Below are 144179 nucleotides of genomic sequence, written 5' to 3'. Positions count from 1 at the left end.
GCTGTGTGGTACTTGGTAATTTAATTGACCTCTTTAAGTTTTAGCTGTTTCTCTAAAAATAGAGATAATGATAGAACCTACTGAAAAGGTCGTTGTGAAGATGAAGTGACACAATGAACGTAAAGCATTTGTCGGGTGCTAGGCTCATAATCACAATGGGTGCGAGCCACAGTGCTAATGGCAGTCGTCATGAATACTTGCCGAATGCCCGTAAGTCTCTGTACATCTATTACTGTTGCACTTGTTGTTTTAAAAGTACAAGTCAAGATACATTTACTACTGTATAACTGAATCATTATATAAATTAGAGGTTATTGAAAAACCTGTAGAAGCCAAATAATCCTTTGGTATCCTAATCTCTAAATCATAAGTAACTGCTAAAAGGTACAGCAAGATGTTTCCTTGGAAATGATTTTTTAAAATGTTTCATTCGTTTTTCTTTGGGATCAGGAGAGAAATGCATTCCGAGACTGTTAGAAGCTCTTTAAAACAAACAACTTTTTACTTTGTCAAGAACTTTTAGAGACCGCTTTGTACATATATAGTTTACTTTCTTAGGCTGTTTTTGTATCTCATTTTCCAAATTGGTTTCCTGAAATATAAAAGATCATAAAGGTATTCATAATAATAGCACTCACTCACTCAGGGCACCCTCTGGACCGGGCAGCAGTCTGACTGCTCGATGTATGCTGACTGGCTTATTCCTCTTAACAACCTTCAGAATGAGTGTTATCACCTGCCCATTTGCACCTGGGGGCATGGAGGCACAGACAGGTGAAGTAACTTGCCCAAGGTTAAACTGCTGGGATACCAACGAGGGCAATCTGGCACCGGCGTCCATGCTCTGAACCACAATGCTGGCCTGACCATGGCTGAGCCACATAAAACAGCATAGCATTTCGTTAAGACAGCCAAGAACCTCTACTGCGTATAGAACGTTCTCATTTATGGAGTCACGACACAAACGTTATTATCTGTCATTGTCCTTATCCAAACATCAGCTTCACAATTTCATGAAATCAGCTGTCTGATAGCCTTCAGTAATCTTTCCTTCTGCCAGTGCCTTAACCCCATGTACCCACTCATGGTTCCTGTTTTTCAGAATTAGCACAGATGTATTCACAGTCTATGTAGTACCATGCCCCCTGACTGATGTTAAGCCCCATTTTCTGGCTAGTGTGTCATCTTGCGTAAGGGTGGGAATTGTGCCTTTTGGTTCGAAGTGTTTTTCCACATTGCTGTGAGCCTTGGAGTTGTGAGTGAGGGTGTTGAACTGTTCAGACACGTGGCATATTTATTTAAGGATAGATGTGCTTTTGGGGTGGTTTTGCTTGAGGCCCTGGGTATTGTAAACCCAAAGACAAGATTGATGGACAGAGCTTAAGTGTTTCACAGCAGATGAAAATTATACAGCAGTGATCAAATTGAAAATGCTGCATTTACTTAAGAGTCTGAGATAAAGATGTATTCAAAAGGTGGGATAAAGAGCAGCTTTTAAAATTTAAAATTTTAATATTTTTCCTTGAGAAAAATAAGTTTCACAATTTTCTTATTCTAGCCAATTTCAGCCAACATGTGACAGTTTTGAAGCAGTAAGATCAGTGAAAGACAAACATATATTCTCTAGTCAATTATACTGGTACTTACTGGTATGCTCTCTTTGGACATAGAGGATATGAATTCACTGAGCCCAGCTGTGTCTTAGGAGCTATATGAAAATGAAGTGGTAGTCACGCTGGAATCATAGAATTTCATCAGTTTAAGAGACTTTGGAAATGACTTTAATCCCAGCCACCCATTTTAGAGGTGAGAAGAATAAGGCACAGGCGTTTGCTCAGAGCTTGGGACTTAGAAACCTGCCATGATTCCCAGGCTGGTGCTCTTTCCATAATACCAGGCTTTGGAGGCCTAACGCCGAAGCAACGAAGGTATAAAAATCGATGGCTTCAGCTGAGCAATAGCCAATGACCTCAAAAAACTGTAGAGACGCCAGCTTGTCAAAGACAGGGGTGCTCAATCCAGGGGCAAGGTAGAGTCCACCCACCAGTCTCTACCACTCAAGCTCTTTAGTCCTACTAGGTTTAGAATAGAGATTACGAAACTCCACCCCCAGGAGGATCATGGCTGAGATTCAAGGAAGCCTGGAGCATCCTGACACTGAATGCACAATTGGGTGTGAGCATGCACATTAAAAAAGAAAAAATTCTGGGAGAAGCATATATAACTTCCATTAGATCTGAGATAGGAAAAAAACAGTTAAAAACTATTACTTTGATATGAAAAACCTCCTTTCAGTTGAACGGTAGCTCTTAGTCATGACATAAAACAGCTGATGAAAAAACCTTTCAAAAGTTAAAACTTAGGGCTTTTCTGGGTGGCTTTTTTGATTCACAGAAGACCGATTTGACGACAGAAGCAGAAAGATGAAGGTTATTAATTTTCCATGTTTGCGATTGGAAAGTACAGAATGACAAAATTCACGGCACATTCTAACTAGTTATGTTACTGCAATTGAATTGCATGCACAGCAATGGCATTCAGGGATTTTGTTTGTTTGTTTTGTTAAGACCAAGAAGTTACACTTTTTACACATGATTAGTTAGGTAAAAACAAGACTAGAAGTTTGTGCCAATGCCACTGTCCTGCCTTGAAAGAGCGCAGGTTTCAGCCTGCGCTCAGGTTTCTCTTTGTTAATATATGTGGTTCGGAAGCTTGGTCCGGTGGCCAGGGAGAGCTGACCCACTGCATGAGGAAACTCGGTTATTACCAGCCATTACCCACTAGTCCGTGCAGCAGAAGTAATTACTCAGGGTGCTTTGGCCCCCTGAAAGAAATCAGGGGGGCAGCAAGTACAATGGACGTGAGCTTAAATGGAGTCAAAAGGCTCCTGGGCTGAACAGCCCCACGCCCCACATCACACATCCCATATCCGTCCCTAGAAGCAGGCTTTATACTAAGGACCTAGTGACCTTACCAGAGAAAACATAAATTCCCCGAGCCACAAGTCCTCATGGGCAAAATGGGGATAACACCACCTACCCTGCTAATTTTCTATTATGATGACTCTATCAAACTAGACAATAGGCAGGAAATTGCCTTGGCAACTTTATAGCTTATATTACTGTTCACATGGATAGACAATTCAATACTATATACATATCCATTTTTAAAAGCTCAGTCCCATGATTATTCAAAGTTCAGCTGCCCTACAGTCATTTAGAGTATACATTATGTTAAAGCCATACATCAGAGGCATTACTTCTTCAGAGAGATGAATGGAGAGAAAGAGTAACTCCGGCTTTATGTAATCTTCTACATAAGGTCATATGAAAAGAATATCTCCACTTGACCTCAACTATTTAACATAAAATATAGACTAAATTATGAGCATTATTAGATACCTTTGGCCTCTTCAAATCACATGGGGTCTTGGATCTGCTGTGTGACATTGGAAAAGTAACTTCACCTCCCGGGTCCTCAGTCTTCTCGTTTTAAAGGATTGGATTCTGGCTTATACGTTTGTCAGCTGTCAACTTCAGTAATTCCAGGTTAAATTTTATTCATAATCATCCCAATCTGCCTGCTTTAGATAACAGAAAATTCAAAGAACTAGTCCACCCTTGGTACGTGGAGGACAGACACATACGGGGGGTTTTGTGGGAATAAAGAGAGCTAACCAACGTGCTCTGCCAAAGTGCACCCTGGCACGATGGGAGCAAATAAAAACAGAAGCTCACGGAACGTCTGCTCAGTCCTCACATCGATTAAGTAAAGACCCTGATATCTAAGACGTTATGATTCTAACTTTATAAAATGAAGGTATATTATTTGTTATTTTTCAAAAGAAAATAGAAAAGGCTCCTGTCCTGAAGGCAGTCCCTTTTGATCCAATCCACCCTGCCCCTCAAGTCTGTTCTGCACACTTGTCTGACCGCTCCATTAGCTGAGCTCGTCCAGGGCCACGTCCCTGGTACCCCTCCTACCAACTAAGGGAACTTTGGGGAGAAGCCGAGGGCCGGGTCTTGAGCACCCCTCCTTCCCCTTCCCCCTTCCTCCCCAGAAATCCATCCCGAGCCACCTGATGGCCCGGGTGAGATTCCCCCGGACGACGCCCCTCGGACGGACGCTCGCGGGCCCGGGCGGGGCGCTAGGTGGTGGCCACGTGCGCGCCGCCCCCGCCCCCGGCGCCCGGCGTGGGGGGTGACCCGGGAGCCGCCGCCGCCGCCGCCCGCCGCGTCCCGGCGCGGAGAAGCAGAGGGCAAAGTCGGCGTACCTTCCTTCCTTCCCCGCGTCGCGTGATCGCCGCTGGGCTCGGCTCCGCTCGCGTCCCGAGGCTGGAGGCGGCCCGACGGGACCTCGGGGCTGCGACCCGGCTCGGCCGCGCACAGGAAGCCCGCGCCTGCGAACGTGCGACCCTTTTATAACCCACTTGTGACTCATAACCGACCAGGCGCCTTTTCTGTAAACCCCCGCCTCGCCCCCCCTTCTGCCTGTTCTTGGAACCTACAGCTTGAAAAACTTTTTTCTTTTTAAAGGAAAAGTCGAAAAAGCCCAGCGCGGGATTGGTGTTTTCCCCTTTCCCTTTCTCGTGGGTCATTGTGTGTGTGTGTGTGTGTGTGTGTATGTGTGTGTTTGCTCTCGACACACGTCGTGTACTTTCCGGCCCCCGCGCTGCGAGGCTCGGACTCCAACCTTTGTTCTTAATGAAAAGGAAACGCATTCAAATGAGCGTTCAGTCGGCGGGCAGAGGGGAAGTAGCTAACTGGTGACAGGGGTGTCTTTACACTATCCTTGCAGATGAGAAAGAAGAGGGAGCAAGTGGGAGACTTTTTCTTCCCCACCGGAATCGGCTGGAGGCAAGCGGGTCCCAACAGAGGGAGACACGGTCAAGGGACCCCTCCATGTGACCCCTCCCCTCGGTACCGTTCAGGAGTCAGCGTGTGGTCTGGGATGTACACCCGGGGTTTGAGTGCATTCGCGCCTTGCCTGTTACCCACATTTATACTTGAGGGTGGTAGGATATAGGGCCCCGACCTTCTTTAATTTTGGCCTCACCAATATTTTTTCGCCCCCGCCTCCTCCAACCCCCCATTCCCACTCTAAGGTTATATTCCTGGAGCACAAAGGACTTGAGTTTTAATTTTGGTTTCATTGTCTCTCTCTTCACTTTCTCTCATCCTGTCAAGAGCTGGGGCGGCATTTTCCTGGAGCAGGTCCTTTGACACATTGGATGGAAATGAATAAATCGATCTAAAACATGACACGTGTATACTGCAAGCCTAGTTGAGTAACTCATTTTTGAGCCTCAGTTCAATAAACTTTTAGACCGTAAGAAGGAAGAAGAAAGAAATTTGAGGGGGAGGGAAGAGGTGGAGAGGAGGAGGGGAAAGTCAGGAATGGACTTGGCCCCATAGCCACGTGACTTATACCTTTTTGTGGCTAAGACAGGACCAGTGCTGGATTCCAGCAGAAGTCTCCTATAGTGGGATCTCCATCCCAAGGTGGGGCAGGAGACATTTTAGAATAGTTTGTATTAAGCTGATGTCAGAAAATTAGTTTCTAGCATGCCTGATGGCATGGAAGCTAGAAATGATGTAGTCAATTTACAGACGGCCCAGGTTGGTTAAGGAAGTTGGAGACATTTTAAAACCCTCTGTTCTTAACGCTTACATTTTCCCTATTCCTTGTAATTCGAAAAAGAATGATTATAATAGCAAATAACATTTATAAAGCATTTACTATGTGCCAGGCCCTGTTCTAAAACTCCTTACATGTATTAATTCTTTTGGTCCTCAGTGTGATCGTAAGAGGGAGGGACACAAAGGCACAGAGAGATTAAACCCTTTGCCTTAGGTCATAGTAAGAAGTCAAAGAGATTCAAACCCAGCTCTGCCTCAGGTGTATGTCTCCACAGTCCTATCTCCCTGCCAGGTCCACGTTGGTCCAGGAGCTGGAGAAGAGCGGTAAAGTGTGTGGTGGGGAAAGGAATCATGATCCCCACCAGGGCGGGTCATACCCCCTGCTGGTTGTAGACACCTGCAAAGCCTGTCCAAATTCCCTTTTCTCATATTAGGTCCTAGTTTGGAATACACAGTAATGGTAGATAGGTAAATTTTTTTTTTTTTTTAATTTTAATTTTATTTATTTATTTATTTTTGGCTGCGTTGGGTCTTCGTTGCTGTGCGCGGGCTTTCTCTAGTTGCAGCGAGCGGGAGCTACTCTTCCTTGCGGTGCGTGAGCTTCTCATTGTGGTGGCTTCTCCTTTTGCAGAGCACAGGCTCTAGGCACACGGGCTTCAGTAGTTGCAGCACCCGGGCTCGATAGTTGAGGCTTGTGGGCTCTAGAGTGCAGGCTCAGTAGTTGTGGCTCATGGGCTTAGTTGCTCCACGGCACGTGGGATCTTCCCGGACCAGGGCTCGAACCCGCGTCCCCTGCATTGGCAGGCGGATTCTCAACCACTGCGCCACCAGGGAAGTCTGATAAATCTTTTTCTGAAATTGAACTGACTGACATTTTACACTAGTTCTAGCTGTGGGACCTGGGGATTAACCTCTCTGTGCCTCAGTTTCCTCATCTGTAAAATGAAGATAATAATGTCTTCCATTAAGGATTGCTATGGAGTGAACTGTTTCCCTCAAATTGTTTCCCCCAAATTCGTGTGTTGAAACCCTAAGCCCTAATGTGACTGTATTAAGAAATAGCGTCTGTGAGGAGGTGATAAAGGTTAAATGAGGTCATCAGAGTGAGACCTTAATCTGATAGGGCTGGTGTGCTTATGAGAAGAGGAAGAGATCCCAGAGCGCTCTTTCTCCACACTCACGCAAAGAAAAATTCAGCCAGGAAGAGTCCTCACCAGAAACCGAATCCTGCTTGACCTTGATCTTGGACTTTCCAGCCTCCAGATCTGAGAAAATATATGTCTGTTGTTTAAGCCACCTGTCTGTGGTATTTTGTTACAGCAGCCTTAGCAGATCAAGATAGGGATACAATGATTAAATAAGATGATGTATACACAGTGCCTGTTTCAAATGAGAGCTTGAGAAAGTAGGAGCCACTTGCTGGCACAAGTGTTGTTTCATGGATGTTGTTATGGGTTGAACTGCATCTCCCCTGAATTTATACATTGAAGTCCTAACCCCAGTACCTTAGAATGTGACCCTATTTGGAAATAGGGTCATTGCAGATGTAATTACTTAAGATGAAGTCTTAAGGTGGGCTCCTATTCCAATAGGACTAGTGTCCTTAAAAAAATTGCCGTGTGTAGAGAAAAAGATACACATAAAGGGAAGATGATATAAAGTGACACAGAGAGAAGATGGCCATCTACACACCAAGGGCAGAGGACTGGACCAGATCCTTCCCTCACAACCGTCAGAAGGAACCAACCCTGCCAATACCTTCATTTTGGACTTCCAGCCTCCATAACGGTATAAGACAATAAAGTTCTGTTGTTGAGGACGCCTAGTTTGTGTTACTTTGTTACAGCACCTCTAGCAAACTAATCCGTATGTGTGTCCAGGGCTGATCTGGCTGGCATCCTTGTCCTTCTCCTCATGACTCCTGTCTACCAGAGGCTGAGCAGACCAGTGACCTCCCAGATCACAGACACAGTCTACTTGTTGATATTACTTATTATAGATAATGATGAATAGATTGTGGCAACTGACACAACTATATACCAATGAAGAAGAACTTATGAACACACCATAAGTTCATGAAATTCTGCAGAAACCACAATAATCACAGGGAAAGATTAGGAACCAACCTACAACCTCTCTCCTTAAAAATTAATCATGGAAAAAATTAAAAATAATTCCCCAAAGCTTAGTATTAAACTCATCTTGAAGCTCAGCCTTTTGGAAGAATATAAGAAAGAGACATTTGTCAGAGTGGATCATACTTTTTAGATGGTGGGTGAAGAAACAGACTGACATTTCAGGCTTGGCCAGCTTATGTAATGTAGCACAGGGTTTCAGTTGAATAATAAAATGGAGATAATTCACTACTCCATGAACTTGTGGATGTTTTCCGTTCCTGGGGATGTAATGGGTTGAATTGGCATCCTCTAGACCCCATCAGTGGCACAACCATAATTAATGCCCAAGGCTAAAAATTTGCCTGCATAAGATGTCCAGACTTAATGAATGGTGTTTGTTTTTGTTTTTCATACATAGAGCATCAGAAGTTGGGTTTTTTTCCCATCATAATTTAACTTTTATTCCTTTCACTGTTATAATGTCTTAGAAGTAAATCTGAAGTCTATGTTTTCCTACCGGCATTTCCTCTGTAAATGGGTTTCTGGCTTAGAGTGTTACATGATACTCTTCCATGCTGGGATGCCTGTCTTCCCCTTCAGAGGATAAAGGCGTGTCCCCCTCTCCTTTTTAAATCTCTTTCCATTAAAGAGATGAAGTTCACAAATTACAATTAACCTTTCAACTTTGTCTTTCCCTTTCACCCCTTCCAAAACGACAGTGGAATGAAGTCAGACATCTAAATAAGAGAGTAGTGTTCGTTGCACTGAGTTATAGGCTCTGATTAGCTATGCCCTAATTGTCAATCATTTGTACGCACCAATTACCTCATGAGAATCCTTTTGTCTATATATATGCTGCCTGCCTTCTGTAGATAACTTATTTTATAACCTTACTGTTTAAACTTTATGGTAATGAAGATTTTTGCTCTTAGACAATTTCTCCTTTTTTATGTTTTGGAAAGCCAGGTTGTCACAGTGTGTTGGAAAATTTCAAGTAATAAAGGAAGAGTTAAGGTCTTGGGATTGAATGGAGATCCTAAAAATATTTTGGTTTATGAACAACATTGGCAGGGAACCATTCTGCTTCCCCGTCTACCATCATCACATATAGAGAAAACTCCTTCAGCCACCACCCCCCCCACGGCACTCCCTTCACTCAGTATCTGACCCCAGCCAAGCTCTTATCTCTACTGGCCTGGCCCAGCGTTCTCAGCTTCAGTTGGTGAATTGATGAGTCACTCGCAGTAAATCACTCTCCACTGACTTTTTTTTTTTCTTCTTCTCTGAAATGACCAGAGAGACTTCTCTGAGCGCCAGCACTATCCAATCCTGTGCTCTGTTTCTGCCTGAAGACCAGTGTGTACAAACCAGGCCCTGGAACCATCCTGCAAACTCAGTGGTACTTTGATGTGTTAACTTAGTTGGCTTGGGCTGACGTAAAAATTAATGTAGATTGGGGGGCCTAAAAAGCAGACATCGATTTCTCACAGTTCTGGAGGTTCGGAAGTACAAGATCAAAGTGCCAGCCAATTTGGTTCCTGGTGAGGACTCCCTCTCTTCCTGGTTTCCAGATGGCTAACTTCTTGCCATGGTCTCCCAGGGCCTTTCCTCAGAGCATGCACATAGAGAGGGATGTCTCTCTCTTCTTATAAGACCACTAGTCCTGTTGAATTAGGATTTCACCCTTATGACCTTGTTTAACCTTAATTACCTCCTAAAAGCTCCATCTCCAAGTACAATTACATTGGGGGCTAGGGATTCAACATATGAATTTTGGGGGGTATAATTCAGTCCATAGCACTCATTGACTATCATAATGGTGTTTGGTTTTCTCTCTGTATTCTTTTATATAAATAAAATAATCTCAGTTTTCTCTTTTCAGAGATTTATTTTTAAATTATCTAAATATTCCCAGTGGCTCTTTTGTACCCTCTTCTGCATCTCCAGGCCTGTTTTGTTTTTTTTTTACATCTTTATTGGAGTATAATTGCTTTACAATGGTGTGTTAGTTTCTGCTTTATAACAAAGTGAATCAGTTATACATATATATATGTTCCCATATCTCTTCTCTCTTGCATCTCCCTGCCTCCCACCCTCCCTATCCCACCCCTCTAGGTGGTCACAAAGCACGGAGCTGATCTCCCTGTGCTATGCGGCTGCTTCCCACTAGCTATCTATTTTACATTTGGTAGTGTATATATGTCCGTGCCACTCTCTCACCCTCTCACATCTTACCCCTTCCCCTCCCCATATCCTCAAGTCCATTCTCTAGTAGGTCTGTGTCTTTATTCCCGTCTTGCCACTAGGTTCTTCATGCCCCCCTTTTTTTTTTCTTAGATTCCATATATATGTGTTAGCATACTGTATTTGTTTTTCTCTTTCTGACTTACTTCACTCTGTATGACAGACTCTAACGCCATCCACCTTACTACAAATACCTCCATTTCGTTTCTTTTTATGGCTGAGTAATATTCCATTGTATATATGTGCCACATCTTCTTTATCCATTCGTCCAATGATGGACACTTAGGTTGCTTCCGTGTCCTGGCTATTGCAAATAGAGCTGCAATGAATATTTTGGTACATGACTCTTTTTGAATTATGGTTTTCTCAGGGTATATTCCCAGTAGTGGGATTGCTGGGTCGTATGGTAGCTATATTTTTAGTTTTTTAAGGAATCTCCATACTGTTCTCCATAGTGGCTGTATCAATTTACATTCCCACCAACAGTGCAAGAGGGTTCCCTTTTCTCCACACCCTCTCCAGCATTTATTGTTTCTAGATTTTTTGATGATGGCCATTCTGACCAGTGTGAGATGATATCTCATTGTAGTTTTGATTTGCATTTCTCTAATGATTAATGATGTTGAGCATTCTTTCATGTGTCTGTTGGTAATCTGTATATCTTCTTTGGAAAAATGTCTATTTAGGTCTTCTGCCCATTTTTGGATTGGGTTGTTTGTTTTTTTGTTATTGAGCTGCATGAGCTACTTGTAAATCTTGGAGCTTAATCCTTTTGTCAGTTGCTTCCTTTGCAAATATTTTCTCCCATTCTGAGGGTTGTCTTTTGGTCTTGTTTATGGTTTCCTTTGCTGTGCAAAAGCTTTTAAGTTTCATTAGGTCCCATTTGTTTACTTGTGTTTTTACTTCCATTTCTCTAGGAGTTGGGTCAAAAAGGATCTTGCTGTGATGTATGTCATAGAGTGTTCTGCCTATGTTTTCCTCTAAGAGTTTGATAGTGTCTGGCCTTACATTTAGGTCTTTAATCCATTTTGAGTTTATTTTTGTGTATGGTGTTAGGGAGTGTTCTAATTTCATACTTTTACATGTACCTGTCCAGTATTCCCAGCACCACTTATTGAAGAGGCTGTCTTTTCTCCACTGTATATGCTTGCCGCCTTTATCAAAGATAAGGTGACCATATGTGCGTGGATTTATCTCTGGGCTTTCTATCCTGTTCCATTGATCTATGTTTCTGTTTTTGTGCCAGTACCAAACTGTCTTGATTACTGTAGCTTTGTAATATAGTCTGAAGTCAGGGAGCCTGATTCCTCCAGCTCCATTTTTCGTTCTCAAGATTGCTTTGGCTATTCGGGGTCTTTTGTGTTTCCATACAAATTGTGAAATTTTTTGTTCTAGTTCTGTGAAAAATGCCAGTGGTAGTTTGATAGGGATTGCATTGAATCTATAGATTGCTTTGGGTAGTAGAGTCATTTTCCCAATGTTGATTCTTCCAATCCAAGAACATGGTATATCTCTCCATCTGTTTGTATCATCTTTAATTTCTTTCATCAGTGTCTTATAATTTTCTGCATACAGGTCTTTTGTCTCCTTAGGTAGGTTTATTCCTAGATACTTTATTCTTTTTGTTGCAATGGCAAACGGGAGTGTTTTCTTAATTTCACTTTCAGATTTTTCATCATTAGTGTATAGGAATGCAAGAGATTTCTGTGCATTAATTTTGTATCCTGATACTTTACCAAATTCATTGATTAGTTCTAATAGTTTTCTGGTACCATCTTTAGGATTCTCTATGTATAGTATCATGTTACCTGCAAACAGTGACAGCTTTACTTCTTCTTTTCCGATTTGGATTCCTTTTATTTCTTTTCCTTCTCTGATTGCTGTGGCTAACACTTCCAAAACTATGTTGAATAATAGTGGTGAGAGTGGGCAACCTTGTCTTGTTCCTGATCTTAGTGGAAATGGTTTCAGTTTTTCACTATTGAGGACAGTGTTGGCTCTGGGTTTGTCATATATGGCCTTTATTATGTTGAGGAAAGTTCCCTCTATGCCTACTTTCTGCAGGGCTTTTATCATAAATGGGTGTTGAATTTTGTCAAAAGCTTCCTCTGCATCTATTGAGATGATCATATGGTTTTTCTCCTTTAATTTGTTAATATGATGTATCACGTTGATTGATTTGCGTATATTGAAGAATCCTTGCATTCCTGGAATAAACCCCACTTGATCATGGTGTATGATCCTTTTAATGTGCTGTTGGATTCTGTTTGCTAGTATTTTGTTGAGGATTTTTGCATCTATGTTCATCAGTGATATCGGCCTGTAGTTTTCTTTCTTTGTGACATCTTTATCTGGTTTTGGTATCAGGGTGATGGTGGCCTTGTAGAATGAGTTGGGGAGTGTTCCTCCCTCTGCAATATTTTGGAAGAGTTTGAGAAGGATAGGTGTTAGCTCTTCTCTAAATGTTTGATAGAATTCACCTGTGAAGCCATCTGGTCCTGGGCTTTTGTTTGTTGGAAGATTTTAAATCACAGTTTCAATTTCAGTGCTTGTGATTGGTCTGTTCATATTTTCTATTTCTTCCTGGTTCAGTCTCAGCAGGTTGTGCATTTCTAAGAATTTGTCCGTTTCTTCCAGGTTGTCCATTTTATTGGTGTAGAGTTGCTTGTAGTAATCTCTCATGATCGTTTGTATTTCTGCAGTGTCAGTTGTTACTTCTCCTTTTCCATTTCTAATTCTATTGATTTGAGTCTTCTCCTTTTTTCTCTTGATGAGTCTGGCTAATGGTTTATCAATTTTGTTTATGTTCTCAAAGAACCAGCTTTTAGTTTTATTGATCTTTGCTATTGTCTCCTTCATTTCTTTTTCATTTATTTCTGATCTGATCTTTATGATTTATTTCCTTCTGCTAGCTTTGGGGCTTTTTTGTTCTTCTTTCTCTAATTGCTTTAGGTGCAAGGTTAGGTTGTTTATTCGAGATGTTTCCTGTTTCTTGAGGGAGGCTTGTATAGCTATAAACTTCCCTCTTAGAACTGCTTTTGCTGCAACCCATAGGTTTTGGGTCGTCGTGTCTTCATTGTCATTTGTTTCTAGGTATTTTTTGATTTCCCCTTTGATTTCTTCAGTGATCACTTCGTTATTAAGTAGTGTATTGTGTAGCCTCCATGTGTTTGTATTTTTTACAGATCTTTTCCTGTAATTGATATCTAGTCTCATAGCATTGTGGTCGGAAAAGATACTTGATATGATTTCAATTTTCTTAAATTTACCAAGGCTTGATTTGTGACCCAAGATATGATCTATCCTGGAGAATGTTCCATGAGCACTTGAGAAAAATGTGTATTCTGTTGCTTTTGGGTGGAATGTCCTATAAATATCAATTAAGTCCATCTTGTTTAATGTATCATTTAAAGCTTGTGTTTCCTTATTTATTTTCATTTTGAATGATCTGTCCATTGGTGAAAGTGGGGTGTTAAAGTCCCCTACTATGATTGTGTTGCTGTCGATTTCCCCTTTTATGGCTGTTAGTATTTGCCTTATGTGTCGAGGTGCTCCTATGTTGGGTGCATAAATATTTACGATTGTTATATCTTCTTCTTTGATCAATCCCTTGATCATTATATAGTGTCCTTCTTTGTCTCTTGTAATAGTCTTTATTTTAAAGTCTATTTTGTCTGATATGAGAATTGCTACTCCAGCTTTCTTTTGATTTCCATTTGCATGGAATATCTTTTTCTATCCCCTCACTTTCAGTCTGTATGTGTCCCTAGGTCTGAAGTGGGTCTCTTGTAGACAGCATATATACGGGTCTTGTTTTTGTATCCATTCAGCCAGTGTGTGTCTTTTGGTGGGAGCACTTAATCCATTTACATTTAAGGTAATTATCGATATGTATGTTCCTATTCCCATTTTCTTAAATGTTTTGGGTTTGTTATTATAGGTGTTTTCCTTCTCTTGTGTTTCTTGCCTAGAGAAGTTCCTTTAGCATTTGTTGTAAAGCTGGTTTGGTGGTGCTGAACTCTCTCAGCTTTTGCTTGTCTGTAAAGGTTTTAATTTCTCCATCAAATCTGAATGAGATCCTTGCTGGGTAGAGTAGTCTTGGTTGTAGGTTTTTCTCCTTCATCACTTTAAGTATATCCTGCCACTCCCTTCTGGCTTGCAGAGTTTCTGCTGAAAGATCAGATGTTAAACTTATGGGGATTCCCTTGTGTGTTATTTGTTGTTTTTCCCTTGCTGCTTTTAATATGTTTTCTTTATATTTAATTTTTGATAGTTTGATTAATATGTGTCTTGGCCTGTTTCTCCTTGGATTTATCCTGTATGGGACTCTCTGTGCTTCCAGGACTTGATTAACTATTTCCTTTCCCATATTAGGGAAGTTTTCAACTATAATCTCTTCAAATATTTTCTCAGTCCCTTTCTTTTTCTCTTCTTCTTCTGGGACCCCTATAATTCGAATGTTGGTGTGTTTAATGTTGTCCCAGAGGTCTCTGAGACTGTCCTCAGTTCTTTTCATTCTTTTTTCTTTATTCTGCTCTGCAGTAGTTATTTCCACTATTTTATTTTCCAGGTCACTTACCCGTTCTTCTGCCTCAGTTATTCTGCTATTGATCCCATCTAGAGTATTTTAAATTTCATTTATTGTGTTTTTCATCGTTGCTTGGTTCCTCTTTAGTTCTTCTACGTCCTTGTTAAATGTTTCTTGCATTTTGTCTATTCTATTTCCAAGATTTTGGATCATCTTTACTATCATTAATTCTTTTTCAGGTAGACTGCCTATTTCCTCTTCATTTGTTAGGTCTGGTGTGTTTTGACCCTGCTCCTTCATCTGCTGTGTGTTTTTCTGTCTTCTCATTTTGCTTATCTTACTGTGTTTGGGGTCTCCTTTTCACAGGCTGCAGGTTCGTAGTTCCCGTTGTTTTTGGTATCTGTCCCCAGTGGCTAAGGCTGGTTCAGTGGGTTGTGTAGGCTTCCTGGTGGAGGGGACTAGTGCCTGTGTTCTGGTGGATGAGGCTGGATCTTGTCTTTCTGGTGGGCACGTCCACGTCTGGTGGTGTCTTTTGAGGTGACTGTGGCCTTATTATGATTTTAGGCAGCCTCTCTGCTAATGGATGGGGCTGTGTTCCTGTCTTGCTAGTTGTTTGGCATAGGGTATCCAGCACTGTAGCTTGCTGGTCGTTGAGTGAAGCTGGGTCTTGATGTTGAGATGGAGATCTCTGCGAGATTTTTGCCATTTGGTATTATGTGGAGCTGGGAGGTCTCTTGTGGACCAGTGTCCTGAAGTTGGCTCTCCCACCGCAGAGGCACAGCCCTGATGCCTGGCTGGAGCACCCAGAGCCTTTCATCCACACGGCTCAGAATAAAAGGGAGAAAAAATAGACAGAGAGAAAGAAAGAGGATAAAATAAAATAAAATAAAATAAAAATATAAAGCTATTATAATAAAAAATAAGAAAAAAATTATTAAGAAAAAATTTATTAAGAAAAAAATTTTTTTAAGTTTTTAAAAATAAATTTATTAATTTTTTATAATAAAAAATGGAAAAAAGTATTAAGAAAAAAATTTTAATTTTTTAAAATAAAAATTAAGAAAAAAATTAAGAAAAAAAATTTTTAATTTTTTAAAATAAAAAATAAGGAAAAAATTATTAAGAAAAAATTTATTAAGAAAAAAAATTTTTTAAGTAAAAAAAAACAAAACAAAATGGACGGACCGAACCCTAGGTCAAATGGTGAAAGCAAAGCTATACAGACAAAATCTCACCCAGAAGCATACACATACACACTCACAAAAAAAGGCAAAGGGGAAAAATTAATATATCCTGCTCCCAAAGTCCACCTCCTGAATTTGGGATGATTCGTTGTCTATTCAGGTATTCAACAGATGCAGGTACATCAAGTTGTTTGTGGAGCTTTAATCCGCTGCTTCTGAGACTGCTGGGAGAGATTTCCCTTTCTCTTCTTTGTTCCTACAGCTCCCAGGGTTCAGCTTTGGATTTGGACCCGCCTCTGCATGTAGGTCGCCTGAGGGCGTCTGTTCCCGCTCAGACAGGACTCAGACAGGACGGGGTTAAAGGAGCAGCTGCTTCAGGGGCTCTGGCTCACTGAGGCGGGCATGGGGGGTGGGGACGGAGCCTTGCGGAGGAGGCGGGGCGAGCCTGCGGCGGCAGAGGCTGGCGTGACGTTGCAGCAGCCTGAGGCGCGCCGTGCGTTCTCCCGGGGAAGTTGTCCCTGGATCACGGGACGCTGGCAGTGGCGGGTTGCGCAGGCTCCCAGGAGCGTCGGTGTGGAGAGTGACCTGTGCTCGCACACAGGCTTCTTGGTGGCGGCAGCAGCAGCCCCAGCGTCTCACGCCCGTCTCTGGGGTCCGCGCTGGTCGCTGCGGCTCGTGCCCGTCTCTGGAGCTCATTTAGGCGGCGCTCTGAATCCCTTCTCCTTGCGCGCTGCGAAACAAAGAGGTGAGAACAAGTCTCTTTCCTCTTCGGCAGCTCCAGACCTTTTCCCGGACTCCCTCCCGGCTAGCTGTGGTGCACTAACCCCTTCAGGCTGTGTTCACGCTGCCAGCCCCAGTCCTCTCCCTGCGATCCGACCGAAGCCCGAGCCTCAGCTCTCAGCCCCCACCCGCCCCGGCGGGGGAGCAGACAAGCCTCTCGGGCTGGTGAGTGCTGCTTGGCATCAAGCCTCTGTGCGGGAATCTCTCCGCTTTGCCCTCCGCACCCCTGTGGCTGTGCTCTCCTCCGTGGCTCCGAAGCTTCCCCCCTCCGCCACCCACAGTCTCCGCCCGCGGAGGGGCTTCCTAGTGCGTGGAAACCTTTCCTCCTTCACAGCTCCCTCCCACTGGTGCAGGTCCTGTCCCTATTCTTTTGTCTCTGTTTTTTCTTTTTTCTTTTGCCCTACCCAAGTACGTGGGGAGTTTCTTGCCTTTTGGGAGGTCTGAGGTCTTCTGCCAGCGTTCAGTGGGTGTTCTGTAGGAGCAGTTCCACGTGTAGATGTATTTCTAATGTATCTGTGGGAAGGAAGGTGATCTCTGCGTCTTACTCTTCTGCCATCTTGCCCCCCATCCAATGGCCGTTTTTTTTCTCCAGGCCTGTTTTTTAAAAAAATTTTTAAAATAGAAGTTTAGCTGATTTACAATATTGTGTTAGTTTCAGGTGTACAGCAAAGTGATTTGGATATATATATATACACTTTTTCAGATTCTTTTCCATTATAGGTTATTACAAGATATTGAATATAGTTCCCTGTGCTATTCACTTGGACCTTGTTGTTTATCTATTTTATATATATTATATATATATAATATATATAATATATATAATATATATGTATAATATATATATAATATATATATATACTCTCTCTATATATATCTGCTAATCCCAAACTCCTAATATATCCCTCCTCTGCCCTTTCCTCTTTGGTAACCATAAGTTTGTTTTCTATGTCTGTAAGTCTGTTTCTCTTTTGTAAATAAGTTCATTTGTATCATTTTTTAGATTCCACATAAAAGTGATATCATATGATATTTGTATTACTCTGTCTGACTTACTTCACTTAGTATGATAATCTCGACGTCCATCCATGTTGCTGCAAATGGCATTATTTAATTCTTTTTTATGGCTGAGTAGTATTCCATTTATATATATATATATATATATATATATATATATATATATATATATATATATATAACATCTTCTTTATCCATTCATCTGTCAATGGATATTTAGGTTGCTTACAAGTCATGGCTATTGTAAATAGTGCAGCTGTGAACATTGGGGCACGTGTATCTTTTCAAATTAAAGTTTTCTCCAGATATATGTCCAGGAGTGGGATTGCTGGATCATATGGTAACTCTAATTTTAGTTTTTTAAAGAACCTCCATACTGCTCTCCATAGTGTCTGTACCAGTTTACATTCCCACCAGCAGTGTAGGAGGGCTCCCTTTTCTCCACACCCTCTCCAGCATTTATTATTTGTAGACTTTTTTTTAAAAAAATTTTTCTTTCTTTCTTTTATTTTATTTTTTTGGCTGTGTTGGGTCTTTGTTGCTGTGCACGGGCTTCTCTTGTTGTGGCAAGCGGGGGTTACGCTTCATTGCGGTGCATGGGCTTCTCATGGCGGTGGCTTCTCTTGTTGCAGAACATGGGCTCTAGGCACACGGGCTTCAGTAGTTGTGGCACGCGGGCTCAGTAGTTGTGGCTCGTGGGCTCTAGAGCGCAGGCTCAGTAGTTGTGGCACGCAGGCTCAGTAGTTGTGGTGCACGGGCTTAGTTGCTCCGCAGCATGTGGGATCTTCCCAGACCAGGGCTCGAACCCGTGTCCCCTGCATTGGCAGGCGGATTCTTAACCACTGTGCCACCAGGGAAGCCCTATTTGTAGACTTTTTGATGATGGCCATTCTGACTGGTGTGAGGTGATACCTCATTGTAGTTTTGATTTGCATTTCTCTAATAATTAGTGATGTTGAGCATCTTTTCATGTGCCTGTATGTCTTCTTTGGAGAAATGTCTATTTAGTTTTTCTGCCCATTTTTTGATTGGGTTGTTTGATTTTTTGTTATTGAGTTGTATGAGCTGTTTGTATATTTTGGAAATTATGCCTTTATTGGTCACATTTTTTGCAAGTATTTTCTCCCAGTCCATAGGTTGTCTTTTTGTTTTGTTTAGGGTTTCCTTTGCTATGCAAAAGCTCATAAGTTTGATTAGGTCCCATTTGTTTATTTTTACTTTTATTTCTATTGCCTTGGGAGACTGACCTAAGAAAACACTGCTATGATTTATGTCAGAGAATGTTTTGCCTATGTTCTCTTCTAGGAGTTTTATGGTGTTATGTCTTATATTTAAGTCTTTAAGCCATTTTGAGTTTATTTTTGTGTATGGTGTGAGGGAGTGTTTTAACTTTATTAATTTACATGTGGCTGTCCAACTTTCCCAACACCACTTGCTGAAGAGACTGACAGCCTTAAATCTTAAAGTTCTTTGTTCTATTCTTGTTGTTCTTCTAACCAGTAAATGATCACTTTTGCATTTACATGCTGTCTTTACCACTATACTTGGAAATCATATTTGCAAATTATACTGAGAAACAATGTAAAATAATTCAAGAAGTTCTACCTGCATTGGGTCGATTTGTAGAAGACAGGAGATTCCCATCTCATATGGAGAAAAAGTGTGTATAGATTAGTTTATTAATAACTTTGGCATCCTTGGAGTAATAAATTGTGTGCAAACACTAATATAATCTTTTAGGGCATTAGATATGCTGGGATCATGAATCTACTGGGCAAGTGTCCAAGAGAATCCAGGACAAGTTGTGTATTCTTTTTTTTTTTTCTTTAAAGACTCTATTTTTTAAAGAATAGTTTCAGAGACACAGCAAAGTTGAGAAGGTACAGAGATTTCACATATACCCCCTGCCCTCACACATGCAGAGACTGCCCCATTATTAACATTCCCACCAGATTGGTATGTTTGTTAAAACCAATGAACCTGCATTGACACATCATAGTCACCCCGAATCTATAGTTTATCTTAGAGTTCACTCTTGGTGTTGTACATTCTACGGGTTTGGACAAAAGTATAAAGACATATATCTGCCATTATGGTATCATTCAGAGTTTTTCATTGCCCTAAAAATCCTGTGTTCTGCCTACTCATTCCTGCCTCATACTCCAACCCATGGCAACCACTGACCTTTTTACTGTCCCCATAGTTTTAGAGTTCCCAGAATGCCATATAGTAAATAGCCTTTAAGATTGGCTATTTTCACTTAGTAATATGCATTTAAGATGCCTCTATGTCTTTTCATGGCTGGATAGCTCAGTTAAGTGCTGATAATATCCCATTGTTTGGATGTACTACAGTTTATTCATTCACCTACTGAAGAACATCTTGGTTGCTTCCAAGTTTTGGCAATTATGAATAAAGCTGCTGTAAACATCTGTGTGCAGGGTTTTGTGTGGCCATAAATCTTCAGTTTTAGGATCATTTTAGGAATTTAGGTAATTAGGTTTTAGATATTTAGGTAAATACCAAGATGCATGATTGCTGGGTTGTATGGCAAAATTATGTTTAGTTTTGTAAGAAACTGCCAAACTGTCTTCCAAAGTGGCTGTGTCATTTTGCATTCTTTCCAGCAATGAATGAGAATTCCTGTTGCTCCACATCCTCTCCAGCGTTTGCTGTTAATGTCCTGGATTTTGGACATTTTAATGTGTGTAGTGGTATCTAGATGTTTTAGTTTGCATTTTCCTGATGACATATGAGGTAGAGCATCTTTTGATATGCTTACTTGCCACCTGTATATCTTCTTTGATGAGGTATCTGTTAAGGTGTTTGACCCATTTTTTAACCAGGTTGTTTATTTTCTTATTGTTGAGTTTTAGTTGTTCTTTGTATACTTTGGATAACAGTATTTCAACCGTTAGGTCTTTTGCAAATATTTTCTCCCAGCCTGTCATTTGTCTTCTCATTTTCTTGACATTGTCTTTCACAGAGAAGTTTTTAATTTTAAAAAAGTTTAGCTTATCAATTATTTCATTCATGTATCATGTAGCCTTCAGGGTTGTATCTAAAAAGTCATCAACACACCCAAGATCTTCTTGGTCTTCTATGTTTTCTTCTAGGAGTTTTAGAGTTTTGCATTTTACATTTAGGTCTATGATCCATTTTGAATTAATTTTTGTTCATGCTGCATATTCTTAAATTTAAAAAAATATGTTATGTAACAGGCAAACTTAGCTCTAGAAATAGCTACCGGTGTAACTAATTATGAGACTTCTAGGGATTTAAGAAGCCTGGTACCATGAAGATAGTAAGATCATTTTTGTCTCATCCCAATGAGAGAAACTACAAGTGCCCTGTTCTTGCTGTAGCTAACCACCCATTCGGTTTTACTGTCCCTGTCTCTCTGGGTTGTGTGAATATGGGTTCTGAATAGTGTAGGTTTTCTGTCATTGTCCTTTTCTCTTCTCATTACTACATTACTACCTTCTGTAACAAAATGTTCACTTTAATTCGCTAGAGTGTTAAGTACTTTCGTTTGCTCTTATCAAAATTATCTGATGGGGCAGGATCAAAGCATTTTGATTGACCACGATTGAATGCTTTAAGCACTAGGCTGTATTCGATTTCCATGGAGCAAATAATTTAATAGCACCAAAGCTGCTGGGTTGGTGTTCACTGGGGAAAATTCATGAGTGCATTGGCAGCAGCAGATGTGACGTTTCCTTGTTACCATTCACATTCTAAGGTGGGTCACAGCAACCTGATAGGAAAAGACTTAGATTTTGGGAGAGTGATATTGACTCCTGGGCTGTGTGGCTTTAAGCATCATGATTAGGGAGGCACTTGCCTTTCTCCTGATGTGATCGGGGGCCAGGGTCCCAGCCTTCTGGTTGTAGCTGTATGATCTAACAAGTTAGTGACAGAATTCACCACATTAGCATTCGTAGTTGGGGAAACATAAACCTCTTTCCTGGCATGTCCTGGGTGAGGTGTTTAGTAAGTAAGTAATAATGGTCTTCTCAGAGATATCCTCGTCCTAATCCCTGGATCCTGTGAATATGTTATGTTACATGGAAAGTGAGAATTAAGGTTTTAGTTAGAATTACATTTGCCAATCAGCTGACCTTAAAATTAGATTATACTAAATTCTTCAGGTGGACCCAATTTGATCACAAGGGTCATTTAAATGTAACAGAGGGGAGCAAAAAAGTCGGTATCAGAGTATAACTTGATGTGAGAAAGACTGGCGCAGCCATCACTGGCTTTGAATATGGAAGAAGTCCATGAGCCAAGGAATGTGGGCAGCTTCTAGAAGCTGGAACAGGCAGGAAAACAGATTCTCCCCTAGAGCCTTCTAAAGGAACAGAGCTCTGCTGATCCACTTTATAATTCTGCTTTTCAGAACTGTAGAATAATAAATCTATGTTGTTTTAAAGTATTAAGTGTGTGGAGGTTTGTTACAGCAGCATAGGAAACTAATACAGAGGGAGTTGCTAGGTCTAAACATCATGCTTGGCCAGGACTGATTGCCTTGGGTGGCTGGGTTGTAGCCAGTTGTCACATAGCTTTGCAGAGGCCAGCTCCTTCTCTTTGCAGGTGACCATTCTTGGACAAGTTAACCCTTGTCATTAACTACTACCTCTCACTAATATTTCTAATTCATATTTAAAACTACATGGTATTACTTTACTTTGATGTCACACCTGTATCTCTTCTCTCCCATGCCAGGTATCTTTACATTACTACTTGTTTACTTTACCCTACTACACACACACCAGAGTGTATAACACCAACACTGTTGCTGGTAATATTACTACTGAAAACAGCTTAATACTTTATAATTTTTTTTCACTTCTCTTTGTCCTCAGAGGATAGCCCACAGGGGATGTATAGTGACTTCGTTTTAAAGTCACTTGAAGTAATTTCTCCCTGTTGGCTAATAATGTGATTCACAATTAAGTTCACTTCTTTAATTTACTTTCAATTTTTATGTATTGCTTTTTTATTTTGAGTTATTTTTGTTTTATGTATTTTCATAAGTCATTTGCATGGTTTCAAACTCAAATTTAGAAAACAAGTATATTTAGAGAAGTTTATCTTTTCTGCCTGTCTTCTCTCTGTTTCTTCTTTGACTTTCCTTAAAATATATTTTTATAATTTATCCTTCAATTTTTGAACATATATCTTCCTTTCTTACATAAATGTCAGTGCACTGTCTACACTTTTCTTTATCTTGTGTTTCTTGATTTGCAATACATTTTGGATATCACACCATAGCAGAAGATAGAGTTAGTCTTTATTCCTTATTTTAGATGCATAATTGTCTTATACAGTTTGGGCTGCTATAAGAAATATCATAGACTAGGTCAACAGAAATTTATTTCTTACTGTTCTGTAGGATGTAAGTCCAAGATCAAGGTGCTAGCAGATCTGGGGTGTAATAAGACTCTTCTTCCAGGTTTGTAGATATTGCCTTCTCGTGTCCTCACATGATGGAGAGAGGAAGCAAACTGTCTCCTGATTCTTCTTATAAAGGCACTAATCTCATGAGGAGGGCTCTATTCTCATGACCTAATTACCTCCTAAAGGCCCCATCTCCAAACACCATCGCATTGGGGATGAAGGTTTCAACATATGAACTTTGGGGGAACACTAGTATACAGTCCATAGCTATAGTCCTCCATTGCAGTCCCCATATTGATGGACATTTTCAATTTTTTGCAATTATAAATAGTGCTATAATGAATACTCTTGTGTTATACCTTTTGGTATTTTTACCAATTTTATTAGTCAGGGTTCCACCAGAGAAACAGAACTAGTAGGATATTTATTGCAAGGAATTGGCTTGAGTGATTGTTGAGACTGACTGAAATCGGCAGGGCAGGGTGTTAGGAAGGCTAGAAATCTTGCTCGTAAGGTGAAGTTCTAGTTCACAGGTGGGAATTTCTTCTTCTTCAGGGAAACTTCTGCTCTTAAAACTTTCAAACTGAAAGAATCAGGCCCATTCAAACTACTTAGTATAATCCTTCTTACTTAAAGTAAACTGATTATGGCCATCAATCACATCTACAAAATACCTTCACAACAACACCTAGATTAGTGTTTGAATGAATAACTGAGGACTATAATCTAGCCAAGCTGACACATAAAAACTGATAGTCACACCAATGTGTCTTTTGCATAGATTGCTAGATGTGGAATTGCTGGGTCAAAGTATAAATGCATATATAATTTTTCTAGAGGTTGCCAAATTCCCTTTCAGAGGGACTGTTTTGTATTCTAACTATTAACGTATGAGAATGCCTGTTTCCCCATAGCCTCACCAAGAAAATATATTTAGGATTTTTCTCAATTGCATAGGTGAGAAATGTTACCTCACTGTAGTCTTATTTTTCATATTAGTTATTGTGGTAAATTGAGCTTTGTGGTATATTGGATTACTGTTCTTAATCCATTACTACTTCCTTCTGGCATATAACCATATAGTACACTGGAGTGGGTGTGGTATATTTTCATGCCTGCTATAGACTGAATGCTTTTGCCCCCTAAAATTCATATGTGAAAGTTATAATCCCCAGTGTGATAATATTTGGAGGTGGGACTTTTGGGAGGTAATTAGGACATGAGGGTGGAGCCCTCATGAATGGGAATAGTGCCATGATAAAAAGAGACACATGAGAGATGATCTCTCCAACATGTGAGGATACAGCAAGAAGGCAGTCATCTACAAACTGGAAGAGAATCTGACCATGCTGGCACCTTGATCTTGCCTCCAAAACTGTGAGAAATATATGTTGTTTAAGCTACCCAATCTATGGTACTCTGTTATAGCCTGAACTGGTTAAGACATTGCCCCATTGTCTACCTTTGGACAATAGAATGTTAGTGGATGGATGCTTGTAAAGGCATTAAGTGTGCTTGCATAATTTTGCTTGTCCTCTTGTATGTCTGTGATCTGTCATGAGAAGAGAATTCAATGAGCAGTCTCTGGTGCAAGATGAAGATGAAGATATATGGAATAGAACTGAACATAGCATTTAGCCTGGAGCCTTGGGGCTTAGAGCTTGAACCCCAGAATCTGGAACTCAACATAGTCCAGCAGATACGTAGCCAACTTGCAGACCTGCAAGTGAGAAGCATGTGCTTTAAAAGTTCTATTCTGTATTTGTTTCTATATTCTTTAAGAAATTTAATGTTTGTTCATTCATTTTTTTTGATTTAACAAATATCTACAGAGTACCTATATGTACCAGGCAATTTTCTTTGTGCTGAGAATGCAGTGGCAAATAAGGCTCTCATGGAGCTTAATTCTAGTGATGTTTTCCTTCATTAGACTTGCTTGGAGTTTGTGTATTTCATTGCTCTTTTCCAAAGAACCAGTTCCCATATTTATTTTCCAAGATTCATTTTCTCTTCCTTATTTCATTACTTTCTTCTTTTAACTGTATGCTTTTCTTTTTTCTATTTTATTTTGTTTTATTTTATTGTTCTTTTTCTAATTCCTTAAGACCTTTCTCCCTCCCTCTCTCCCTCCCTCCCTCCCTTCCTTCCTTCCTTCCTTTTCTTTCTCTCTTTCTTTCCTTCGCTCTCTCTTTCTTTCTTTCTTATAAATAATTGTAAAGCTAAAAATACTTCTTTGTGTACCACTCTGGCACAATTTCGTTAGTTTTTATATGTGTTGTCCTAATTTTATTAATTTCTAATTAGTCCATAATCAGAGTTTAAATTTCTTAGTATTCAAGCACTTTTCATAAGACTCAAACATTTCTAAGTGGCTAGATTTTTGGTGTTATTTGTTTTATAACAGTCTGTTCTTGTGTTTTTAGGTGGTATTTTTTCTCAAATCTCTTTGAGGGAAGGCAAATCCAGTTATGAAGCTGTGAAGAGGTTGGGCACTGGAAATCATCCAAAGTCAGATAACAAATTGAGAAGCATTTATTCTTGAAAAAATGAACTTCAGGTAAGGACAGTAGAGTGTGGCCTTTTGACTGGGACTGTATTCATCCTTCCTGCACTTGCCCCACCCGAACTTGGCTGGCAAGAATGATAGTTTTATCAGCATGGGGATGATCTTGAAACAAACAGCTTTGCTGCAAGGGAAGTGAACTAAATTTGGGTGGGGGGTGAAAATACTTGGCTTTGTTGTTTAAAAGGGGTGGACATGGTTGGGAATAAATGGAGAATAGCTATAGCTTTGCAAGCCTGACTTTGTGGTTCTGGTTGGGGTGAATGGTAGACTAGCCAGAAATTTAATGAGGAGACCCTGGAAATGAGTTATCCATAGAAAGCCTGATATAAACTCTCTATACATTCTTGACTGACAATAAAACTATACATGCATGGGGGAGACCTGAGAGAGCCTGGTGAAAAGTGAAAGTCAAGGAAAACTTGAGAACTGGTTGTAACTTTGCATTTTGCAAGCAACACAAAAAACAATTGACAGAGGTGGAAGTCCTATGGGAATGAGGAATTTGAGCTCAACCTCTGCCCACATCATTGGCTTACCAATAAGCTATGTGTATAAAAGGGAGACCTTTAGATAAATAGTCTAAAAAAATAATTTAAAAACTGAGAATAGACATCAGTGATTCCACAGCTTAAGTCCAGATAAATTACTAAAAAAAAGTTAAAAAAACTCCACAACCCTAAGAAAGATAAAACAGAATCAAGGATTCCTACAATATTTATCTAAAAATGTTTATTTTTATGAAACAAAATTTACTTGATATGCAAGAAACAGGAAAATGTAACCCATACTCGTTAAAAACAAAAAAAAAGTAAAAAAGAAAGAAAGTCCACAGAAACTGCTCAGAGTGAGCCCAAGTTTGGGGTTATAGACAAAAACTTCAAAGCAGCTATTATAAATATTTTCAAAGAATTAAAGGAAATTATGTTCAAATAATGAAAGGAAAATGTGATGATGATGACTTAATACACAGAAAATATAAATAGAGAAGTATAAAGTATAAAAAAAACCAAAATGTAAATTCTAGAGTTGAAAAATACAATTACTGAAATAAAAAATTTTATCAGACAGGCTTAACAGCAGATTTGAAATGGCAGAGGAAAAAAATAAGAGACTTGAAGGAAGAAAAAGATCAATAGAAATAATTCAATCTGAAAAATGAAAAGAAGAAAATTGAAGAAAAATGAAACCTTAGGACAACATAAAGTGTACAGCATACATGTAACGGGAGTTCCAGAAAGAGAGGAGAGAGAAAGGAGTAGAAAGAAAAAAATTGAAGAAATAAGGGCCAAAAACTTCCTTAATTTTTTACTGAAGTATAGTTGACTTACAATACTATATTAGTTTCAGGTGTACAACATGGTAATTCAATATTTTTATAGATTACACTCCATAGAAAGTTATTATAAAATAATGACTAAGTTCCCTTTGCTGTAAAATTACATCCTTGTAACTTATTTATTTTATACCTAGTAGTTTGTACCTCTTAATCCCCTTCACCTCTCTTGCCCGCCCCCACCCCACTCCTCTCTGGTAACCCCTAAGTTGTTCTCTGTATCTGTGAGTCTATTTCTGTTTTGTTATATTTGTTCATTTGTTTTATTTTTTAGATTCCATATGTAAGTGAAACATACAGGATTTGTCTTTCTCTGAGTTATTTCACTAAGTGTAATACCCTCCAGCTCCATCCATGTTGTTGCAAATGGCAAAATTTCATTCTCTTTTATGGCTGAGTAATATTCTGTTGTATATATACGGCACATTTTCTTTATCCATTCATCTTTTGGAAGCAAACTATATTGCTTCCATATCTTGGCTATTGTAAATAATGCTGCTATGAACATTGGGGTGCATATATCTTTCAGATTAGTGTTTTTGTTTTCTTTGGATAAATACCCAGGAGTAGAGTTGCTGGATTGTATAGTAGTTATATTTAAAATTTTTTTGAGGAACCTCCATACTGTTTCCATAGTGGCTATACCAATTTACATTCCCACCAACAGTGCATGAGAATTCCTTTTAATCCACATACTTGCCAACACTTATTTCTTGTCTTTTTGATGATATCCATTCTAGCAGGTGTGAGGTGATATCTCATTGTGGTTTTGATTTGCATTTCCCTGATGATTAGTGATGTTGAGCATCTTTTCATGTGCCTGTTGGCCATTTGTATGTCTTCTTTGGAAATATGTCTATTCAAGTCCTCTGTCTGGATGCTGACAAGGGAGGGCTAAATACTGTTAATGCCATCAATGCCCTAGAAATGAATTGGTGGTGATTTTTCTGAGGTGTGGGGGAAAGGATGGTTTCTTGCTGGGCGTATGGCCAATAAGTAAATTAAAATGCTTCATTTTTAATTTGGATGTTTCTACTAGAGGCCTTTGATTTGGAACTTAGTTCTTTTGCATGTTTGTCAATTGTAGATGTATTAAAATGGGAAAAAATACCATGATATTAAAAAAATCCCTAAGATTTATATGTGTTCGTATTTAGGCTTCTGAAAGGAAGATAAATCATTTTAGGAAAGGATGTTCGTGTTCTGAAACTTGCTTGTAAAACCCTGATCTCATTTTACATTGATATTAAAACATTTTAACAATGAAAAAAAAATTCTATACAACCCATCTCTAAATGACACATTTATATCACTGTTACTTACTTGATCAGATTTAGACATTTTAATTCACTTATACCACATACTCCCTCTTTTCTCTCTTTACAATATAGTTCCATTATCACTTTTGATTTCTGTATTGGTCAGCATTGTACCTTTATTACTTGATACATCAGAGTCCTGCCTCACTTTGTAAGATGAAGATATTACAAAGAGAAGAGAGCTTTCCTTTAAGTCTCCTCTCCCCTTAATCGTTCAGCCTTCTTGATCTGTATTTTTCCTTTTACACTGTAATGATTGATGACATTTACTTTCTTTTTTGCAGTCATGATAGAATCTTCCATGTTTGCTTACAGGCTCATGGTACACATTGAAACTCAATAGTCAGTTTTTACATTATTAGAGAAAATAGAGTTCTCTCCTTGAAGAGTATTGCCTTCACCATAGCTTCATTTCCCCGCTACCTCAGTCTCTTCATTATGTCAATCCTGTCAAGTTCTGTTTCCTAGAGACCTCTCCTCTGTCTTCCCAACACAGTGTGGATTGGGTGCCCTGACTTGCTACACAGTTGTCATCCTTACACTTTTCTTACTATTCTCCGATGTAAGAGCCATTGTTTCCTGGATCACACGTCCTTTTCTTTTCTGTGTTATGACTCCACTTGTGTATTCCATTCTCCAAGAGGGAATGATAGATTAAGCTATTAGTTCTTTCATGTTTGTAAATATATCTTACCCTCCAGCTTGCATTATGGTTTGGAAGGTTGTAGAAATCTAGGTTGATAATCATTTTCCTGAAGAGCAGTGGTCAGCAAACTTCTGTAAAGGACCAGATAGTAAATATTTTAGGCTTTGTGAGCCATGTGGTTTCTGTTGGAACTACTCAACTCTGCTTTTGTAGCATAAAAGAAGTTATAGACAAAAGGGAAATGAATGAGCCTGGTTGTGTTCCAGTAAAACTTCATTTTCAAAAGAGGCAGCAGGCTGCGTCTGGCCCACGGGATGTACTTTGCCAATCCCTTCCTTAGAACTTGCAGCCACGTTTTGTTGTATTCTTGCATCTAGTGTTGCAAATGAGAAGTCTGATGCTGGATTAATTCTTGTTTCTTTGTATGTGGCTTCCTTTTATGTTTTGATTTTTCTCTAACTGAGAATATTTAGAATATTGTCTTTAATTCTTGCATTCTAAAACTTCACAATAGTATGTACAGGTGTGGGTCTTTACTCATCAACTTTTGGGCATGTGGGGGGATATTTTATTCTGAAAATCTGAGTGTGTCTTTAACCCAGGGGAATTCTCCTCTTTCATTTTATACTTATCTCTGTTCTGCTGTCTCTAATCGTTTTTCTGGAACCTTTCTTTATTGGTCTGATGATGGGCCACTTGGATTAATCCTCTTTGTGTCTAATCTTTTCTCTCTCTCTTTTTAAAAAATATTTATTTATTTATTTTTGCTGTAACAGGTCTTAGTTGTGGCATGCGGACCCTTCAGTTGTGGCATGTGAACTCTTAGTTGCGGCGTGCAGGATCTAGTTCCCTGACCAGGGGCTGAACCCAGGCCCCCTGCATTGGGAGCGTAGAGTCTTACCCACTGGACCACCAGGGAAACCCCTTTCCTCTCTTTTTTGAGGAGTTCTTTGACTTATTTTTTGAGAGGTTTCCTCAACTATGTCTTTCAAAACTTTTTATTGATTTTTGTTTTTTGGCAGTAACATTAAAAATACCTCTTTCTTGCTCTCTAATCTTCATTCTCCTCCCCCTCCTTTTTTTTCTTTGCCAGAATAAATTTACCACAAAACTAATGACTCCACACTTGAGTTCAGAAAGTTGCTGGGAGTTGTAGAGTATTCTAAGTGGGCAGGTAAAGCTATGTTACAATCAGGAAACAGTTTTATGAAAGCTCTTCTGGCTGAATAGATCTCAAAAAAGAGGGATTGGAATCTCTAAGATCATGTAATTTAAATTGTGACATATTTTTCATATACAAATATTCGTTTTTGCAGCAAGTTTTATATTTCTAATTTTATATTTTAAAAAGGACCCCCAGTATTGATTAAGCTTTAGGTTACACAAAACCGAGATTTTTATCTTAGTTTAATTTCTCCTAGGGTACGAATTAGCATTTTCTAAGTTATTTTCTGCCTTTTTTTTTTTGTGTGTGTGCTTTTATCTGTTTCCTTGAGGTTATTTGTAGTTAGTGTACTATGTTTTTTTCCACAAATGTCTGGTGATCCTTGGTTTTCCATTCATATTTCAAAATGAGAAAATAGAAAAGCTGACCATGAGGTCTGTGAACAGGGGTGGGACCTGTCAGCTGGCAAGTTTTCTTTTAGGGAACCTGGAGGTAGTGGTGGGGTCTCTGGGGTGCTGACTCCCAGCTACTTCAGTTTTTCCCAGAGAGTTTACTCCATTTTTAAAGAGAATTCCCCACTTTTTTTTTCTTCCTTAAGGAGAAACACCTTGCTGTCAGGAGAGGATTGACTGTTTCTCGGCAGCCTCTTGTTTTTAGGGCCTGCACCTCCCTTCAACCATCTGATGTACCAAGTGTAGTATTTCTGAGTCTTACCAACAGACCAGGTAGACACCTCCCAGTGGTACAGCCTCTGTGTGTGTGTGTGTGTGTGTGTGTGTGTGTGTGTGCGCATGTGTGTGTTTTAGGCTATACCTTCCTCTGTTCTGCATCATCAATAGCTATTCCTTCTTATGCTTTTTGTGTTCCAGAAATTTATTGAATCCCTTATTTACTGATAGTAGCCCTCCTGTTCTTTCAGCTGTGGGTTTACTATGCTGTAAGAGGACCTTAGCAGATAGAGAAAATTAAGGTGTACTCAACTACAACTTGAACTTGGAGCCCTATGGAGCTTTAATCTCCTTACCAACCAACTCATAGCTTAATAGATGGGTCAGCTTTAGCGGCCTATGCTTTTAGGATTTTAAAATTATTTTTAATTAAAAAAATTTTTTTATACAGCACGTTCTTATTAGTCATCCATTTTATACACATCAGTGTATACATGTCAATCCCAATCTCCCAATTCATCACACCACCCCCCCCCCACCTGCCGCTGCTTTCTCCCCTTGGTATCCATACGTTTGTTCTCTACATCTGTGTCTCTATTTCTGCCCTGCAAACCGGTTCATTTGTACCATTTTTCTAAGTTCCACATCTATACGTTAATATGCGATATTTGTTTTTCTCTTTCTGACTTATTTCACTCTGTATGACAATCTCTAGAATCATCCACGTCTCTACAAATGACCCAATTTCGTTCCTTTTTATGGCTGAGTAATATTCCATTGTATATATGTACCACCTCTTCTTTATCCATTTGTCTGTCGATGGGCATTTAGGTTGCTTCCATGACCTGGCTATTGTAAATAGTGCTGCAATGAACATTTGGGTGCATGTGTCTTTTTGAATTATGGTTTTCTCTGGGTATATGCCCAGTCGTGGGATTGCTGGGTCATATGGTAGCTCTATTGATAGTTTTTTAAGGAACCTCCATACTGTTCTCCACAGTGGCTGTATCAATTTACATTCCCACCAACAATGCATGAGGGTTCCCTTTTCTCCACACCCTCTCCAGCATTTGTTGTATGTAGATTTTCTGATTATGCCCATTCTAACTGGTGTGAGGTGATACCTCATTGTAGTTTTGATTTGCATTTCTCTAATAGTTAGTGATGTTGAGAACTTTTCATGTGCTTCTTGGCCATCTGTATGTCCTTTTTGGAGAAATGTCTATTTAAGGCTTCTGCCCATTTTTTAGTTGGGATGTTTGGTTTTTTAATATTGAGCTGCATGAGCTGTTTATATATATTGGAGATTAATCCTTTGTCCGATGATTCGTTTGCAAATATTTTTTCCCATTCTGAGGGTTGTATTTTTGTCTTGTTTGTAGTTTCCTTTGCTTTGCAAAAGCTTTTAAATTTCATTAGGTCCCATTTGTTTATTTTTGTTTTTATTTCCATTACTCTAGGAGGTGGATCAAAGAAGATCTTGCTGTGATTTATGTCACAGAGTGTTCTTCCTATGTTTTCCTCTAAGAGTTTTACAGTGTCCGGTCTTACATTTAGGTCTCTAACCCATTTTGAGTTTATTTTTGTGTCTGGTGTTAGGGAGTGTTCTAATTTCATTCTTTTATATGTAGCTGTCCAGTTTTCCCAGCACCACTGATTGAAGAGACTGTCTTTTCTCCATTGTATATCCTTGCCTCCTTTGTCATAGATTTGTTGACCATATGTGTGTGGGTTTTTCTCTGGGCTTTCTATCCTGTTCCATTGATCTATATTTCTGTTTTTGTGCCAGTACCATATTGTCTCGATTACTGTAGCTTTGTAGTATAGTCTGAAGTCAGAGAGTCTGATTCCTCCAGCTTCATGTTTTTCCCTCAAGACTGCTTTGGCTATTTGGGGTCTTTTGTGTCTCCATACAAATTTTCAGATTTTTTGTTCTAGTTCTGTAAAAAATGCCATTGGTAATTTGATAGGGATTGCATTGAATCTGTAGATTGCTTTGGGTAGTATAGTAGTATAGTAGTATAGTCATTTTCCCAATGTTGATTCTTCCAATCCAAGAACATGGTATATCTCTCCATCTGTTGGTATCATCTTTAATTTCTTTCATCAGTGTCTTATAGTTTTCTGCATACAGGTCTTTTGTCTCCCTAGGTAGGTTTATTCCTAGGTATTTTATTCTTTTTGTTGCAGTGGTAAATGAGAGTGTTTCCTTAATTTCTCTTTCAGATATTTCATCATTCATGTATAGGAATGCAAGAGATTTCTGTGCATTGATTTTATATCCTGCAAGTTTACCAAACTCATTGATTAGCTCTAGTAGTTTTCTGGTGGCATCTTTAGCATTCTCTATGTATAGTATCATGTCATCTGCAAACAGTGACAGTTTTACTTCTTTTGCAATTTGTATCCCTTTTATTTCTTTTTCTTCTCTGATTGCCGTGGCTAGGACTTCCAAAACTATGTTGAATAATAGTGGCGAGAGTGGACATCCTTGTCTTCTTTCTGATCTAAGAGGAAATGCTCTCAGTTTTTCACCATTGAGAATGATGTTTGCTGTGGGTTTCTCATATATGAACTTTATTATGTTGAGATAGGTTCCCTCTATGCCCACCTTCTGGAGAGTTTTTATCATAAATGGGTATTGAATTTTGTCAAAAGCTTTTTCTGCATCTATTGAGATGATCATATGATTTTTATTCTTCAGTTTGTTAATATGGTGTATCACATTGATTGATTTGAATATATTGAAGAATCCTGCATCCCTGGCATAAATCCCACTTGATCATGGTGTATGATCCTTTTAATGTGTTGTTGGATTCTATTTGCTAGTATTTTGTTGAGGATATTGCATCTATATTCATCAGTGATATTGGTCTGTAATTTTGTTTTTTGTAGTATCTTTGTCTGGTTTTGGTATCAGGGTGATGGTGGCCTCATAGAACGAGTTTGGGAGTGTTCCTTCCTCTGCTATATTTTGGAAGAGTTTGAGAAGGATAGTTGTTAGCTCTTCTCTAAATGTTTGATAGAATTCACCTGTAAAGCCATCTGGTCCTGGACTTTTGTTTGTTGGAAGATTTTAAATCACAGTTTCAATTTCATTACTTGTGTTTGGTCTGTTCATATTTTCTATTTCTTCCTGGTTCAGTCTTGGAAGGTTATACCTTTCTAAGAATTTGTCTATTTCTTCCAGGTTGTCCATTTTATTGGCATAGAGTTGCCTGTAGTAGTCTCTTAGGATGCTTTGTATTTCTGTGGTGTCTGTTGTAACTTCTCCTTTTTCATTTCTAATTTTATTGATTTGAGTCCTCTCCCTCTTTCTCTTGATGAGTCTGGCTAATGGTTTATCAATTTTGTTTATCTTCTCAAAGAAGCATCTTTTAGTTTTATTGATCTTGGTATTGTCTTCTTTGTTTCTATTTCATTTATTTCTGCTCTGATCTTTATGATTTCTTTCCTTCTACTAACTTTGGGTTTTGTTTGTTCTTCTTTCTCTAGTTCCTTTAGGTGTAAGGTTATATTGTATATTTGAGATTTTTCTTGTTTCTTGAGGTAGGCTTGTATAGCTATAAACTTCCCTCTTATAACTGCTTTTGCTGCATCCCATAGGTTTTGGATCGTCATGTTTTCATTTTCATTTGTCTCTAGGTATTTTTTGATTTCCTCTTTGATTTCTTCAGTGATCTCTTGGTTATTTAGTAACGTATTGTTTAGCCTCCATGTGTTTGTGTTTTTTACGTTTTTTTCCCTGTAATTGATTTCTAATCTCATAGCGCTGTGGTTGGAAAAGATGCTTGATATGATTTCAATTTTCTTAAACTTACTGAGGCTTGATTTGTGATCCAAAATGTGATCTATCCTAGAGAAAGTTCTGTGTGCACTTGAGAAGAAAGTGTAATCTGCTGTTTTTGGATGAAATGTCCTATAAATACCAATTAACTCTATCTGGTCTGTTGTGTCATTTAAAGCTTCTTTTTCCTTATTTATTTTCATTTTGGATGATCTGTCCATTGGTGTAAGTGAGGTGTTAAAGTCCCCCACCATTATTGTGTTACTGTCAATTTCCTCTTTTATAGCTGTTAGTAGTTGCCTTATGTGTCGAGGTGCTCCTATGTTGTGTGCATATATATTTATAATTGTTATATCTTCTTCTTGGATTGATTCCTTGATCATTATGTAGTGTCCTTCCTTGTCTCTTGTAACATTCTTTATTTTAAAGTCTATTTTATCGGATATGAGTATTGCTACTCCAGCTTTCTTTTGATTTCCATTTGCATGGAATATCTTTTTCCATCCCCACACTTTCAGCCTGTATGTGTCCCTAGGTCCGAAGTGGGTCTCTTGTAGACAGCATATATATGGGTCTTGTTTTTTTATCCATTCAGCGAGCCTGTGTCTTTTGGTTGGAGCATTTAATCCAGTCACGTTTAAGGTAATTATCGATATGTATGTTCCTATGACCATTTTCTTAGTTGGTTTGGGTTTGTTTTTGTAGGTCCTTTTGTTCTCTTGTTTCCCACTTAGAGAAGTTCCTTTAGCATTTGTTGTAGAGCTGGTTTGTTGGTACTGAATTCTCTTAGCTTTTGCTTGTCTGTAAAGCTTTTGATTTCTCCATCGAATCTGAATGAGATCCTTGCCAGGTAGAGTAGTCTTTTTTTTTTTTTTTTTTTTCAAAACATCCCAGGTGATTCCAATGTTCTGTCAAAGTTATTTTTTTTTTAATTAATTAATTAATTAATTTATGGCTGTGTTAGGTCTTCATTTCTGTGCGAGGGCTTTCTCTAGTTGTGGCAAGCGGGGGCCACTCTTCATCGCGGTGCGCAGGCCTCTCACTATCGCGGCCTCTCTTGTTGCGGAGCACAGGCTCCAGACGCGCAGGCTCAACAATTGCGGCTCACGGGCCCAGCGGCTCCGTGGCATGTGGGATCTTCCCAGACCAGGGCTCGAACCCGTGTCCCCTGCCTTGGCAGGCAGACTATCAACCACTGCGCCACCAGGGAAGCCCGGGTAGAGTAGTCTTGGTTGTAGGTTCTTCCCTTTCATCACTTTAAGTATATCATTCCACTGCATTCTGGCTTGTAGAGTTTCTGCTGAGAAATCAGCTGTTAACCTTATGGGCGTTCCCTTGTATGTTATTTGTCATTTTTCCCTTGCTGCTTTCAATAATTTTTCTTTGTCTTTAATTTTTGCCAATTTGATTACTATGTGTCTCAGCATGTTTCTCTTTGGGTTTATCCTATATGGGACTCTCTGCACTTCCTGGACTTGGGTGGCTATTTCCTTTCCCATGTTAGAGAAGTTTTCAACTATAATCTCTTCAAATATTTTCTCGGGTCCTTTCTCTCTCTCTTCTCCTTCTGGGACCCCTATAATGCTAATATTGTTATATGTAATGTTGTCCCAGTTGTCTCTTAGGCTGTCTTCATTTCTTTTCATTCTTTTTTCTTTATTCTGTTCCACAACAGTGAATTCCACCATTCTGTCTTCCAGGTCACTTATCCGTTTTTCTGCCTCAGTTATTCTGCATTGATTCCTTCCAGTGTATTTTTCATTTCAGTTATTGTATTGTTCATCTCTGTTTGTTTGTTCTTTAATTCTTCTAGGTCTTTTTTAAACATTTCTTGCATCTTTTCGATCTTTGCCTCCATTCTTTTTGTGAGGTCCTGGATCATCTTCACTATCATTATTCTAAATTCTTTTTCTGGCAGGTTGCCTATCTCCACTTCATTTAGTTGTTTTTCTGGGGTTTTATCTTGTTCCTTCATCTGGTACATAGCCCTCTGCATTTTCATCTTGTCTACCTTTCTGTGAATGTGGTTTTTTTATCCACAGGCTGCAGGATTGTAGTTCTTCTTGCTTCTGCTTTCTGCCCTCTGCTGGTTGAGGCTATTTAAGATGGTTGTGTAGGTTTCCTCATGGGAGGGACTGGTGGTGGGTAGAGCTGACTGTTGCTCTGGTGGGCATAGCTCAGTAAAACTTTAATCTGCTTGACTGCTGATGGGTGGGGCTGGGTTCCCTCCCTGTTGGTTGTTTGGCCTGAGGCAACCCAACACTGGAGCCTACCTGGGCTCTTTGGTGGGGCTAATGAAAGATTCTGCAAGGGCTCATGCCAAGGAGTACTTCCCAGAACATCTGCTTCCAGTGTCCTTGTCCCCACGGTGAACCACAGCCACCCCCTGCTTCTGCAGGAGACCCTCCAACACTAGCAGGTAGGTCTTGTTCAGTCTCCCCTAGGGTCACTGCTCCTTCCCCTGGGTCCCGATGTGCACACCTCTTTGTGTGCGCCCTCCAAGAGTGGAGTCTCTGTTTCCCCCAGTCTTGTCGAAGTCCTGCAATCAAATCTCACTACGCTTCTCAGTCTGATTCTCTCTGAATTCCTCCTCCTGTTGCCGGACCCCCAGGTTGGGAAGCCTGACGTGGGGCTCAAAACCTTCACTCCAGTGGGTGGACTTATGTGGCATAAGTGTTCTCCAGTCTGTGAGTCACCCACCCAGCAGTTATGGGATTTGATTTTATTGTGATTGCACCCCTCCTACCATCTCATTGTCGCTTCTCCTTTGTCTTTGGATGTGGGGTATCTGTTTTGGTGAGTTCCAGTGTCTTCCTGTTGATGATTGTCCAGCAGCTAGTTGTGATTCTGAGTTCTCACAAGAGGGAGTGAGAGCACATCCTTCTAATCCGCCATCTTGGTTCTGGTCTGCATCCCATAGGTTTTGGATCGTTGTGTTTTCATTACCAGTTGTCTCTAGGTATTTTTTGATTTCCTCTTTGATTTCTTCAGTGATCTCTTGGTTATTTAGTAACGTATTGTTTAGCCTCCATGTGTTTGTGTTTTTTACATTTTTTTCCCCTTTAATTGATTTCTAATCTCATAGCATTGTGGTCAGAAAAGGTGCTTGATATGATTTCAATTTTCTTAAATTTACTGAGGCTTGATTTGTGACCCAAGATGTGATCTATCCTGGAGAATGTCCGTGCGCACTTGAGAAGAAAGTGTAATCTGCTGTTTTTGGATGGAATGTCCTATAAATATCAATTAAATCTATCTGGTCTATTATGTCACTTAAAGCTTGTGTTTCCTTATTAATTTTCTGTTTGGATGATCTGTCCATTGGTGTAAGTGAGGTGTCAAAGTCCCCCACTATTACTGTGTTACTGTCAATTTCCTCTTTTATAGCTGTTAGCAGTTGCCTTATGTATAGACGTGCTCCTATGTTGTGTGCATATATATTTATAATTGTTATATCTTCTTCTTGGATTGATCCCTTGATCTTTATGTAGTGACCTTCCTTGTCTCTTGTAACAGTCTTTATTTTAAAGTCTATTTTATCTGATGAGTATCGCCACTCCAGCTTTCTTTTGATTTCCATTTGCATGGAACATCTTTTTCCATCCCCTCACTTTCAGTCTGAATATGTCCCTAAGTCTGAAGTGGGTCTCTTGTAGACAGCATATATATGAGTCTTGTTTTTGTATCCATTCAGCAAGCCTGTGCCTTTTGGTTGGAGCATTTAATCCATTCACGTTTAAGGTTATTATCGATATGTATGTTCCTATGACCATTTTCTTAATTGTTTTGGGTTTGTTTTTGTAGGTGCTTTTCTTTTCTTGCGGTTCCCACTTAGAGAAGTTCCTTTAGCATTTGTTGTAGAGCTGGTTTGTTGGTACTGAATTCTCTTAGCTTTTGCTTGTCTGTAAAGCTTTTGATTTCTCCATCGAATCTGAATGAGATCCTTGCCGGGTAGAGTAATCTTGGTTGCAGGTTCTTCCCTTTCATCACTTTAAGTATATCATGCCACTCCATTCTGGCTTGTAGATTTTCTGCTGAGAAATCAGCTGTTAACCTTATGGGAGTTCCCTTGTACGTTATTTGTTGTTTTTCCCTTGCTGCTTTCAATAATTTTTCTTTGTTTTAATTTTTGCCAATTTGATTACTATATGTCTCAGCGTGTTTCTCCTTGGGTTTATCCTATATGGGACTCTCTGTGCTTCCTGGACTTGGGTGGCTATTTCCTTTCCCATGTTAGAGAAGTTTTTGACTGTAATCTCTTCAAATATTTTCTCGGGTCCCCCCTCTCTCTCTTCTCCTTCTGGGACCCCTATGATGCAAGTGTTGTTGCATTTAATGTTGTCCCAGAGGTCTCTTAGGCTTTCTTCATTTCTTTTCATTCTTTTTTTTTATTCTGTTCTGCAACAGTGAATTCCACCATTCTGTCTTCCAGGTCACTTATCCATTCTTCTACCTCAGTTATTCTGCTATTCATTCCTTATAGTGTATTTTTCATTTCAGTTATTGTATTGTTCATCTCTGTTTGTTTGTTCTTTAATTCTTCTAGATCTTTGTTAAACATTTCTTGCATTTTCTCGATCTTTGCCTCCATTCTTTTTGTGAGGTCCTGAATCATCTTCACTATCATTATTCTGAATTCTTTTTCTGGAAGGTTTTCCTATCTCCACTTCATTTAGTTGTTTTTCTGGGGTTTTATCTTGTTCCTTCATCTGGTACATAGCCCTCTGCCTTTTCATCTTGTCTGTCTTTCTGTGAATGTGGTTGTTTTTCCACAGGCTGCAGGACTGTAGTTCTTCTTGCTTCTGCTGTCTGCCCTCTCTCCTTTTAGGATTTTGTTTAAGGATTTCTTCTGAAAAAAGACTCACTTTTTGAATTAAAACCTAATTTGTTTATATCTTGTTTTGAAAGACATTCAGCATCCATTTTATCTCCTTTATATGTTCAAGAAATCCTCATTGTTTCTGTCCAAGCCTTCCTGGCTTTCCTGCATTACCATATTTATTCATATTTTTATATTGTGTTACTTCAGAAGGGTTTGTAGTGGGAAGAAAAGGAAATGTGTACGTTTAGTCAACCATCTTCTATTTGAAGGCAGAACTTTCAAAGTTTTAAATGATATAATTCAATGGCTTTTTCTCTTTTCATAAAAGCGTTATAGCCTATAAACCAGAAAGCTTTCAGAAAAAGCAGTCTAAAAATATATTTATGCACACACAGTTAGAGAAGTTTCTAGTTATCTTCTCTTTAAAAATATTTGATCCTGAAGGCATAATCTAAAACTTCTTATCAATTACATTCTATTTTTGACTTATTTTCTTCTCACAAGATATATATTGTTATCTGTCCCTTCCTCTTTTGGTTGGGTATTTAGCTCCTTCATACTGTATGATTCAAGGCATTCCTGTCTTTCTTTTTGTTTTACTGTATGTTAAATTCTTTTCTTACATACCTCTTCTGCCAAAGACCACTGATATTTTAGATGAACCAGAATCCACTGAAAATTACAAGAAATATTCTGTGTACTATGTTATTTAAACTGAAAGGAAAATATAGTGTTTTGCTGAGTACTCTCAGATTTGTATATATCCTTGAATTAGTCCAATAAGAGATTTTTTTGAATGCATGCTATGTACCAGACATATTTTAGGCTCTAAAAGTGACCAAGTGACCAGTGACCAAGCCAGAAAAATCCCTGACCTCATGATTTTACATTCCAGTGGGAGACAGCCAATAAGATAAATAGGTAAAAGATATGTGTATTATGGCTCTCTAGAGAAACAGAGCCAATAGAAGGTATACATATAAAGAGATTTATTATAAAAAATTGGCTGATGCGATTATGGAAATTGGTAAGACTCAAGATCTGCAAGGTGAGTTGGCAAGCTGGAGACCCAGGAGAGCTGATGGTTTAGCTCTAGTCTGGGTCCTAAGGCCTGAGAACCAGGAGAGCCAAAGACATAGTCCCATTCCAAAAGCTGGCAGGTTTGAGACCCAGGAAAAGCCTGTGTTTCAGTTTGAGCTTGAAGGCAAGAGAAAGCCAATGTCCCTACTCAAAGACAGTCAAGCAGAAGGAGTTCCCTCTTATTCAGGAGGATCAGTCTTTTGTTCTATTCTGGCCTTTGATTAATTGGACAAGCCCCATGTATATTAGGGAGGACAACCTGCTTTACTCAGTCTATCTCTTAAAATGGAAATCTTGAAAATAAAAACAAATTAGAGATGAAACTGACCCTGAGGCTTAGAACATATTCTACTCATGCAGTTGTAATGTATACACAAGGAGCCGACTATAGCATCGTGGAGATTCATAATGAAAGACTACAATGCAAATTTAACTGTAGAAGTGGCTCTGGAATTGTGTTTGAAGCATTCAAGTCAATGATGGGCTGTGACATGCAGTGTCACTTGAAGTGAATGGAAACTATGCCAGATTGGTTCTAGACCAAGTCCACACTGCATCAGGCACAGCCCCAGGGGCTCTGAAAACCTGGATAATAAATAATTATCAAAACCTGGATAATCATGTGTTTTAGGGGGTCATATCTACCAGCAAGGCACAGGGCGTGGAAGAAGTTAGTAATGGTTTCAGGGGTTGTATGGATTCCATTTATTTGAATGGGCAGGATATCCCTTTAAATAGCAAACCAAGAAGCTATGTGCACATTGAATAATCAGTAGATATATCTCTTGGGTGCTTATGAACAGCTATAGGGGACTGCTCAAGTAACCCCTTCCAGGATGGAGGCATTTACAATTCATCACCTACTGGAGGTTATTACTGCAAATGCAATGCCTTAAACATAGGTGAGGTGAACATCAATCCGTGTTCCTCCAATCCATGCCTATATGGTGGTACATGCATTGTGGACAATGGACTTTGTTTGCCAATGTAGACAATTATGTACTGGTCAGAGATGCCAGCTTAGTCCATGCTGCAAAGATGAACCCTGTAAAAATGGTGGAACGTGTTTTGACAGTTTGGATGGTACTGTTTGTCAGTGTGATTCAGGTTTTAGGGGAGAAATGTGTCAGAGTGACATCGATGAATGTGCTAGAAACTTCTGCCATGACAGGGCCCTTTGTGAGAATACACATGGCTCCTATCACTGTAACTGCATCCATGAGTACAGAGGAAAATACTGTGAGAATGCCACCTCCTATCAACATGTGTTGACTTCATGGCATGTTAAATTGGCTGAAAGAATAGGAATATTTTTTATAACAAGGATATTTTTACTGGTGGTGGTGTTCGTCCTTTGCCATAAGATGTTTAGCTGAAAGAAGAAACACCAGGCTGAACCTGAAGGCAGACACTTGGGACCAACCACAGCTTTCTTGCCAAGACCATAGTTTGATTCAAAGCTAAATAAGAACATTTACTCAGACATACCACCCCAGGTGTCTATCCATCCTATTTCCTACACTCCAAGTATTCCAAGTGGCTCTTGGAACAATCTTTACTGAAATTCCTTTGAAGGATCTGTTATACCAGAGCATCCTGAATTCAATACCTTTAACCCTGAGTCTGTGCACAGACATGGAAAAGCAGTAGATGTCTGTACATAGACCCAAACTTGCCTCCTTCTCCTCCTTTGAACTCTCCTCCTGACAGTGACTCAATAGAGAATCCTAACAGAGACATCCACCATGGTACTAAAGTAGTGGATCTAGATCCTTGCCTCTCCAAGAAACCTCTAGAGGAAAGGCTTTCTCACTCCTACAGTGCCTGGGAAAGCCTGTCTGAAGGGCAATCCCATAGCTCCTTTCCGTCTGAATCATGTGATGACACTGGGTATCACTGGGATACATCAGATTGGATGCCAAGTGTTCCTATGCCACATATATAAGAATTCCCCAATTATTGATGAGCAGACACTCCTGTACTCAGCATATCCAAATGCCATTGATACAGACTATTACCCTGGAGGTTATGACTTTGAAAGTGATTTTTCTGCCATCACTAGAAGACTTTCATGTGCCTGATGAACCATCAACATGACCTCCAGAATTCAGTGATCAGTTTGAATCCATAAACCCTCCTAGAGACATGCTTGCTGCAGGTAGTTTGGGTTCTTCATTGAGAAACCGGCCAAAGTTCAACTTGAATCACTTATCTGCCCAGTTTCTATCGTGTCAGTACATCTGAACCTCAAAAAGTAGGCACTGGTGAGAACAGTACTGGTAGAGAACCCTATGCCTCTTACTCTTCAGGGTATCAAAGAAACTTTGAAGCCCCCACTGTAGAAAACATGCCTATGTCTGTGTACATGCCCACACCTTCCTCTCCAGATATGTCGGCATGTTCGGAGTCTGAGGTCTTGATGAGTGTCCATGAGAGTGCAATGGCGGCCACTTTGAAGAGGTGACAGTTCCTCCGCTAGATTCATAACAACATATGGAAGTCTGATGCTCAAACTCCCTGCAAAGTGCCTGGATTTTAATGAACCCAGAGATTATATAAGTAATTTTCTGCATTGTTCTTTGCAGCTGTGCTTAAGTGCTTTCTCTTGGTGAGCTAAAATGGGCATGGCTGTACTGAATTCCACAGTTCTTGATGTGTGAATCATTTCTAGTGTCCTAGCCTACTGTCACTGGATGAGATTTACATTGATGGTGCCATTTATGAACATCTTTTTTGTATTTACATTTGTGTTAAAATCATGAAATGAAAATCAGTCTTGACATCTTGTTAACATGATTCATGTATTTATATAGATTCGATCATTTTAATTTTCCTGTTTTTTTTAGATAAATTTTATATACAGATTTGATTTTTTATCATATTAACTAGATTTTCAAGATGTTTTGTGCATTTGTCTTTGGCCAAATTTTGATGGTGTTAGTGTCATTGCCTAGCACCCTGATTTTTTAATATAATTGGGGTTTCACTACTTGCCATTTTCCACTGAAGTATGGCATCTCACTGATACATTTCAATCTAATCATTCATTTCTAGCAGTATGTAAGATGAGGAAAGATCTGATACATGGACATGTCTTAAATGGGTTGCTGTAATTTAGAATTATAAGCATTTTTCATTATTGGAAAGTGTAGGGGGGACCTTCTGAATACCTGTTTAGAACCAAAACCACCATGACACAGTTTTATTTTTTTTTAATAGTGTCTGTATACTTGTGATGCAGTGATCTTATAAAGGTTTTTTACTGAAAACTACCATTAGCCAGTCTTCTTACTGACAATAAATTATTGATAAAATTAAAACAAGTATTAACCTCATTCAGAAACACCCTCACAGGCACGCTCAGAATAATGTTTGACCAAATGTATGGGCACCTCATGACCTGGTCAAGGGGACACATAAAATTAACCATCATACAATGGTATATTAGGTGTAGTGTGTGTGTCATGTTGAGGAATAGCCAGGAGGCTGGTGTGTCTGGAATGGAGGGAACATGAGGAACAGAAGTAGGAGATGAGGCCAGAGAGGTAACTGGGGGCCAGATATACTCAAGCTTGGTAGACCATTGGGCTGTTACTGGAAGTGCGAGCCAATAGAGGGATTTGAACGAAGAAGTGACTTGATCTGATTTAAGGTGTTTTGTTTTGTTTTGTTTTATTTTTAAAATTTTTATTGGAGTATAGTTGATTTACAGTGTTGTGTTAGTTTCAGGTGTACAGCAAAGTGAACCAGTTATATATATATATATATATACACACACACACACATATCTCCACTCTTTTTTACATTCTTTTCCCATATAGGTCATTACAGAGTATTGAGTCGATTTCCCTGTGCTATAGAGTAGGTCCTTATTAATTATCTATTTTATATATAGTAGTGTGTATATGTCAATCCCAATCTCCCAATTTATCCCTCCCCCCCCCCCCACCCACTTCCCCCCCTGGTAACCATAAGTTTGTTTTCTACATCTGTGACTTAAGTTTTGAGTCTCGTTGGCTGCAGTTTTGAGGACTGACTGAAGGACACAGTGGTGAAAGCAAGGAGTTCACTTAGGATGCCTGTAGTGGATTGAATGGTTCTCCCCCCAAATATGTCCACATCCTAATCCCCAGAACTATGAAGTGTACCTTATTCAGAAAAAGGGTCTTTGTAGATACAATTAAGTATCCTGAGATGAGGGGATCATCCTGAATTGTAAGAGAAAGACAGAAGAAGGTTTGGGACGGATAGAAGAGGAGGAGGCAATGTAACCATGGAAGCAGATATTGGAGTGGTGAGGTCACAAATGTAGGAGCCCTGACAGCCTCCAGAAGAGGCTGGAAAAGGCAAGGAAAGATTCTCCTCTAGAACCTCCAGAGGGAGCATAGCCCTGCCCAGACCTTCACTTCGGACTTCTGGCCTTCAAGACTCTGAGGGAATAAATTTCTGTTGTTTCAAGCCACTGAGTTTATGGTAGTTTGTTACGGCAGCTTCAGAAAAAAATAATACTAGGCCCTTGTGGTAATCCTGGTGTAAGAAGTCTGTAGCTCAGCTCTTTCCCATGAACTCTGCATTCTGGCTGCCTGACGGTTGGCACTTGGATTACCCAAAGGCCCCTCAATCTTGACTTCCAATTGTCTTCCCTTCCTCCTTCAGACTCTGCTCCACTTCCTAAATTCCCTACTTCAGTTGACTGTACCTCGTTCTTCTTGGCATTTATTTCACTCTAGGTAGTTTTACAAACTACTTATTCCCAAGCAGAGTTAAGCACATTCTTTCCTTTTCTTTCCCCCATAGGACCTTGCCTACAGATCTATAATAACATTGATTATGTTCTATTGTGTGTTTATCTCTTTCACTGCACACTGTGAAGGGCAGGGGCTATGTTTTATTTATTTATCTCGTGGTCTAAGCACCCGGTACATTGCCCGTTTAGAGCATATGCTTAATATGACTTGATGATTTACAAAATGAGTAATCTATCTTCCGAGTCAGTCAAGCCAGAAGTCTTGGAGCTGCTCATGGTTCGTAATGCCTCATTAACTCCTATATTGAATTGGCCATTGACTCCTCTTCACTTTACTTTCCAAGTGTCATTTATATCTGCTTCCCGCTCTCTATCCTTGCTGTCATCAGTTTGGTTTTCATAATTGTTCACTCGAACCATTTCAAAGCACTTGCTTCCTCCAGTTCTATTCTTCTATGGTCTATTTACCACATGGCCATGAGGATGAGGTTTTAAACATGTACATTTGGTCATATCCTTTCCTGTTAAGATGACTTGTCTGACACACAAGTTTTTTCATGATCTGGCTATTTTCCTGTATGTCTTCATAATACATCTATGCTGAACTACTTGTTGTTCATTCATATAAATCTATAAATCCATATCTTGATCATGGGGCATTGGTGACAGGCCCTCAGGGCAGAAGGATTTGTAAGACATGATTCCTGCCCTCATTGAATTCTTAGTGGAATATTGGAGACAGTTATTTAAAATGTTATAAATGTGACAATAAAAATGATTATAAAGATGATATAAACCCTTGAAAAAAAATGTAACCCAGACTGGGGGATGAAATTGTCAGATCCACACTAGTAGAGAGGATAGGGGATAACATATGAGCTATCTGAAAGGATAAGTAGGAATTGCTCAGGTAAGGAAGAAAAGGTGACTTTTAAATTTTCAGTTAGAGGGAACTATATATGCAAAGGGAGAAAGTGCTTTGTTAGGGAAAATAGTTGCATGAGCCTGTGCGTATGAGTTGGGGTAGTGATGAGACTGCAGTTAATGGAAGGGGCTAGATCAGAAACTACCTTGTATACCAGGTTAGGTATTTGAATACTCTGTTCAAGGCAGTGAAGAGTTATCAAAAGATGGAAGTATATAAGTGGCATGATCATATTTGTGTTTTAGGGAAATAATTCTGTGAGGAATCTAATGAATGGATTGGAGTGGAGCAAGAATGGTGACGATGGAAGACCTTGGCAATGATCCAGTTTGGTAAATTATGAGAACTTGAATTTAGCCAGTTGTGGGGAATCAGAGAAGAAGCTATAAATCTGAAAAGTAGAAATAGTAGTAATAGATGCCTGACCATATGGGTCAGGGAGAAGGAGTCAGGGATGATTCTTAGGTTTTTGGTTTCAAAGAAGAGAAAAATACAGGGAATATAGGAAAAGAGTATTGGGAGGAAGATGGACACATTGAGCTAAGATGCTTATTGGATATCCAAGTGGAGACACGAAGGCACAATTACGTGTAATGCTCTGGAGCCCAGAGCATTAATTTTGGTTTCAGATATATATATTTTGGATATATATATATATATATATATATATATATATATATATATATATAAAATCTGGTTTCAGATATATATACTGGTATATAGACATTATTTGATGCCATGGAGATTATACCATATCAGACAGGAAAAGTATAGTGTAAGAAGAGAATAGATGAGAAAAAAAGTCTTGTTTAAACTCAGAAAGTCTGAGAACCTCAATACTTAAGAGATGATTGAAGGAAGAGGGAAAAGTAGAAGGACAAAGAAGGAGGAAAACCACAGAAGAGTCTTAAAAGCCAACTTAGGAGAGAGTTTAGTGACACAGGAGATGCTCTACAGATTTAGGTGTGGCAGGGAAGTCAAGTAACATAAAAATTTCTTTGATTTTCGGCAACAGGAAGGTCTTTGATGATGGTGACAGTGGTGTCAGGCGAGAGCTGAGGATAGAAACTGGCTTACAGCAGTGGTTTAAGAGCAGACGGGTGTTTATAAATTGGACATGAGAGTGTAGACAACTTTTTCAAGTAGGAAGTAGTTTGGCATTGAAGAGAATGATGTAGGGTAGTAGCTACAAGAAACAAGGGGTCAAAAACACGACTTTTCAAACAGAAAAGGTGGTGAGGATATTTATATGCTGAAGGAAAAGAGCTAGAAAGAGAGGGAGAGCTAGATATATGGTCAAGAGGGGATAATTAATTTAGCAATATCCCTAAAGATATGGAGGAAGAATTAGATACAGACCTCAGGAAAATATATTTAGCCGTTTACCTTTTAGAATTTAGAATTTTTCAGGGAAAATTGTACCTAAAGAATAGCAAGATAATGGCTTAAAAGACCTAGATATGAGCACTAAAACTAGTTGAAATAAAGATACATTTAACTTACCTTGTCAAAATCAAAGAAAAAAGTCAACATTTTCTCCTGAATGCAAAATGGTAAACTAATAGCAAATATCTAAGTATAAAACATCAGATAATATTAATAACAACTGAGAAGTAGTGATGGTAGGGAAGAGGATCAAACATGTTCTAAGTTAAATAATAAAGCTTAAAAGGTCTTAACTGACTCCCACTCAATCTCAACGTCTTGGCTGGCATGTCATTTCCTCCATAAAATGTTCTCTGAACATCTTAGTCAAGGTGGGGGGTCTCTCCTACATTCTTCCATAGCATCTTTTGCTTTCCTATAGTTGCCCTTGTAATGCTGAGTTGTAACTGCCTGTTCACTTGCTTATATTTCAAATAGATTTTAAGCTATGTATGGACAAAGACTAGGTTTATCTTTTTTTGTCATTTGATTTTCAAATCTCGTTATAGTAGTTGGCATAGCATAAGGGCTCAGTATGTACTTGCTGACTAAATGTATGAGTTTCATTTTTGATTCTGAAATTTGGATTTATAGATTAAAAATGATTTAAAAACATAAATGTAACTATAAATAGATTTTTTAAAAAAAGGACATATTTTTCCTATATACTAAAGACTAGCATAGATAGCTGAATCATATTGTACATTATAAACAAGAAATGATTAAAAACAGCTATAAAGGATAGATTTAATATGAAATATATAAATTATGACAATATTTATAAATGAGTTAAACTTCTCTATTAAATGAACAATACTTTCATGTAGGGTTTTAAAAATTCAACAAAATAATGTTGAAAAAAGATACCATTTAAGCAAAATCACCAAAAAAGTTAAAAGTTAAAGAATGAGCAAAGATCAATACAAACAAAAAGAAAGCTGGCATCCAAAGCAAAACCATTAGCAATTTATATTGATAAAGGGTAAATTCACATTTTGCCATTATTTTTTCATTGCTCTGTACCCCTTTTATGTGTGTGTGCATTTCATTAGTGAGTTATTGCTGTTGTGTTTTAAGGCATATTCCAGAGATCATATTCTTTCACTAATAACCACTTAAATAATGTAGATAATATCAATTTTTATATCCCACACACAAAGAATATGTTCATTGGACATTAAAACATGATCACGTATTAGAACACATAAACTCAACATGTTATAAAAAAACAAAGTTTACAGGACCCAACCCCTGAACACAAGGTAGGACAAACAGAAATTAACACTATAAGTTTGATTTAAAGACCCAATAACTTGGAAATTTAAAAAAATTATCCTGAGTAACTTCAAGGTCTAGAGGAAAACAAAATTGCAATTACAGGACATTTAGAATAGAGTGAAAACCAGAGTAGTAAGAATGTACTCAAGATTTTCAATGTGTTATTTATTTTATTAAATAAGAAAAAATAAAGCTTAAACAGGCTGTGTTAATACAAGGAGTTAAAAGAGGGTTATACAAGGAATCTAAGAACATCAGTAGAACAGAACCAAAAAGATTAAAGCAGAAAATTATGAATTTAAAACCAAATTCTAGTATATACATTCCAAACACAGTTCATTGAAAGGATCAATTACTAGACAAACCTCAAGCAAAACAACAAAAACAATAACAGCAACAGGATAGAGAGCAAAAGAAAGAGAGAGAGAGAGAGGGATTTTAAATGAAAGTGGTCATAACCACTAATTCCTGAAGTTTTGTTATTATAGAGGTCATAATTCTTCCCCAAATTACATATAAATATAATGCATTTCAATTAAAGTTGTAAATTTTTTTCAGGGACAGATTTGACAAAATAATTCTAAAGTCATCTATAAAAATAACGTTTCCTGAAGTTAAAAAAAAAGTAAAATAAAGTGTTTGGTTAAACATGCTGATATGTAAAAATTGTTTTAAAAAGTAAGGAAATAGGGGCTTCCCTGGTGGTGCAGTGGTTAAGAATACACCTGCCAATGCAGGGGACACGGGTTCGAGCCCTGGTCCGGGAGGATCCCACATGCCGCGGAGCAGCTGAGCCCGTGCGCCACAACTACTGAGCCTGTACTCTAGAGCTTGCGAGCCACAACTACTGAAGCCTGTGCGCCTAGAGCATGTGCTCCACAACAAGAGAAGCCACTGCAATGAGAAACCTGCGCACTGCAACGAAGAGTAGCCCCCTCTCGCCACAACTAGAGAAGCCCGCACACAGCAACGAAGACCCAACGCAGCCAAAAAAAAAAAAAAAAAAAGTAAGGAAATAATATACACAAAACTGAGGATATTGGTTACCTCCAGATGTGTGTGTGCAAAGGAGAGGCAGGGGAATAGGATGGGGAGTACATAGGTAGATGTAAGTTAATGTTAATGTTCCTGTTCTTGGGCTGGGTGATAGATTAATGGGTATCCATTTTATTATTAAATAATAAATGAATAAATGCTAAATAAATAAAGTAATATAGGTCTATTCCAACAACTATGATTGACCAAGAATTATGATTAATTCAATTTCATGCACCTAAAGCTCATTGTGAAAATTTAATGAGAGAGAAAAACTAAAGAAAAATTTAAATAGAAGAGTAATATGTGTGTGTGTGGGGTAGGAGAGAAGGCACTAAGGAATAGGATTTAAGCTTCTTGGCATTAAAATATATTTTAAAGCTCTGTTAATAAAAATAGCATATTTCTGGTCCAAGAATACATGGTCAATCTAAAGAAACAGAGTAGGAAGTCCAGAAATAGAAGTGTTTGTGTGTATTAATGATGATGAATGATTTATTGAAGAGAATTTAGCATAGTGAACCTGGACTATCTACTTCTCAATAGATTTCTACTATCTTCCTTAATTTGATATTTCAAAGCAATATAAGATAGAATAAATCATTTAAAAATTATTTTGAGACAGTTGCTAAAAACTTAGAAAAAGATTAAGTTCCATCTCTTGCTTCCATAATAACTAAAATAAATTCTAGTTGGATTAACTGTTTAAATAGAAAAGGAAAGCATAGAGATTTTGTGAAAAAATATGAGCAAATATTTATATAATCAAGAATAATCTTACAAAGAAAGGCTTTGTAAGGATAATGTCAAAGGAGTAAATAAAAAGCTGTAAGAAGGAAATAAATCAAAAGCTTTTGATTTTTGCCTCTTCTGTTAAACAATATCTTGGAGTGTGCCCTTCCTCCTCTAGGACTCTGGATAGTTGCCTTCAGGAAATCTTGGCCAGACTCATTTCTATGCCCTTTTCAGAGAGATTTGCCTTTTGTTTGGGGGTATATGAATAGTTTTTGATTTATCCTTGAAGTCAATCAAAAATGATATGAGTGAGTTATGAGTGAGTCATAGTCTGCAACAGGTGTACCTGAAACACATATACTCTTTTACTTGACATAGTCAAGTTCTTTCTTCACTTTCGAAAGATTTTTCTATATTATATCTTTGAATATTTATTTATTTATTTATTTATGGCTGCATTGGGTCTTCGTTGCTGTGCGTGGGCTCTCTCCAGCTGCGGTGAGGGGGGCCATCCCTCGCTGTGGTTCACGGGCCTCTCATCGTGGGCCCCCCACCCACTGCAGAGCATGGGCTCCAGGCACGCGGGCCTCAGCAATTGTGGCACGTGGGCTCAGTAGTTGTGGCTTGCAAGCTCTAGAGTGCAGGCTCAACAATTGTGGTGCACGGGCCCAGCTGCTCCGCGGCATGTGGGATCCTCCCAGACCAGGGCCGGAACCTGTGTCCCCTGCATTGGCAGGCAGACTGTCAACCACTGCGCCACCAGGGAAGCCCTCTTTGAGTATTTTTAATAAAAATATTTTGTTGAATTTAGGAGGACTGGTGAATATTACCCATTGCTTTCCCTCTCAAGTTTGAAAGCAAGCAAGAAAGAAGACCCAGGAGACAGATGAATAGAGTTTAAGATGTTATCCTTATTATAATAAAGCTGGAAAGTATGCGCTAAGAGCTGAGGCCAAGTGGGTTTATGATATTCCTCCCGAGTTAGACAGATTTGCTCACCGTGTTTCATGCCCCTCAGTCAGCCCTCTAACTTGCCCTGAGATGCAGAGCTGGCTGTACCTCTCCACAAACAGGAAGGTCGGAAGCAAGGGCCAAAAGGCACAGATCCACCCGTTTCCAGCCCTTTATTCCAAATTCACCCATCAGGTAAATCAATCTGTCCTTGGGGAAAACAGAATGAGAGAACAGACTCAAGATGAAATGGTTGTTTCATATTTTTTCCTCTTAGGGAACTGAGTAGAGCTTCCTTCCTCTCAGTAGAAAGATAAGCAGGAGATTCTTTGCTTGAGCAAACTTTAGTCAGGTTCCTGAATCTCCTCCTAGGCCCATCTGCGCCCTTCCTTGTAAAATCTAGTTTTAGGAAGAACTTTGCTAAAGTCAGTTTGACAAGAACCCTGCACACCTGATGTCTGATCACCTTCGATCTCTGATCAGGTTCCTCACCCTCACCCTCCCCATCCCGCAGGTGATGTTTTCTCATCCTGGCCTGTCTTCAGCAAAGGATCTTGTCAGGTCAGTTTAGCCAGAATCCCCGTTACCCCTGCTGTTTCCTCTTAGTAATTTTCTGTCCACTGACCCTCACCCTGTCCCTTGGCTATAATTTCCCACCTGCCTGTGCTGTATTCAGAGTTGAGCCTAATCTCTTTCTCCTGCTGTAAAATTCCATTGCAGTGGTCCCTATACCTCTTACGATGGTCCCAAATAAAGTCTGCATGACCATCTTTAACAAGTGTCCCTGAATATTTTTTTCCATTAAAAGGGTTGTCCCAACATTATTTGGAGGGTTTTCTGCTCCAGACATCAATTATGACAGGTTATCTTTACCTAGATTCCATCATTTTCAGTTTTTCTCAGATTGCTTTAATCTCTCTTTTATCTGTCTTCCTTGTGACTAGCTCTGTCTTTCCTCCATGACAATTATTCAGTCTGTAGCCATGTGTATTATGTTTCCTGTTTTAAAAAATTCATCCATTAGGTCTTTGATAATACTGTTTAGGTCCTCAAATTGTTTCATTAAACCTGCAATGTTCTCATGTCATTCTTTTAAAAAAAAAAAGTTTGAGCATTTTTGTTAATGTTCTAAATAGTTTGAAGCACTTGGGAATTTTTTCCCCTTACGTTGTGTATATTTTCTTCTTTCTCTCTCTCAGCCCTTTCTGTCCTCCCTCCCTCCCTCCCTTCCTTGCTGTCTTTCTTCCTTTCTCCATGTAGCTTGCATGTGTGCCACGCCATTCCTTTTCTAGCTTACTCATGCTTGCGTGGCTCTGCCCAGAAATTTCATTTAGTCTGAGAGTGTGGGCAGATTCATACCTCCCTTTCCACCATACCTTTGACACATTTCCTTACTCCACTGATCCACAGTTTGAGTGCTGAATTTTTGGTGGTCCATCTGCTTTTTGTAACACCGTAGCACAGTGGTGACCAAGAGGAAGAGCTCAGCTTCCAAAGAAGGGGGTGTGCCATCATTATTGGCAGACGTGAGCTCTGTTGTCTCTTCCAAGATTGTGTAAACCGGTGGAGCCACTCTAGGACCCACTCGACCTAACTGGGGGTTGTATTCCATCCCTGGGGGAGAATATCTTTGCATTTCAGGTGTGATCTCCGCCCTCCCCCCCCCCCCCCCCCGCCACCTCCAGTTTGGTATGTGTAACTCTGGATCTTGTCTCCTGACAATTTTTTTTTTTTTTTTTACTAATTTCTACAAATCCTTTATAGTATTCTAGAGTCAGAAGAGGGGAAAGATGAGACCTCTAACCCTCTGCATTTAGCTCCTTTGAGATGTGGGGTGTGGTTGGCATAAGGTCCCTTCCCTCCCCTAAAGATGTCTATGCCCTAATCCCTGGAACCTGTGAATAGCTTATACACAGGTTCCTGTTACACAGCAAATGGGACTTTGCAGATGTAATTAAAGTTACTGACGGTAAAATAGGGAGATTATTTTGGATTATCCAAGAGGACCGAAGCTAATCACATAAACCCTTAAAAGCAGAGAACTTTCTCCAGCTGGAGGCAGAAGGGATGATGTAGAAAGAGAATTCAGAGAGATTCAAAGCATGAGGAGGACCTAACAGGAAGTTGCTGGTTTGCAGTTGTGGGAACAACATGATGAGGAATTCAGGCTGAGAGAGGCTCGTGGCTGACAGCCAGCAAGGAAACAGAGACCTCAGCCCTGCAGCCCAAATAACTGAATTCTGTCAACAGCCTGGACGCGCTTGGAAACCGACGCTCCCTCAGAGCTCCAGATAAGAGTCCAGCTTGCCAACAACTTGATCTCAGCCTGCGAAACCCGGGCCAGAGGAACCAGCTGAGCTCACCAGACTCCTGACCTACAGAACGGTGGGATCATAAATTAGTGTTGTGTTAAGTGGCTAAATTTGTGGTAATTTGTTATGGAAGCTATAGAAAATGAACACGTGGATATATTAGTTAGAAATGTCACAATTTTGATGACTAGACTGGTCTGTGAGCAGGATGGGAGGGGGTAGGGGTGGGGTTCACTCTGCTCTGCTACCTGATTCTGCTTCAGGTTCTTCTTGGGTACCTTTCTTGGAAAGAATACATATTTAGACTCTGCTTTATGGGGGGAGTATATTGGTGAACTTATTTTGTTAATTTTGAGATATATGTGCTTTAAATCATGGTGTATTGGAAGAGAGAGAATCAGTATAGCTTCATTCAGCCATCTGAATCCAGAAATCTCTTGCTCATCAAGTCATCGGATATGAGAGTGAAGGAGCATTCCATGAGTCTAGAATCAAAACACATTAGTGAAAATCAAGGCTATTTGAAAATAAAATAAATTATATATATATATGTGTGCGATAGTCAGTTTTATGTGTCAGCTTGACTGGGCCAGGGGGTGCCCAGATATTTGGTTAAACATGATTTCTGGGTGTGTCTGTCAGGGTGTTTCCAGAAGAGATTAGCATTTGAATTCATAGATTGAGGTAAGCAGATTTCTCTTCCCAATTTGGATGGACATCATCCAATCTGTTGAGGGCCTGAGTAGAATAAAAGTTGGGGTAAGGGATAACTTGCTGTCTCTGCCTGACTGCATGAACTGAGACATGGGTCTTATGCCCTTGAACTGGGACTTACGTCATTGGCTCTCCTGGTTCTCAGGCCTTTGGACTCAGACTGGAACTGCACTACTGGCTTTCCTGGGTCTCCAGCCTGCAGACAGATTGTGGGACTTCTCAGCTTCCATAGTCCGTAATGTGCACAAATGCCTTACAATAAACCTCTATCTATGTCTGTCTATCTATCTATCTATCTATCTATCTATCTATCTATCTATCTATCTATCATCTATCTATCTATCACCTGTCTCCTATTGGTCCTCTTTCTCCAGAACGCTGACAAATACAGGGTATGTGTATATTTATATGTACACACATATGACATAATAGACTTTCACTTTATGCATATATTAAAGCTGAAAATAGAAATTATAAAATACTTTTTATTCTTCCTGCTGGAAAAGAAAAGTATAAAAGGCAGTTATCACCTTAACTTTGAAGAGAATATCAATAGTAGCCCCAACACTCACCTTGGTGGCAGGAATCAAAACTGGAATCCAAGAGTGAATTTCTCAGAAAGACCAAGATTTTATAGTTTTGGTCTTTTAGTGTTTTCATTCCACAAAAATGTGCTGGGAACCCATCTTGTGTCAGTACCAGATGTTGAGGAGTGAATGATGAGCAAGATGGATATTATCCCTGCCTTTTACGAGCATTTGTGACAGCCCAGGAGAGCAAGTTTCGTCCAATTAAATCAGCAAGGGTAGATTCGTATTGATGCAAATATGGTTGACCCAGGCACTCTTCTGTACTATTGGGCTGTACCGGTGTTCCTGATTTAGGGTGTCCTGGAAAATACCAGTCACTAAACAAATGTCATGAAGTAGAGGATGTGAGCATCTATGGGAATATGCAATAAGAGCCTGCCAGGCAGAGGCGGCAGCAAGCTTGAAGACCTAGGAGACAGAGAGCTTGGTAAGGTGATCTGGCTGGCAGGTGTTTTTCATGGTGGGAGGAAGGCAGTGGAGTGAGGTTGAGCTAATTGCTGGACAAAGGTCAGCAGCTGTAAGGTAATACCATTTTGTCAGTCTTGATCAACTGCCACAATAACCTGGGAAACTGGGAGATAAGCCTGATTTTACTTTTTCCAGCTTTACTGAGATATAAGTGACATATGGCATTGTGTAAGTTTAAGGTATACAATGTAGTGATTTCTTATGTATACGTTGCAAAATGATTACCACAAAAGGCTTAGTTAACACATCCATCACCTCATATAGTTACAATTGTTCTTTTGTGGTGAGAAATTTCAGAATCTACTCTCCTAGCAACTTTCAAATATACAATACAGTGTTGTTAACTATGGTCAGCATGCTGTACATTGCATACCCAGGACTTATTCATGTTATAACTGGAAGTTTATACCCTTTGACCAGCTTCATCCATTTCCCCTACCTACCACCCTCCACCTCTGGCAACCACCAATCTGTTCTCTGTTTCTATGAGAAACATAGAAGAGCCCACATATAAGTGAGATCACACCATGTTTTCTTTCTCTGTTTGACTTATGTCACTTAGCATAATGCCCTCAAGGTTCATTCATCCATGTTATTACACATAGCAGGACTTCTTTCTTTTTTACAGATGAATAATATTCCTTTGGATATATATATTTTATATATATATATATTTATTATTTTTTTTCTTTATCCATTCATTCACCGATAGACAGTTTGTTTCCATGTATTGGCCATTGTAAATAATGCTGTAATGAACACAGAGGTGTAGATATCTCTTCAAGATAGTTATTTCATTTTCTTCAGATATATACTCAGAAATGGAAGTGCTGGATCATATGGTAGTTCTACTTTTAATTTTTTGAGGAACCTCCATACTGTTTTCCATGGTGGTTGTACCAATTTACATTCCCACCGACAGTGCCCAAGGGTCCCCTTTCCTCCCAATCCTTGCCAAACTTGTATTTCTTGTCTTTTTGATGATAGCCTTTCTAACAGGTGTGAGGTCATAGCTTATTGTGATTTTGATATGCATCTCCCTGATGATTAGTAATGTTGATCACCTCTTCATGTATATGTTTAAGCCTGACTTTTAACACATGTTCTTCACCAGGCATGTTTTATCCACACTCCATAGAATGGGGGAAGTTCAGGGAAATTGATGCTGAGTCTACAGATCAATTGTTATTATCATGTTGTGGCTGATGACTCTCTTATCTTTGATGGACCCCAGAATGTGGTTGCCAACTGCCTCATAGTCCTTTATTCACTCATTTCTCCATTTTTTTCAACAAACACTGATTGAATAGCCTGTTTGTCCCCTTTAGTTTGTTCTCAGTCATTGGGCACAGATCCGTGTTAGTTTTCTACCACTGCCAACAAGCTACTACAAGCTTAGTGGCTTAAAACAAACAACAAATTTATTATCTCACAGTTCTATAGGTCAGAGTATGACCCTGATCACTGGGCTAAATTCAAGGTATTGGTAAGCCTGCATTCCTTCCTTGAGGTTATAGGGAGAATCTGTTTCCTTGCTTTTCCCAGCTTCTAGAGGCTGCCCACATTCCTTGGCTTGAGGGACCCCTTTATATTTTCAAAGCCAACAGCATAGCACCTCTTTGACCCTGCTTGCCTTGTCATATCTCTTTTTCTGATTCCCTTCTGTTTCCCTCTTCCATTTTTAGGAACCCTCGTGATGACATTGGGTCTACACAGATAATCCAGGAAATCTCCCTATTTTAAGGTCAGCCGAATAGCAACCTTAATTCCACCTGTGACCTTAATTCCCTTTGCCATGTGACATAACAGTCACAGGTTCTAGGAATTAGAACGTGGACATCTTTGCTGGGGCCATTATTCTGTCTACCACATGATTCCTTGGACTCTGCTTCTTGTCTTTTCTTACTGGGTGGTATAAAAGTCTGATTTCTTGATTTTTTTTCCCTCTAGGCACTCCTCTCTCTAGAGGAGTTGATCTCTTGCCTGTGGCCCCCTCCCCCTGACCACATCCTTTTTACACCTCACTCAGCTCGCATCCCTACCTGCCTAGCTGACTCCCAGGCCTGATATTTTCTGGCTGTTCTTTTCCATCCTCTATTATCAACTACATTTTTGAGTTCAAGGCACATCTTATACTTTGTCTTTGGACAAGCAAGCTATTCTATTCTTCCTAATATTGTGAGTTACGTGGTTAAAAGGTAGAGAGTTAATCATAGCAAGTGATGATAATAAGCCCTTCTATGGTTTCCAGCTGTGAGAAAGGACAGCTACTGCCCTTCTGCTTGGTGTTATATGGTAATAGCTGCTGTTCTTAAAATTTCAATGCAAGTTCATTCATCACTTTATTTTTCAATTAGCTTTACCATGGTAAGAACAGTGTTAAAAATGGCTTATGAGGAAGGACTTACAGAGCCAGAGAGTATGAGAAGCAGTGACATTATTTTAAATTTTTACAAGGTTTGCAAAGTACTTAGAATCAAGGAGATTATTTTTATTTGCACTTAGAGGAAAGGTTAGTAGAGAAAACAATTTTTTTAAGAAAACATGCCAGTCAAATAAGCCATTAATCATGTGAAAACAGTGAGGAAGCTTTTAGCTTACACTTAACAAACATGAAGATTAGGTGAAAATTTCACAACAAATCACAAAAACCTATTGAATTCACAGCTGAAGAATTTTTCAGTGATTTGGGAATATTTTGTTATATGGTTTAAGTATTTTATTCCATTCTATTAGAAATCTGGATTTACAATAAATGGGGAAGATGACCTAAAGGTACATCGATGATACCAATTTTCTAAAATGGCAATTTGAACAATTTGGTTATGTTCTATTTTAATTACAGATAATACTCATTTTTCTTTTGTTTTTATTCAACAGGCAAAGCAATGTCTATTCTTACAAATTAAGTTTTTAAACTTTACATTTTCTGTGGACAAAAACTAAACCTACCTAGAATGTTGATATTTTATTACTACAATAAACCAGTTTCAAGGTTCTCTAAAATATACAATATTTCAATGAAAAGTGATCAGTGAGGAAAAATGAGAAAATAACCGTACTTTCATGGTTTTAAAATTTTTTCCATTTTTAAAAAACAGGTCAAGCTATCAGCAGGAACAATATACATACCATAACAAGTTCTAGGTGAAAAAAGTAGACCTGGTTTAGTTTCTTTGATTACTCTCAGGCTGAATTATCTACCTCTAAGATTAAGGCCAACTTTCATAACCAAATCAGGTGGAAGAATAGAAAGTCTTTAATGGACTTTCAGTTCATTTTGCCAGTAAACAGCAATTTAGAAGAGAAGTATGAAAATAATGAAAATAAATGTCTCAACATGACCTCTCAGAAACCTACCCACGTACTTTTGTCCCTCCAGTAAATGAATTCTGTTTGGTGGTGGTGATGCATGTTTGATTTAGTGAAAGTTTGAAATCCTGATGGTATTGGAGAATAGTTAGAGCAATCTGTATTATTCATTTTACCTTTTCTCCTAAGGATCAAAACTGAACCACCGATTTATGATGAGCTCTCTTAGGCATTCAGGTGAATTTGGTTTTCCTTGGCTGGTTCAATTTAGTGGATGGAATTGCAGCACGGTAGTCACATGAGCAATTCTTATTGCTCCTGAAGTTCCCAATCAGCCATTTGTAATTTGCTTGTAACATTGGCAACAAATCTGATTAGTAAATATTTGCTTATCTGACAGACCCACTGTGCTTTTTGACAAGTGTTAATAGGAAGAAAAAGACTTTTATTCAGAACCTTCTCTACCCAATTTGAAACATACTCAAACTTTCTGGGCCCTGGGCTGAAAATGCTTAACGTGGGCACTGAATATATCACCTGGACTCATCTCATAGGTCCTAGAGTTATCAGAAATCTGGGAGCAGAGAACTAATAAGACATGATATGAAATATATAAAAAATGAATGGAAAAGGCAGTCCTTCATTTCTTAAAATATTGACAGAATTTTACTTAGCTGATGTTTGAAAGAGACTCACAGACACAGAAAACAAACTTATGGTTACCAAAGGTGAAAGGGGGTGTGGGGAGAGGGATAAATTAGGAGGCTGGGATTAACATATACACATGACTTTGTATAAAATATATAACCAACAGGGACCTACTGTATAGCACAGGGAACTATACTCAATTATGTAATAACCTATAAGGCAAAAGCATCTGAAAAAGGATATATATACATACATACACACACACATAGGTACATAAAACACTGAATTGCTGTGCTGTACATCTGAAACTTACAAGATATTATAAATCAACTGTACTTCAATAAAAAAATTTAAAAAAATAAAGAACTGATGTTTAAGAGGAACACGAGCAGTAAGGAGAGGGGATTTTTTATGTGTGTGTGTGTGTTATGTTGCAGTAATGAGAAGAATCTAAATCACATTTCCTGTAATGTCCCAAGGTTGAATGTTATATGTCTGACTTTAAAAAAGCACATGTTGAGAAAAAGAAACCAACGTGTCTTCTATGCTAAGGAATGGGACTTTGAGACATGCTTCAGAGAACAATGTGGGTGGGGAATTTTTAAAATGAATTATCCACTTGCCACGTATACAGAAAATTTTGATCAAGACAGTCCTTTGAGTTTTAGTAACACATGGGATTTCACACTTTCTCTGAGCAATTCGTTTCCTTCTTAGAATCTTTTAACTGCCTAGCTTGAATTGTATCATGTCATAAACTGAAGAATTTATGGGCTCAGATGTAAAATTGTTCTTAAAAATAAAGTAGAAAAATAATTTTAGTAATAAAAATATTGGGTAAGGTTTGAAAATTCTTATTAAATGTAGTACTCAGTGGAACAGAAAAGACTTCTTAAGTAGATAAAATAGATTCCAGTGCATCACTGTTCCATCCATACTTGGGATTATGAATTAAAACCCTTATATAGTAGAAGATGGATAATCAGAGATTGGATTTTGAAATTAATTAATCAAAATGCCTCCTATTTATGCTATTAAAAATTCAAGTGTAGAAAACTGTATTTGGTACTGAGAGAACAACAGAGGACACAAAAGTAATCATTGGTGAAAAATGAATTATTTAATTTTAATACAAAAATCAAAATCATAAAATTTAATGCATCTTATTCTGGGAAACCTATTTAAAGAATTTGTCAATTTAAAGAATTTAAATCATAAGATTATACATTAGTTCTTTTCTAGTTAACATTCAAAAATGTACTTAGTATAAAACAGAGCTTTGTTATATAAAAACCTATGTTAGTGTAGAACATCATAGCTTAAGTGAGATAATTAGACATTTTGGATAATTTTGTTTCTGCATACCTCTATCTTCCTCAGATTTTACCGAAAGAATAATGCTTCTGTGAGTAGCAGGCAATTATACTGTTAACTTGAATATTTACTTTAGAAGAGATGATTTGGATGTTACTCATAAATGAGTTTGAAAGTGCTTGATCTTACAGCAATTGGCATGAGTCAACATGGATTTTTGACAAATAAATCCCGTCAAATGAATTGACTTTTTAAAAATTGAAATAATCATGGTCATAGGTAATCCCCTTCAAAAAAACCACAAAAATGAAAACCCACCTGTCTAGATGCAGTTGCTGTAGTTACTATTTTATTTTAGAATTTCTGGAATATAGTAATAACACCTACTATTTGCTGGCCAACTACTTTATGCCAGACACTTTTCTAGGAAAGTTTCATGACTTCTTATTAAATTCTCAAAAAAGTCATGGGGCTATTACCCTCATATTACAGGTAAAGAAAATAGGGTCTCGGTTTAAATGGCTTGTCCCAGATGGCACTGAAAGTGCAGGAGGCAGAGTTGGAATATGTCTGTCTTTTCCTGAAGCCTCTGTTTTTTGCCTCCGCCTTGGGTGGCCTCACCCAAGGCCAAAGACAGCACTGGCTCTAGGATGACCAACTCTTTCAGTTTTCCCACGAAAGAGGGATTTTTGGAACGTGGGACTTCAAGGCCAAGCTTGAGAAAGTCTTGAGCAAACCCAGGTGAATTGGTTACTTTATCTGTAGGCGTGCTCTTCTGGTTACTGCATAGTCAGCAAGGCCATACGACTGTATTAGAAGCTTCCTATTCCTGTTAAATTATCTGCACTGGTCAGGCCATTTCTCTAACCAATAAGATAAAACCAGAGAGCTACCTCCTACAATAGCTGGGTAACTGTGCTGGCCAGCTCTTGACATACAGGGAGAATTGAGCCTGTTATTCATCAATTAATCCCAATCCTTAGCATAACTTCAGAACTCTTACCTAAAATTAGTTCAAGACATTTAATCATAAATCTATAAAGTAGGACAGTACAAAACATATTAAAGCAGAAAATTATGAATTAAAAAAGAAATTCCAGTATATACATTCCACAGTTCATTGAAAGGGTCAATTACTAGACAAACCTGAAGCAAAACAACAAAAACAATGACAGCAACAGGAGAGAGATATATTTTCATCCTTTGTGTCTAATGCAAGCAGGATTGGGGTATTCTGGTTAAAATGCTCTTTTTATTTATTTGGTTTTTTATTTTTATTTTTTTTAAGTATAGTTAATTTACAATGTTGTGTTAGTTTCAAGTGTACAGCAAAGTGATTCAGTTATACATGTATATCATATATATATATTTTTTCAGATTCTTTTCCATTATAGGTTATTACATAATATTGAGTTTAATTTCCTGTGCTATACAGTAGGTCCTTGTTGTTTACCTATTTTATGTATAGTAGTGGGTATATGTTAATCCCAAACTCCTGATTTATCTCTCCTTATCCCCAATTGGTCCCCCTCTTCCCACCCTCCTATCCCCTTTGGTAACCATAAGTTTGTTTTTTACTTCTGTGAGTCTATTTCTGTTTTTTAAATAAGTTCATTTGTATCATTTTTTTATTTTTATTTTTTTATTAATTAATTAATTTATTTTTGGCTGCATTGGGTCTTCATTGCTGAGTGCAGGCTTTCTCTAGTTGTGGCAAGCGGGGGCTACCCTTCGTTGTGGTGCATGGGCTTCTCATTGCAGTGGCTTCTCTTGTTGCGGAGCACGGGCTCTAGGCACACGGGCTCAGTAGTTGTGGTGCACGGGCTCAGGAGTTGTGGTGCATAGGCTTAGTTGCTCCATGGCACATGGGATCTTCCTGGACCAGGGATTGAACTCATGTACCCTGCATTGGCAGGCAGATTCTTAACCACTGCGTAACGATGGAAGCCCTCTATCATTTTTTTTAGATTCCACACATAAGTGATATCATATGATATTTGTCTTTCTCTGTCTGACTTACTTCACTTAGTATGATAATCTCTAGGTCCATCCATGTTGCTGCAAATGGCATTATTTCATTCTTTTTTATGGCTGAGTAATATTCCATTGTGTATATATAGCACATTTTCTTTATCCATTCATCTTTTGGAAGCAACTTATATTGCTTCCATTTCTTGGCTATTGTAAACTGTGATGCAATGAACATTTGGGTGCATATATCTTTCAGATTAGTGTTTTTGTTTTCATTGGATAAATATGTAGTAGTGGAGTTGCTGGATTGTATAGTAGTTATATATTTTATATATATATATAAATACTGCATCTTCCTTATCCATTCGTCTGTCTTCCATGTCTTAACTATTGTAAATAGTGCTGCTATAAACATTGGGGTGCATGTATCTTTTCGAATTAGAGTTTTCATCTTTTTCAGATAAATGCCCAGGAGCGGGATTGCAGGATCATATGATAACTCTATTTTTAGTTTTTTAAGAAACTAAAGAGCTTCAAGATGGTGGAGGAGTAAGATGTGGAGATCACCTTCCTCCCCACAAATAAATCAGAAATACATCTACATGTGGGACAACTCCTACAGAACACCTACTGAATGCTGGCAGAAGACCTCAGACTTCCCAAAAGGCAAGAAACTCCCCATGTACCTGGGTAGGGCAAAAGAAAAAAGAAAAAACAGAGACAAAAGAATAGGACAGGACCTGCACCAGTGGGAGGGAGCTGTGAAGGAGGAAAGGTTTCCACACACTAGGAAGCCCCTTCATGGGCGGAGACTGCGGGTGGTGGAGGGGAAGCTTCGGAGCCGTGGAGGACAGCACAGCCACAGGGGTGCGGAGGGCAAAGCGGAGAGATTCCCACACAGGGGATCGTTGCCGACCAGCACTCACCAGCCTGAGAGGCTTGTCTGCTCACCAGCTGGGGCAGGCGGGGGCTGGGAGCTGAGGCTCGGGCTTCGGTTGTATCCCAGGGAGAGGACTGGGGTTGGCTACGTGAACACAGCCTGAAGGGGGCTAGTGTGCCACAGCTAGCCAGGAGGGAGTCCGGGAAAAAGTCTGGAGCTGAAAAAGAGGCAAGCGACCATTCTTTGGGGTGTGCGAGCAGAGGGGATTCAGAGCACCACTTAAATGAGCTCCAGAGACGGGCGCGAGCTGCGGCTATCAGCGCGGACCCCAGAGACGGGCATGAGACGCTAAGGCTGCTGCTGCCGCCACCAAGAAGCCTGTGTGCAAGCACAGGTCACCGTCCACACCTCCCCTCCCGGGAGCCTGTGCAGCCCGCCACTGCCAGAGTCCCGTGATCCAGCGACAACTTCCCCGGGAGAATGCACTGCACACCTCATGCTGGTGCAATGTCATGCTGGCCTCTGCCACCGCAGGCTTGCCCCGCATCCGTACCCCTCCCTCCCCCTGGCCTGAGTGAGCCAGAGCCCCCAAATCAGCTGCTCCTTTAACCCCGTCCTGTCTGGGTGGGGAACAGACACCCTCAGGTGACCTACACGAAGAGGCAGGTCCAAATTCAACGCTGAACCCCAGGAGCTGTGTGAACAAAGAAGAGAAAGGGAAATCTCTCCCAGCAGCCTCAGGAGCAGCGGATTAAATCTCCACAAATCAACCTGATGTACTCTGCATCTGTGGAATACCTGAATAGACAACGGATCATCCCAAAATTGAGGCAGTGGACTTTGGGAACAACTGTAGACTTGGGGTTTGCTTTCTGCATCTAATTTGTTTCTGGTTTTATGTTTATTTTAGTTTAGTATTTAGAGTTTATTATGATTGGTAGATTTGTTTATTGATTTGGTTGCTCTCTTCCTTTTTTTAATATATATATACATACATATTTTCCCTTTTTCACTTTTTGTGTGTGGGTATGTGTATGCTTCTTTGTGTGATTTTGTCTGTATAGCTTTGCTTTTACCATTTGTCCTAGGGTTCTGTCTGTCTGTTTGTTTTAAAATTATTATTACTTTTAAATTTTTAAAATTTTTAATAATTTTTTTATTTTTTATTTTAATAACTTTTAAATTTTATTTTATTTTATTCTTTCTTTCTTTCTTTCTTTCTTTCTTTTTTTCTCTCCCTTTTCTTCTGAGCTGTGTGGCTGACAGTGTCTTGGTGCTCTGGCCGAGTGTCAGGCCTGAGCCTCTGAGGTGGGAGAGCTGAATTCAGGACATTGGTCCACCACAGACCTCCCGGCTCCGCGTATATCAAACAGCAAAAGCTCTCCCAGAGATCTCCATCTCAACGCTAAGACCCAGCTCCACTCAACGATCAGCAAGCTACAGTATTGGACACCCTAAGCCAAAGAAGTAGCTAGACAGGAGCACAACCCCACCCATTAGCAGAGAGGCTGCCTAAGATCATGATAAGGTCACAGACACCCCAAAACACACCACCAGACGTGGTCCTGCCCACTAGAAAGACAAGATCCAGACTCATCCACCAGAACACAGGCACCAGTCCCCTCCACCAGGAAGCCTACACAACCCACTGAACCAACCTTACCCTTTGGGGGCAGACATTAAAAACAATGGGAACCACAAACCTGCAGCCTGTGAAAAGGAGACCCCAAACACAGTAAGTTAAGCAAAATGAGAAGACAAGGAAACACACAGCAGATGAAGGATCAAGGTAAAATCCCATCAGACCAAACAAAAGAAGAGGAAATAGGCAGACTACCTGAAAAAGAATTCAGAGTAATGATAGTAAAGATGATCCAAAATCTTGGAAATAGAATGGAGAAAATACAAGAAACATTTAACAAGGACCTAAAAAAACTAAAGAGGAAAGAAACAATGATGAACAACACAATAAATGAAATTAAAAATTCTCTAGAAGGAATCAGTAGCAGAATAACTGAGGAAGAAGAATGAATAAGTGACCTGGAAGATAAAATAGTGGAAATAACTACCACAGAGCAGAATAAATAAAAAAGAATGAAAAGAATTGAGGACAGTCTCAGAGACCTCTGGGACAACATTAAATGCACCAACATTCAAATTACAGATGTCCCAGAAGAAGGAGAGAAAAAGAAAGGGACTGAGAAGATATTTGAAGAGATTATAGTTGAAAACTTCCCTAATATGGGAAATGAAATAGTCAATCAAGTCCAGGAAGTGCAGAGTCCCATACAGGATAAATCCAAGGAGAAACACGCCAAGACACATATTAATCAAACTATCAAAAATTAAATACAAAGAAAAAATATTCAAATCTACAAGAGAAAAACAACAAATAACATACAAGGGAATCCCCAAAAGGTTAACAGCTGATCTTTCAGCAGAAACTTTGCAAGCCAGAAGGGAGTGACCGGACATATTTAAAGTGATGAAAGAGAAAAACATGATTGGACATGGTACTATACATACAGAATCCTAAGGATGGTACCAGACAACTACTAGAGCTAATCAATGAATTTGGTAAAGTAGCAGGATACAAAATTAATGCACAGAAATCTCTTGAATTCCTATACATTAATGATGAAAAATCTGAAAGAGAAATTAAGGAAACACTCCCATTTACCATTGCAACCAAAAGAATAAAATACTTAGGAATAAACCTACCTAAGGAGACAAAAGACCTGTATGCAGAAAAGTATAAGACACTGATGAAAGAAATTAAAGGTGATACAAACAGATGGAGAGATATATCATGTTCTTGGATTGGAAGAATGAACATTGTGAAAATGACTCTACTACCCAAAGCAATCTACAGATTCAGTGCAATCCCTATCAAACTACCCATGGCATTTTTCACAGAACTAGAACAAAAAATTTCACAATTTGTATGGAAACACAAAAGACCCCAAAGAGTCAAAGCAATCTTGAGAAAGAAAAACGGAGTTGGAGGAATCAGGCTCCTGGATTTCAGACTATACTACAAAGCTACAGTAATCAAGACAATGTGGTACTGGCACAAAAACAGAGATATAGATCAATGGAACAGGATAGAAAGCCTAGAGATAAACCCCCACACATATGGTCACCTTATCTTTGACAAAGGAGGAAAAAATATACAATGGAGAAAAGAAAGCCTCTTCAGTAAGTGGTGCTGGGAAAACTGGACAGCTACATGTAAAAGAATGAAATTAGAACACTCCCTAACACCATACACAAAAATAAACTCAAAATGGATCAAAGACCTAAATGTAAGGCCAGACACTATAAAACTCTTAGAGGAAAACATAGGCAGAACACTCTATGACATAAATCACATCAAGATCCTTTTTGACCCACCTCCTAGAGAAATGGAAATAAAAACAAAAATAAACGAATGGGACCTAATGAAATTTAAAAACTTTTGCACAGCAAAGGGAACCATAAACAAGACGAAAGGACAACCCTCAGAATGGGAGAAAATATTTGCCAACGAAGCAACTGACAAAAGATTAATCTCCAAAATATACAAGCAGCTCATGCAGCTCAATATCAAAAAAACAAACAACCCAATCCAAAAGTGGGCAGCAGACCTAAATAGACATTTCTCCAAAGAAGATATAGAGATTGCCAACAAACAGATGAAAGGATGCTCAACATCACTAATTATTAGAGAAATGCAAATTAAAACTACAATGAGGTATCACTTCACACCAGTTAGAATGGGCATCATCAGAAAATCTACAAACTGCAAATGCTGGAGAGGGTGTGGAGAAAAGGGAACCCTCCTGCAGTGCTGGTAGGAATGTAAATTGATACAGCCACTATGGAGAACAGTATGGAGCTTCCTTAAAAAACTGAAAATTGAACATCTTCTTTCTCTCTTTCCCTCTCTTTCCCTCTCTCTCTCTCTCAATTGGCTTATGTGATTATGGAGTTTGGCAAGTCCATGATATGCAGAGCCAAGATCACAGTTTGAATCTGAAGGCCAGCAGGCTGCAATAGAGCCAAGAATTGATGTCCTAGTTCACATGCCACCAGGCAGGACAATTCTCTCTTACTTGGGGGAGAACCAGCCTTTTTGTACTATTCAGGCCTTCAACTAATTGGATAAGGCCCACCCACATTAGGGAGGACAATCTGCTTTACACAGTCTACCATGTAATTGTTAAGCTCATCCCAAAACACCTCCATAGACACACTGAGAATAATTTTTGACAAAATTTCTGGGAAGCCTGTGGCCTAGTCAAGTTGATATATAAAATTAACCATCATAGGAACTAACAAGAGATGGTGCAACACCGCTAGAAATGGTGGGGATTTTGATGGGTTAAGGGAGGGAATAGTTTTCACTGGAGCTAGAAAGAACTTGAATCAGAAGAGATGCTGCCTCATATAGTCTGTGACTACAAAGAAAAGTAACTCTGCCAGAACTATAGCTATGCAAGTAAAGGGGTGGGGGTGGAGAGTATGGGAAATAAATATGTGATGCTTTCTCTTCCCACTTAAGCCAGAGGGCAGAAGAGCTTGGGAGATGCTGTTTATGGAGGTCAGCCTCCTGGGACATGGAACAGGGCAGAGATTGGTGAAGGTAAGTGGGGAGATTGAGTTTAACCAGCACACGTTAATAATTTAAGCCATTCTTAACTTCATTAAGTTAATTTATAAAAGCCAGTGTAGGGTAATTAAGCTGCTCAATCAATTGCAATCCTAACTGATACAGAAGGTGACAAATGAGTAATTTTAGTCACTGGACTTTGTTTCCTTGATTGACACACTATTCATATTGGACCATATGGATGAGGGCTTTCAATGTATTGCCCAATTAAGGTACACTATAGTGCAGTTTACCAGAAATATGTGGTTTGCTTATTTACATATAAAATGGTTTCATATGTTTCTCAATAAATTTTCTCACTGGAATAATAAAAAAATAAGAGAGTTGTAGATGATTTGTGAGAATGGAAAATTAGTACCTCCGTATTTCTGCTAAAGGACTATTGAACAAATATTCAAAGAACATTGATTTGAAGGGGAGCCAAATTACTAGTCTCCCTTGTTCAGACACTGGGTAAGGTTCTAGCTAATTCCTACTTTATGGATTGAGGTGTTTCTAACATCTGAAGAGACAGTTTGGTCATGTGATTGGATGACATATGATCTAGCTATTGCTGGTGCTTTCCTGGCACTGACTAAGGCAGGGACTCCGTTTATTTTTGCAGGAATCTGCACATGGGGCAGTGTCTGGATCTTCCAGGACTCTAGTTGATTCCTGTGGGTCTTGGAGTTTGGCTCAGGAAGCAGAAGGCAGCAGCTCTGGTTACACGATGCAGAACTACTGGGGTTTGGGATGCTGGCCAATCTGTTTATGGAGAAGAGAAACTGTTTTCAATGATACTGTCAAGTAGTTTATCTGATGGGTGGGCAAATACACTGAAGCAGTCATGAACTCAAAACCCCTATTTGAAAGCAGACATGGCTAAGTGCTTATCTAGTTCTGCTATGACTACAGTTAAATATCTTTAAATGTGTGGGTGTGGCAGTCCAGGATGCAAATAAGCCAAAGATCTGAATTACCCAGGGAAAATAACAACTTCACTGATCCAAACTTGGCAGCTTTGCATACTGTTGTTAAATAACACTGACTCACAGCAGATGTGGTCATTTCCAAGCGGCCAAAAGGATTGGATGGAGGGACAAGAATCCCACAGAGTGTGATGGTTGCCTAAATTGAATGGCATGGCTCCTTGAGTGCTTGAAACCTTTCTCAAATATACTAAAGTGTGAGGATCAGTGGCATTAGGGACCCATGTGCTGAAGAGTCCAGGTTTCTTTAACAGACTATAATATTGACGTGGGTCTAGATGCTGAAGGCTGGGTGTTCTGTGCAAAATAGTATACCAAGTGGGGGTCCTTAGTTTCTACATCCTTTACAATAAAGCAGTTGATGGATAGTGCTCTTTGAAGAGGAGTACGGAGATAACCATGAGATTTTGACTATTTGTAGTTACTACAAATTTTATGGATCGTTAGAGATTTTTTTCAAGTTGTACTTTTATCATTTTTTTTTGAGTGGTTAGCATGAAAATTCAGTACTCTTTGCATGGGTATGCAAAACACGATTTTTGTGCTAACTATTCAGAGCTCCTGGTTGACATTATATTGTGTAGACCATTAAGGCATATATGTCTCGTTCCATCTCGACACTCAGCTGACATCTAGAGATAACTGAAAAGCAAATTAATTCTTTTTAGTGCAATCTCTTGAGAACAGAGAGAGCATACATCCGTAACATCCAGTTAAATATTAAGTTAAATATCTTAAAAATCTTTTTCTCCTAGATTTAGTGGCTGAACATCAATAACTGGGTTGATGATGTTGGCTGGGCAGTAGTTCTGTTCTCATGCTGTTGGCTGGTGCTGCGGTCATTTGGAAGGTCATTGGGCTGTGTGTAAGAAGCCAGTGCAGATCTTTTCAGGTTCAGCCTTGGAAGTTACACAGTGTCACTTCTGTAACATTCTATTGGCCAAAGCAAGTCACAGATTCAAAGGGATTGAAGAAGAGTCTCTCTCTTGTTAGGTGTAGTGACAACGTTTGTGGCCATCTTTAATCCTCTAACAGCCTGTCTTTCTCAATATCCTTCACACATGGTCACTGCTCCTGAATCTCTCTCCTCTCTCACTCCCAACTCTGCCCAGACCTGACCCACTCCAGTTCTGTCTCTCAAATAGTTTCTCTCATCTCCCCCCTGCTTCCTTTCCGATCCACACCTTCCATCCCTCGTTTTTCTCTGCCCTTTCCTGGTTGAACCCAGCTAGACTTTTTAGTTTATCCAGTATTTCTTCCTTACTCATTACCTTGATATTCATAATAAATTGTTAATTTTTAAAGGATTGTTACTATCATAATGCTTCTTTTTAAAAAAAAATTTATTGGGGGTATAGTTGATTTACAGTGTTTTTTAAATTAATTTTTTTGGAGTATAGTTGATTTACAATGTTGTGTTAGTTTCTGCTGCACAACAAAGTGAATCAGTTATACATATACATGTATCCACTCTTTTTAAAATTCTTTTCCCATATAGGTCATTACAGAGTATTGAGTAGAGTTCCCTGTGCTATACAGTAGGCTCTTATTAGTTATCTATTATATATAGTAGTGTGTATATATCAATCCCCATCTCCCAATTTATTCCTTCTTTCCCCCTTTCCCCCCTGGCAACCATAAGTTTGTTTTCTACATCTGTAACTCTATTTCTGTTTTGTAAATATGTTCATTTGTACCATTTTTTTTTTTTTTTAGATTCCACATATAAGCGATATCATGATATTTGTCATAATGCTTCTTAATGGGAGCAAACAGACTGGAGAGTGGGTGTGATTGTTAATTTTATTCCTGTTGTCTCTATGTTTAGGTGATGCACAGCACTATGGAAACTGATTTTGGTTTTCACTGCACATGACACCAGTTGATTTTTAGAAATGTGATCCAAGGGGAGGGCTAGCAGAGAAGGTGCCTGACTCAGGACTGAGTCCTGGAGATTGCCTGCAGTACATCACACCTCAGGATTGATGGGAAGGGTGCTTACTGGGTACCACGTTACTTTGAAGAGCAATGGTGCTGGTCCAAGGAAAATCTTAAAGAGTTTAATTTGTGACTTGAGGCTTCTTAGGAATATATTCCTTGCAGAAGTTAGTTTCTGAAGATGATGAAACTTTATGCAAATGTATCTTTCATCAGGTCTGTCCCTAATTTTGTCTCCAGAACAAGAGTGCTAATTGAAGCCATATAGTTATATGTCTAAATATTAAAAAATTATAACTCAAGTGAGAATCTGTTAAATAAAATTTGTTCTGTCCTCTTTCCTTGGCAAATCTACCTTTATGTTGACTTGGGAGGCCAGGTGCAAATTTATGATTCTCAGACTTCTCAGAATTCTGTGCTACAATGTGGCATCCTGGGGAGAGCTGGCCCCAGCTCCTCTCTCCTCCCCCGCTACTAGCACTCCCTTGTGCTGAGAGGAGCCTCACTACGCGTGTGTGGACAATCCAGGCTGCACTTCAAAGCTGTGTCCATAGTCCCTAAATACTGCAGCTCCTCGGCCCCTCCTCTGGCCTGGGAGGAGCAAAAGGCCAGTGCCATCTGCTTGCAGGAGACACCTCTGGTGGAGAGTTCCATTCTGGCCTTGGAAGCAGGCTCAGTTATGTCTGGGTGGGGAATTCCAGGGTCCCAGGTACCCAGAGCCTGGTCTATAAGGGGAGGCAAAAATTCCACCTGAGCAAGTTTACCTCCATAAGCTCTTTGCCTTGGGAGGGGCATGGCTAGAAGAGGGGCTAGAGTGAACCCTCTAGAACACAGGGCTCAGGTCTGGGGCCTCACCCAGGTCAAGGGCAATGATGCCTTAAGTTATGGTATGCAAATATTCAACCTATTTTTTTTTAAACTTGAGTATCACAGTGAAAGTCTTACCTTGCACTTTTCTTCACACTGCAGAGGTCCACAAGAGGGTGAGGCTGTATTCAGATTCTAGTGCGAATGGGTGGAAAGTGCTGTGGTTAGTGGAAGAATGAATGGGGCTGAGACTGGCTGTGGACTTCTGCCAGGAGGGAATTAGGGGGCTGACTGAGTCAGTGTCGGGGGCTGGACCAGGTCATGTGATCTTGATAGCATATGGCTCTCATCCAGGGAGGCTACCTTAGGGTAGATGGCCACATTGGGACTTTAAGGATTCAGATTATTGGAATGGTGGGTATTATAGAATAGCCACGTGTAAGCTATACATAAGATATCCAAAACATTGAAGGAGTTTTAAAAGCATTTCAAACAGTTTTTTCTGCCCAGAGATTAAATGAAGGAGAAAGTTTTGTACTGGATGTCCTGAACCATCCTTCCTTCTTGATCTGATTCAGTTTCCTTGGAAGTGCTTTCTGTGCATGGGTAATTGTTTATATCTGGTACTTTCTGAGTCATCAGTTAGTGCAGGTTTGCCTCATGAGATACATGTTTTAAACCAATGTTCGGAACATTTACAAGTCATTTTCTTGGTGATTATATCATGGTGATTATATCATGGTGAGAATTTACATTCTTTCCCTGCTGATGACTGCTGTCTGTTCTTTAGGAAAAGTTGGTGTCGGTTCTATCTTGTTATAGTGATGCTTACTCTTTGGAGAGTATCTCTAGTGCCAGGAAATGTCTGGAACACCCTGACCCATATGGGGATTTCAAACTCTGATGGGTTCACGTTATAATGCATGCCTGCCAGGCCAGATATCTATGGAGAAAGAGAAGGGTCAGGTGTTTGGACCTCTGGGGTTAACTGCCACTCAATCTTTTCCTAAAGCCAGAGATCTCTTTTGACTACTGATAACACTGATAACACTCTCAATGCCATTTTGGACTAAAATACAAGTGCAGATTAAGTGAGCCATCCTGAAGTTTGCAATAGCATATGATGTGGGTGGTTGGTCTTCTGAACTGAGCTTGGGTTATTGCCTTACTTCTGGGATGCATTGTGCAGTTAAATAAAACGTGAACTTCTGCAACTCAAACAGGTCTCTGTTTTTAACTAAATTATTTTAAGATTCCCAGGTACTACTGAGGTCCTGGTTGTGCATTCTGGGTCATCAGAATTAGTTTTTTGTTTTTTTTTTTTGGTTTGGGGAAATTTACTGTAGCACTGGAATAGGGATGGCAATGCAGAATATGTGTTCATGTGATTATGTACACATGTGTGGACATGCTTATGTGCCATTTGGTTGCTCCTGGAATCAATCAGGGAAATTCAGGGTGAGGTTGAAGGAGGGACTATCTCTTAGGCTTCCAGACTATTGGGAAATATAGAGTCTTTTATTTATTTATTTAAAAAATCTTTATTGGAGTATAATTGCTTCACAATACTGTGTTACTTTCTGTTGTACAACAAAATGAATCAGCCATATACATACATATATCCCCATATCCCCTCCCTCTTGTGTCTCCCTCTCACCCTCCCTATCCCACCCCTCTAGGTGGTCGCAAAGCACCGAGCTGATCTCCCTGTGATGTGCGGCTGCTTCCCACTAGCTATCTATTTTACATTCGGTAGTGTATATATGTTGAGTCTTTTAACATGAAAGAGAACGAGTTGCACAAATCAGCTTTCTGGTCATTTCCTGGGGAAATTAAAACTCAACAGAAGAATCAGAACATATTCCTTCTCTTAGTTCTCCACCTTTTTTCCCCTTAGTTGAATGTAAAAGGGTAGACAAGAGAAAATTAATTTTTTATTTTGCACTTTACAGCTCTGAAATAATCAAGGTTATAATAAGTAGTCATATATTTGTTGTCATCGAGAATGACAAGATTTTTCTGATTGAAAATATCTCCCAGTTGGCAAGAAATAGGGCTGGAAGTTTGTACTATTTGTGTCACTTCATGTGGTTATGAAGCAGATTTCAGGAAGCTCTGTTAAAATCAGAAAAGTCATCTGAGAAAAATGTACCTATTATGATCTCTTAGAAAGGATTACATTTTTGTTTCCAGATTGAATGGAATGAAACATAGATAGCACAAGTAAATTTTATAAAGATTCCAAGGAGAAATCCAGGATGGAGAGGAGGCAGGTCAGGGTGGGTACTTTCCGGGGAGGGCTTTGAGTTACCAGGGGCTAGCCTGTGTGTGCTAGGGACGTGGAGTGAGCAAGGTTAGAAGTATTTCAAAGAAAATCGAGAAAGGATAGAACAAAAGTTTGACTTTACAATTTTTCCCAGGGTAAACCTTGAACATTTAATATATTTAATGTATTTTATAAGTGGTTATTGGTGCTTTCTGTATGCCAATGATTCCAAGTTATTTACAAATATTAACTGTTTTAAACCTCAAACTATGAGGTGGATAGTATTAGTATTATCCTTATCATACAGGTTAGGAAACTGAGGAAAGGGGAAGTTGTTTTCCCAGATGTTACAAGTAGCCATGACTTAAATCTGGGTGCACTGCCTCTTTTCTTTTGTAGTTAATTAATTAACTAATTAATTTATTATTTTTTTGGCTGCGTCAGGTCTTAGTTGCGACATGTGGGATCTTTTGTTGTGGCGTGCGGGCTTCTCTCTAGTTGCGGCGTGAGGGTTTTCTCTCTCTAGCTGTGGTGCGTGTGCTCCAGAACACGTGGGCTCTGTAGTTTGCGGCCTGCAGGCTCTCTCCTTGAGGCGCTCGAGCTCAGTAGTTGTAGTGCGTGGGCTTAGTTGCCCTGCGGCACGTGGGATCTTAGTTCCCCGATCAGGAATCGAACCCGCGTCCCCACCAGGGAAGTCCCGAGTGTACTCTGTCTCTGAGTCAGCAGTCTCACCACTACACATCCTGCCTGCCATGCATGTACAATACAAAATTGTAATGAATGTCAGGATTCAGAGAAAGGCACAACTGTGCTTACTCCTTTACCTTAATTTTTCTTTAAGAATATCTGATAATGATGATGATGTGTCTTGATGGTTTTCCATCTGTCTGCTCCCATTCTTACTGTTATTAAATCACCATCTTCACATGCTAGGATGGCATTCTTCTCTAATTCATTTGTTCCTTCCTTCCTTCTTTCCTTCCTCTTCCCTTCCTTCCTTCCTTCACTCATTCATTCCTGTGCAGGGCATGGCATGCTACTCTCTTTTTAGTTTCTAATATTTGAAGGTGAATGGTCTTGTGGACTATCTCACAATGCTTGAGTTTACAAAAATTGAGTATTTCTAGGCAAGATAAACCAGAAACTATCATTTAGTAAAGATTTATTGAGCACTTACCACATGTTAGGCATCATGTTAAGTACATTACTAAGATTTGCTCATTTAATGCTTACCACAAACCTACAAAGTAGCCACTATTATTGACTTTATTTTGTAAATGAGAAAACCGAGGATTAAAGAAGTAAAAACAAAAGATGAAGAAACAACAAAAACAAAACAAAACACCTAGAAAGTACAAAGCCCAGATTTAAATCAGCACTCAGACTGTCTGCATTAGAATCCCGGATTTGGCTCCATTACTATAGATGCAATGAGTTAGCATGTTAAAAAGACATAAACATCAACTAGAACAAAACCAAGTACTTAATAAAGGATACCTATTAGTTTCTTTTCAGTTTGTTTTCAACTTTTATGTCTTTTTTTCATTTACTTTATTAAACTTTTAAAAAAGTGAAGTCTACATAAAGAAAGGGCATATATTCTAAAGTGTAGAACTCATTGAATTTTTACCAATTGAACACTCCCATGTAATCACAGAATATGGTCAGTACCCAGAGACCCCTTTTGCCCCCTTCCAGGCACTATCCCCTCAGTCCCCAGGAATCTTGACTTATAGGAACATCAATTTGCTTTCACCTGATTTTGTTCCTTATATAAATGGAAGCATATAGTTTTATTTGTTTCTGTCAGGCTTCTGTCACTCAAATTATGTTTGTGAGATTCACCCACATTATTGCATGTAGTTAAGTGTGTTTCTTCTTATTGTATTACATTGTGGAAATATACCACAAATTTTTTACCCATCCTACTGTTAAAAGACATTTGGTTAGTTTCCAGTTTGGGGTGCTTGTGAATGGTGCGGTCTTAAATGTTCTAGTACATGTCTTTTGGTGAGCATATGTTAGCTATTTTTATTAAACATTATGTACACTAAAGACAGTGCAGCATAATGGTTTAGTCAGGAGGAAGCCAAGGAGAAGGGCCTAAGTTATTAGCATGTATTATAAACTAATGTCAAGAGTGAGAAAATTTGGCAAAACAGAAATAATAGGGCAAAACAATCAGAACTCAGTAGAGCTAGCCATAGTTCTCTGGTTCATTCCATGTTGTGTGAACCTTACTTTCAAAAAATAAGATGCACTCTATAACTCATGGAAAAAAAAAAAAGGACCAATGGACACTAGACCATGGGAGGATTCTGTTACAGTTTCCAGGAGGACAAGAGTGTGTGATGGTGGCTCTGAGCTGAGGGACATGGGCTACCCTGGAAGACATAACGTGGCCATTTAGGAGAAGTGCTGATTTTTCAGGGGGCACATCTGAGTTAGGATGAAGAGTTTGCCAAGACTCATTAACTCACTCCCTATGTAACAAAGAGTTGAGTGGGGAACAGGATGAGTCATTTTAAATAAGAGCAGTTGGTAAGAAGTGTGTGATTATGGTTCCAAATAATCACAGTTGGATACAGTCAGTATGTATCTCACATGGAAAAAAACAACATGGTAGGAAGTAAGGTGCAGTGTGCATCTGGTGATTTTAAAGTCTGGGTGGCAAACTGCTTGTGGAACATTAATAAATATTTCCAGCTGAAGGTTACAGCTTGGAAGAGAAAGAGGATATGGAGAGAGAATAGTTGGAGATATAGAAAATGTCAAGATATAGGATTTGATTTTTAGAGTCATCAGGTTCTGGCAAAAGACAGTGTTGAAATGATAAATATTGGGGAAAATACAAAGGTCAGGTTTGTTGACCTGATCAAATTAGCTTTACATTCATTTTAAGTTACAGTTACAATTGTCAAGCTAAATAGTGTGTCTTCTTCCATAAACAACTCACAGAAATAAATACCATTGTGAAGGAGGATCCCCATCTTCCACAAGAAAATGACAGAGAAATGGGGCTAATTTGTCAAAATCAAAGCATTGAAGATGGACATTTCATCTTTAGGAAGGTAGATGAGGCAATGGGAATGTGTCAGAGAAATTTAGGCTTGAAATATATCTTAGGGATTGTCTGATCCAACCCTTGCACTTTATAGATGAATAAAATGGTAACTTGTAGACACTGAGTTAGACTCTTGAATCAAGCTGTCTGGGTTCAAGTTGCAGCTATCAGACTTACTCTGCCCAAGTTCTCATGTGTAAAATGAGATGATAATTGTATCCATCTCAGATTGTTTTGAAGATTAATGACATTACCTATGTAGTTCTTAATGAGTGCCTGCCATAGAGTTAGTTATTGGTTTTGAGGGACTGGCCTACAGTTCCACAGAAAGTTAGCACTAATGTTGCATCTGGATCCCAAGTCCAGCTGGTTCACAAACTTCCAATTTAGTGTTGGCCAGCCATATCACACTATATCTTGCTGGAATTTCAGAAACACTTTTACTTTGCTGTGAATTCAGAGCCAGTTTTAGGGTAGTTACAAGAGTCAGGCAAATGATACTAAAATAATCAATTTTTTTACTCATAAAAGTTGGATTGAAGGTTATGACTTAGATGTGGGACAACAATCAAATCCCTGCCCTATTCTCTTGCCCATCAGTATATCCCAATCTAAACTTTGGTAGAACAAATCCAAAGGAAAGTCAACTAAGACTGCCACCTTGCTGGGGTAGGGGAAGGAGTATGATAGAGAGGGGGAGAAAGAGAAGAAAGATCCCAAATCCTTCTTGTGTAGAAGTTTTGCCATGTTAGCTCTATTCAGTCAATATAGACCAATAATTGTCATCCACTAACTAGAGGATGTAGTCAACTTTCAGATATCAATTACTCAGTAGGCCTCTTTGGGAGATGACAAAGAGTTAGTCAGGAAAAGAAGGGGAGAAAGGACATTCTGGCTTATTCTGTGTGAATAAGCCATTCTTGGAGATCAAGACAATGAAGTGCGGGCAGACTCTGGGAGGAAGAATGCCAGCAGCCAAGAGTAGGGCACCAATGTTCTTCTCCAGCTTCTTCCAATATTGAAACCTCAATTCAAGATTTAAAAATTAACACAAAGAACTTGCTGATGATATGGAAATGAAGGGATCCTAATGTATTCATTTATTCAACAATTATGGAACAACTGTGTTTTTAGATGCAAGGTAGATTGTATCACTATTTTTAAAGCCCTGTAGTGACTTGCAATAGCAGTAGAACAAAATCCAAATTCCTAACCATGGCTTTCAAGGTCTTACCTGATCTGCCCTCTGCCTACCTCTCTCTCTGTCTCTTTTTTTTTTTTTTCCTGGCCGCGCAGAGCAGCATGTGGGATTTTAGTTCCCAGACCAGGGATGGAACCCGTGGCCTCTGCAGTGGAAGCATGGAGTCTTAACCACTGGACCGCCAGGGGAGTCCCCTCTCTTTCTTTCTTACTTGCTAAGATCCAACCACTTAGGCCTCTTTCTGCTCCTTGGGCATGCTCCTGCTGTAAGGTCTGTAAGGTCTGTGTCCATAGCTTCTTCTGTTTTGAAAAAATTATTTCAGAATATTTTCCCCCCAGATTTATTGAGATATTACTGACACATAACATACGTAAGTTTAAGATGTACAATATAATGACTTGATACATGTATGTATTGTAAAATGATGACAAGGATAAAGTTAGTTAACACTTCCATCCTTTCATATAATTACCATATTTTTATGTGTGGTGGTAACATTTAAGATCTACTCTTCTTAACAACTTGCAAGTATATAATACAGTACTGTTACTTATAGTCACCATGCTGAACATTACACCCCCAGAACTTCTTCATCTTAAAGCTGGAAGTTTGTATCCTTTGATCAACATCTCCCATTTTCCCCACTTCAGGACCTAGCAACTACCATTTTATTCTGTTTCTCTGAGTTCACTTTTTTAGATTCCTCATATAAGTGAGAACATATAGTATTTGTCTTTATCTGTCTGACTTCTTTCACTTAGTATAATGCCCTCAAGCTTCATCCATGTTGCTGCAAGAGGCAGAATTTCCTTCTTTGTATGGCTGAATAATATTCCATTGTATGTAAATACGCCACATTTTCTTTAACCATTTATCTCTTGGTGGACACTGAGGTTGTTTCCATGTCTTTGCTATTGTAAATGATGCTGCAGTGAACATGGGGGTGCAGACATCTCTTTGAGATAGTGATTTCATTTCTTTGAATACATATTCAGAAGTAGAATTGCTGGATTTTATGGTAGTTCTATTTTTAATTTTTTGAGCAACCTCCGTACTGTTTTCCATAGAGGTTGCACCAATTTACATTCCCACCAACAGTACACAAAAGTTGTCTTTTCTCCACAGCCTTGCCAACACTTGTCTCTTGTTTATTGATAATAGCCATTCTAACAGGTATGAGGTGATATCTCATTGTGGTTTTGGTTTGCATTTCTCTGACCAGATCTTCTTGATGTTTTTTCACACCATTTGGACTGCAGCTTAAATATCATCACCCAGAGAGTTTTGGTCTCACCACCCTATCTATAGTACCCTTTCCGTCACGCTATACTGGCCTGTTTTATATATTTTGTGGACACCAATTAACAATTGAAATTATCTTGTTCATTTATTTGTTTACTTGCTCATTGTCAGGCTTCTTCCTACTAAAATAAAGGCTTCCAGAGAACAGAAATCTTATTTGTGTCATTCACTGGTGATCTTTGGAGACAAAAAAACTGCTGGAGTACAGTAGGTACTTGAAAAGTATTTTTTTAAAATAAATTTATTTATTTATTTATTTATTGGCTGTGTTGGGTCTTTGTTGCTGTGCGTGGGCTTTCTCTAGTCGCTGGAGCGGGGACTTCTCTTTGTTGCAGAGCACAGGCTCTAAGCATGCGGGCTGCAGTAGTTGTGGCACGTGGGCTCAGTAGTTGTGGCTTGCAGGCTCTAGAGTGCAGGCTCAGTAGTTGTGGCGCACGGGCTTAGTTGCTCCGCGGCAGCATGTGGGATCTTCCTGGACCAGAGCTCGAACCCGTGTCCCCTGCATTGGCAGACAGATTCTTAACCACTGCACCACCAGGGAAGTCCCTTGAAAAGTATTTTAAAATGCATGATTCAATGAGTAAATAAATGGATGAATGAATACAATGTATAAGCACTGGGGACTTCGAGGTTAAGAGTTTGCTGCAAGAACTCAGTCTAGGTCACTAGTTTTACAGAAATGTGCTAAGTGTTAATAGAGGCAGATGTAAATTGCTGGAGAAAAACAGAAAAGGGGGACAGGAAGGCTTCAGAGAAAAAGTGATTACTAAGTAGATTCTCTTCGGGGATGACAGAGAGTTGGCCAGAAAAGAAGGGGAGGAAGGACATTCTGCGTAGAAGTAACAGTATGTGAATAGCCTGTTCTTAGAAATCAAAACAATCAAGGGAGTCCAACTCCAGGCACTCAGAAATGTCATTCTGGTTTTTCGTGAAACAAATTTCAAATACAACTAATACAAAAAAGTGGGTAATTCCATATCAGGGATCCTAGTACATAGACACGTGGTTTAAGAGGAATTAGAAGAATCTTTCTAAACAATAACTATAAATCTCTAACAAGAAAGGAGGTGCATCTAAGAGGCTCTTGGATATATTTACATTTTAATAGAAAAATGAACAGGATGTAGACACTTCTCCACACTCTTGGAGAAGCGGAATGAGGGAGATGAACCTCAGGAATTGTGTGAGGTCAGAAGAAGCTGTGGCATAGAAAAATTCTAACAGCCCCAAAGGACTTTCAGACCCTCAGTAGGAAAAAGAAATATAAACCAACAAGGTAGAGGCCATCCCTCCACTCATGGAAGTTAGCATAATATAATTGTTGACAGAAAGAAGGCAAACCTTTCAGACTGGAAATATTACAAGCAGCAGCAAGCACAGGGAATAAAGATCAAGATGGTTGAATGTCATTTTACATAAATTTATGCTTCCAAACTAAAAACACATTTAAATTAATTGAAATAATTGAAAGTTTTGATAATGGAGAGATTTATCAATTTCTCTGAAATATGGAGAATGAGCAAAGGAAGTATCAGAACAAATAATGGCAAGTACAGAAGAAAAATATTGTTGCCCCATCCAGTAATGACAGATATAGGATGTTGTAGCTAATTCTGGTTTAAGAGGACACACGAATTACTTTCACTCTCCAAAAAATACCCCTTTGGGTTAAAGTCACTGTGTCTAAATCCAAACATTTCCTGGCTTGGCTTTTTTGTGAAGATTTGGGCTTTTTTAAAAATATATTTTCCATTAAATTTCCCTAGACCTCAGATATTGCACCAAAATGTGTCCTCTGGCTGAACTATGCAATGTAGAAAATCTCTCAGAACCAGAATACTTTGGTTTGGACATTGATCCCTTAATGAATACTAAGGAGTTATTGTGAAATATTGAGTTTTAAGGGTCTATTTTCAACTATATGGGAAAGCTATCCTTTAGCTCACAAATACCTGCTCTTGCACTCCTAATTATTTAGCAGGAAATATATGTTCTGAATGTCTCTGGTACACATGTACATTTATGACACATAATCGGATTTTTTGAGGTCTTTAAAGGGTAAAAGGGAGAAATGATTAAAGCATCCCTGGGGAAATATGAAGAACTCTTTGAGTCACAAAATTACCCCCAAATAGAGCATGTTCAAAGGGACTTTCTGTCTGCATAGTGAATAAAATTATTTATTTTTTTCATGCAAACTACATACACTTTTACAACTTAGAATTTAGCAACTCATCCAAACCACTGAACGTTAGGAAGTATCCTTGCCCAGTTTCTTAGAACTTTCACTGTTCCCTTTTCTTCTGAATGCTGTTGTTATGAACATATATGTCAAAAGTGATTTATGCGCTTCAGGATAAGTCTTGGTCCATGTTGTTATTCAAAATCTCCCTGTGCTGATTCAAGACCGCATCAAAAACAAATTTATGAGTTGACGTGGTTGAGCTGTGAAAAACTGACCTTAAGGTTTTAGACTGTTTCAGATAATTGCCTTACTGAGGTCCAAACCTCTTTCTGTTCAAATGGTTTTAAATTTTAATTTTATACTGCATGAAGACTGTACGTATAAAGGCATTTATCACTGGCACTCACTAAATTTACAATTATAAACTAGGAGGAAGCATATTTTTTTTTGCCCTCCAGACAATAGATAAAAATTTAGCTACACTAATTATGTTCCAGATAATTGATGTAATTTTTATGTCTCAAAGAAGAATTTTTCCAGTCAGTATCCTTTTAAGTTGTATTTTCTTTTTTTTCAAAAAAAAAATTTATTTATTTTTGGCTGTGTTGGGTCTTCGTGGCTGCGCGCTGCCTTTCTCTAGTTGCTGCGAGCGGGGGCTACTCTTCGTTGCGGTGCGCAGGCTTCTTTCTCATTGTGGTGGCTTCTCTTGTTGCGGAGCACGGGCTCTAGGCACACGGGCTTCAGTAGTTGTGGCTCGCGAGCTTAATTGCTCAGCGGCATGTGGGATCTTCCCGGACCAGAACTCGAACCCGTGTCCCCTGCATTGGCAGGCGGATTCTTAACCGCTGCGCCACCAGGGAAGTCCTAAGTTGTATTTTCTAAGTACATACATTCCCAAGCTATAATAGCATGCACTCAAGAGGTGCTGAAAACTAAGTTTTTCTGTTAAGTCCAAGGACTACTAAAGAAGAGTCCATACATAATGGGAAGAATTGGTGAACATTCTTTCTCCTTTTCCTGTCAACATTAAGGTGAGAAGGGAAGACTTTTTAAGAGGCTATCTGAGAGGCCCAATAATATATTGAAGCTACCCTAGCAATACTATCAGTAAATATTACCAAGCGTGTTGAAATGTTCAAAGAAGTAAAGATTATATGGGGGAAAATATGAAATAGAGATGAACGGTATTGAGGTTGGTTAAAAGTCAATACAGGGACTTCCCTGGTGGCGCAGTGGTTAAGAATCCACCTGCCAATGCAGGGGACATGGGTTCGAGCCCTGGTCTGGGAAGATCCCACATGCCGTGGAGCAACTAAGCCCGTGTGCCACAACTACTGAGCCTGCACCCTAGAGCCCTCGAGTCGCCACTACTGAGCCCACGTGCTGCAACTACTGAAGCCCGCACATCTAGAGCCCGTGCTCCGCAACAAGAAAAGCCACTGCAATGAAAAACCCGCACACCGCAAGGAAGAGTAGCCCCCGCTCTCTGCCACTAGAGAAAGCCTGCACACGGCAACGAGACCCAACACAGCTAAAAACAAAACAAAACAAAAGTCAGTATAAATGTAAGAGTTATGATATGGAAAAAGATATTTATAATCTCTATAATGGTTATCTAAGACCAATCTCTTGATGTAGGGTAGATTGTGGTTGTTACTCAAAAGGAATAGTTTGCTTGCAATATAGAATGAGGGCAAAAATAACACTTTCATCCCCCTCTCCCTCCTCTCTTTTTCTCTCTCCCTCTCTTCCCTCCTCTCCTTTGAACACTTACTATGTGCCCCCACTCTGGTAAGTACTGGTATTATTTTAATTAGCAAGACAGAGAGTCTCCCTGCTCTTATGGAGACTGCCAATACAGATATAAAAATGGGGGCACAGAGGGAGATGTCCTTGAATTCTGGGTCTTTGTAGGTTCTCCAAGGCTGATTTCCTCTCTTTGCTGTTTCTTTAAATGTTCTCTTGCTATTGGAACTTCTCTATTAGTATGACTATAAATAGGCTCAAGACTTTCAAATGTTAAAAATAAATTCATCCTAAATTTTCAACTTCCTTTCCGTTTTTCTTTCCTTTCTTCCTCTTCTTTTTATCTTTTACTTTTATTTATTTATTTTTAAGAAGTGAAAAGGGGTGACACAGAGCTTAGACAAACAGATGGGTGTGCTCTACAATCCCTATCTGAAAGGACAAAAGCCATTCTGAATCGAAAGCATCTCAGAGATAGAGCTTTGGCTGGAACCCCTTGGCAGTAGAGGGAAGATAAGGAGGAGACAATGGAAGCAGGACAGCAAGAGGTCTTATATGCTCACTTAGTTCTCACCCCATAGGTCACTCCACCATCATCAGGGTCTGTGTTGCTCCAGATCCTGTCAGCAACATCAGATTATTGTGAAAATAAGCCCATAGGCTCAACATTTACTTAAAAATCTGCACACAAGGAGAAATGAGGAGGATTGACTGTCAGCTGGAGACCAAGGACCATTATACTTTAGTTCTCTTTTATACACGAATAAAACCCAAGATTCCCCTGATCTTTCTGGGCATTGTTTTTGGATCCAAAGGTGAGGGAGACCCTTGTAGTCACAAAGAAATGAACTTATAAACTTCTATTATACATTTGAAAAGAGATTCAAGTATATATTTTGAAAAAAGGGTGGAGCAAATGTAATAGAGGTCAAACATATATATGAAGAGATTCAAATTTATATTTTGGAAAGAAAAGGAGTTGTAGTAAACATGCAAAATACATCTATGGAAAGATTTTCAGGTTTATTTAAAAAAACAAAAAACAAAAAACAGAGCCACCATATTTGTTCCAGAGAACAAAGAGAATTATGACATTTAGGGAGTGAAGCATGTAAGATATTGTCTGTAGGTTGAGCTAACTTTTAAACACATAAAATCAGTTTCTGTTGATTGTGATGGGGAGGGCTGATTTTCCTCATCAGAAGAGATGGCATGAGCATGGACCATGAAGAAAGATATAGCAAGCTTTATAATAGTATTACAAACAATTTTTTTTCTGGCAGCACAAGGACAAGAGAGAATTTTAACTCAGGGGATCAGGAGATACTTCATGGAAAAGATGTAAATGTGTGCACCTTGAGGAAGAAGCCACATTTCTGAAGGTGGGGATGGGAGAGGACAATAATGTGGGGTGATTCTAGCCACTCTGAGGGAATGTGCATAGTCATTTGTGTATTCAGCAAATTTATTTTGAGCCTCAGGGTTGCACTTGGTTTACTGAGAGCATTGTGTGATTGGACCTTAGGAAGTGTATAAGGAGTATAAGGAGAGTTAAGCTGGGAAAAGGTAGGTTGGGGCTTGGAGATATGAAATATGGCTTACTTTTTAAGCAATTTTATATAACTTTGGTGAATACTTTTGGATCTTATTTAAAATAAGATGGGTTGTAAAAGCAGGGGTGAGAGTTGAGATGTTCACTCTATAGCTTGATAGCTCGCTTTTCTGAGGCACTTTAAAAAATAGCTCGTGTTGGCCAAATATTCTCACCTCTAGAGGAAACTAACACCTCTAGGGGTGTTCTGCCACCCCCCATCCATCTCCAAGGAGAAAGGTGTGTGATTCAGGACATGGGACAAGGTCACATAATTGGGCTTGGGAGATGAAGAAGAAAATAACAATAAAGGAATGAACGTTTACCTTCATTATGGAGTTTTCTTTTAATTTTGATCTCTATCACTCTCTCCTGCTTCCAAGTTGGATCATTTCCCTTTTTGTTTTACATGGGCTCTTTTAGAGATTTTTAATTTTCACGTAAGATGTCTGGCTTTGGACCACCTTCCACTTCAGAGGAATCCTGGGCCTTAGAAAGCCAAGGAGGAAACATTCTGGAGTCCAGGGTAGAAAAAGGAGGAGGAGGATGTGTTGGTATACACACATACCTTGTTTTATTGCACTTAGCAAATAATTGTGTTTTTCACAGATTGAAGGTTTATGGCAACCCTGCACTGAGCAAGTCTATTGGTGCCATTTTTTCCAACAGCATTTTCTCCTTTCATGTCTCTGTATCACATTTTGGTAATTCTTGCAATATTTCAAACCTTTTCATTATTATTATATTTATTATGGTGATCTGTGATCATTGATGTTCCTATTGTCATTGTTCTGGGACACTGCAAACTGTGCCCGTATAAGATGGAGAACTTATAAATGATAAGTGTTGTATGTGTTATGACTGTTCCATCGACCAGCTATTCCCCCATCTCTCTCCCTCTCCTTGGGCCTCCCTATTCCCTGAGGTACAAGGATATTGAAATTAGGCCAATTAATAACCTTGCAATGGCCTTGAAGTGTTCAAGTCAAAGAAAGAGTCACACATCCCTCATTTTATTTATTTATTTATTTTTAAATATTTATTTATTTATTTGGCTGCTTTGGGTCTTCGTTGCAGCATGTGGGCTCTTAGTTGCAGCTCACAGGCTTCTCTCTAGTCGTGGCACACGGGTTCCAGAGCATGTGGGCTCTGTAGTCTGTGGCACGCGGGCTCTCTGGTTGAGGCGCTCGAGCTCAGTAGTTGTGGCACACAGGCATAGTTGCCCCACGGCACGTGGGATCTTAGTTCCCCAACCAGGGATCGAACCTGCATCCCCTGCATTGGAAGGCAGATTCTTTACCACTGGACCACCAGGGAAGTCCCCATCCCTCATTTTAAATCAAAAGCTAGAAATGATTAAGCTTAGTAAGGAAGGCATGTCGAAAGCTGAGATAAGCTGAAAGATAGGCCTCTTCTGCCGAACAGTTAACCAAGTTGTGAATGCAAAAAAAAGTTCTTGAAGGAAATTAAAAGTTCTACTCCAGTGAACACACAAATTATAAGAAAGTGAAACAAGCTTATTGCTGATATGGAGAAAATTTTAGTGGTCTGGATAGAAGGTCAAACCAGCCACAACATTCACTTAAGCTAAAGCCTAATCCAGAGCAAGGCCCTAACTCTCTTCAGTCTTTGAAGGCTGAAAGAGGTGAGGAAGTTGCAGAAGAAAAGTTTGAAGCTAGCAGAGTTGGTTCATGAGGTTTAAGGAAAGAAACCATCTCTAGAAGATCTAAGTTCAAGGTGAAGCAGCAGGTGCTGCAGCAAGTTATCTACAAGGTGTAGCTAAGATAATTAATAAAGGTGGTTACACTCAACAACAGATTTTCAATGTAGACAGAGCAGCCATATATTGGGAGAAGATACTATCTATTTGTGACTTTCATAGCTAGAGAGGAGATGTCAATGCCTGGCTTCAAAGGACAGGCTGACTCTCTTGTTAGGGGCTAATGGAGCTGGTGACTTGAAGTTGAAGCCAGTGCTCATTTACCATTCCAAAAATCCTAGGGCCCTTAAGAATTACGCTCACTCTACTCTGCCCATGCTCTATAACTGGAACAACAAAGCTGGATAAGTCATTTGGACTTTCGAGTCTTATTATTTAAGAAATACATTTCTTAAGGCTATAGCTGCCATATATAGTGATTCTATAGTGATTCCTCTGATGGATCTGGGAAAAGTAAATTGAAAAAGGACTCACCATTCTAGATGCCATTAAGAACATTCATGATACATACAAAGAGGTCAAAATGTAAAAATTAACAGGAGTTTTGAAGAAGTTGATTCCAACTCTCATGGATGACTTTGAGGGATTCAAGACTTTAGTGAAGTAAATAACACAGATGTGGTGGAAATAGCAAGATCCTTAAAGTAGAAGATGTGGAACCTGAAGATGTGACTGAATTGCTGCAATCTCATGATAAAACACAAACAGATGAAGAGCTGCTTCTTATGGATGAGCAAATAAAATGCTTTTTGAGATGGAATCTACTACCAGTAAAGATGCTGTGAAGATTGTTGAAATGACAACAAAGGATTTAGAATATTACATAAACTTAGTTGATAAAGCAGAAGCAGGGTTTGAGAGGATTGACTCCCATTCAGAAAGTTCTACTGTTGGTAAAATGCTGTCAAACAGCATTGAATGCCACAGAAAAATCATTCATGAAAAGAAGAGTCAATTGATGCAGCAAACCTCATTGTCTTGTTTTAAGAAATCGCCACCGCCACCCCAAACTTCCACAACCTTCACCCTGATCAGTCGGTGGCCATTAATATTAAGGCAAGACCCTCCACCAACAAAAAGATTATGACTCATTGAAGGCTCAGATGATGGTTAGTATTTTTCAGCAGTATTTTTTGATTAAGGTATGTACATTGTTTTTTTAGACATAATGCTATTGCACACTTAATAGACTACTGTATAGTGTAAACATAATTTTTATTTGCACCAGGAAATCAAAAAATTCATGGGACTTGCTTTATTGTGATACTCATTCTATTGCAGTGGTCTGGCACCAAACCTGCAATATCTCTGAGGCATGCCTGTATCTGTATTACCTGTGGGTCACAGGTGGTCAAAATTAGGTGGCTGTTTAGGTAGTGATAAGCAACTTTTGGAGTTCAAAGTCCCAGCCAGTAAAAGACAGTGTACCTGGGCTTCTCACGTTTTCTGTGTTCTATAGAAATCTCCTTGAAAATCTAGCTATGCCAGGACCTGATGGCTTACGCAGTAAAGAATTCAAAGACTTGACTATGTTTTTGATCAAAACTAGACTAATTTCTCCTCTTATTCTGTTGGTTTAGGAACTTTAGGGAAATTAAACATGATCGTATATTATGTTCTAGCTATTACATGCCTGTGCATTTACATGCTTGGAAATTCCTATCTCCTACATTCCAGCAATCTGGATATAATATTTTATTTTACTTCACTTTTTGTTTCTTTAAATTAAAATATAGCACACATGGAGTAAAGTGTGTAAAATAGTATCTTAACTGTAAGTCTCATTGAGTGTTTAAATTATCCAGATCAGATATAGAGTATTTCAAACAATCCCATAAATTTCCCTCATGTATCTTCTCAGGCAATAACCACCTCTTCTTCAGAAAAATCCACTATTTTGACTTCTATGATTATCTAGTAATTCTATTACTGAACTTCATACACATGGAATCATATTATAGATACGCTTTTGTGTCTGGCTTCCTTCACTCAACGTAATGGTTATGAGATGCACCCATGCCCTGAGTGTGTATTTGTTCTTTTTATTCCAATGTAGTATTCCATTGTATAATCACAATTTATTTATCCATTTCCTTATTTGGGACATTTGGATTATTTCCAGTTTTCGGTTATTTTAAATAAGGCTGCTTTGAATATTCGAATTAGTATTAGTGTAGAAGTATGATTGGTGAATTGTTATGTCTAACTTTAGTAGATTCTACTAAACTCTTTTCCAAAGCGGTTGTTCCAATTTACACTCTACCAGCAGTGTTTGAGATTTCCATTTGCTCGATGTCCTTGCCAATGCCTTACATTGTCGTCTTTTTAAATTTTAAACAGTCTGTGGGTATGTAGGGTTGTCTCATATGGTTACTATTTGTCTTCCCCTGACAAATAATGATACTGATCCTGTTTTTAATTTTTATTGCCCATTTCGATTCTTCTTTTGTGAAGTCCCTTTCCAAGTCTTTTGCCCATTTTTAAAGTTGGGTTGTCTGTCGTTTTATTATAGATTTGGGGGAGTTACTTTTATATTCTGGATACAATTCTATTGTGGGATATATGTGTAATAAATCTCTCCTCTCAGTCTGTGTCTTGCCTTTTCAATCTTTAATGGTCATCCCATAAATGGGTGTTCTTAATTGTAATGGAGTCAGATGCATTTGTTTTCCATGGCTGCTGGAACAAATGACCACAGACTTCGTGGCTAAAACAACACACTTCTTATCATACAGTCCTGTACATCAGAAGTCTGACAGGTCCCAGTGGGCTAAAATCAAGGTGTCAGAGGGGTGGTGTTCCTTTCTGGGGGCTCTAGGAAAGAATTCCTTTCCTAGCTTTTTCCACCTTCTAGGAAAGTAGCTTCTGTATTTCTTGGCTTGTATTCCCATCTTAACATCTTCAAAGCCAACAAACTTAATTCCATCTCAAACTTCATTCACTTTTACAATGTAATCTAACATATTCACAGGTTCTGGGGACTAGGATGTGGGCATCTTTAGGGGGCTATTACTCATATTTAATAATATTTAATAATACCATATCATATTTAATAATATATTTCTTTTAATGGTTAGTGTTTTTTTCCTTAAATCTCTGACTGTCCTAAGGATATAAACATATATTCTCTTATGTTCTCATCCAGAAGCTTGACTATTTTAGCTTTCATGTTTCAGTCTATGATCTATATTAAGTTTGTGTATGGTGTGAGGTAAGGTGTTTTTTTTTCCCTCATGAATATTCATTTGACCCCTAACCCTTTATTGAAAAGACCTTTTTTTCTTAACTGAATTGCATTGCAGTGTTGTTGTTCAAGTTACTCTGTAAAGGTAGGTCTGTATTTGGAGTCTCTTCTGTTTCTTCTCCTATTAGTTTCCTGCAGTGGCACTAATACAATAACACAAACTGGTGGCTCAAGACAAAAGAAATGTATTCCCTCTTAGTTGGGGAGGCCAGAATTCTGAAATCAAGTGTTGGCAGGATCAAGCTCCTCCAAAGGCTACAGGGGAGAATCCTTCCTTGCTTCTTCCAGCTTCTGGTGGCTCCATATATTTCTTGGCATAGAGCTACATGACTCTAATTGCTGCCTTCTCCCCAGGGTGTCTGAGTCTCAAATATCCCTCTGCTTTTCTCTTATTAGGATACCTGTTATTGGATTTAGGGCCTACCTTAATTTGATTACATCTATGATCTAATCAGATCTCTTTTTCCAAATGAGATCATTTTCACAGGTTCTGGACATATCCTTTTGGGGCCACCACTCAACCCACTGCATTTCTGTTTCATCGGTCTATTTATCTATTCTCATATTAATACCCAAAACCTAGTGTTAATTACTGTAGCTTGATAGTAAGTTGTGAAATTGAATTATATAAAATTTTCAACTTCATTCTTCTTCATTATTGTCTTGGCTATGCTATGTCCTTTAACTACCTATATAAGTCTTAGAATTACCTGTCTATTTCCACAATAAACCGTACTGGGGTTTTGATTGGGATCACGTTGAATCTACAAGTCAATTTGTGGCTAATTAAAATTTTAATAATATTAAGTCTCCTAATCCATACTTGTGGGATATCTGTCCATTTATTTAGGTCTTTAAAAAATCTCTCAGCAATGTTTTTTGGTTTTTATTTTAGAGGGCTTGTTTAACTTTCATTAGATTTATTCCTAGATATTTTATTTCTGATGCTATTATAAATTGTAAAAATTGTATTTTCTAATTGTTGCTAGTGTATAGAAACGTAACTGATCTTTACATATTATTCTGGTATCCAGAATTTCTGCTAAATTTACTTATTAATTCGGATGGTTTGTAATATAGATCCTTTGAATTTTCTATGTATACTACCATGTCATCTACAAATAGTGACAGTTTTACTGCTTTCATTCCAATCTTTATACCCACTCCTCCACCTTTTACTTTATTGCACATTTTAGAATTTCTATACAATGTTGAATGAAACAAATAATGGTAGCTGTAGGTGATTTGTAGGTACAGTTTTATCAGATTATCAGATTAAGGAATTTTCCCTTTAATTCTTTTTTTGCTGTCAGTTTTTATCATGACCAAGTGTTTCGTTAATCAAATACCTTTTCAGTATCCTTTGGTACAATTGCTTTCTCCCCTTTATTCTGTTAATGTGTTAAATGATATTGATTGGTGTTCAAATGTTAAAACCGCCTTGTATTCCTGGGGTAAACCCCGCTTCCTCTTTTTTATATATTATTTGACTCTCTTTGCTAAGATGTTATTAAGGATTTTTGTATCTATATTCATGAGAGATACTGGCCTATGCTTTTCTTTTTTTCAATGTATCATTATTATGCCAACTTCATAAAATACGTTGGGAGACATTCTTCCTTTCCTTAATCTCTGAGAACGTTTGTGTGAGTTTGATATTATTTCTTCCTTAAATGTTAGTAATAATTCTCCCGGGCCCAGAGTTTTCTGTGTGAGAAGGTTTTAAATTATGGATTAAGTATAATCAAGCTCAGTTTTATATAAAGCATATATATGGTCACACAGCATATATATTTGTATTTTCATACTGTTTCCTTAAACTTTTAATGCATCTTTACATATTCAAAATCTCAAATTTATATTTGAAACACTTCTATCATGTATCTGAATGACCTACAAATAGCCAAAGTAACCCTGCTAAGAAAAAGAAATATTTTCTCAGAATGTCTGAGAAGATTAATTAATTAAACCAATGCTTATCGTATGCCTACTATGTGTCAGGAATTTTGCTAGTTAGCGGTACTACCAGCTGCTCAAAATAGAGTGAAGCCCACAGATACTTAAGCAAATAAATTATGAGACATTGTCACACACAGGCACACAAAGGAGATATCTATTAATCCAGCAGGGCTGGGAAGACATCACAGAGGAGTTTGTATTTGGGCTGGACCTTGAAGGACGAATAGGATTTCACCAGCCAGAGAAGAGAGGAAGGACTAGGCTGATGGTAGGTTGTATGTGAAGGCACATCTGTGGGAAAAAGACAGATGTAAAAAGAGGGATGAGCTTGGTGTCAGAGGGGAATAGAGTATTTGGGGGGCAGTGGTAAGAGTTGTTGCTCTAAAGAAATATCAGGACCTTTGGGAAGGACCATTCTTTGCCACATAATAAGTTGGATTCTATTCATTAGGCAGCCACCAAAGGATTTAACCAACGGACTGACCTAATTAGAGCTGTCCAACGACAGTTAGTCTGGCAGTGGGGTGGAAGACGTATTTGAGTGAGGAAAGACTAGAGGAGGATAAAAACAAATGGTGCACGACTAAACACAATGAAAATTATACAAATATCAAGGAATAGTTTGTTTCACTAAAGTTATATGAGAACTAAAAATTCAGTACTCAAGTTCTTTTTACGGTGGAATACTCAAACATTTTTTTGTTTGTTTATCTAACTTCTATCGAGTTGATTCATTTTTATAGCAGGCTTGGAAAGACATCACTGTTTGGATTATAGCAGTCAGCACTCAGTCAGGGAAGCAGAGCCATGACGAGAGCTATGAGATAAGGGGTCTATTAGAGGAACTAGATCTTTTTTTTTTTTTTGAACTGGTATTTATTTATTTATTTTATTTTATTTTTTTAATTTTTTATTTTTTAACATCTTTATTGGAGTATAATTGCTTTACAATGGTGTGTTAGTTTCTGCTTTATAACAAAGTGAATCAGTTATACATATACATATGTTCCCATATCTCTTCCCTCTTGCATCTCCCTCCCTCCCACCCTACCTATCCCACCCCTCTAGGTGATCACAAAGCACCGAGCTGCTCTCCCTGTGCTATGTGGCTGCTTCCCACTAGCTATCTATTTTACGTTTGGTAGTGTATATATGTCCATGCCACTCTCTCACTTTGTCACAGCTTACCCTTCCCTCTCCCCATATCCTGAAGTCCATTCTCTAGTAGGTCTGTGTCTTTATTCCCGTCTTACCACTAGGTTCTTCATGACCTTTTTTTTTTTTTTCCCTTAGATTCCATATATATGTGTTAGCATACTGTATTTGCTTTTCTCTTTCTGACTTACTTCACTCTGTATAACAGACTCTAACTCCATCCAACTCACTACAAATAACTCAATTTCATTCCTTTTTATGGCTGAGTAATATTCCATTGTATATATGTGCCACATCTTCTTTATCCATTCATCCGATGATGGACATTTAGGTTGCTTGCATGTCCTGGCTATTGTAAATGGAGCTGCAATGGACATTGTGGTACATGACTCTTTTTGAATTATGGTTTTCTCAGGGTATATGCCCAGTAGTGGGATTGCTGGGTCATATGGTAATTCTAGTTTTAGTTTTTAAAGGAACCTCTATAATGTTCTCCATAGTGGCTGTATCAACTTACATTCCCACCAAGAGTGCAAGAGGGTTCCCTTTTCTCCACACCCTCTCCAGCATTTATTGTTTGTAGATTTTTTGATGATGGCCATTCTGACCGGTGTGAGATGATATCTCATTGTAGTTTTGATTTGCATTTCCCTAATGATTAATGATGTTGAGCATTCTTTCATGTGTTTGTTGGCAATCTGTATATCTTCTTTGGAGAAATGTCTGTTTAGGTCTTCTGCCCATTTTTGGATTGGGTTGTTTGTTTTTTTGATATTGAGCTGCATGAGCTGCTTGTAAATTTTGGAGATTAATCCTTTGTCAGTTGCTTCATTTGCAAATATTTTCTCCCACTCTGATGGTTGTCTTTTGGTCTTGTTTATGGTTTCCTTTGCTGTGCAAAAGCTTTTAAGTTTCATTAGGTCCCATTTGTTTATTTTTGTTTTTATTTCCATTTCTCTAGGAGGTGGGTCAAAAAGGATCTTGCTGTGATTTATGTCATAGAGTGTTCTGCTTATGTTTTCCTCTAACAGTTTTATAGTGTCTTGCCTTACATTTAGGCCTTTAATCCATTTTAAGTTTATTTTTTTGTATGGTGTTAGGGAGTGTTCTAATTTCATACTTTTACATGTAGCTGTCCAGTTTTCCCAGCACCACTTATTGAAGAGGCTGTCTTTTCTCCACTGTATATGCTTGCCGCCTTTATCAAAGATAAGGTGGCCATATGTGCGTGGGTTTATCTCTGGGCTTTCTATCCTGTTCCATTGATCTATATTTCTGTTTTTGTGCCAGTACCATAGTGTCTTCTTTACTGTAGCTTTGCAGTATTGACTGAAGTCAGGGAGCCTGATTCGTCCAGCTCTGTTTTTTTCCCCCAAGATTGCTTTGGCTATTTGGGGTCTTTTTTTTTTCCATACAAATTGTGAAATTTTTTGATCTGTTTCTGTGAAAAATGCCATTGGTAGTTTGATAGGGATTGCATTGAATCTGTAGATTGCTTTGGGTAGTATCATCTTTTTCACAATGTTGATTCTTCCAATCCAAGAACATGGTATATCTCTCCAATTGTTTGTATCATCTTTAATTTCTTTCATCAGTGTCTTGTAGTTTTCTGCATACAGGTCTCTTGTCTCCTTAGGTAGGTTTATTCCTAGATATTTTATTCTTTTTGTTGCAGTGGTAAATGGGAGTGTTTTCTTAATTTCACTTTCAGATTTTTCATCATTAATGTATAGGAATTCAAGAGATTTCTGTGCATTAATTTTGTATCCTGCTACTTTACCAAATTCATTGATTAGCTTCAGCAGTTTTCTGGTAGCATCTTTAGGATTCTCTATGTATAGTATCATGTCATCTGCAAACAATGACAGCTTTACTTCTTCTTTTCCGATTTGGATTCCTTTTATTTCTTTTTCTTCTCTGATTGCTGTGGCTAAAAATTCCAAAACTATGTTGAATAGTAGTGGTGAGAGTGGGCAACTTTGTCTTGTTCCTGATCTTAGTGGAAATGGTTTCAGTTTTTCACCATTGAGGACAATGTTGGCTGTGGGTTTGTCATATATGGCCTATATTATGTTGAGGAAAGTTCCCTCTATGCCTACTAACTAGATCTCATTAATTGTGCAAGAAGCTAAGTAAGTAAAGAGAAAGGGAAAATGGAAGATGAGAGTCACAGTCACTAACTAGCCTTCCTGAAATTCTGGTGGACAAATAACAACATGCAAGGGGGAATGCTGAAAAGATGTGTCCAGCCACCGTGGCACCTTGAAGGAGAAGCTGTAGAGGAGTCTATGGAAAGCTTTCCTCTGTGTAGCTACCACCCGTGTGAGTTTCAGCCAAATATCAGTGGCCCTGGGGCTGCTATTGGTCAGCAGGGCCAGCGATTGGGAAGAAGATATGTAATGTGGAGCAGATGAGAGTGAGGTCAAGCTGAGATCTGCAGGGCAAGCTTGCCTCTGACTGCAAAAGGACTTTCAAAGAACAAGTTTTATCATTTTCACTCTGCACCAGAATCTCTCACATGTTCCCCTTTTGGCCAACTCTAACCTGGAACAAGATATGAAAGATGATTTTGGGGAATGTATCTACCCGAACTGAGTTGATCATAGAACAGGTATTACATATAACACTTAAATATGGGATATAATAAGATATACGACATAAGATGTAAGATATACCAAGCCTTATGGAATGCTTGTTTATCTGATAATGTATGTAAGGTATTTAGTCTGGGACTTGATACATAGCAAGTGCTCAGTGAATGCCGTGATTATCCCAGAATCTCATCCCTATTTTTAAAGTGTCCCGCACAAAGCAACAGGAAGCACATTGCAGTGTCAATGATTGTGTTAGGTTTGTCAAAAGTATAAACTTGAGGAGAGAGTCCAGGGGTAGCAGGTACTCTTTGTTGCCCACAGTATCATTCTTATATTTTCTTTATTACCAACAGAACACAAATTTGTTTGTAGTGGCATTGAAGCCCCGAGGTCTGGTTGTGGACCAATGAGATGAAAGCCAATGTTCCTGGTTGGGTTTCCCAGACAGCCTCTAAAAAGGCAGGCAGAATCAGGCTCTTTAATTTTCCACTTCTTTTCTTCTGCCTGGAACCCAGGCATGGTCTTCTTGTGACCATGAGGAGTCACACACATGCTAAGGATTGCTGAGCATAAAGCAATTAATCATAACAACACAAAGCAAATAGAGCTGGAAGAGTAGATCTATCTGCTAAAATAAAGACATTTCCAAAAGAATTGCAAATCACTAGAGGTCAATTTGAAAGCAAAAGGATAAGCAGCTTGCAGTCTGAGGTTAATGAAAAGGATGCTTAAGTGCATCTTTATAATAAAGTTCTCTGCAAAACGTCATTGTGAGTGTTCTCTTGGAATATTAATAGAGTTCTTGGATGTAGAATTTTCACTTCTCTTCTGCCTTGGGAATATTGAGCTCTTCTTTGCTCAATTATATTTAGGACATGCTCTGAATGAGCGGCTAAAGTCATCTCCACTTATGATTGCTGGTTAGTTATTTGAGTACTCCTGTTGCTCTTCTAGAAATAGTGGGCATTTCAAGTGAAAATAGAGGCCAATAACTGCCAGAAACATTAGACAATTAGGAAGAAAGAGGCACGGCACTCAAGGAACTCCAGGGTTCTCAATCCTCATTCAGGTCCTCTGATATGTTTCTCCTTTCCCCAATATGAATGTTCCATCCTAGCGTGTCTTAACTGCTTGCCATTTTCTGAACACAAATGATCCATTTCCAACTCTGTCACACTGTTTCCTTGGTGTCTTAGTCTACTCAGGCTGCTGTAACAAGCCCATAAATGACAGAAATTTATTTCTCACAGTTACTGAGGCTGGGAAGTCCAAGATCAAGTTGCTGGCAGATTCAGGGTCTGGTGAGGACCTGCTTCCTGGCTTGTAGACAACCACCTTCTAGCTGGGTGCTCACATGGCCTTTCCTTAGTGTGTGCTATTAAGGAGAGTGGAGATGGGGAGAAGAGAAGTAGAGGGATGGGGGAGAGAGAGAGCCCTGGTTTCTCTTCTCCTTATTATAAGGGCACTAATCCCATCATGAGGACACCACCCTCATGATCTCATCTAAACCTAATTACCTCCCAAAGGCCCCACCTCCAAATACCATCACATTAGGCTTTAGGGCCTTAATATAAATTTGGTGGGGGGCACAAATATTCAGTCCATAACGCTTGGCATACCCTCGCCCACTAGCTTCCCCTAGTGGTAATCATTGGGGAATGATTACCACTAGGGGAAGTAGTAATATCAGTTCAGGGCACTTATTATATCAAGCTCTGGATTATATGCATAACTCAATTTAATTCTCAGAACAGGCTTACAAGATAGGTATTGTTATTACCTTTATAAATGGTAAAATGATATCCTGAGAGGTTGAGACTTTTCTGAAGATCAGCTAGCATGTTTTCAAGCCAGGGTTCCATTCTAGGTGCTATAAAGCAGCAAAGCAGGTGCTTTAAATGAATTGCTCCCAAATTGTGGTTGTTGGACCAGCAATATCAGCATCACCTGGGAACTGAAGTGCTTGGGTCCTACCCCAAACTCACTAAATCAGAAGCATTGTGGGAGGAGCAGAAATTTGTGTTCCAACAAGCTTTTCAAGAGATTCTGATGCATGCTCAGCTAGAGAATTACTGCTCTAAATAAGTGTGAGAAAGGAATGATACATAATTGGTTATTTATTAGTGGACCAGGTTGTTTGCAGGTTAATATTGGGTATATATTGATGTGAACAATGTTCATCAGATGTGTTACTATGTTAAGACAGGCACCTGTGGCTCAAAACCACTATATGAAAAACCTCCCCATCCTCCTAAGTCTAGTTTAAATCTGACTTCCTCTGTAAATGTATTTTTTGTTTGCTTGCTTTTTTTTTTTTTTTTTTGCCTTCACTTCCATTTTGCTTGTCTTACACATGGTCGATATAAAGTATCATCTAGGGCTTCCCTGGTGGTGCAGTGGTTAAGAATCCACTTGCCAGTGCAGGGGACACGGGTTCGAGCCCTGGTCTGGGAAGATCCCACATACCATGGAACATCTAAGCCCATGTGCCACACTACTGAGCCCACATGACAAAACTACTGAAGCCCGCAGGCAGCAACGAAGACCCAACACAGCCCAAAATAAATAAATAAATAAAAAAATATCATCTATTCATCTCCTTCAGGGTTGGGACTACCTTCCATGTTTTGACTCAGTACAGCAACAAGCATTGTCTCAAGTATACTATTTGCTCAATAAACATGTTGGATTAATAAATCTGTTTCTATCTACAGAAACGCTTTACTTGGTTCCTTATACTTGAAATTCTGCACCAGAAAAATCTGTGATCATACACACAAAAAACCTAGTGCTTTTCTCCCTTTTCACTCTGGTGTATATTTATGTTGAGCAATTGCTAGCTTGCAATAGAGAGGAGCATCCCATTTGTATAAAATCTATAGGTAATTCCCAAATGTAATATTAAATTGACGGATAACACATAACAGTTTAAAATACCCAAACATTAAAGAATAGGAGGGATGAAGAAGGAAATGAGGAAATCTGAGAAATATATATTATTTTTGGAATAATTGCACATTGGCCACATGCTGAATTGGCTTAGGATCAAGTGAATAAAGACATCTCTGACAATGCTATTACTTTTTATTTGCCTCCTGTTTGCCTGTTTTCCAGTCCATCCATAACACTGCTTTCAATGTTACTTAATAAGATAATATCAAGAATTTGGTCCAATTAGAAATAAAGATTGACAGACCCTGGTGTATCCAAATAACATTTTTGTCTGTTTGTACTAGTACTGAAGTATACTCCTGCACACATGTTCTGCACACCTGGTTTCTGTGGTTACGTGATTCTTCATCCACCTGATATATCTTTGCATCCTAAGCAGGGTCTAGAAGTACTAGCCAAGGAGTACTGTCTTTGCAGTCCCCTTGGTACTACAAAGTCAGTGGGATGCAATAGATGTTGCTGACATCCGTGATTCTCAGGTGACCAAGGCTACTATGGAGACTAAAAGCCAAGGGTCCAAGTGACTGCATAAACTGTGATGCTTGCTACCTTACCCGGATCTCCAAGAAAAAAAAACAAAGAAAATCCTGATTTGTAGCATTTACTGGTTTCAAGACATCAACTTGAACATGTGCATAATCAACTCTCCAGCATACCACTCACTGGGCTAAACAGAATTGGACTTAAAAAAAAATTTAAGACTCAACCCCAATTTTTGCTTCCCATGCTTTAATAGAAATTAGGGACTTAGCAACAATACACAACATATTACAAATATCATCTTTTGATTTCAAATGTCATCCTAGGCCAGTCAATACAAGAACTGAAGGTTGAAATTGAGAGAAATCTCCTTATATGTGTATTTCAGTTTTGTTTCAGATAGGTACTTATCTCCAATAACTAATTTTTCAGTTCCTTTCTCTCTTGAAAGCCAAATTTTACCACAATCTTTGATATATTCAGAATCAATAAAATCATATTTTGTCCTCCAGCCAATGTTTGGACACAAAACTTTCAGGTACAGTTTCTGTGATGGTTCAGGAAGAGATGGGGATTGGGTGCAGGAGAGCATTTCTTATTTTAGTCTAAGTTCAATGAAAGCTCTTAAACTGTGTAAACTTTGCACAGACTCATTTTAGATGAATGAGTCTGACCAATGAAATTTGGTGCATATTTTAAACAGAAGGAAAGGCTGTAATGATAGTAGAGGTTATTTTGGATGTGATAAAACTAGTGATACATTTTCTTATATAACAGCTGCAATCATCTGAGAAATAGGAGGACATTCTTTGTCTTAATTTTTTGCTCCAAATAAAGAAGAAATATTTTGTCTTTTGTCTTGAAATATATATAATCCTTTTTGTCCTGAGTAGATAACTTTCTGGAAATTGATATACGAGCATGGAAATGTAAACCTTATTAAAAATTAAATTTCTTTTGTTAGTTTATTACCAAACCTGTAATCATAAAAGAAAAAAATCAAAAGATGAAGACCAGCAGAAAGAACGTAATATTGGTGCATATACTTTCAGATACTTTAATGTATTGCTATTTTTGTTACCTGATTTTTTTTCCCTTAAAATATGTTTACATGTCAATAAGTACATATTACCACATGATTTTAACTGAATTTACAGCCTTTCATTATGTGGGTGTACCCTAACTTAACCAATCCCTTTTGTTGGATCTTTATATTATTACCAATTTTTCTATTACATGCTATAATATCTACATGACCATAATCTTTATAGGTTAATTTTTCTTCATATTTTAATATTTATTTTCTTATAAAATACATCTAAAATTACTTTCTTAGTATAAAGAGGTAGAATTACTGGATCCAAGTTAAGAAATACTAGTGGAATTATTTCCTAAAAAATAGATGTGGAATTTTAGGTCAAAGGTCAAACATGTTATCCTGACTTCTTAAACATATCACCAATTACTTTCCCAAAACTTTGGACCAATTTATATGACCATCAGGAGCTCATCACACATGACGCAATGCACTTCTCAACCACAATTTCTTTTTATACATTTTCCCAACATAACTAGTAAAACATTAAATTAAAATTATTTCTCTTTCTTTATTTGTACTTGGAATAAGTCTTTTAAAATGTTGTTAGCTATTGGGTCTTTTTTATGTTAAGTAGGATGTATTTGTTAGTTATTACAACCTTAAAATTATTGCAAATTTAGCCACTTAACACAACACTAATTTATGATCCCACAGTTCTGTTAGGTCAGGAGTCTGGTGAGCTCAGCTGGTTCCTCTGGCCCGGGTTTCGCAGGCTGAGATCAAGTTGTTGGCAAGCTGGACTCTTATTTGGAGGCTCTGAGGGCGAGTCGGTTTCCAAGCTGGTCCAGGCTGTTGACAGAATTCAGTTATTTGGGCTGCAGGGCTGAGGTCTCTGTTTCCTTGCTGGCTGTCAGCCAGGAGCCTCTCTCAGCTCCTTAAATCCGCCTGAATTCCTCATCATGTTGACCCTCCATCTTCAAGGCAGCGATGTCCTGTTAAGTCTTCTTCATGCTTTGAATCTCTCTGAATGCTCCTGCTGCATCTCTTCTGCCTCCAGAAATTTCTCTGCTCTTAAGGACTCATGTAATTAGATTGGACTCACTTACATAGGACAAGCCAGGATAATCTCCCTGTTTTAGGTCTGTAAACTTAATTATACTTGCAAAGCCCCTTTTGCCATGTAAGGTGTATTAGTCAGTATCCTCCAGAGAAACCAGCAATGGGAGATATATATCTATATATCTATATCTATATCTGTGCATATATATAGATCTATCTATCTATCCATCTATCTATCATCTGTCTGTCTATCTAAGCCAAAGTCCTTAGAACCAGGGAAGCTGATGGTATAAATCCTAGTCCTACTGCATCAATCAGTGAGGCAGAAAAAAGGAGCAAATTCCTCCTTTGCCTTTTGTTTTATCCCGGTCCTCAATGGATTAGATGATGCCCAACCATATTGGGGAGGGGAATCTATTGTACTTTACTGAGTCCATCTATTCAAATGCTAATCTCATCCAGGAATACCCTCAGAGACACAGAAATAATGTTTAATCTGGGCACTGCATGGCCAGTCAAGGTGACACATGAAAATAACCATCACATTAGGTAATATATTTATTGGTTCCAGGGGTTAGGGTGTGGATATTTGGGGGCCCATTCTGCCTACCACACCATACAAGGCCTCCACTATTTGGCTTGCCTACTGCATTCCTTAATTCTAGAGCTGGAATATGATGTTTTTATCTTTTGAAAGTAAGGGAGAGTGTTCACAAACATCTGTAATAAGAATTATTTATTACTTATATTGTTTACTTATAAATGAACATATTCAAACATACTCAAAACTAGAGTGAAGAGTCAAGAGAAATCCATGTACCCATCACCCAACTTCAACAATGCTCAGTATTTTACCAATCTTGATACATCTATTTGTTCACACTCTGATTTTTTGTTTTGATGTATCTTTTGTTGGAGGAAAATATCTTTATTTGTGAAGACTAATTAAGCTTCATTTTTTGGGGAATTGTAGTAGTTTCATATAATACAAATTAAAGAACAAAAAAATAATCTAACAAAGCAAAAAGAATACTAGTGCTTTCCTCTCATTTAGTTGGGGGTATCAAAGTCTTGCCTAATTTACATAATTACCATTATGATTCATTGACATTTTGTATTAATTGTCTCACAATATAGGATTCTCTTATTTTATTCTTGTGCCGGTACATAAGGGAAAGCTGAATGAAAGGGAATGGGAGAAATAGTCAGCTTTTCTCAGAGAATTTAAGAAATGAAACCCAGATTGCACAACATTTCTGCTTTTTTTCCCCCCCTCTCTTTTCTCTCTATGCCAAGCCTTGGGTATTTGCAGGGTAAGTTGTAATAGAAGATATTTTACTATAATAACATGATTAGTTACCATCATTGGGCAGCATGGAGGTATAAATAGACCAAAATCCATGTATAATCCAAAAATAACATTTCTGTATTTTCAATGTGCTTTCATATCATATTTAACTGAGCATGTGCTGATGTTCTGGGAATTTAGTTGGAACAAAGTAATAAAGTACACCATAAAAATCTGGCTTCAGTCTGTGGACACCTGGCTCCGAGACTGGTGGAAGGGATTCCTCTTTCCAAGTGTTACAGTGAAGAGAAAAATCATGACCAACTGTTTCATTTAAAAAACTCTTCTCTATGTAAATATTTTTTAGATTAAACTACATATAAAATATTGTTTAGAGAATCATCCTCAAATTTATCATGTTACAAAACTGTATTATCTTATTCCTTTTTTTCCCCCATTTTAGAGAACGATACATTCCTCTTTTACAAAATCAAACACTTGTGCTTTTTAAAAAAAAAATTTTATTGGAGTATAGTTAATTTACAATGTTTTGTTAGTCTCTGCTGTACAGCAAAGTGAATCGGTTATACATATACATATATCCACTTTTTTTTTAGATTCTTTTCCTATATAGGTCATTACAGAGTATTGAGAAGAGTTCCCTGTGCTCTACAGTAGGTCCTTATTAGTTATCTATTATATATATAGTAGTGTGTATATGTCAAACACTTGTGCTTTTAATTCCAAACTTTCTCATCTCCTCTGGAGCTATGCTCCATTAAGTATCACTTTTTTTTGCCTCTATCAAGCCTTCTTACATTTTCAATCACTCATTTAATTTCACCATCACTTACAAATATGATTCACTTCTGTCTGAGAAACCCAATCCCTCTATTTCTTTTTTCCCTTTACCAATGAATTTCTTAAATATCCACCTCATCAGCAGTGATGTGGTTTTAAATTTGTCCTAATTCATTTTCTGTCCCCATCAGGTTTACACAGCATCCTTCACAACCCCCAACAACTTACTGTTCCCTGAATCCAGCCATTTTTTCAGTTGTCATATTCTTTAACCTTCAGTATTAATTGACACCATTAACCAAATCCACCCACCCATCCTTTCTTTGCCGAAATCTCTCCTTTGTGTTGCTTCAGACATGTTCTTATCTTGTTCTTATGCTACTCCTCCAACTACTCTCTTTACTTTTTTCACGTGTGATATCCACTTAGATATGGGAGTCCAAGGAACATCTACTCCTTGTTGCTTCCTTTTCTCTCTGTTTTGAGCTCTCCTCCTGGACAATATAATTCCATGGCTTCAACTTTACTTTCTGTGTAAACGGCTTCCAAATCCATGTTTATACTCCTGAATTTTCCTCCAAAGTTCAGTCTCAATTATCCAATTTCTGGCTTGACATTTCTGTCTGGATATCCTTCTAGCACATTCTATTTAGCAATTCAAAGAACTGAACTTCTTGTCTTCCTTGTTAAATCTGTGTCTATCACAGTTTCCCATTTTCAGTACAACTACTACCTTGTCATTTAGGCTCAACATATCAAGCTCACCTTTGATTCCCATTGTTCCTGTCTCTTGTCAAGACATCAAATGTTAATAAGCCTGTCTGAGTGTATACCCATAATGAGTGTCTGTCTCCCTCCACAAATTAAATATCATTTAATCACTCACTTCCGATTCCTTGAGCTCTTTTATATTTCAGAACCCTATTATCTTTGACTAGGAACGTTGCAAAAATATGTTAGCTTTTCTCTCCCACCTACTCTACCCGGTTAGCTTTTGAAGTCTTGCCAGTTTAATCTTTCTTGAATTTAGTTTTTATAATGTCATCCTCCAGTTCAAATCATCAATGACTCTCTTTTGTTAAAGCAGCAGTTCTCAGCTGGTGCTGCTTACTTCACCCCACCCCCAACCCCCGCTCAGGATCATTTGGCAATACTTGTGGCCATATTTGACTGTCATAACTAGGGCAGGGGGTGCCAGGAGTGCTGTTAAACATCCTACAGTGCACAGGACAGCTCCCTATAGAAAAGAATGATCTGGCTCAAAATGTCAAGGTTGAAAAACCCTGGTCTAAAGAATAATCGACAAATAATTAACTTGTCCTCATCTACACTTCATTTACAACTCCATGGGATTTTTACAATTTTTCCTCTTCGCCATTTCCCACCTTTGGGCCTTCATTTATACATTTTCCTCCTTCATTGGTGTTTTCTTTTCTTACCTTGTCTTCTCATTAAAAAAAAAATCCCAATACCATCCATCTCTTAGTGTTCAGCTTTATTGCTATATCTTTCCTAGGACCCCATAATAATCCCAGTTGAAAGTGATGATCCTTTTTTCTGAATCCTGATGAGGATTTTTTGGTGTGTGTCTGTCTTACCATTTCTTGCCTTTTAATAGTTATTTATATAAATGCTTTTAATATTTATTAACCTTTACATTTATTTAAATAAAAACTTTATTGAGCTATAATTCACATACCATAAAATTCACCCTCGTAAGTATACAGTTAAGTGGTTTTTCGTATATTCACAGAATTGTGCACCCATCACCACTATCCAATTCCAGAACATTTTCATCACCCTCAAAAGAAAGCCATACCCATTAGCATTCACTCCCCATTTGCTCCCTCCCCCAGCCCCTGACAAGCACTAGTTTATTTTCTATGCCTATGTTTTAGTATTCTGGACATTTCATATGAATGGAATCATATGATAGGTTGTGACTTCTTTCACTTAACAAAATGTTTTTAGGATTAAAGACTATCTTGGGAAAAGCATGATATAAGATGTCTTATCCATATGACTGGCTTTTCACTTTGTAGTTACTGAGCAGTTTATTCAAGACTTTCCTGGCTTGTTTTATTCATCAACCCAGTCCCATTCATTTTTGATCTTTCAGAAATATGTTAATATTTCTTGTTTGTTGGCAAAACACCCTCCCAACCATTTCTTTACCACATTGTCTTCTCTGTAATGACTTTACTCCTTTTTATACTTTTTTATCAGCAGGGTTTGTAAAGTATTAGAGAAAAATATGTGAACAAATCTGCCATCTTGACAGAATTTTAAAGGCAAGAAAATTATCCTTTCTTGTTCAAATTTTCAAATTCAGTTATGGCATTTGTGGAATAATTAATGCCATTAGTCAGGCTATATTAACTATGATTTACGTTAAACCGTGGTTTATGTTAAAATTGGGATCTGACAAAAATGAGTGTCAAGTATATGGTGTTGATGGATATAATTAGGCTTCTCTGAGTGGACAAACATACTTAGAGCAAGAATTAAAGTGTCTGTAAAGTATTTGTATATGAGGATCTTGCTAATATAACCAAATTGGGCTTGAGGTCAGTACAAAATCATGTGTAGTCTGCGTTCTAACATTTTATTTTATTTTATTTTTATTTTTGGGGGTATAGTTGATTTACAATGTTGTGTTAGTTCCAGGTGTCCAGCAAAGTGAATCAGTTATACATATATCCACTCTTTTTTAGATTCTTTTCCCATATAGGCCATTACAGAGTATTGAGTAGAGTTCCCTGTGCTATACCAGAGGTATTTATTAGTTATCTATTTTATATATAGTAGTGTGTATATGTCAATCTGCATTCTCCCATTTTAAAAGAAATGCAAATTTTAAACTTTTAACAGTGCACTCCATGGCTTCTTGAGATCATTTGGATTATTGGGGGAAAAAGCATTTCAGGCAGAGGCAACATTAAGCACAAAGCCCTCCCTGAACAAGGGACTTGCCTGCTTTGTTGAAAGAATAGTGACGAAGCCAACTGAGTTAAGGTGGAATGAAAAAGTAGGGGGAGATGTAGTCAGAGAAGAAATGTGGATCAGATCACATAGGTCCCCATATATCACGGTAAGGACATTTAACTTTTATTCTGAGTGACCTGGGGAGACATTGAAAGTTGTGAGTAGAGGAATTAGATTATATTTTAATAGAATCTCTATCTCTGCAGTTTGGAGAATACGCTGAATCTGGACAAACATATAAAACAGGGAAGGCAGTTAGGGGGTGACTGTAATAATACAGGCAAAAATAATTGTGTCTTGGACTGGGTTGTTGTGTGATAAACAACCAGATTCTGGATATGTTCTGAAGGTACAGCAAATAGAATTTGCTGACAGATTTTGTGTAGAGTTTAAAAGAAGGAAAGACATCAAGGAGGATGCCTGAAGTGTTTGGTTGATAACTAAAAGGATGGAGTTGCCACTATATATGATGGGAAAGACTGGAGAGGGACAGGTCTGGAGTTTGTGGGAGAGGGGAAGATAGGTAGTTATCAGGATTTGGGTTTTAGTCATTTTGTTTGAATTGCCTTCCAAGTGGATTTGTTGGGCAGGCATTTGGAATTCAGAGGAGAGATTCTGATTGGGGATGTAAATTTAGGAGTCATTAGTGTGTGGATAGTACTTACAGCCCTGAGACTGGATGAGACCAACTACAGGAAAAGTGTGGATGAAAGAGAAGCGATCAGGGACTGAGCTCTGGAGCACTCCAGAATCTAGATGTCAGGAGATAAGGAAGAACTGGCAAAGGAGGCGGGAAAAAAGGAGAAAAAGGAAAGTGAGCGTGGAATCTAGCTCCTCATTAGATAGTAAGCTGTGTAGGGACAGGAGTCCTACGTGCTTGTTCAGGTTGTATCCTTTTCTAGCATCTCATCCACAGGAAGCAATAATCTGTACTGACTGAATAAATAAAACAATGTCATCACTGCATCGATAGCTTGTATATGAAGCAGAGAGCAGAGAGGAAGAGTCTTCCTTTTCACATCCATGTGTCTCTTCCAGATGTCCTCCTGTTATTCTCACTCTGGTGGCTCTAGCCCTGAAAGGCAGCAACTGGTAATCCCTTTATTCTTCTAGATCACGTAGGACAAGGTGTTGTGGGGACCAGCTTCCTGTGCTTCTTCTAAGACTCATGGAAGATAATCAGCCTGTGTGTGCGTCCTCAGGGAGGAAGAGAGGGCTTAGGTCTTTTCTTCTAAGCTTTCCACGTTTTCTTTTCTCTCGGTCCAACACATTGTCCTAGTTGATGCTTTTGTGTTTTGGAAGAGAGTCACTTATGCCCTCTCAAAGAGACATCCACAACTGCATCAGTCTTCTGAGCCCTCAACTTAGCACCACTTGCAGCACCAAGCACCCCAACAAAGAACCCCATGAGTCATTTTCGTCCTGTTACTCTGGTAATATTGTAATATGAGTAGAACAAAGTGATTTCCTTGGTGGTGCCTAGAAACTATGTATGTTGACCTAGTTACAAATGTTCTCTGCATGGTGCAATACTACACAGCATGGAAGATTTATTCGAACATATATTTTAGAGTAAAATGATATAATGAAAAATAAAACTCAGAATTTTACTTTCAAAGTTTTTGCCAAAGGAAAAAATAACAAATTCAATTCATGAGGCTCATAATTCTCAATAAAAAGGCATAGAAAGTATAAGAGAATACATTTTTGAGCTTTAGTTTGCAACAGTTCACATACTACTATGACCATTCTTAAAGTTGTTGGAGAGATGGTGATGACAAATATGGTAGCCTAGGTGTGTTCAGGCCATCAACTGACTGAGGCAGATCCAAATTTTGAAGGAAAAAAAGCAAAACAAACCAAAGAAAAAGTTATCTTCAGAAGAACCAAACCACTGTCCTTCTTCAGTTGCTTGCATTCTTATGAAGATGTCAAGCATCTTTGTGATCATGACTTAGAACATCCTTCCATTTACTGCTTTAAAAGTTGCTAGGGCTTCCCTGGTGGTGCAGTGGTTGAGAATCTGCCTGCCAATGCAGGGGACACGGGTTCGAGCCCTGGTCTGGGAAGATCCCACATGCCGCGGAGCGACTGGGCCCGTGAGCCACAACTACTGAGCCTGCGCGTCTGGAGCCTGTGCTCCGCAACTAGAGAGGCCGCGATAGTGAGAGGCCCGCGCACCGCGATGAAGAGTGGCCCCCGCTTGCCGCAACTGGAGAAAGCCCTCGCACAGAAATGAAGACCCAACACAGCCAAAATAAATAAATAAATAAATTAATTAGAATGAAGTGGGAAATGTTCCTTCCTCCTCTATTAAAAAAAATAAAAAAGGTGCTAAAGTGTGAAAGTAAACTACCTAGAGCGGTGAGATAGGGAGGGTGGGAGGGAGGGAGATGCAAGAGGGAAGAGATATGGGGACATATGTATATGTATAACTGATTCATTTTGTTATAAAGCAGAAACTAACACACCATTGTAAAGCTATTATACTCCAATAAAGATGTTAAAAAAAATAAAATAAAACCAAAAAAAATAAAGGTATTATTTTGCTTACCCAAAAAATAAAAAAATAAAAAATAAACTAGATCTGGATTTCTAAATCTACATTAGTATGTTATTGAGCACAAGAATGGTAAACGCGTAAAGCATGTGTCAAATTTCTCAGTTAATCCCTTTACTTCATAAAGGCAACTTTCATTCAAGGAGTCCATAATGAGGGTGAAGCTGCACATTGTTATCTTACTAATTTTGATTTGCAAATTTCTGATGATCAACTTTACATAAATACATGTAATATCATGAGACAAATATGAGAAATAAATATTTCTTTTTCTGTAGATCTTATGCTTTCTAAAATAGGCTGAAGGGTTTCCTTTCTCCAATTTAGAAAATGCATTGGGGTTATATTTTAAAAGTAACACTTATGCAGTTGGTTACCAATTCTTGATGAAATCTAAGAAAAGAATGGAGCATTTGCATTAGGTCAAAATGATTTTCAAACTTCCTCAAGGTTAATCAAACTTAATCAAAGAGTCTTCTGTCAAATGAGATGCAGGCTGAATAAAAGTTCCCATATAGAACAAAATCTTTTTGTGTTTACTTTACACTAACTCATATTTTAATTTATCTTCTCTTCTGTACTTTGTTACAAAGTATTCTCAAGCTTTTGGGTCACTCTTAAATTCATGCATGTCAAATATTGTGCAAAACTTCTTTCTTGGATGATAGTTACAATGACTTAAAAAGCCATTTTTCTTTGGTTTGCTTTATTCTCATAAAATCAATGAAAAACATCAGAAGTTTGGGTTATTGGTTGTCCGAACAAAATGCAATAGAGTGGGTGGCTTAAACAACAGAAATTTATTTTTGCACAGTTTGGAAACTAGAAGTCCAAGATCAAAATGTGGGTCAGCTCTGTTTTGGCAAGAGGGCTTGTAGATGTGTGCTCACATAACTTTCCTTGGTGTGTTTATTTGGAGCGATCTCTCTATTTTCCTCTTCTTATAAAGCCACCAATCCTATTGGATCAGGACTCTACTTGTATGAACTCATTTAACCTTAATTACCTCCTAAAGCCCCATCTCCAAATACAATCACAATGGGGGTTAGGGCTTCAACATATGAATTTGGGGGAGACACAATTCAGTCCATAGTCCTGATATAGCATCAGACCTAATGATATCAATATTCCCAGTGGTTTAGTATCCTGCACAATGTTTCAGTTTCTACAAGCAACATTTACAGAGCATGTACTTTGTACCTGACACTGTGCTAGACCTGGAGTGTTATAAAGGTGAACAAGAGTCTTTTGCCTAGAAGCTTACAGTCTAATGGGTGAGATTGACGTATATACCCACAAACATCATAATACCATGTGAGAAGCAAATAGAAATGTGCACATGCTAATTCAGCAAAAAATTTCTCTCTATACTATATTTCCCATCAGTATATCTTAATTCATGATATATATATTTTTACATAGTAGCAGTCCATTTATTTCTGCTCTGACATCTGATATAGCATGTATTGCCCATTGAGCCACAAGAAACCTATATTATGTTTTAGGTAGAGCATTTTATTTCTGAGCTGCCTTAGGATTTTGTGCCAGAATTTTTGCTTGTTTCAGTGACTGTGGCAAAGGCTATCCTTGTGGCATCATTTCTCTTCAATCTTTTCTCTTCCTCGATATATGATTAGTATGATTTAGAATGCTTAGATCATTTTCACATCCTTGAGAAGTTAATTCATTTCCCCATCAACGGATAGGACTGATTTTTAAATTGAGGGATAGTTGATTTACAATATTTTGGGTGTACAGCAAAGTGATTCAGTTCTTTTTCAGACTCTTTTCCATTATAGGTTATTACAAGACATTGAATACAGTTCCTTCTGCTATTCAGTAGGTCCTTGTTGGTTACCTATTTTATATATAGTAGTGTGTATCTGTTAATCCCAGATTCCTAATTTATCCCTTCCCTCTCCTTTCCCCTTTGGTAACCATAAGTTTGTTTTCTATGTCTGTGAGTCTATTTCTGTATTGTAAGTAAGTTCATTTGTATCATTTTTGAGGTTCTACATATAGGTCATATCATGATATTTGTCTTTTTCTGATTTACTTCACATAGTATGATAATCTCTAAGTCCATCCATGTTGCCACAAATGGCATCATTTCATTCTTTTTATGGCTGAGTAATATTCCATTGTATATATGTTCCACATCTTCTATATCCATTCATCCGTCGATGGACATTTAGGTTGCTTCCAAGTCTTGGCTACTGTAAATAGTGCTGCTATGAACATTGAAGTGCAGGTATCTTTTCAAATTCGAGTTTTGTCTGGATATATGCCCAGGAGTGGGACTGCTGGATCATATGGTAACTCTTTTTTTAGTTTTTTAAGGAACCTCCATACTGTTCTTGATAGGACTGTTTTTAATTGGAGTTGAATCACTTGGCAGTTATGAAGAATATTTTCTCACAGATTTTTGAAATAAAATTAATCAAACGTTAAAGTTTTGCAATTGTGTCAATTTCTGTTTTGATGTAAAATGAAATTATGTGTGTCCATACATCAGTGTATTATGTAATTTATGCTTGGTAACCCTTTCATTGGTCACAATTAGTTCTGAAATCGTTGGTATCAAGAGTGGCCAAAAGACCACAGTTAATACACTTTTGAAACCCTCTTTAATATTGATGCCACCATCAGACCTTTTCAAGGCTGTTCTATGGTTAGTTTCCCAAGTGAGGCTGTAAAAGGTCAGGAGTACCCTGAGTTTACAAGCATTAAGCCTGGCTTTGTCCTACCAGCTTCCTCAGTGCTATTGTAAGTGTCGGGGTTTAAAACTCTTTCTATGTGTTTTGCCCTTTTATTTATTTTAGCCGGTGGACACACCTTTTCCTTTTTAAACTGGTATGTCGATGGCCTTTCCTTGTAATAACAGTTGACATAATCCTCTTGAGCTGAAAGAAAACACTATTAAGGAAAACGCTGGCTATTTCCAACTTTCTCAGACCTCTGTAAGGAGGAATGCAGGTCTCTACCAGGATCAGGTGGAGACAGAGCTACCAATGGGTACAACTAAGAATTTCAGGTTCTCAGGCAGAATTCTCTGTGCTTGGGATTTACATCTTTGCCCCTAGCCTGGGATGCTGAATTGGAACAATAATGAGAAATCATTTTTTTCACCTGTTGGATTTGCAAATGTTTTAAACAAGCAATAACAACCATCGCTGGCAAATACTCAGGGATGTGAACGTTCCCTTACTTTGGTGGTAGGAATGTGAATTCCTCAACTGTCCTGGCACCAATTATTTGAATTAAAATTATTATACGTTATATAGCAATTCCAGTTCTTGAATTCTACCTTACATTAAAAAAATTACACCTGATAAAGGACTATGTGGACATAATGCTATTTGTAGTATGGTTTGTAGTGTCAAAAAACCATAAACAATTTGAATGTTCATGAGTAGGGAACTGAATAAATCATGGCACATGTGTGTGTGCACATGCAGGCACATACACACACACACACACACACACACACACACTGAAAAATGATATATTGGGATATATTAATGTCCCAAATGGGATGACTGTTCACAATATACAGTGAGATTTAATAAAGCAAATTCAAAGTAAAGTGAATAATATCAACCTTAAAAAAACCCAAACCTAAAAATAGGTTATGTAGTCCTTTTTTCCAGCTGGAACCATGGAGGGTGCAGAGAAGAAAAGATGGTTCCTGCTGAAATTCCTAAAAAAAGTGAAGGAATTTCACAGAGCTCAAGATCAGGCACCTGAGAAAGAAGTTTGCCCAAAAGATGTTTTGAAAGGCAAGGACAAATCTTAACTATGAAAAGGTAAGCCCAATCACAAGGAATATAGGCAGATGTACAGAACTGACACAAGAATGGTTAGGATGGCAAGATAAGCTGGCAACTTCCATGTACCTGCAGAACCCATGCTGGCATTTGTCATCAGGATCAGTATCCATGGTGTGACCCCAAAGGTCTGAAAAGTGTTGCAGCTTCTTCATCATTGCCATATCTTCAGTGGTACCTTTGTGAAGATCAACAAGGCTTCAGTTAACATGCTGAGGATTGTGGAACCACATATTACACATTAAATTGCCCTGACAGACAACACATTGATTGCTGGCTCTCTTGTTAAATTTGGAATCAACTGCATGGAAGATCTGATTCACGAGATCTATACTGTTGAACAATGCTTTCAAGAAACCAACAACTTCTGCTGGCCCTTCAAATGATCTTTTCCATGAGGTAGAATGAAGATGATGAAGATCATGTATTTTGTAGAAGGTAGAGATGCTGGCAACAGAAAAGATCAAATCAACAGGCTTATTAGAAGGATGAACTAAGGTGTCTACCTTGATTCGTTTTGTAATCTAGTCAGTTAATAAACAGTGACTGCTTTCAAATTGAAATGTAAAACAAACATCCCCCCCCCCCAAAAAAACAAATTATGTGATTAACAAAAGAGAAAATGGGACAAGTATACATCCAATTCTTCACATGTGTTAACTATGGGAGATATGGGGAATTATTTACTTGTCATTCATTCATTTATTCATTATATTAAAAAAGGGAAGACACAGAGAGTAGAAGAAAAGAGGTGGAACACTCTTCTGGTGTTGGATGTTGGGTGAGAAGAGGGCTGGACACCAATATGGCAGTCAACCTCATTATCTCCTCCCTAACTGGGAGCAGGGAGCTTCCTCTTACTTTTTAAGCACAGAGGTTTGGAGAAGGATGTTGCCTGAGAAGGAGGAGAATGGCTGGACCACCCAAATTGCTTGCACTTACTGACAGCCCCTCTCCCTTGTACAGTTGTCTTTAGGTTGCCCAGTGTAGCTCTTTTCAGAGCTATGTGCAACCATCCAGTAATATCCTGCCTCAGGAGATGTTCTGCCCTTACCAGTGACAAGCTCAAGCTCCTAGGGTGGGGAGGATGAGGGCAGCATAATGTTATTGATGGATGAAGGTACATCTACTCCAGGTATGAGTCAAAACTTCCAGATGAGTCAAAAAATTTGCCCCATATCCATGCTTCCCTCCTCATCCCACCCACAGAGCTAGGCACCAATTTGTGTGTGGGTTTGACTGCCAAAGATTTGCTAGGAGAAGAATATAGTAGGATAATATTTGAAGCTATTAATCCATACTTTTTCTTCTCCCTGTATGTATCTTTTCATCTCTCTGTTCCTCCTCATTTAAGCAGATCCTGGGGAAGTGTGAGGCAGGATATTGTTTCTGGCTATTAATTGCCAGTGACTGAAATTTGAAGGAGAAATCAGGCAAGATTGCCAGAAAAGGCAAAAAGAAAGAGAATATGGACCTCGACCAAGTAAGTGTCTGGGCCAGAGATATGATGGGGGGTGAAATTTTCCAAGCTAGAAAGTGCTTCCCATAGGAATAGGGAAGTGTAGGGAGGAGGTGAAGGGAGGAGTCTGTAGGAGCAAGGAGATAGGGTCAGTGCCTGATTTCCAACTATGTTAAGAAGGGAGTGGTAAGACTCCATGCAGAAAATGGATGCTTGGTATTGAAACAAATGAAACTAAGAGGATCCATTTCTCCAATGGCAGACATTTTGGTATTACAAAAAATGTTGCAATGAATTATCCTTGTGTCCCTGTACTAGATGTTTTTGGAATTTATATTTTAGAAGTTGACTTTCTGAGTCCTAACCTTCAAACTTTGCTAGATATTGCAAAAATTTTTAGCGTTATACCAATTTGCTCTCTCAATCTCTTAATCTTTTTCTTCTTAAATTTAAACTACACTCCCTATTGTAAAACTTCACTGCTCATTAATCATGGGTAATTAAGAATTTGAAAGTTCCCATTTCCCCGACTTCCTTACCACTACTTGTCATCGACAAACTTTTGAATTTTTTCCAGTGTGACGACATGAAATGGTATCTTGTTTTAATTTGCATGCTTCTATTACTAGTAAGTTACAACTTTTTTTTTCATATCTTTATTGGTCCTATAGAGCTTCTTGTCTGTGAACTGAAGTTTTATATTCATTTCTTTACTGGGCTTTTTGTCTTTTTCTTACTTATAGGATATTTTTATATATTCTAGATGGCAGTTATTTCTCAAATGCCTTGTAAGTATTTTCTCTGTCTCTAGCTTGCCTTTTAAACTTTGTTTATGACATCTAAAGTACGATATTTAAAATGTTTCTGTTATCAAATTTATTCATCTTTTAGTTTGTACTTAATGGTTTGGTTTTTTTATTCTTAAAAGACTTTGTTTCACAGCAGTTTTAGCTTCATAGTAAAATTGAGCAGAAGTTACCCAGAAATCCCATATACTCCCTGCCCCTATACATGCACAGCCTTCTCCATTATCAATATCCCCACCAGTCATACATGTGTTACAATTGATGAACTTTTTTATTTTTTAAGAGATCTTTTCTTACTTCAATGTTATGAGATTGTCCCTACATTTTCTTCTAAAATTTTGAGGGTTGCCTTTAAGTCTTTAATCCATGTGTTCTTCCTATTTGTGTACGGAATGAGGAGGAATTCAATACCCTGATACATTTTAAAATTTGTTCCTCAATCACATGAGGTCAACCCATCCTATTGGCAGATTCACCTGCAGCCACACTGAAAGATTGAGGGTAGCAAAGCAGTTCATAGCAGGCATCAGGACTGAGCATTGTGGGTAAACCACTGGGCTCATGGATGAGCCTCTTACACCAAACAGTCAACTAGTGGTGTTACCTGGATTAGTGAGCGGGATGACCTCTGTGGAATCCCCCATATCATGCACATTAACTAATGGGGAACCAGGGACATTCAACTGATTGAAAAAGGATACAGTGGGCCTAGACTCACAACTGGATATCAGGGTCTGGGTCAAAACAACCAACCAACCAGCAAACATAGCAACAAATATGGCAGAACTAACACAGCCAAAGTATTATCCAACCAAATGTAGACAATCCAGAGGAAAGCATTTTCTGGATAATGTTTCCTCTCTGTAATGTCACTAATTTATTTAACGTACACTGTTGCCTTCTTTAAGTTCTTAAAAAACTCAACACAGTGGAGAGAAAAGAAAACTACTATTTTAATTGTTTAGTTGGAAAAAATAAAATTTATGTTTATTTCTCCCCTGCTAAAACAAAAACAAAACAAAAATAAAATCAATTTTAACTATTTGAGCAGAGATTACAATTTTGTCCTATAAGTAAAACAACTACAAGAAATTTCACAGTATCATAGTATTTTAGTATTTCACTAAAATACTAAATTTTAGTATTTATACAGCTTATACATAGTATTTAGTATTTCACTAAAATACTAAATTTTAGTATTTATACAGCTTTTTAAAGAAAATAAAACATTGAATTATAAAAGCATTTACACTGGAGCACAGAGAACTATATTCAATATCTTGTAATAACCTATAATGGAAAAGAATATGAAAAGGAATATAGATGTATTCACTTTGCTGTACACCAGAAATTAACACAACATTGTAAGTCAACTACACTTCAACTCAAAAAAAAAAAAGCATTTATACTGGTATTATACCTTCTGAAGTAAAATCTTAGTGTACATCATCTAAGTTTTCAGAATTAAAAAGTATAACCCAGAATCCAGCGTGTAATTTCCAAGGTGAGTGTCAATTTAAGTATTTGAAATACAGCATGATCTTTGTGATAAAATTAAAAAAAGAAATTAGCTGGGACTATCCCACATGCATTCTAAAGCCCCCAGTTAGCCTAGGTAATTTTTCTTATTCTTCCACAACACATAGCATTCTTTCTATGAATGACATCAGTTTGGAAATACCCCGTGGTTTCTGAGTTATAAATGGATAGCTCACCATGAACTCCTGATTATATTATGATTCATACTTTCACTTCTCTTTTTATACTATCATTTTGAAAAAGTGAAAGTGAAACTGTGTTTCACTGGCAAACAGTTCACTAGGGAGAAGAAAAATATGGTTGAATATAATAATTTACAAAATATTTAAGGTTTATTGTCTAAGAATATTGTGAAAACCATTTCTTAAGGAAAAAACAATGTAGTTGTGACCAAAAAATTGCTCTTAGAAAGTGAATCTGGGCGTTAACAGTGACGATTGTCAGAGTTCTGCTTTACATGGGAGCATTGCTTATGATTCCTTCTGGCATCTGTCTACCTATCTATCTATCAATCAATCAATAAATCTTTTAAAACTCTTTTTCTTAATGGAACTGGTTTATGAATCATAGCCTTTTACCTATAGAATTTGTTCTCTTAACAATTACACTGTGGTAGAAAGATGATGCTAGCTAGTTAAAGAAAGAAAGAAAGAAAGAAAGAAAGAAAGAAAGAAAGAGCAATAAAGAAAAAAGAACCATATGGAAATTTCCAACATAATTCCAGGCTTAAGAGCCTTTATTCATGTTTCAAGTTTCCTTAGGGCAGGTGTCATGCCTGCTCATTGCTGTGTCTCTTGTACCTTTGCCAGTTCCTGGCACATAGCAACATTCAACAAATATTTGTTGAGTAAATAAACACAGCAGGTTAAAAGCAACTTCTTGTACTTCATGGTTTTCTGTGGAAAACCACAAGAAAAAAATGTGTTCTGAGGTCTCAGCATTCTAGTAACCAAGAAGTATCAGGAATCTAATGAGATCCTTCTCTTATGAGATCCTTAAAGTAGCAATGCTACTTTAAAGGTATCATAAGTTATGAGGTCTAAAACTAGATGCCTCAATGCCTTGTGATTCTTCATTTAACATTATTTGTAGAATGGGAATTTTCCCAAAGATTATAAACCCTTTCTAAAGACTAATGTGATTAAAAAAATCTTTTATTAAGTATAAATTTATCTTCCTGGGCTGTCTGTCACCAAAGGACAGTTCCCATCAAAGAATTATGTCTTGTGGGTCAATATGTGTTTTCCTATGAATGAATGAATTCCTCAAAATCAAATGTCTCCTTCTCAGACCAAAAATATTTTCCTATCTACCCTGCCTTGATGTTTGTACTTCAGATCTACCAGCTCCTTTAGCTTAAGGCATTGAAGAATGATCTTATCTAGGAGAGGATGTACCCTTCTATTTTAAACCATAATTAACATCTTAAAATGGGGTAATCTAACAGACCAGTTAGTCAGTCACTCTTTGTATTTCTAAGAGGTCGGAACACAGGAGAGATATGACTGTATAAGTGGTAAGGAGTGAAAAATGTTTAGAAGACTGTTTAGTAGGAAATAGAAAAGTTACTCCTTCCAAAAATTGTCTGGAAGCCCCCAAACGTCATTTAAAAATATTAAAACATCCCAATGCCAGTTATACCAATAACCTGAGCTGAAAATAACATTGAGAACGTGCTGAGAATAGCAAAGATAGTAAAAAAAAAGGTTCTTGCTTTAAGCCATTACATTTTGGGATAGCAAAAGATTAATCAGCAATAGATTACCACAACAAAATTGCTATAAAGATTAAATGGATATTACTGAAAAGAATGTCAAACAGTAAGCTTCTCTTTGAAAACTTAAGAAAATTAAGAGCAGAAATATGGAAGTTATCTTACTGAGACAGAATAGCTTATAAGCCATTAAGACTTGATTTATAGCCTGTTAAATATTTTTTAAAGAAATAATAAGTTAAAAAGAAAGGGAGTTCGTCAGCCTGGCATATGAAAGAAGAAAACAAATCTGGGACTATCCCACATGCATTCTAAAGTACACATGAAGTACACTTTGGCAGAGAATTCTAGAGACATTTGTTCCTGTGATTTGTCCTTTCTAGTGCTGATTGTTGAAACTGCAGCATTATTCTTTGCTTGATGCCATTAAACATCTTGTTTATATCAACTCTCACTTACTCTGAATTCATATTCACTAAGTAATATTTTTATTATAATTTGATTTCTGATATAACTTTACAAGGAAGGAATGCTTTGGCTAGAGCACGCTTTGGCAGTTATATCTCTCATTATAATTAATAAGAGATTTTTTTTTCCTGGTTTGTACAGAGCTCTCTTGAATGTAGCTAGAATAAGTTACAATTCCCAAGTCTGACCAAGTCTGGGACACTGAGGAAATTGAATTTTCAAATAGACAAAGTTGAGCAACAGATTGAGCTGCAATGGCTTCCCCAAGGGTGTCGCCACTTTGATGGGCTCTCCTCATGTCTTATGGGGACCGTATGAATGAGTATCTGGTAAAATGCATGGTATATAGTGGTGCACCACTTACAAGAGGAAGAGGGAAAGAAAATAGTGTACTGAGAAGAAGTAGAGCAGGGAGAAAAAAGATAGCATTCAGCATCTTTGACATATTAAGCTCCGATATATGGTACCTTGTCAGGTATTATGGTTAATTTCATGTGTCAACTTAACTGGGCCATGGGGTACACAGATATTTGGTCAAACATTATTGAAGAAGATGATGATGTTGTCAGTGAGGGTGTTTACTCATGAGACTGACATTTGAATTGGTAGACTGAGTAAAGCAGACAGTCCTCTGCAATGTGAATGGGTCTTATCCAATCAGTTGAAGGCCTGGAACGAACAAAAGATTGAACCTCCTGCATGAGAGAAAACTCCTTCTGCCCTGGCTGCCTTTGAGCTGAGGCATCAGTTTTTTTGCTGCTTTCAGACTCTAATTGAAACGTCGGCTCTTCCTGGGTCTGCCTGCTGGTATTCAGACTGGAACTACATCATCAGCTCTAGTGAGTCTCCAGCTGGCCAATTGAAGATCTTGGGACTTGTCAGCCTTCATAATCATGTGAGCTTGTTCCTTATAAATAAATCTCTTCCCCCATCTATATACCTCCTATTTGTTCTGTTTTTCTAGAGAACCCTGACTAAATACATCAGGGGTCTTCCTGAAATGGCAATCACAAGAACATTTTACTGTTGCAAATGAATTACATCCTTAATGTACTCACTGGCAGGGGAAAAATGTTTTCATCTACACTAGATTTTTATGTGACTCAGTCTGAATATGTTTCCTATTTTTTTCTTTAATGAGAATACATCCCATCACATTAACACTTATCAAATCTATACTCAGTAATGGAAAATTATATACAGTAATGAACTTAAAAGTTTGGTGTCCTCTTATGTCAGAGATGTCTGTGGTACATCTCACCTGGTTGGTTTTATTTGTGATGCTGCCACATTTGCTTTAGCTTAATAGGTCTTCCCTCAAATCCCCAAACTCAAACTTGACTCATCTCTCCACTACCATGTCAACAATTCCACAACTTGCAAGTCCTACAAAAGTATTTTTAAGACTCATGTATTAAAGGAAAATATAAATCAACAAGTGGATATACTCCACGATGGTAACAAAAGACCATGCGTTAATTCCGCAAGCATTTATTGGGCACATACCAATGTACCAGACTGGAGAAACAAATATGAAACAAACACAGACCCTTTCCTTAAAGAGGGAAGATAGGAAAACAGATATGAAGGCTAAGAGGAAAAGGAAAGTGCCTGGCGTTTATGGAGCTTTTACGCTTTACCAGACGCTATTAAAGACTTTACAATGGATCTTCTCAACAGCTCTCTAAGGTAGGTACTATTATCCTTCTCTCACGTATGAGGACACCTAGGCTCAGAGAGGTCCTCCAGTTAAGACAGTGGAAATTAAGGCTGGCATTCACTGAGCCTCAATGACAGAGTGGAGTTCAAACGGGGTTTATACCTTCACACATTTTCTGCTTTCTACTTCACCTTGTTGCTTTGTTCTAGAGCCACATTGTGTGATATGATAGTCACTAGATACAGGTGGCTACTAGGCACTTGAAATGTGGCCAGTCCACAAAAACAGAAATATAGATCAATGGAACAGGATAGAAAGCCCAGAGATAAACCCACACACATATGGTCACCTTATCTTTGATAAAGGAGGCAAGAATATACAGTGGAGAAAAGACAGCCTCTTCAGTAAGTGGTGCTGGGAAAACTGGACAGCTACATGTAAAAGAATGAAATTAGAACACTCCCTAACACCATACACAAAAATAAACTCAAAATGGATTAAAGACCTAAATGTAAGGCCAGACACTATCAAACTCTTAGAGGAAAACATAGGCAGAACATTCTATGACATAAATCACAACAAGATCCTTTTTGACCCACCTCCTAGAGAAATGGAAATAAGAACAAAAATAAACAAATGGGACCTAATGAAACTTAAAAGCTTTTGCACAGCAAAGGAAACCATAAACAAGACGAAAAGACAACCCTCAGAACGGGAGAAAATATTTGCAAATGAAACAACGGGCAAAGGATTAATCTCCAAAATTTACAAGCAGCACATACAGCTCAATATCAAAAAAACAAACAACCCAATCCAAAAATGGGCAGAAGACCTAAATAGACATTTCTCCAAAGAAGATATACAGCTTGCCAACAAACACATGAAAGAATGCTCAACATCATTAATCATTAGAGAAATGCAAATCAAAACTACAATGAGATATCATCTCACACCGGTCAGAATGGCCATCATCAAAAAATCTACAAACAATCAATGCTGGAGAGGGTTTGGAGAAAAGGGAAGCCTCTGGCACTGTTGGTGGGAATGTAAATTGATACAGCCACTATGGAGAACAGTATGGAGGTTCCTTAGAAAACTAAAAATAGAACTACCATACGACCCAGCAATCCCACTATTGGGCATATACACTGAGAAAACCATAATTCAAAAAGAATCATGTACCAAAATGTTCATTGCAGCTCTATTTACAATAGCCAGGACATGGAAGCAACCAAAGTGTACATCAAGAGATGAATGGATAAAGAAGATGTGGCCCATATATACAATGGAATATTACTCAGCCATAAAAAGAAACGAAATTGAGTTATTTGTAGTGAGGTGGTTGGACCTAGAGTCTGTCATACAGAGTGAAGTAAGTCAGAAAGAGAAAAACAAATACTGTATGCTAACACATATATATGGAATCTAAAAAAAAAAAAAAAGATCGTGAAGAACCTAGGGGGAAGATGGGAATAAAGACGCAGACTTACTAGAGAATGGACTTGAGGATACGGGGAGGGGGAAGGGTAAGCTGGGACAAAGTGAGAGAGTGGCATGGACATATGTACACTACCAAACGTAAAATAGACAGCTAGTGGGAAGCAGCCACATAGCACAGGGAGATCAGCTCTGTGCTTTGTGATCACCTAGAGGGGTGGGGTAGGGAGGGTGGGAGGGAGGGAGATGCAAGAGGGAAGATATATGGGAACATATGTATATGTATAACTGATTCACTTTGTTATAAAGCAGAAACTAACACACCATTGTAAAGCAATTATACTCCAATAAAGATGTTAAAAAAAAGAAATTACATTAAAAAAAAGAAAGTGGCCAGTCCAAACTGAGATGTACTATAAGCATAGACTGCAAACCAGATTTCAGAGACTTAGTATGAAAAAGAATGTAAAATATCTTATTAATAATTTTTATATTGATTACTTGTAGAATTGATAATTTATGGATATACTGATGTATTTGTCATGGTTTTCCAGAGAAACAGATCATAGTACTTATCTGTCCATCTGTCTATCTATCTATCTATCTATCTATCTATCTATCTATCTATCTATCTATCTATCTATCATCTATCATCATCTATCTTTCATCTATCTATCTGACAGAGAGAGACAGAGATAGAGAAAGAGACAGAGAGACAGACAGAGAGGAGAGAGAGAAAGGGATTTATTTTAAGGAATTGGCTTATGTGTTTGTAGGGGCTGGCAGGACTGAAATGTACAGAGTAGGCTGGCAGTCTGGAGATTCAGGTAAAAGTTGCTATTGCAGTCTTGAGTCTGTGATCTGCAGGGCAGACCAGGCAGGCTGGAAACTCAGGTAGTGTAATGGACTGAATTGTTCCCACCTCTTTTCCCTCCCACAACAATTCATATGTAGAAGCACTAACCCATGATGCAACTATATTTGAAGATATGGCCTTTAAGAGGTAATGAAGGTTAAATGAGGTCATAAGGGTGGGGCCCTAATCTAATATGACTTGTGTCTTTATAAGAAGAGGAGGAGTCACGAGGAATGCATGAATTCAGAGAAATGGCCATGTGTATACACAGTGAGAAAAAGGCTCTCTGAAAGCCAAAGAGAGAGGCCTCAGGAAAAATTAAACTGCCAACCTTGATCTTGGACTTCTGGCCTCCAGAACTGTGAAAAAATAAGTTTTTATTATTTAAGCCACCTAGTCTGTGGAATTTTGTTAAGACAGGCCTAAGAAACTAATACAGGCAGGGTTTCTATGTTGCAATCTTGAGGTTGAATTCCTTCTTCTTTAGGAAATCTCAGTCCTTGCTTTTAAGGCCTTCAACTGATTGGATGAGGCCCACCCACATTATAGAGAGTAATTTGCTTTACTTAAAATCTATTGATTAAAATGTTAATCACGTCTAAAAAATATTTTCACAGCAATATCTGGATTAGTGTTTGAGCAAAAAACTGGGTGCCATAGCCTAGCCACACTGACACACAAACTTAACCATCACGCTTGGGCTCAATAAAATATACAATTAAAATTATTTCCTTTTTTTCTTTTTAAAATGTGATTACTAGAAAATCAAAAATTTTGTACGTGGCTCACATTTGTCCCTCATATCAGATTTCTATTGGACTCTACTGCTCTAGACATTTATGAAAGTAGATAGCAAGTTTCATAGAAGATATATGCACAAAGTGCCATGGGAGCGTAGAAGAAAGACATTGACATCTATTTGGGGCTGTTAAGGAAGATTTTGCAGGGATGGTAAGATGACTGAAGTACAAACCCTGGAACCAGAATGCTTGGGTTGAATCTCTGCTGTGTCACTTCACTGGAGGGTGGACTAGAGCAAGAAATTTACTCTCTCTGTGCCTTGTTTTCCTTATCTGTAAAATGGGGGTAGTAATTTAGCCTCCTGCATGGGGTTGTTATGTAGTTTAAATGATTTTATACATTAAAGTATTTAAAACAGTGTCTGAGACAGTGTATTTCAGTAAATATTAATTAAAGAAGGTTGTGCTTGAGCAGAATCTGGATGAATGGGGAGCTGGACAGATCCTGAAGGGCTTATTGAAACGGGATGAATTTCCAGTGAAGGGAACATCAGACCCTCTTCTCTGGGCTTCACTTTCTGTCTTACCACAGGGAAATCAGCAGCTGGGTCTCAATTAATATATTCTGTGGTTTAGAGTTCAACCAACTTGAGTTGACTTCTTGTATCGTTTGGCAAATGCACTTGGCACTGTTCTTGGCACTCCTTTTGGTTCTGATTCTATCTGACCTCAGCAGCACTCAGCAGTGCTGACCATGGCCTTCTTTTCAAAACACTGGATTTTTAGCATGATTGTTTCTTGGTTTTCTCCAGTCTCCTGTGTGCTCCAACTTTGGCTCCTTTGCACAATTCGTCCTCTTCTGGGTCAAATTCAATCCTTATCTCTCTATTCTTCTCATTTTAAGCTCTCTTCCTAGAAAATTCCATACATACTCATGCAAGACCTTGGTTACCACAGATACTGCACATGACTCACAAATTTGTAGCTATAGTCCAAACTTTTCCACTGAGCTCCAGATCTGAATAATCAAATGCCTACCTGATTCCTGCCACTCTATGTCTCAGAGACATCTCATATTCAAGTCCTAAAACGTGTTCACCTGCCACTCCCCATCACATACACCTTGTTCATTTTCAGTGTTTCCAACTTGTATCTTACAAAGCCAGAAACTTCTGAGTTATACCTTATCCCTCTCCTTTATTCTCCAAATCCAACACAACATCAAGACTTAGTTCTATTCCTCTGAATCCAAGGCTGCCAGTGTTTCTCACTGGATCACTGGATTAATCTTTGCACTCTTTTTGACCCCCTTCTAATTTCTTATCCACACTGTAGCCAGGCTGGTATTTTTGAATTTCAAATCTAATCATATCACTACTCTTCTAAAAATATTTAATAATTTCTCATGTTCATTGAATAAATTAAGGTTGTAATTTCTGGACCCTAACTACAACTGCAGCCCCATTTCACATCAGCCTTCTCGTCATTTGGCCACACAGATCTTTTGCCATTACCGTGTTCCAATCATGCACCTTTTGGCCATAGGACCTATTCCTCTGCCTGCACCCCCCTTCCCTATGTTCTCAGAGCATTATTCTCCTTCAGAGAATTTGCCTTAATTATTCATTACCTTTGTTCATGTGATCCTTTGATTATTATCTGTGTCCTCCACTGGAATATAAGCACTCAGAAGTCCAAAAGGGCCTGTGTCTTTTTTCCCCTCCTCTTGTATCTCTGCTCTAACAGAGAAGGACAAATAAGTGTATGGTTTCAATCAGTGCTCACGTCAACTCTCCCTCGTAACTACTTTCATTCCACAGTTTCCATGTGCAGCCAGAGAGGTTCAGTTGGTTTACTGACACGCCCAAGATTGCAAAACTGGTAGGTGGAAGAACTTGGAACTGAAATCAGGTCATGCTGTTTTTACTCTTCCATACTTTATTTTAGACCTCCCTATTCCTTAAGCTTGGGGAAAAAGAACCACATGACTATGCCCATCTCCTCTTTTTTTGTTAGTGATTATACTGGACATCTAGGCTCTCAGGGACTGTACTTATTTATGCACATGCATTTTTTGGTTTTCTTTTGTTTATTAATTAACTTTTTTGGGGAGAACAGTTTTATTTATTTGTTTATTTGAAGTATAACTGTTCAGGTTTGTTACAGCAAAGTGATTCAGTTATATATATATATGTATTCTCTATATATTTATATATGTATACTTTTTCAGATTCTTTTCCATTTTATGTTATTACAAGATATTTAATGTAATTCACTGTGCTATTCAGTAGGTCCTTTTAAAATCTATTTTATATACAGTAGTGTGCATCAGTTAACTCCAAACTCCTAATTTATCCCTCCCTCACCCACCTCTTTCCCCTTTGGTAACCATAAGTTTGTTTTCTATGAACATGCATTTTTTTTTGTTTGTTTTGGAAAAATAAACTGACTAATTTTTAATGAAATGTGATTAAGAGAAAATCACCTCTGATGGTCCCATAACCAGGACCTCTAGATATTTTTGATTAAGTGGAAGAAAAATATAGACTCAGAAAACTGAGAAAAAAATCTTTATTAATGAAAAGAAAGATTATTCCAGATATTCTGCAAGAAAAACAAATCCATTGAGGTGAAAAGCAGGATGGTTTAATTCAAGTACATAAATAAATACACTGACAAAATTTTACCATCTCTAGTAGCAATAATCAGAATGATTTGTCTGGTTATACATTTTTTATTAAGTTGGACCACATAAAATTGATGATGTTTGACTCTTTTTGACCACAAAACAGCATTTTCTTATGGTTCAATTCCCTCATAAAGAGATATTTCCCTAGTTCTTCTCTGAGATCCAGGAAAATTTTACTTAACAACCCATTAAAAAGAGGCCAACTTTGATTGACTTTGCTGACTAGAATGTTGATTCTTTTTTTCTTCTGCATTACCATATATGCACCCATTTTCCACCTGGATGCTGTGGACTAGTTAGAGGGAATTGCTATTTGATCAAGGGTAATGAGGCCCCATGTAGAATGGAGGAGCTCATGAAACTCCAAAGATCTACTGTCCCTATAATTTCCTTTTAGAGAAAATGACCTGAAGCAGTATCTTCCTGCAAATTTTGATATGACCCATGGCATACTCATGTTGAGTGAAATCAATGAGTGTGGTGGATTAGACTGGGGATCAGGAGGTAAAGTCTGTTAGAGAGAAGGAGATGAGAAATCATGTTGACTAGGAGAGATGTTCTCAGTTACTGAATTTCCAGTTCCTAATCTCTTTCTAAGAGGCCCTGCTATACTTTATATCTTACCTATGAATATCCATGAAAATTTCCTTTTGTAGCCTTCTAATAAAACTCCTTTTATTTGCCCTTGTTGGAGAAAATGCTTTCCCTCACCACCAAACAATCACTGACCAAGACAAGAATTAAATGGGATGATATATGTGAGGTTTTTTTCCTTTTCTTTGATAAACTATAAAGATAAATATGAAGACCAAGTATTGAAAAAAATGAATTATTCTTCCTCTTGGGAAACTTAGGTTTCAGAACGGAAATTTATTTCATGTTGCCCAAATAGATGGTGAAAAACCAGTAGCCAAGCAAAGGAAGATGTTGCTTCAATGAGGTATGAAATGCATGTTATTAGATTGGTTTTTATCTTAGACATCAGCATAAGTGTACAAGCAAGCATCATTTATTTCCAATCCAGAGGATTTTAGAAGTCATTCAGTTGGATTTTCCCTTTTTCCTTCAGAAGGGATTAGTCTGAGCTCTTGCAGTTTATGGACAACCAAAGAGATCACCTCTGACCATACTTCAAGATTTAGTGATACAGCCATATATATCAATTGGCCTAGTCCTTAGGTCTCATTCCTTATGAGAAGGTTTCATCCCTGGAGCTGTATGAACAAGTGTTTTTAGAAAAATTGTTTTCTACAGCATAGAGAAACACACTGGAGAATATTATAAATGTATTTTATTTATTTCACAAACTCTTTAATTGGCCTTCAGATGGGGTTATTCAAACAAAGATTGAGCTGAACTCAAAGGTTAAAGATCTGAAATCAGAAGACTCATCTTTCTTTTCAATAGATATATGTATATGTATAACTAAATCACTTTGCTGTACCCCTGAAACTGACACAACAGTGTAAATCAACTATACTCCAATATAAAATAAAAATTTTAAAAATTAAAAAAAGAAGAATCATCTTCATTTTCTTTATTGCAGAACATCAGTTCTTCATGGTTCTCTAATATCTGGCCTTATCTATGGATAAGAAGATCTGGGGTTGACCTACAGTTCCTTTTGAGATGTTTTTTCAGTAATTTAGAACAGATATCTTCATCTTTCTTATGTGTTATCCCTGGTACCAGGTATCAGTAGGATATAGGGTGATTTTGGAACTTTCCAAGGGTAAATGATGAGTGTAGAGTTCACATCAAGAGCTTTTAAGAAGATACCGTTTCTGGTTTAGAGGCCCAAAGACAATATCTCTGAACTGGGAGTAAAGATTGGATATGAGGGATTATATTTCTTATTCCTGACAAGCAATATGTTGCATACAATGGGATGTAGATTTTATGGTGATTAGAGAGAGACTGAACTTGGAGGGAACTTTTTATTATGAGATAAAAGTGCCGACCTTCATGAAAGTGTTTTCCTTAAAGCCGAGCATGAGACTTTGTATAGCCTTTCATCAATGCCCGCAATCATTCAGGCACTCTAGGATCAATAAAAGTGTGTCAAGATCCTGAAGTCTCCACTAGTTCTCTGTCTGCTTGACATTGCTTCAGGAGTTCACTGACCACTGCTGTCAACAAGGGGACATCCATAGCAAATGTTTATATCCTTTAAATATCTACTATGTACCAGTTACCAGTTGGGCAAAATGGGTAACATGATGTCACTCTATCATGTTTAAGGCACTGTGTCAAAGCCTATGTACTATTTTGGTTTAATCTTCAAAGAAACCCTAAAAAGAAGATATTATTGAAATATATTTTACAGATATAGAGGCTGGAGTTTAGAGAGGTGAGCCTGCCTGCTCCCCTCTACACACATACACATAACTATTAAGTGGAAGCTTCAGGATTCAAATGCAAGTTTATTTTATTCTTAATCTGGTGCTCTTAACTAATATACCTACTGTTTCCAAATACCTTTTTTTTTTTTTTTTTGCCTTCAAGGTGAAACCATGGGTAATCATTAATTAAATCCATTTCGCCTGTAATCTGCCTTTACTAGTCAAGGTCATTTTAATTGCTGCCACAAAAGACTTGCATGTCCTCCAAGTTGCACATAGCCTAAACAATAAGATGTTTGCTTAAACCATAAATAGTTTTCAAGAAACAGTTCTGTCTAGTTCGAGCTGAGCTGGTTAAGACTGCATGGGACCAGTGACCCTTCAACTGGGCATGTGCAAGTGTCTGCTTGGTGAACTTTTGAATGTGCAGAGGCCTGTAGCCTAGTTATACCTGCACAGGATGATCACTATGGCACCTTTTTCCAATCACCTGTATCTACGCTCCCCATCCTCCCCACCCTGCTTCTTTACTCTTTATGCCATAAATACCACAAGTCCCTTTCCTTCAGGGAAGTGGATTTGAGGTTTTTCTCCTGTCTCCATGCTTGGCTACCTTTCAAATAAACCCTCTCTTTACTGCAGATTTCTGTGTCTCAGCATTTTGGCTTGAAGTGCAATGGGCAAAAAGAACCTAGTTTGGTAACAAAGGGACTAAAATTCGAGTCATAGTAGTAAACCTGTTAGTAATCAATCAAGCAGATTATGATGGAGGAAAGCACAGACACTAAGGGAATATGGGGGAGACAAACAAACCTGATTGATGCGATAAGACAAGGTACCCTGGAGAAAGTGATCATGCTGATAAGTAAGAATCAGTCAATAGTGATGGAAGAAAACCGTATATCAGGCATTGGGAAGGGCATGTGCACATATTGGAAATGACATATTATTTTTCTGCAGTTGACACGCAGACAGATTTTGCTGTTAAAAAGTAATTTATGCAAGAAGAGATGAGTCCCCAAATATGATATTTATGCTGTGGATGAAGAGGAAGAGAAGATTTGAGAGATGTTGAGAATAGGATTTACTAAATTTGGTGATTGGATTGAACGTAAAGAGGAGATGAAAAAGAAGAAAACCTTAAAGATGATTGCTAGTTTTCTGTATTGGCTGACTGTTTTATCAGAGGAGTGGCTACATAAGAGGAACAGGTTATTAGGAAAATGATGGGGTACTTCTACAGGACACACAGAGGGGGAGGTTTAGAGTTGTACCAATGGATCTGGAGCTCAGCAGAGAGGTCCAAGCTAAAGATATGCTTCTAGAACTCATCAGCATAAAGGATTTGGTAATTCAAGTCCTTAGAGGGAGTAAGATGTTTTAGGGATAGTGTGAAGAAAGAGAAAGAAGAGGATGAGTAGAGGAGGTTCCAACATTTAAAGGATGGGCAGAGGAAGAGGAGCCTGTGAAAAGCGAAGAGAAGGAAAAACCAGGTAGGTGGAAAATAATCCAGGGTTGACTATAGTCAATAAAGCAAAGGGAGGTGAGAACTTCCAAAAAGAGTATGTATGGAACTGCTTCAAATTCTACAGAGAAGTGAGAAAAGATTGAAAAGCATCCTTTGATTTTAGCAATAGGGGGCAGATTGAGATAACATTCTCTTTAGTTTAATGACGAATTTTGTTGCTCACTTTCCTCACTGGGATAGGGCTTTGTGTGGTTAGAGATGGCTGGGGAGAGAGGTGTCAGTTTGGGGTTTGCACACCGCTCCAATATACATAAAGAGGTAGAATGGTAGAAAAGTATTTCTTTTGGCTCCTTGAAGTAAGATTACTGAAATCAGCCTCACATAATTTCTCTATGTGTGCACCCCACTCATGGAGATCAGGTTAGATTCAGGTTAGAATCTGCTTTGAACTCTGTGAAAACACTCTTCTCGAGCAGCTTATTTGTACTTTGAGAACAGCACTCAAATTGATATTTCTTCTGTGAAACTTAAACACTCGATAATTAATTACTATGTCCATTAAAAAAAAATGTCAATGTTGTAGGTGAAAAACAAAACATAGATAAACGTTGGAGAAGAAATACTTTTACACCCTAGAGTGGTGTAATACTTATTTGGGAACTTGTGTTTATTGTCAAGCTAAGTTTATTTAATAGTATTAAGAGACGTAATAGGAATATGAGATTTAAATGTATTAAATATTGGGGGTCATATAAAACAAACATACTACACAAATTTTTGTTAATTATTTGGCTTTGGAACTTAATCCATTTAATATGTTTCTCCATAACCCTGGTTAAGAAATGAAAAAAAAATTTTTTTTCTGCAACATTAAAATTGAATATTTAGCAAACATTTTATGATTCACAATTTGAGAAGGCAATTAATGCTGAATATAATTACTTTCATTAAAATCTGATTTGTGCAGTTAATTAGAAAAAATCCATGGGTGGCAAATTTTATGTTGAAGAAATACTTTATTTTGTATGGTATTGAGAAAGCTTTCCTAAACTTTCAGATTATTTTATTTGAAAAAATCCAAACTAAATCTCAAATAAATTGTAAATTCAGTAAGAAAAAAAATATAAATAAACGAAACAAGCTCCTTGATACAAATCTACACAAAAAGGGAGCAATTTTTCACTGAGTTGAAAAAAGAACTATTTCTCTTATTCCTACCCAGTATATCTAGATTAGTCTCAGAAAGTACATAGACTTGTTCATGTGTTGTCTGGTTGAGAAATGACTAAGATTCTATTCTGGACGAGGTCACTTGGAAAGCTTCTTGGTGGTGATCAAACAAGAATTATGATACTATTTGGGGCTATATGTCAGAATATTGAAAGCTCAGTTTGAAGTCTTTTCAGCAGCTGAGTCACTGTAGTGCCCTTGCAAATGACTTTTATTTTTGCACCTCAATTTTTTCTATCACAATCCAAAGGGGAATTTCAATCCAAAAATACAATGAATTGCTTAATAATGAGAAAAATTTGAAATCAGAAAAAGGGAAAAGTAAAAAACCTAATAAAGTCTTGTAGGAATTTTGCCAGCTGAGAGGTAAGGGCCAAATGTGGATGAATTACAACTGAGACAATTGGATAACACCAGTATTTTATTTTAGTCTATCTGAAGGAAATACGTCTCCAAGATGGCATATTTTTAGCCCCAGATATCAGCTTTATTTGATATGTTGCTATTGTGCTTTTATTCATTCACTCCCTTATTCTATCAAACAGATATGTGTTAAATATCAACTATAAAAAAGTACTAATACATATACATATATCCACTCTTTTTTAGATTCTTTTCCCATATAGGCCATTGCAGAGTACTGAGTAGAGTTCCCTGTGCTATACAGTAGGTCCTTATTAGTTATCTGTTTTATATATAGTAGTGTGTATACATCAATCCCAATATGTATATATATAACAGATTCACATTGATGTACACCTGAAATGAATACAACACTGTAAATCATCTATACTCCAATTAAAATTAAAAAAAAAAGATGTTTTGGGAAGACTACGGAAGAGCCAGTTTTAATGTGGATGTTGAAAAAGGAATAAATAAGCAACATTAAAAAAAAAAAAAAGTACTAATGATGTGTGCCACCAGCAAAGTGTGTGATGAAGTTACAGCCCTTACCCATAAGCAGTTCTCATTCATCCTCACCCAGACCTTATCCCAAGATGGGAGCCATTTGTAGGTTTTATATGTTAGAGATTATGGGAACCATGGAGGCTACAGTATTGGGAAAATGTGTTCCTGGCTTTTTGAACCCGTCATATATACTTTATTGTCTCTACCCTGCTGAAAACAGCAAGGAATTAAAGACTAAGAGGTAGACCTTGGAAAGTCAGAAACCTATTTTAAATGGCTCAGTTCCCCTGGAGAAGGGGACGATGATCACTGTGAGTTCCAGCTGTGTGGGTGTGGAGTTTGTTGCTAAGACTACACTTAGTGATTTTGTGATACATGTTTAAGTGGTGGCTGAGATTTTTACAGATCTTTTCAAGAAGAGATTTTTATTCCAGGTGTATTTTTCTTTATATTCTGTCTCCTTTCTTTCTCCCTCCTTTTTACTGTTACACTCTGCGTAACTTCAAAGATCTAATCCTTTTCCTTACAAAAAATTTAAAAATTTTAGAAGTTTATAAATAAACATACCCACAAATACAACAGGATGGACCCTCCTTTTTACAGTTAGGTTTATGAAAATATAGAGGAAAATAACTTAGTTGGAAATAGATTGATTCTATGATGCTAGGGATAGAAAAGGCAGAAAGAAGTGAATTTGCATGGTGTTTTCATATGACACATAAAGTTCAAGTTACTCCCATAGGGACTTGTCAGTCCTGAAGGATATTTTTTACATAGGGAGGAAACTTACTACTGTATTACTGGTAACCTCCTACGGTTTGTCCCAGGCCATATCTACTCTTCTAGACGTCTCTGACACAGTATAAGTTACAATCAGAGGGGAATTTCCTTATTTGATGTCTTGTCACTTCAGTGACTTTATAAGTAGAAATGAAAGAACCCAGAAAAGTTTTGAAAAAAATTTTAGTTCTTCCTGGCAATTACATATTCTTTCTTCTGTATGTCATTTGTACATGTCAAACTCTTATTACCTTAGGAACAAATATGAAACAGTTCTCTGGAAAAAGGAATTTGATTTTGGGTCAACATCTGGGGAATACTTTTTTTTCTCTAGTAGCTCCACGATAAAATGTATGTTCAATATAACTGAGGAGAAAGACTACAAATATTGCTTCTAATTCATGTGTGTCCCTCTGTATAAGTACAATGAAAGTAAAATTTGAGTAATTAAGAGTATAAAATTTTAATACTTTAAAAAAAATTGTATACTATGGACAACCATCTAGAAATTTACTTCAAATTTCCACTGATTTTCCTATATAGAAACAGGTACTGTCATATTCCTTTTCTGAAAAGTAAAAAAGGGAGCGATCATGAACAAATGTTTCATGGGTCATTGATTATAAGACTCAAGAAGATTGTGTGTGTGTGGGTGTAGGTATGTAAGAAAGAACAAAAGAAAGAGAGAGACAGAGAGAAAGAGACAGAGACAGACAGGGAGACAGAAAAAGAGGTGTTTGAAGGAGGAGAAAGAAGAGTGGTAAATAAAAAGTACACATCTATACTTAAAGTATAAACTTTGGTCTAAAATAATGCAAAGGAGAAAAACATGGCTATAAGGGAATACTAGGGAGAAAGAGATTGGTTAGATAGGATATTGTCCTTAGTAATTAAAAAAAAAATTTTTTTTTGGCTGCATTGGGTCTTTGTTGCTGTGTGCGGGCTCTCTTGTTGCAGTGAGTGGGGGCTAATCTTCATTGCGGTGCACAGGCGTCTCATTGTGGTGGCTTCTCTTATTGTGGAGCACGGGCTCTAGGTGCACGGGCTTAAGTAGTTGTGACTCACGGGCTCTAGAGCGCAGGGTCAATAGTTGTTGTACACAGTCTTAGTTGCTCTGTGGCATGTGGGATCTTCCCGGACCAGGGCTCAAACCCGTGTCCCCTGCATTGGCAGGTGGATTCTTAACCACTGTGCCACCAGGGAGGCCCTGTCCATAGTAATTTAAGAATTCTATAGTTATGCATTTATTTCCTAAGGTACATGAATAGGTTCTGGTCCAAAATTTTACTTCAATTTATAATTTGGATTTGATTTTTCTGTTTTCCTTCATATAACTGTCAAGATGATCACACTGTTGATAAGAAGGATTAGGTAAAATTAATATAATTATTTGTATTATATTATTATAATTATTAGATCAATGAATTAGACCAGAATCATCCTTTAAAAAGTTTTAAAGTACTGTAAATTAAATCTATTCAAGCATTTTGCCATAAAAGAATGAAAAACAGAGACCAGAGACTTTCAAGATGGCAGAGGAGTAAGACGTGGAGATCACCTTCCTCCCCACAAATACATCAGAAATACATCTGCATGTGGAACAACGCCTACAGAACACCTACTGAATGCTGGCAAAAGACCTCAGACGTCCCAAAAGGCAAGAAACTCCCCACGTACCTGGGTAGGGCAAAAGAAAAAAGCAAAAACAGAGACAAAAGAATAGGGACAGGACCTGCACCTTGGGGAGGGAGTTGAGAAGGAGGAAAAGTTTCCACACACTAGGAAGCCCCTTCGCGGGAGGAGACAGGGGGTGGGCGGGGGGAGGGGGAAGCTTCGGAGCCACGGAGGAGAGCTCAGCAACAGGGATGCGGAGGGCAAAGCAGAGAGACTCCCGCACAGAGGATCGGTGCCGACCAGCATTCACCAGCCTGAGAGGCTTGTCTGCTCACCCACTGGGGTGGGTGGGAGCTGGGAGCTGAGGCTCCAGCTTCAGAGGTCAGATCGCAGGGAAAGGACTGGGGTTGGTTGCGTGAACACAGCCTGAAGGGAGCTAGTGCACCACAGCTAGCCAGGAGGGAATCCAGGAAAAAGTCTGGACCTGCCTAAGAGGCAAGAGACCATTGTTTCAGGGTGCGGGAGGAGAGGGGATTCAGAGCGCTGCCTAAACGAGTTCCAGAAACTGGCACGAGCCACGGCTATCAGCGCAGACACCAGAGACGGGCACGAAATGCTAAGGCTGCTGCTGCAGCCACCAAGAAGCCTGTGTGCAAGCACAGATCACTCTCCACGCCTCCCCTACTGGGAGCCTGTGCAGCCCGCCACTACCAGGGTCCCGTGATCCAGGGACAACTTTCCCGGGAGAACACATGGCGCACCTCAGGCTGTTGCAACGTCATGCTGGCCTCTGCTGACGCAGGCTTGCCCCGCATTCCTTATCCCTCCCTCCACCCAGCCTGAGTGAGCCAGAGCCCCCTAATCAGCTTCTCCTTTAACCCCGTCCTGTCTGGGCAGGGAACAGATGCCCACAGGCGACCTACACACAGAGGCGGGGCCAAATCCAAAGCTGAACCCCAGGAACTGTGCAAACAACGAAGAGAAAGGGAAATCTCTCCCAGCAGCCTCAGGAGCAGCAGATTAAATCTCCACAATCAACTTGATGTACCCTGCATCTGTGGAATACCTGAATAGATGACAAATCATCCCAAAATTGAGGCGTTGGACTTTGGGAGCAACTGTAGGCTTGGGGTTTGCTTTCTGCACCTAATTTGTTTCTGGTTTTATGTTCATCTTAGTTTAGTATTTAGAGTTTATTATCACTGGTAGATTTGTTTATTGATTTGGTTGCTCTCTTCCTTTTAAAAAAAAAATATATATATATTTTCCTTTTTCTCTTTTTGTGAGTTTGTATGTGTATGCTTTGCTTTTACCATTTGTCCTAGGGTTCTGTCTGTCCATTTCTTTTTTTTTTAGTATAGGTTTTAGTGCTTGTTATCATTGGTGGATATATTTTTTGGTTTGGTTGCTCTCTTTTTTCTTTCTTTCTTTTTTATTACTCAAAACTTTTTTTTATTTTTAATATTTTATTTTAATAACTTTATTTATATTCTTTCTTTCTTTCTTTCTTTCTTTCTTTCTTTCTTTCTTTCTTTCTTTCTTTCTTTCTTCTCTCTCTCTCTCTTTCTCTCTCTCTTTCTTTCTTTCTTTCTTTCTTTCTTTCTTTCTTTCTTTCTTTCTTTCTTTCTTTCTTTCTTTCTTTCTTTCTTTTTTTCTCCCTTTCCTTCTGAGCCCTGTGGCTGACAGGATCTTGGTGCTCCAGGCGTGTGTCAGACCTGTGCCTCAGAGGTGGGAGAGCCAAGTTCAGGACATTGGTCCACGAGAGACCTCCTGGATCCACATAATATCAAACAGCGAAGGTTCTCCCAGAGATCTCCATCTCAACGCTAAGACCGAGCTCCACTCAACGACGAGCAAGTTACAGTGCTCAACACCCTATGCCAAACAAATAGCAAGACAGAAACACAACCCCACCCATTAGCAGAGAGGCTGCCTAAAATCATAATAAGGTCACAGACACCCCAAAACACACCACCAGACCTGGTCTGGCCCACCAGAAAGACAAGATCCAGCCTCATCCACCAGAACACAGGCACAAGTCCCCTCCACTAGGTAGCCTACACAACCCACTGAAACAACTTTAGCTACTGGGGGAAGACACCAAAAACAACGGGAACTACGAACCTGCAGCCTGTGAAAAGGAGACCCCCAAGCACAGTAAGTTAAGCAAAATGAGAAGACAGAGAAAAACAGAGCAGATGAAGGAGCAAGGTCAAAACTCACCAGACCAACCAAATGAAGAAGAAATAGGCAGTCTACCTGAAAAAGAATTCAGAGTAATGATAGTAAAGATGATCCAAAATCTTGGAAATACAATAGAGAAAATACATGAAATGTTGAACAAGGACTTAGAAGAACTAAAGAGAAAACAAACAATGATGAACAACACAATAAATGAATTTTAAAATTCTCTAGAAGGAATCAATAGCAGAATAACTGAGGCAGAAGAACGGATAAGTTACCTGGAAGATAAAATAGTGGAAATAACTACCACAGAGCAGAATAAAGAAAAAAGAATGAAAAGAATTGAGGACAGTCTCAGAGACCTCTGGGACATTAAATGCACCAACATTTGAATTATAGGGGTCCCAGAAGAAGAAGAGAAAAAGAAAGGGAATGAGAAAATATTTGAAGAGATTATAGTTGAAAACTTCCTTAATATGGGAAAGGAAATAGTCAATCAAGTCCAGAAAACACAGAGAGTCCCATACAGGATAAATCCAAGGAGAAACATGCCAAGACACATACTAATCAAACTATCAAAAATTAAATACAAAAAAAGAAAAATTAAAAGCAGCAAGGGAAAAACAACAAATAACATACAAGGGAATCCCCAAAAGGTTGACAGCTGATCTTTCAGCAGAAAATCTGCAAGCCAGAAGGGAGTGGCAGAACATATTTAAAGTGATGAAAGAGAAAAACCTACAACCGAGGTTTCTCTACTCAGCAAGGATCTCATTCAGATTTGACGGAGAAATTAAAACCTTTACAGACAAGCAAAAGCTAAGAGAATTCAGTGTGACCAAACCAACTTTACAACAAATGCTAAAGGAACTTCTCTAGGCAGGAAACACAAGAGAAGGAAAAGAACTACAATAACAAACCCAAAACAATTAAGAAAATGGTAAGAGGAACATACATATCGACAGGTACCTTAAATGTAAATGGATTAAATACTCCCACCAAAAGACATAGACTGGCTGAATGGATACAAAAACAAGATCTGTATATATGTTGTGTACAAGAGACCCACTTCACACCTAGGGACACATACAGACTGAAAGTGAGGGGATGGAAAAAGATATTCCATGCAAATGGAAATCAAAAGAAAGCTGGAGTAGCGATTCTCATATCAGACAAAATAGACTTTAAAATAAAGACTATTACAAGAGACAAAGAAGGACACTACATAATTATCAAGGGATCAATCCAAAATAAGACATAACAGTTGTAGATATTTATGCACTCAACATAGGAGCACTTCAATACATAAGGCAAATGCTAACAGCCATAAAAGGGGAAATGAACAATAACAGAATCATAGTAGGGGACTTTAACACCCCACTTCCACCAATGGACAGATCATCCAAAATGAAAAGAAATAAGGAAACACAAGCTTTAAATGATACATTAAACAAGATGGACTTAATTGATATTTATAGGACATTCCATCCAAAAACAACAGAATACACTTTCTTCTCAAGTGCTCATGGAACATTCTCCAAGACAGATCATATCTTGGGTCACAAATCAACCCTTGGTAAATTTAAGAAAACTGAATTCATATCAAGTATCTTTTCTGACCACAATGCTATGAGAGTAGATATCAATTACAGGAAAAAATCTGTAAAAAAGACAAACACATGGAGGCTAAACAGTAGACTACTTAATAACCAAGAGATGACTGAAGAAATCAAAAGAGGAAAGAGGAAATCAAAAAATACCTAGAAGCAAATGACAACGAAAACACGACAATCCAAAACCAATGGGATGCAGCAAAAGTAGTCCTAAGAGGGAAGTTTATAGCAGTACAATCCTACCTCAAGAAACAAGAAACATGTCAAATAAACAACCGAACCTTACATCTAAAGCAATTAGAGAAAGAACAAAAATACCCCAAAGTTAGCAGAAGGAAAGAAATCATAAATATCAGATCAGAAATAAATGAAAAAGAAATGAAGGAAACAATAGCAAAGATGAGTAAAACTAAAAGCTGGTTCTTTGAGAACATAAACAAAATTGATAAACCATTAGCCAGCCTCTTCAAGAAAAAAAAGAAGACTCAAATCAACAGAATTAGAAATGAAAAAGAAGTAACAACTGATACTGCAGAAATACAAAGGATCATGAGAGATTACTACAAGCAACTCTATGCCAATAAAATGGACAACCTGGAAGAAATGGACAAATTCTTAGAAATGCACAATCTGCTGAGACTGAACCAGGAAGAAATAGAAAACATGAACAGACCAATCACAAGCACTGAAATTGAAACTGTGATTAAAAATCTTCCAACAAACAAAAGCCCAGGACCAGATGGCTTCACAGGCGAATTTTATCAAACATTTAGAGATGAGGTCACACCTACCCTTCTTAAACTCTTCCATAATATAGCCGAGGGAGGAAGACTCCCCAACTCATTCTACAAGGCCACCATGACCCTGATACCAAAACCAGACAAAGATGTCACAGAGAAAGAAAACTACAGGCCAATATCACTGATGAACATAGATGCAAAAATCCTCAACAAAATACTAGCAAACAGAATCCAACAGCACGTTAAAAAGATCATACAACATGATCAAGTGGGGTTTATCCCAGGAATGCAAGGATTCTTCAATATACGCCGATCAATCAATGTGATAAACCATATTAACAAATTGAAGGATAAAAACCATATGATCATCTCAATAGATGCAGAAAAAGTTTCTGACAAAATTCAACACCCATTTATGATAAATACACTCTGGAAAGTAGGCATTCAGGGAACTTACCTCAACATAATAAGGCCATATATGACAACCCCACAGCCAATATCCTTCTCAAAGGTGAAAAACTGAAACCATTTCCTCTAAGATCAGGAACAAGACAAGGTTGCCCACTCTCACCACTATTATTCAACATAGTTTTGGAAGTTTTAGCCACAGCAATCAGAGAAGAAAAAGAAATAAAAGGAATCCAAATTGGAAAAGAAGCAGTAAAGCTGTCACTGTTTGCAGATGACAAGATACTATACATAGAGAATCCTAAAGATGTTACCAGAAAACTACTAGGGCTAATCAATGAATTTGGTAAAGTGACAGGATACAAAATTAATGCACAGAAATCTCTTGCATTCCTGTACACTAATGATGAAAAATCTGAAAGAGAAATTAAGGAAACACTCCCATTTACCATTGCAACAAAAAAAATAAAATACCTAGGAATAAACCTACCTAAGGAGACAAAAGACCTGTATGCAGAATACTATAAGACACTGATGAAAGAGATTAAAGATGATACAAACAGATGGAGAGATACACCATGTTCTTGGATTGGAAGAATCAACATTGTGAAAATGACTATACTACCCAAAGCAATCTACAGATTCAATGGAATCTCTATCAAACTACCAATGGTGCTTATCACAGAAGTAGAACAAAAAATTTCACAATTTGTATGGAAACACAAAAGACCTCGAATAGCCAAAGCAATCTTGAGAAAGAAAAATGGAGCTGGAAGAATCAGGCTCCCAGACTTCAGACTCTACTACAAAGCTACAATAATCAAGACAGTATGGTACTGGCACAAAAAAAGAAATGTAGATCAATGGAACAGGGTAGAAAGCCCAGAGAGAAACCCACACACATACGGTCACCTTATTTTTGATAAAGGATGCAAGTATATACAATGGAGAAAAGAGAGCCTCTTCAGTAAGCGGTTCAGGGAAAACTGGACAGCTACATGTAAAATAATGAAATAGAACACTCCCTAACACCATACACAAAAATAAACTCAAAATGGATTAAAGACCTAAATGTAAGGCCAGACCATAGAGGAAAACATAGGCAGAACACTCTATGACATAAATCACAGCAAGATCCTTTTTGACCCACCTCCTAGAGAAATGGAAATAAAAACAAAAATAAATAAATGGGACCTAATGAAACTTAAAAGCTTTTGCACAGCAAAGGAAACCATAAACAAGACGAAAAGACAACCCTCAGAATGGGAGAAAATATTTGCAAATGAAACAAATGACAAAGGATTAATATCCAAAATATACAAGCAGCTCATGCAGCTCAATATCAAAAAAACAAACAACCCAATCGAAAAATGGGCGGAAGACCTAAATAGACATTTCTCCAAAGAAGATATACAGATTGCCAACAAACACATGAAAGGGTGTTCAACATCACTAATCATTAGAGAAATGCAAATCAAAACTACAATGAGGTATCACCACACATCGGTCAGAATGGCCATCATCAAAATATCTACAAACAATAAATGCTGTAGAGGATGTGGAGAAAAGGGAAGCCTCTGGCACTGTTGGTGGGAATGTATATTGATACAGCCACTATGGAGAACAGTATGGAGGTTCCTTGAAAATCTAAAACTAGAACTACCATATGACCCAGCAACCCCACTACTGGGCATATACCCTGAGAAAACCATAATTCAAAAAGAGTCATGTACCACAATGTTCATTGCAGCTCTATTTACAATAACCAGGACATGGAAACAACCTAAGTGCCCATCGACAGATGAATGGATAAAGAAAATTTGGCACATATGTACAATGGAATATTACTCAGCCATAAAAAGAAACGAAATTGAGTTATTTGTAGTGAAGTGGATTGACCTACAGACTGTCCTACAGAGTGAAGTAAGTCAGAAAGAGAAAAACAAATACTGTATGATAACACATATATATGGAGTCAAAAAAAAAAAAGCTTATGAAGAACCTAGGGACAAGACAGGAATAAAGATGCAGATGTAGAGAATGGACTTGAGGACACGGAGGGCAAAGGGTAAGCTGGGATGAAGTGAGAGAGTGGCATGGACATATATACACTACGAAATGTAAGATAGATAGCTAGTGGGAAGCAGCTGCATAGCACAGGGAGATCAGCTTGGTGCTCTGTGACCACCTAGAGAGGTGGGATAGGGAGGGTGGGAGGGAGACACAAGAGGGAGGAGATATGGGGATATATGTATATGTATAGCTGATTCACTTTATTATAAAGCAGAATCTAACACACCATTGTAAATCACTTATAATCCAATAAAGATGTTAAAAAAAAAGGAGAATGAAAAAGAGTGTCTAAAGTGAGCCTACAAAGAGAGACACATTCAAAATTTGAAAGCATTCTTTTCATATTGAAATATCTAGTAATATTTTTCATATAAGAAAATCAATTTCCTAGAATAAATCTTTTTCTGATTTTTTAAAGCTTACCTATTAGGGCATGAAACTGACCCAATTTCTGTTACATAGCTCTGTAACGTATTAATAAACTCATTCAGGACTCTTCTCTGCTTGTTCAAATCTTGAAATAAAAAATTTGTTTTATACCGACTGATTTCTGGTGGATCCCAGTATATTTATAGACCTAGCATGAGTTTTGAGGCTTTAAAATGCTTTCCAATATAATTTAGTATAAATAGGATGTTTGATTTTGAGTTCCTTGACATTTGGGATTAACATATAGAGCAATATTTGGCTCATAGTAGGTACTCAATAAGTGTTTGTGGAAAGAATGAAATTTTCAAATTGAATATTCTAGAAGGACTGGTTAGCTTTGATTTGCTCCATAAAAATAAGCTGCTTTCCTAAACTTATATACTACTTTGCAACTTTCTGCTATAAGTCATAACTAAACTCAGCCCTCTTCAATATATAGATGTACCTGAAAATATTGACCACCAATTCTACAAAAAATGATTTAAAAATTGTCCAAGGATTATTCCTCTGGAAAAGTATATAAAGTATTTGTTGGTATTCAAATTAAAATGTAATTCACACATAAAAGTTAAACTTTACCAAATTTTACAAAATTAAAAGTGAAAACAAAGCACCTAGTTTTATTACTATTGTTGAATTGGAAACCCAGACAAGCTACTGCACTGCTGACATTCTGGCCAAGGCCAGGTTCAATCAACAGCCAACACCATGAGCATTGCAGATAGAATGCTGATTAGGTGGGCATACCCACCTCCCACCCCAGAAAACGTGTAGACCCCAGAGGCCCCAGATACATATTAGAGAAGAGGTTCATACCTTGGAGAGGAGCAACTGATCTCCCATATTTCCACTTATTTGTATATAGAGATGAAGCTTGTGATGAATCCTTAATATTCATAAATATCCAAATAATTCTAATAAACCACTTAAAATGTATACTTTCTAGATTATGAAAATAAACAAATTTTCCTGGAACATTAATTACCTGTTGTTTCAGGGAAGGTAAATAAGCAGATTCCTTGAGATACAGTATTAGACCTCCTGGGTTCCATGTTTGCCCTTCCTTGATGAGCTGGTGTCTGATCTACTATGGAATACTCCTAAAACTCTTGTAGATTATAGAATTTAAAGAGATTATAAATATCACTCATTCACTTATTCTTTAAATCATTCACCAGATATTGAGAGTCTTACTGAGTTTGTACTGAGGGTAGAGAAGTAAAAAAGACAGAAATAGCCTGTCTTCATGGGATGAACATGAAAAAGATCTTATACATAAAAAATTGTTATGAAGGCAAAGCCTAAGGCACTATCATTGGATATAAAAGTTGGAAGGAATAAATAAGGAAAACAGAAGTGCACAGAACGCAGATTTTTCTCGTGGCCTTTTAAAAGATCTTTCATGACACCCTTCAGGGGGATGCCACTGACATCCACAGTCCCCCTCCCCAGCCTGGGCTAAGGGCTCCATCTCTGTCCTCGTTTAATGTTTTGTGCCCATGTTTGTACTATCTCATTGTCTTCACCATGTTATTAGAAATGATCTCTTCACGTGTTTGTGTCTGTCAGTGAATCATACAGTTCATGAGGGCAGTGACAGATAGTATTCATCTTTCAATCCCAATCACTAACAATTCATTTATTTATTTATTTTAATAATTTATGGAATACCTTTAATAGATACTGCACTAAGATCAGTATTATACACAGTCTCCACTGACATACCCAGATTGTGCACCACCTCAGTGCACACACAAGTCTCATAAGGTAGCCTTCTGGATGGGTGCTGCTTACATGGTTTTGACTCATGTCAATCACTAACAATTTAATTGAATAAGTAGACTGATTGATTTGCAGAAGGTTGAGTTTGGGGGAGGAGGCGTGATGAAGAGGAAAAGCTTCGCTTTGGGGGGAACAGGAAGACTGAATTCTACTCTTAGGCTGCTACGAACAAGTTTGTTGTGGGAACTGAAAAGAAGAACACGACATGAACTTGGGTGTGTGCTTTGGGCACTGAGTTTTGGCAGAAGCTTTTGGTA

General features: G+C 38.3%; 1 long non-coding RNA gene and 1 pseudogene across 2 annotated transcripts in view; one reads left to right on the top strand and one right to left on the bottom strand.

Annotated features, from left to right (window-relative positions):
* Positions 1–4466, bottom strand: part of LOC309660176 — a 13236-nt gene extending 8770 nt beyond the window's left edge. Inside the window, exon 1 of the long non-coding RNA XR_014263237.1 lies at positions 4274–4466. This is a non-coding gene — a long non-coding RNA (uncharacterized lncRNA). The remainder of the gene's footprint in view (positions 1–4273) is intronic.
* Positions 4467–40232: 35766 nt separating this feature from the next.
* LOC309660403 (large ribosomal subunit protein uL30-like) lies at positions 40233–113614 on the top strand (annotated as a pseudogene). The gene is made up of 5 exons: positions 40233–40263; positions 41287–41517; positions 42605–42755; positions 46983–47067; positions 112935–113614. The product of its transcript is annotated as a large ribosomal subunit protein uL30-like (transcript).
* Positions 113615–144179: the final 30565 nt, after the last annotated feature.

This window comes from Balaenoptera physalus (genome assembly GCF_965194825.1).
Source record: "Balaenoptera physalus genome assembly, chromosome: 4".
Classification (NCBI taxonomy): Eukaryota; Metazoa; Chordata; class Mammalia; order Artiodactyla; family Balaenopteridae; genus Balaenoptera; species Balaenoptera physalus.
The sequence above is the reverse complement of the archived record's forward strand: the minus strand, read 5'-3'. Positions and strand labels throughout refer to the sequence as shown.